Raw genomic sequence first — 144179 nt, 5'->3', positions numbered from 1 at the left:
GTCAAAGGTGAGTCGTTGTAACTTTTTGAGTCCTCTACGTCGGAAGTTGCAGCAAAACGCAGCCTGAGACAACAAAGAAACAGACATATAGTTACTTGCATTTTCTGCTTTTAAAAAATAAATACATTCTGATGTAATCTGCACGGAAGACCCCATTTAGACAATGGAAGAAAGATGTAAAGAATGGTTATCAACTTTTTCTTTGCTGTATCGTATATTAATCCTCTAATTTCCTCGTACTTCTTTTAACACTGTCTTCCAATGAGGCATAAATTTTACTTTTAACTTTGAAAAGCGTTGATCGTACGAACACGTTTAGTATGAAGAGTATCGTACTTAATAATGCTTTGATCAAACACCAACCTGTGTCAACAACTTTGAAGTTTAGAAGAAGAACGTATATCAAACTATTCCTTAGAAATGTGCCAACATTTTATTATATCCGTATGTGTCTTTAATATTGGCCTTTTCAAGGCAGACCATTTTTATCTCATCGAGTGCGGGAGGTCATGGGTTCGATCCCAAGTCGGGTCCAAACAAATACTTTAAAATTTTTATTACCGCTGATCCGCCTACTGGTTCGCGACATTTAGGAGAAGGAGCAAATACTGGTCGGCTCGGATTCCGAATAAAATGTCCATTTCTAGATCCTTGTGGCAACCCTTTAAACATTGATTCACAATAACGGGAATGAGAACATACTTCAACACACTTTTTTCTATTATATAGTTAAAAAATAAAGCTGTGTTTTGTATACTGTTTGTATTTTGTATTTTGGTCTTTGTCTTCTTTTTTTATCATGGCGTTGTCAGTCTATTTTCGACTTATGAGTTCGAATGTCCCTTTGGTAACTTTCGCCTCTCTTTTTTTAAATAACTTTACTAAAGATTAAGAGATGAGGGGGAGACAAACAAATTATTTTTAGCAAGAGAAGGTTATTGGGTAGGCAATCGAAAGCCTTGGACAAATCTATTAATATTGCCACTACATATTTAATATGTTGATATAAAGCCTTTTTTCCAGTCTTCTACTATTTTTTATAAAGGTGATTGTCATATGTATCATTTTCGAAACACTGACAGAAAAGTGTGAAAAATGTGACCCTTTATTAGTCGAGAATGGCTTGAATGTTAACCAAAAATTCTTGCTGTTAAGTCCTCCTACACATCTTTCCAGGAAATATTTTCTGATTGATTTCTTTTTTTTCATAACCAAATTTCATTGTTTTCAATAAGATTCGCTTTATTCAATTATTTTTACAATTTGATATTTATTATACGCCATCCTTTTTATATATATATTTTCCTACATATATTTCCTATATTTTTGTCGGTTACGTTATAGTTATTGACCAAGCAAGTCGGTATATGTCATTTAATCTGCACGGCTCGGGTAACCCTACTTGACCCGAACGACGTAGGAGTAACAATCCAGTGGTTCATTGTCGTTTGTTGCTGTCTGTCATGTTTTTTTTTTGTTTATTGATTTATCATAAATCAGACCGTTGTTTTTCTTGTTTGCATTGTTTTACATTGTGCCATGTCTCTTATAGCTTGTTATTCGGTATGGGATTTGATCATTGTTGAAGGGCGTGCAGTGAACTATAGTTGATTCCATCAACGTCATTTGGTCCCTGGTGGATAGTTTTCTCATTAGCAATCATACCAGATGTCCTCATTTTTTAATTTAATTTAACGCTGAACGTTATAAAGTCACCCATCATCATTTTCCTCACGTGTCTATTATTGGTATCAATATACAGAAAATAAAAGTATTTAAAAACCATGTTTTTAGCACATTTATAAATATGCCTTTATTATCTGTCAAGTATCTATTGAAATAAAGAAATACATGTTTTATACAGTGACACTTTTACACCATGCAAACTACAAATGCAATAAGAGCAAGTATGGTGAACACATCTTTTTTTATACAAAAATATCTGCTTATTGTTTAGATGTCAACCATGGATTCTGTTAACTGCCAAATATAACTTTGGATATCATTATCTAGATGTGGGGAATGCGAGTTAATGCAACAGCAACCCGACGATTAAAAATAACCAAAAGACATCTAGAGGGCAACATATGGACCTGTTTGTTTACTCTTATTTTTGCCCAGCAACAAAACAATAAAATGAGAACAACAGATATGCAAAATCACATAGTATAATTAATGGCAATGAAACATTACATGTAAAGCTGTAATGGATAAAAAAATATTGATTCCATAAATAATTAAAATCAACCTCAAAATTATATAAATTCACACCTTTGAACATAAACTGCAAATGCTGATCCAGAAGGCAAAGCGGCAGGATCCCCTCTTTTATGGCTCTTTTGTTGAGTACTGCGCTCTTTTTTATGTAAATGTTTCTGTTGGCTCTCCTATCCTACCACCCTTAAAAGTCTACCGTGGTTTTTTTTTTAAATACCAATTCGATTTCAAAGTGTGACCGAAATCACTTAAAATATTATTTAGTACTAAGTTATTTTTAGTTGCTCATGTACTTAACTTTGGAGATTTCTTATATTATAATATACAATGTAATTAAATTTATGTTGAATTATTGGTAACACTTGCAAAATTTTGATTCCAGATTTTCTCTTGCAGATGCTTATTGTTCTTACTTTAGAGTCATTAATTTTTCGAGAATCCCCTGTCGACTGAAGTTAGCCTAAGTTGAGAACATAAAACTTATTATAACATTAACGTTACCAATTTTACTGTATATATATAACTTACGTTTGTACCTCTCAGAATCGAATAGCACATGTATGGCGATTTGGAAAAATAAATTAAATTAACAGGACAGTTGTGATAAGAGCAGGTGATTGTTTGGCCCCCTTATTCTCCGAAAATAAATAATTTTGCTGATTTCATTGATATATGAGCAAGTAATTATATAGTCCTGACACATTAGCGCAAAACGATTGCTTGTGATGTCATAAAGTTGACAAAATCGACAATGTTGATATAAGGTAGCCACTTTAAACATAGTTTTTGGACAAAATAGATAAGGATTAGATATTTTTTTACACATTAACACCTTTATTAAATACCTCTTTTAGCAAAATATCTTTTTGGATAAAGCCTTTACTCCTTTCTTAATATTAATGACAATTCTCAAAACTGTGACGCCACTTTGGCAGTTTTGTAATTTTGAGCTAATTGTAAGAAGTTTGAAGCCCTAATGCAAATATGTAAGACAACATTCAAAATATAAATACTGATGTCTCACGGAGTAATTCTGTCTTATGAACATCTGAATGATGTTATATATGATAGATTTATAATACTTTTTTTGATTTTTGAATCCAAGGCTTTATCATATATACCTTCTCCAAAGCGCATTTCCTTAAAAAAAAATATCATAGTCTAAAGTCCGGGAATGAGACCACTCGACCATGACTGCTAACATAACCGTGTTAAGAAAAGTTATACTTTTACTGCGCTTTTATTGGCATTTCGTGTCAATTTAAATAAGATCAAATACTGTATCGGTTAAAAAAAGAGACGAAAGATACCAAAGGGACAATCAAAATTTGTTAGTTAAAGAGACATCGACAAAAAAAAAAAACGACGAAAAGACCAACAAAATTTACAAAAAAAAACATTGCAAAGCAATTAAACTAAATATAAAATCCAAATGCAGGATTGACATCAAAACATCATAATTCATAAAATATGTAAAATAGAATATGTATGCAACAAACACAATGTGTCAATATGTTCAGTATATTTCTTCTACTTCTACTTTGTAGTGACCGCCTTCAACACGTTGAAGTTTATGTCACTTGTACTACACTACAATTACCACGCCCATAGACAACATATTCTCATAAAAAGGTCTAGTATATTTCATTTTGGCTAATAAAAACCAAACTACAATATAAAATTTGATGCCCACATGACAGTGTCATGTGCTGAATACTCTTGCCAAGTTTAAGTTAAAAATGTGTGCATATATGAATACTAAAATATTCCTAAAGAACACAAAACATATGATAAAATAATCATAAACTTGTCAATACACATACACAAGAAAATTCTAGTACATTTCATTTAGGCTAATAAAAACCAACAAATTACAATATCAAAATATCAAATTGGATACCCACATGACATTGTCATGTGCTTAATACTCTTGACAAGTTTGAGTATACATGAATACTGCAATATACTTAAACAAAACAAAACATATGATAAAAGTAATCATTAACTTGGCAATACATTAACTCAATCAATTAACATTGTTCATTTATATACAGTATATATATTATGGCTGGTTTTTTTTTACTTTAATGTTGTCGTTCTTTGTGTTAATTATTTCATTTTACACACATTCTCTGTGAACTGTTGGAAATGGACCTTTCGAAAACCAAACTTGGGATAATAATCACAATTTAACCATATGAAATAAAGTAGTACTATTAATCGTATCGCAATACCAAAATAAAATATTATTGCATGTTAAATATTCTAAAAAAGAAAAAGAAAAAAAAAGAGAAAACGGATAAAATTCTCAACGCTGTTCACACATAAACACATGATATATTGCATGATATATCGGAAAAATTGTCTCACTTTTCGGATTTTTCTTATCAAATTCATCCAGAAACATTCAATCAAATTTAAAGAGAATCCTACAAAAATAGAGGAGGTAGTGTGGCGATAAAACATAGTATTGGTTGACTTTGAAAGCCTTTTCCGCTCAAAATAGTGCCCATTTCAAATGTTTCTGAGTGTCTAACTCATCTATGGTTATGATGATTGGAAACCTTCATCCAGATTTGAAGAGGATGCGACAAAAAATGAAGGTGCTATCAAGGCGACATCAACGTAGTGACGGACGACCGGGTCAAAACCATTTTACCTCAGCAAATACAGTACGTTACTATGGGGTGTTGCTGTTTTACAATAAAGTCTAAAATGACAGCTACTGTCGTGACCCTATTTTTTTTACCACTAAAAGTGACACAAAATACATATTTTATTTCCTGTGATTAAAATAATATGTATGGGGTAAGCAACAATCTAATACTTATATTCCGGCGTAAGATTCGATCTCCCGTTTATTCAACATGTATCTCAACATGTATCGTTCTATCTGAACATACACTTATGTTGCCTATCGTCACCGCGTTGGTAAGATATCGAAAAAAATACATATTCTTATATACACCCATTAACTAAAGCATAATTAATTCTTCTGTTTTAAAATAATATTTTTGTTTTTATTATAGCCAATAATTGCGTTTTCTTGGTAATATAACAGAGTCTCTAGTAATAGTATATATCTAGCAGCTTTGACCGTATATACATGTACCCTACAATAGTAACAATAATAAAAAATATTAAACTACAATATTAAACTTTCTTTAATTTTCATATGCCTAAATATAGATGTGAACCGTATTAATTCCCACACATTCAAGAATAAAAAAATAAAATTGAAATTCTTTTTAGATACTTCTATTGATTTATGTTCCAAATTTAAAACGGTGTTCTAGTCAATTCAGAAACGATAATCAACTTGCGATTAAAGGCGCTTGTTGATTTTCCTTTCTATATCCACTACTTCATATAAATTCTCTGCATTTGTTGTCTTGTTTTTTCTTTTCATTAATATTGTTGTTATCTTGTTTTACAATTTCTTTTTTTACTAATAAGCTACAGCTTTTAAAACAATAAGAAAATAAAAATATCATCATAAAACGTTGAATATTGATGTTATAAGACCATCATAATTACTATATACAAACAAACAAAAATAAAATGTAATATATTCAATTTGAATGCTCATAGTTATTTTCTATGCTTCTTTTTCCATTCAATATACATATCCACTTCTGCATCCATACATTTTTGGTTTGCTAACTCATATGGACACCCTGTCTTCCTCTGGTGGAAGTATATGATTGCCTCCTTATGTAAAACAAAGGTCACATAGTGGTCAGCAAAACTGAAAGTGAAATAACAAGAATTTAAACTTTAGGATGTAATGGTTATACATTGTAATTCCTATCTTTTTGTTTGTAAAGTCAGTTTAAGACATTGACGTTTTTAAACATTTTTGCAAATGTGAAAAAAAACTATAACCTTCTGCGACGTCCCATTTATAAATAATAACAGAAAACAGCATTTGTATTGCAAAACTTAACATACTTTACTTAGCAGACTGGATATATATATATATATACCATGCCGTCAGTATATCCGCCCATCTAAGGCTGCATTCGCGGCGCTTTGTCCAACGTTTTCGTATATATATACCCTGTGGTTGTTTAATTGTTCCTTTCCATAAAAATTGTACTATTTTGATGAAAAATAATGACCAAAAATTGGCCAAATTATTTCATACAAGAAATAGAGTGATTTCAAATGGCTTCAAATGGAACTATGTGCCACCAATGCGAATGTTGCTGTATTAGCTCCCACATTAACCCATCAGAATTAAAAATTGCCTCTGATGGTTATGTGTTTTATGTCATAATAACTAACAGAGGAAAACTTATTCACAAAGCATCCGTAAAGTTACCGCACCCGTAAACGTTGCGGAATGGTTGCGGAATTGAAAATTTTGTATTCACAAAAGCTGCGGAAATTTCGCATCCGTAAACGTTGCGGAATATGTCCGGTAATACCTGAGAATATTTACGGGACGTCATGACTATCCGTAAACGTTGCGGAATCGGGCACTTTTGTAAATTTTAAATTATTTTTACGAAAATATTTGTTTCGGGATAAAAAAATAACTGCAGTTTATAAGTTTTAACAAGTTTTACTTTTACTCCAGTCTATTTCTTTACAACCATTGTTATGAAAGCGGGTGCTTTGTGAGATACTTTAAAATATAAAAATAAGAAGATGTGGTATGATTGCCAATAAAACAACTCTCCACAAGAGACCAAATGACACAGAAATTAACAACTATAGGTCAACGTACAGCCTTCAACAATGAGCAAAGCACATACCGCATAGTCAGCTATAAAAGGCCCCGAAATGACAAATGTAAAACTATCCAAAGAGAAAACTATCGGCCTGATTTATGTACAAAATAATGAACGAAAAACAAATATGATATACAGCAACAAACGGCAACTACAGGCTCCTGACTTGGGACAGGCACATATAGAATGCGGCGGGGTTAAACATGTTAGCGGGCGCCCAACCCTCCCCCTAACCTTGGACAGTGGAGTAACAGTACAACATATGAACAAACTATAAACATCAGTTGAAAAGGGCTTAACTCATCAAAAAGATACAAAGCAAAAACAAGTAACAAAAAAAAAACAGAGTGGATGTGGCAGGGTACTTATACATCCCCACAACAAAAAGACACTAAGTACAGATCTGAGAGTACTCTCAGATACTGAAAGCTAGTTCAAAGCCAATAACAACTAATAAAATAATATAAAAAAAATCATGCATCTAAGACTAAAATATCAACCAGTACACATCCAACGTCCAATGGATTTAGTATAAAGACATCATAAACAGTCAGAGAAAAATATGACCTTGTGCAATGCCAAGATACAGGTATCGACAGATTGTAGTGCCATGAATATGCATATGTATATAAAGATAATATTTAGTTCGATTTTAATTAACTGATAACAAAATCAATATTAATACCAATAAAAACAATATTCAAAGATCTAATTACAGTGTTGAATTGGTAACCTTTTAGAATAAGTTTATTTAAAGGATCGATAAGTTTGCCCGGATCATTTCTAAATTTTCCTGGCTTGGTAAACAATATCGTCGTAAAAATTAGGATGTGCTATCCCGTTTGAAATAAGTTTTCTACAGGTACAACCAAACTTCAAAACCACAACTTTATATCTATGGAAGAATTTAGTAAAGGTTTTAAGTAATTTGTGGTAACGAAATTCCCTGACTTAATAATTTACCAGTAATACATAGATTACGTTTATTGAAATCCAAAACATCACAACAGAAACGGGCATAGCGAACGAGTTGTGATATATAAACACCGTAAGATGGTGCCAAAGGAACATCACAGTCTAAAAAAGGAAAATTTATAATAGGGAACAAAAATCGTCCCTTTTGTCGTAAATTTTTGTGTAGAATTTCCCGTGTGAAACTGAACTATCTCAATCTAGGAAAGAACAGTTATTACCATTTATATTTGATTTATTTAGAGTAAATTTCGGCAGTGTATTTTGAAAGTTCTTGCTTATTAAACGAAAAAATATCATCAAGATAACGGTAAGTGTTGTTGAATTTATCAATTAAATGCAATTTAGACGTTTCTTTTTTGAGTTTGGTCATAAACTGTGATTCATAGCGGTACAAGAACAAGTCTGCTATTAAAGGGGTGCAATTGGTGCCTATAGGAATACCTACAACCTGTCAATAAACTTTATTGCCGAAACATACATAAATATTATCAAGGAGAAAATTAACAGCTTCAATCATCTCATCACACCTAAAGTAAGTAAATCTAGCATATTCACCTTTCTCATTAGAGAAGAAGGCATTAAATGAGTTGCAGCAAATATATTTGCATTCAGATTTACCAAACGACCAGTTACTTAAATAGGAAAACTTTTGTTTGATAAGATTGTGTTGAAGTGTAGTGTAAAGAGTTGAAAAGTCAAAACTGTCAACAGAATCAAAAGGACCACCAAAAGCACGTAATTTATCTAAAACACCCATAGAATTTTTTACGCTCCAAAAATAGTTAATTCCACTATTTTCATATATTTTATTGCAAAAGTTAATGATAAGTTCTTTGATAGTAGTTAAGGAACTAGTTTAAAGCACTGAAAGATTAGTTGTACAACACTTACTAGAGGCCGAGATGAAACGATATTTTACTGGGTTTTTTTGTGTGTGTAGTTTAAGTAACCATATTAGGGACCTTCAAATGTTCAGAAGAGGCCTTAAGCTGTGATTTGGTTATGATATGTTTGTTTACTATATGATTTAATGTAGAGCGCATGGACTTAAATGTAGAAGAATTTAAAATCTCATTCTTAAGAACATCCGTGTAGTATTAACGGCATACTACTACCACATTGTTGGCTGCTTTGTCGGCCGGTACGAACAAAAACCGCTTTGAAAGTGCTTGAAGTTTGTTTCTTATTCTAGAAATAGGCGTATCATGTACTCTTTTTATTTATTTCTGAATTATTTTCAAAATATAATATTCGAATATCCACAACATTCATGCATTTATTTAAATAAGAATCAAGAGATTTTTTATCAGGTTTTTTTCGTTTACACCAACTTTTACAATACGACGAAAGAGCCTCTATTCTGGCATGACGACACTGTTTCCAATCAATTTTAGATGGAGGACGATATTTTGGTCCCCTTTTCAAAAAGTTTTTAACCTCTCGGTCTTGAACGATATTGAGGTTCCCCGTAATAACATGACCATAGGGATCACATCTAAAATTCGACGATTCACAGTCTAAAGTTAGAGGAGTATTATTTTCTTTATTGACGTCTGATGTTACTGACTAAAAAGTCCGTACTACTGAAGCCCATTTAGGACCTCACAAATATATAATTTGATTTCGATATCACGAATTAAAATCGTTATCATGAATTGTAGAATTCGATATCACAGATTAATTCGTAATCACGAATTTATGGAATTGGATATAACAGTTTTTGTAATTCGTAATAACGGATTAAATTCGTTATCACAATATTTTGTAATTTGTTATTACTATTTTAATCCGTAATCATGAATTACAAAAATTGTGATAACGAACTTAATTTCGGAAATTCGTGATTTCGAATTCAAATATATAATTTGGGAGATCTTGAATGGGCTTCCATAAAAAAGTTAAATAGAATTATCATTTACTAAACGCTTGATGGTTGTTTAAGCGATAGTATTCAGCAAACAACTTTATTTACGAATACATTTTGAACCCGCTTTTTTACGTTCCTGGACAATCATTTTGCCGGTCTTAATAAAAAAAAACTATCATTATTCTATGATATAGAGCCTACAGAAATCAACAATTTTTTTTTCAAATCAAATGTTGCTTTTATATCAATTTTTTAAAGAAAGACAAACTATATTTTTCACTTCCCTTCTGAAACAAATGATGATTTTCTCCAGAAATTTAGTTGCAGGAACACTATATATATGAGAACGCTTAATCTGTGGCTGTAAATTATCTCTCTAAATGTAAACATTTTAAAGATAAGTCTCTTTTGAAATATTCTCTCACTTCTATGCGTTCTATCAGGGGATATTCTTCGTAGTGTGTTGTTTTATAAATAGCGCATAGCTGAGAGGGTGATAGAGCAGATTGTCACCCCGAGAAAAGATTGTAAACCGAATTATTACAAAAACAACAAAAGTGAAGCAAGATGTTTTTCTAGTTAAAAGTCTATGAAAAAGGTCTGAGAACGAAACGTAGAACTTGAACATTGTCTTGAACATCTTCTTAAACTAACCATGTTCTTAAACTATTGATGTAAATTCATTGTCATTTAAATTATAATGTTTTGCTTTATATCAAGGCAACACAAGTTAACTATAATAACTAGACAAAGTGATGCCCCCGCACTCCAATCTGAAGTAACTGTATTATAACAAAGTCAATGTAGGACTTTCTTTGAGATATTCTTGTGCCTGGGAGACACAAATGATGCCCCCGCAGATGCAAAATGTTTTTTTAAAATACACAAAGTTGAGCATGGGAGCACATAGGTCTATGGTTCGCTGTAGGAGGAATTATCCGAAAACCCTATGCACCTCTTATGCAAAAAAAAAATGACAATGTTAAATTATCTCCCAAAAGAGTAAATATTTATAAAAATTAAAACCCTGACTACATGCACACCTTCAATATAAGTACAAACAGCCAGCAAAGTGAAAACCTCCTATATAGCATTCAAACTGTAGGAGGAGTTATCTGGAATAGCTATGCACCTCTTATGCAAGTATAAACTCTAAAAATGACAAATTTCAACTATCTCCCAAAAGAGCAAATATCAATAAAAATCAAAACCCTGACCACATGCACACCTTCAATATATGTACAAACAGCCAGCAAAATGAAAACTTCCTAGTATTCAAATTGTATGAGGAGTTTTTTTGGAATAGCTATATACCCATAATGGGGCGGACGGACGGACAGAAGGACGGAAGGACAGACGGAAGGACGGACGGACGGACAGGGGTAAAACAATTTGCCCCGAACTTTCAGTTGAGGGGGCATAAAAAGATGACAGACTCTGTACGGTGAAAAATGGAATACAAAACATTACACAAAAGCTACGGGAATTTCATATAAAACCGGGTGTGAACTCAGTTGTTCCTGTAAATTAAGCAATCATCGGATTTCATGTGATCCATTTCCTCAGTATACCCATCCCCCCTCCTCCCCCTCCCCCCCCTAGGCGTTGGTTCTAGATTTACATGTTTGGTTCTGGATTGACAAGGTGTTGGTTCTGGATTTACAAGTTTGGTTCTGAATTAACACGTTATATTTATACCATATACAGACTTGGTTCTGGATTGACAAGGTGTTGGTTCTGGATTTACATGTTTGGTTCTGAATTAACACGTTATATTTATACCATATACAGACTTGGTTCTGGATTGACAAGGTGTTGGTTCTGGATTTACATGTTTGGTTCTGGATTACTTGTTTGGTTCTGGATTGAAACGTTATATATATATATACCATATACAGACTTGGTTCTGGATTGACAAGGTGTTGGTTCTGGATTTACATGTTTGGTTTTGGATTGACAAGGTGTTGGTTATGGATTTACATGTTTGGTTCTGGATTGACAAGGTGTTGGTTCTGGATTTACATGTTTGGTTCTGGATTGACACGTTATATATATACCATATACAGACTTGGTCCTGGATTGACAAGGTTTGGTTCTAGATTTACATGTTTGGTTCTGGATTGACAAGGTGTTGGTTCTGGATTTACATGTTTGGTTCTGGATTGACACGTTATATTTATACCATATACAGACTTGGTCCTGGATTGACAAGGTGTTGGTTCTAGATTTACATGTTTGGTTCTGGATTGACAAGGTGTTGGTTCTGGATTTACATGTTTGGTTCTGAATTAACACGTTATATTTATACCATATACAGACTTGGATCTGGATTGACACGTTATATATATGCCATATACAGACTTGGTTCTGGATTGACACGTTATATATATACCATATACAGACTTGGTTCTGGATTGACACGTTATATATATACCATAAAGAGACTTGGTTCTGGATTGACTAGGCGTTGGTTCTGGATTTACATGTTTGGTTCTGAAATTAACACGTTATATATATACCATATACAGACTCGGTTCTGGATTGACAAGGTGTTGGTTCTAGATTTACATGTTTGGTTCTGAATTAACACGTTAAATATATACCATATACAGACTTGGTTCTGGATTGACAAGGTGTTGGTTCTGGATTTACATGTTTGGTTCTGGATTGACAAGGTGTTGGTTCTGGATTTGCATGTTTGGTTCTGGATTGACACGTTATATATATACCATATACAGACTTGGTCCTGGATTGACAAGGTGTTGGTTCTAGATTTACATGTTTGGTTCTGGATTGACAAGGTGTTGCTTCTGCATTTACATGTTTGGTTCTGAATTGACACGTTATATTTATACAATATACAGACTTGGTTTTGGATTGACAAGGTGTTGGTTCTGGATTTACATGTTTGGTTCTGCATTGACAAGGTGTTGGTTCTGGATTTACATGTTTGGTTCTGGATTGAAACGTTATATATATACCATATACAGACTTGGTCCTGGATTGACAAGGTGTTGGTTATAGATTTACATGTTTGGTTCTGGATTGACAAGGTGTTGGTTCTGGATTTACATGTTTGGTTCTGAATTAACACGTTATATTTATACCATATACAGACTTGGTTCTGGATTGACACGTTATATATATACCATATACAGACTTGGTTCTGGATTGACAAGGCGTTGGTTCTAGATTTACTTGTTTTGTTCTGGATTTACATGTTTGGTTCTGGATTAACACGTTATATATATATACCATATACAGACTTGGTTCTGGATTGACAAGGTGTTGGTTCTAGATTTACATGTTTGGTTCTGGATTGACAAGGTGTTGGTTCTGGATTTACATGTTTGGTTCTGGACTGACAAGGTGTTGGTTCTGGATTTACATGTTTGGTTCTGGATTGACACGTTATATATATACCATATACAGACTTGGTCTTGGATTGACAAGGTTTGGTTCTAGATTTACATGTTTGGTTCTGGGTTGACAAGGTGTTGGTTCTGGATTTACATGTTTGGTTCAGAATTAACACGTTATATATATACCATATACAGACTTGGTTCTGGATTTACATGTTTGGTTCAGAATTGACACGTTATATATATACCATATACAGACTTGGTTCTGGATTGACACGTTATATATATACCATAAAGAGACTTGGTTCTGGATTGACTAGGCGTTGGTTCTGGATTTACATGTTTGGTTCTGAAATTAACACGTTATATATATACCATATACAGACTCGGTTCTGGATTGACAAGGTGTTGGTTCTAGATTTACATGTTTGGTTCTGAATTAACACGTTAAATATATACCATATACAGACTTGGTTCTGGATTGACAAGGTGTTGGTTCTGGATTTACATGTTTGGTTCTGGATTGACAAGGTGTTGGTTCTGGATTTGCATGTTTGGTTCTGGATTGACACGTTATATATATACCATATACAGACTTGGTCCTGGATTGACAAGGTGTTGGTTCTAGATTTACATGTTTGGTTCTGGATTGACAAGGTGTTGCTTCTGCATTTACATGTTTGGTTCTGAATTGACACGTTATATTTATACAATATACAGACTTGGTTTTGGATTGACAAGGTGTTGGTTCTGGATTTACATGTTTGGTTCTGCATTGACAAGGTGTTGGTTCTGGATTTACATGTTTGGTTCTGGATTGAAACGTTATATATATACCATATACAGACTTGGTCCTGGATTGACAAGGTGTTGGTTATAGATTTACATGTTTGGTTCTGGATTGACAAGGTGTTGGTTCTGGATTTACATGTTTGGTTCTGAATTAACACGTTATATTTATACCATATACAGACTTGGTTCTGGATTGACACGTTATATATATACCATATACAGACTTGGTTCTGGATTGACAAGGCGTTGGTTCTAGATTTACTTGTTTTGTTCTGGATTTACATGTTTGGTTCTGGATTAACACGTTATATATATATACCATATACAGACTTGGTTCTGGATTGACAAGGTGTTGGTTCTAGATTTACATGTTTGGTTCTGGATTGACAAGGTGTTGGTTCTGGATTTACATGTTTGGTTCTGGACTGACAAGGTGTTGGTTCTGGATTTACATGTTTGGTTCTGGATTGACACGTTATATATATACCATATACAGACTTGGTCTTGGATTGACAAGGTTTGGTTCTAGATTTACATGTTTGGTTCTGGGTTGACAAGGTGTTGGTTCTGGATTTACATGTTTGGTTCAGAATTAACACGTTATATATATACCATATACAGACTTGGTTCTGGATTTACATGTTTGGTTCAGAATTGACACGTTATATTTATACCATATACAGACTTGGCTCTGGATTTACATGTTTGGTTCTGGATTGACAAGGTGTTGGTTCTGGATTTGCATGTTTGGTTCTGGATTGACACGCTATATATATACCATATACAGACTTGGTCCTGGATTGACAAGGTGTTGGTTCTAGATTTACATGATTGGTTCTGGATTGACAAGGTGTTGCTTCTGCATTTACATGTTTGGTTCTGAATTGACACGTTATATTTATACCATATACAGACTTGGTTCTGGATTGACAAGGTGTTGGTTCTGGATTTACATGTTTGGTTCTGGATTGACAAGGTGTTGGTTCTGGATTTACAAGTTTGGTTCTGAATTAACACGTTATATTTATACCATATACAGACTTGGTTCTGGATTGACAAGGTGTTGGTTCTGGATTTACATGTTTGGTTCTGAAATAACACGTTATATTTATACCATATACAGACTTGGTTCTGGATTGACAAGGTGTTGGTTCTGGATTTACATGTTTGGTTCTGGATTACTTGTTTGGTTCTGGATTGAAACGTTATATATATATACCATATACAGACTTGGTTCTGGATTGACAAGGTGTTGGTTCTGGATTTACATGTTTGGTTTTGGATTGACAAGGTGTTGGTTATGGATTTACATGTTTGGTTCTGGATTGACAAGGTGTTGGTTCTGGATTTACATGTTTGGTTCTGGATTGACACGTTATATATATACCATATACAGACTTGGTCCTGGATTGACAAGGTTTGGTTCTAGATTTACATGTTTGGTTCTGGATTGACAAGGTGTTGGTTCTGGATTTACATGTTTGGTTCAGAATTGACACGTTATATTTATACCATATACAGACTTGGTTCTGGATTGACAATGTGTTGGTTCTGGATTTACATGTTTGGTTCTGGATTGACAAGGTGTTGGTTCTGGATTTGCATGTTTGGTTCTGGATTGACACGTTATATATATACCATATACAGACTTGGTCCTGGATTGACAAGGTGTTGGTTCTAGATTTACATGTTTGGTTCTGGATTGACAAGGTGTTGCTTCTGCATTTACATGTTTGGTTCTGAATTGACACGTTATATTTATACAATATACAGACTTGGTTTTGGATTGACAAGGTGTTGGTTCTGGATTTACATGTTTGGTTCTGGATTGACACGTTATATATATACCATATACAGACTTGGTCTTGGATTGACAAGGTTTGGTTCTAGATTTACATGTTTGGTTCTGGGTTGACAAGGTGTTGGTTCTGGATTTACATGTTTGGTTCAGAATTAACACGTTATATATATACCATATACAGACTTGGTTCTGGATTTACATGTTTGGTTCAGAATTGACACGTTATATTTATACCATATACAGACTTGGCTCTGGATTTACATGTTTGGTTCTGGATTGACAAGGTGTTGGTTCTGGATTTGCATGTTTGGTTCTGGATTGACACGCTATATATATACCATATACAGACTTGGTCCTGGATTGACAAGGTGTTGGTTCTAGATTTACATGATTGGTTCTGGATTGACAAGGTGTTGCTTCTGCATTTACATGTTTGGTTCTGAATTGACACGTTATATTTATACCATATACAGACTTGGTTCTGGATTGACAAGGTGTTGGTTCTGGATTTACATGTTTGGTTCTGGATTGACAAGGTGTTGGTTCTGGATTTACAAGTTTGGTTCTGAATTAACACGTTATATTTATACCATATACAGACTTGGTTCTGGATTGACAAGGTGTTGGTTCTGGATTTACATGTTTGGTTCTGAAATAACACGTTATATTTATACCATATACAGACTTGGTTCTGGATTGACAAGGTGTTGGTTCTGGATTTACATGTTTGGTTCTGGATTACTTGTTTGGTTCTGGATTGAAACGTTATATATATATACCATATACAGACTTGGTTCTGGATTGACAAGGTGTTGGTTCTGGATTTACATGTTTGGTTTTGGATTGACAAGGTGTTGGTTATGGATTTACATGTTTGGTTCTGGATTGACAAGGTGTTGGTTCTGGATTTACATGTTTGGTTCTGGATTGACACGTTATATATATACCATATACAGACTTGGTCCTGGATTGACAAGGTTTGGTTCTAGATTTACATGTTTGGTTCTGGATTGACAAGGTGTTGGTTCTGGATTTACATGTTTGGTTCAGAATTGACACGTTATATTTATACCATATACAGACTTGGTTCTGGATTGACAATGTGTTGGTTCTGGATTTACATGTTTGGTTCTGGATTGACAAGGTGTTGGTTCTGGATTTGCATGTTTGGTTCTGGATTGACACGTTATATATATACCATATACAGACTTGGTCCTGGATTGACAAGGTGTTGGTTCTAGATTTACATGTTTGGTTCTGGATTGACAAGGTGTTGCTTCTGCATTTACATGTTTGGTTCTGAATTGACACGTTATATTTATACAATATACAGACTTGGTTTTGGATTGACAAGGTGTTGGTTCTGGATTTACATGTTTGGTTCTGCATTGACAAGGTGTTGGTTCTGGATTTACATGTTTGGTTCTGGATTGAAACGTTATATATATACCATATACAGACTTGGTCCTGGATTGACAAGGTGTTGGTTATAGATTTACATGTTTGGTTCTGGATTGACAAAGTGTTGGTTCTGGGTTTACATGTTTGGTTCTGAATTAACACGTTATATTTATACCATATACAGACTTGGTTCTGGATTGACACGTTATATATATACCATATACAGACTTGGTTCTGGATTAACACGTTATATATATACCATATACAGACTTGGTTCTGGATTGACACGTTATATCTACCATAAAGAGACTTGGTTCTGGATTGACTAGGCGTTGGTTCTGGATTTACATGTTTGGTTCTGAAATTAACACGTTATATATATACCATATACAGACTCGGTTCTGGATTGACAAGGTGTTGGTTCTAGATTTACATGTTTGGTTCTGAATTAACACGTTAAATATATACCATATACAGACTTGGTTCTGGATTGACAAGGTGTTGGTTCTGGATTTACATGTTTGGTTCTGGATTGACAAGGTGTTGGTTCTGGATTTGCATGTTTGGTTCTGGATTGACACGTTATATATATACCATATACAAACTTGGTCCTGGATTGACAAGGTGTTGGTTCTAGATTTACATGTTTGGTTCTGGATTGACAAGGTGTTGCTTCTGCATTTACATGTTTGGTTCTGAATTGACACGTTATATTTATACAATATACAGACTTGGTTTTGGATTGACAAGGTGTTGGTTCTGGATTTACATGTTTGGTTCTGCATTGACAAGGTGTTGGTTCTGGATTTACATGTTTGGTTCTGGATTGAAACGTTATATATATACCATATACAGACTTGGTCCTGGATTGACAAGGTGTTGGTTATAGATTTACATGTTTGGTTCTGGATTGACAAGGTGTTGGTTCTGGATTTACATGTTTGGTTCTGAATTAACACGTTATATTTATACCATATACAGACTTGGTTCTGGATTGACACGTTATATATATACCATATACAGACTTGGTTCTGGATTGACAAGGCGTTGGTTCTAGATTTACTTGTTTTGTACTGGATTTACATGTTTGGTTCTGGATTAACACGTTATATATATATACCATATACAGACTTGGTTCTGGATTGACAAGGTGTTGGTTCTAGATTTACATGTTTGGTTCTGGATTGACAAGGTGTTGGTTCTGGATTTACATGTTTGGTTCTGGACTGACAAGGTGTTGGTTCTGGATTTACATGTTTGGTTCTGGATTGACACGTTATATATATACCATATACAGACTTGGTTCTTGATTGACACGTTATATATATACCATATACAGACTTGGTCTTGGATTGACAAGGTTTGGTTCTAGATTTACATGTTTGGTTCTGGGTTGACAAGGTGTTGGTTCTGGATTTACATGTTTGGTTCAGAATTAACACGTTATATATATACCATATACAGACTTGGTTCTGGATTTACATGTTTGGTTCAGAATTGACACGTTATATATATACCATATACAGACTTGGTCCTGGATTGACAAGGTGTTGGTTCTAGATTTACATGTTTGGTTCTGGATTGACAAGGTGTTGCTTCTGCATTTACATGTTTGGTTCTGAATTGACACGTTATATTTATACAATATACAGACTTGGTTTTGGATTGACAAGGTGTTGGTTCTGGATTTACATGTTTGGTTCTGCATTGACAAGGTGTTGGTTCTGGATTTACATGTTTGGTTCTGGATTGAAACGTTATATATATACCATATACAGACTTGGTCCTGGATTGACAAGGTGTTGGTTATAGATTTACATGTTTGGTTCTGGATTGACAAAGTGTTGGTTCTGGGTTTACATGTTTGGTTCTGAATTAACACGTTATATTTATACCATATACAGACTTGGTTCTGGATTGACACGTTATATATATACCATATACAGACTTGGTTCTGGATTAACACGTTATATATATACCATATACAGACTTGGTTCTGGATTGACACGTTATATCTACCATAAAGAGACTTGGTTCTGGATTGACTAGGCGTTGGTTCTGGATTTACATGTTTGGTTCTGAAATTAACACGTTATATATATACCATATACAGACTCGGTTCTGGATTGACAAGGTGTTGGTTCTAGATTTACATGTTTGGTTCTGAATTAACACGTTAAATATATACCATATACAGACTTGGTTCTGGATTGACAAGGTGTTGGTTCTGGATTTACATGTTTGGTTCTGGATTGACAAGGTGTTGGTTCTGGATTTGCATGTTTGGTTCTGGATTGACACGTTATATATATACCATATACAAACTTGGTCCTGGATTGACAAGGTGTTGGTTCTAGATTTACATGTTTGGTTCTGGATTGACAAGGTGTTGCTTCTGCATTTACATGTTTGGTTCTGAATTGACACGTTATATTTATACAATATACAGACTTGGTTTTGGATTGACAAGGTGTTGGTTCTGGATTTACATGTTTGGTTCTGCATTGACAAGGTGTTGGTTCTGGATTTACATGTTTGGTTCTGGATTGAAACGTTATATATATACCATATACAGACTTGGTCCTGGATTGACAAGGTGTTGGTTATAGATTTACATGTTTGGTTCTGGATTGACAAGGTGTTGGTTCTGGATTTACATGTTTGGTTCTGAATTAACACGTTATATTTATACCATATACAGACTTGGTTCTGGATTGACACGTTATATATATACCATATACAGACTTGGTTCTGGATTGACAAGGCGTTGGTTCTAGATTTACTTGTTTTGTACTGGATTTACATGTTTGGTTCTGGATTAACACGTTATATATATATACCATATACAGACTTGGTTCTGGATTGACAAGGTGTTGGTTCTAGATTTACATGTTTGGTTCTGGATTGACAAGGTGTTGGTTCTGGATTTACATGTTTGGTTCTGGACTGACAAGGTGTTGGTTCTGGATTTACATGTTTGGTTCTGGATTGACACGTTATATATATACCATATACAGACTTGGTTCTTGATTGACACGTTATATATATACCATATACAGACTTGGTCTTGGATTGACAAGGTTTGGTTCTAGATTTACATGTTTGGTTCTGGGTTGACAAGGTGTTGGTTCTGGATTTACATGTTTGGTTCAGAATTAACACGTTATATATATACCATATACAGACTTGGTTCTGGATTTACATGTTTGGTTCAGAATTGACACGTTATATATATACCATATACAGACTTGGTCCTGGATTGACAAGGTGTTGGTTCTAGATTTACATGTTTGGTTCTGGATTGACAAGGTGTTGCTTCTGCATTTACATGTTTGGTTCTGAATTGACACGTTATATTTATACAATATACAGACTTGGTTTTGGATTGACAAGGTGTTGGTTCTGGATTTACATGTTTGGTTCTGCATTGACAAGGTGTTGGTTCTGGATTTACATGTTTGGTTCTGGATTGAAACGTTATATATATACCATATACAGACTTGGTCCTGGATTGACAAGGTGTTGGTTATAGATTTACATGTTTGGTTCTGGATTGACAAAGTGTTGGTTCTGGGTTTACATGTTTGGTTCTGAATTAACACGTTATATTTATACCATATACAGACTTGGTTCTGGATTGACACGTTATATATATACCATATACAGACTTGGTTCTGGATTAACACGTTATATATATACCATATACAGACTTGGTTCTGGATTGACACGTTATATCTACCATAAAGAGACTTGGTTCTGGATTGACTAGGCGTTGGTTCTGGATTTACATGTTTGGTTCTGAAATTAACACGTTATATATATACCATATACAGACTCGGTTCTGGATTGACAAGGTGTTGGTTCTAGATTTACATGTTTGGTTCTGAATTAACACGTTAAATATATACCATATACAGACTTGGTTCTGGATTGACAAGGTGTTGGTTCTGGATTTACATGTTTGGTTCTGGATTGACAAGGTGTTGGTTCTGGATTTGCATGTTTGGTTCTGGATTGACACGTTATATATATACCATATACAAACTTGGTCCTGGATTGACAAGGTGTTGGTTCTAGATTTACATGTTTGGTTCTGGATTGACAAGGTGTTGCTTCTGCATTTACATGTTTGGTTCTGAATTGACACGTTATATTTATACAATATACAGACTTGGTTTTGGATTGACAAGGTGTTGGTTCTGGATTTACATGTTTGGTTCTGCATTGACAAGGTGTTGGTTCTGGATTTACATGTTTGGTTCTGGATTGAAACGTTATATATATACCATATACAGACTTGGTCCTGGATTGACAAGGTGTTGGTTATAGATTTACATGTTTGGTTCTGGATTGACAAGGTGTTGGTTCTGGATTTACATGTTTGGTTCTGAATTAACACGTTATATTTATACCATATACAGACTTGGTTCTGGATTGACACGTTATATATATACCATATACAGACTTGGTTCTGGATTGACAAGGCGTTGGTTCTAGATTTACTTGTTTTGTACTGGATTTACATGTTTGGTTCTGGATTAACACGTTATATATATATACCATATACAGACTTGGTTCTGGATTGACAAGGTGTTGGTTCTAGATTTACATGTTTGGTTCTGGATTGACAAGGTGTTGGTTCTGGATTTACATGTTTGGTTCTGGACTGACAAGGTGTTGGTTCTGGATTTACATGTTTGGTTCTGGATTGACACGTTATATATATACCATATACAGACTTGGTTCTTGATTGACACGTTATATATATACCATATACAGACTTGGTCTTGGATTGACAAGGTTTGGTTCTAGATTTACATGTTTGGTTCTGGGTTGACAAGGTGTTGGTTCTGGATTTACATGTTTGGTTCAGAATTAACACGTTATATATATACCATATACAGACTTGGTTCTGGATTTACATGTTTGGTTCAGAATTGACACGTTATATTTATACCATATACAGACTTGGCTCTGGATTTACATGTTTGGTTCTGGATTGACAAGGTGTTGGTTCTGGATTTGCATGTTTGGTTCTGGATTGACACGCTATATATATACCATATACAGACTTGGTCCTGGATTGACAAGGTGTTGGTTCTAGATTTACATGATTGGTTCTGGATTGACAAGGTGTTGCTTCTGCATTTACATGTTTGGTTCTGAATTGACACGTTATATTTATACCATATACAGACTTGGTTCTGGATTGACAAGGTGTTGGTTCTGGATTTACATGTTTGGTTCTGGATTGACAAGGTGTTGGTTCTGGATTTACAAGTTTGGTTCTGAATTAACACGTTATATTTATACCATATACAGACTTGGTTCTGGATTGACAAGGTGTTGGTTCTGGATTTACATGTTTGGTTCTGAAATAACACGTTATATTTATACCATATACAGACTTGGTTCTGGATTGACAAGGTGTTGGTTCTGGATTTACATGTTTGGTTCTGGATTACTTGTTTGGTTCTGGATTGAAACGTTATATATATATACCATATACAGACTTGGTTCTGGATTTGCATGTTTGGTTCTGGATTGACACGCTATATATATACCATATACAGACTTGGTCCTGGATTGACAAGGTGTTGGTTCTAGATTTACATGATTGGTTCTGGATTGACAAGGTGTTGCTTCTGCATTTACATGTTTGGTTCTGAATTGACACGTTATATTTATACCATATACAGACTTGGTTCTGGATTGACAAGGTGTTGGTTCTGGATTTACATGTTTGGTTCTGGATTGACAAGGTGTTGGTTCTGGATTTACAAGTTTGGTTCTGAATTAACACGTTATATTTATACCATATACAGACTTGGTTCTGGATTGACAAGGTGTTGGTTCTGGATTTACATGTTTGGTTCTGAAATAACACGTTATATTTATACCATATACAGACTTGGTTCTGGATTGACAAGGTGTTGGTTCTGGATTTACATGTTTGGTTCTGGATTACTTGTTTGGTTCTGGATTGAAACGTTATATATATATACCATATACAGACTTGGTTCTGGATTGACAAGGTGTTGGTTCTGGATTTACATGTTTGGTTTTGGATTGACAAGGTGTTGGTTATGGATTTACATGTTTGGTTCTGGATTGACAAGGTGTTGGTTCTGGATTTACATGTTTGGTTCTGGATTGACACGTTATATATATACCATATACAGACTTGGTCCTGGATTGACAAGGTTTGGTTCTAGATTTACATGTTTGGTTCTGGATTGACAAGGTGTTGGTTCTGGATTTACATGTTTGGTTCAGAATTGACACGTTATATTTATACCATATACAGACTTGGTTCTGGATTGACAATGTGTTGGTTCTGGATTTACATGTTTGGTTCTGGATTGACAAGGTGTTGGTTCTGGATTTGCATGTTTGGTTCTGGATTGACACGTTATATATATACCATATACAGACTTGGTCCTGGATTGACAAGGTGTTGGTTCTAGATTTACATGTTTGGTTCTGGATTGACAAGGTGTTGCTTCTGCATTTACATGTTTGGTTCTGAATTGACACGTTATATTTATACAATATACAGACTTGGTTTTGGATTGACAAGGTGTTGGTTCTGGATTTACATGTTTGGTTCTGCATTGACAAGGTGTTGGTTCTGGATTTACATGTTTGGTTCTGGATTGAAACGTTATATATATACCATATACAGACTTGGTCCTGGATTGACAAGGTGTTGGTTATAGATTTACATGTTTGGTTCTGGATTGACAAAGTGTTGGTTCTGGATTTACATGTTTGGTTCTGAATTAACACGTTATATTTATACCATATACAGACTTGGTTCTGGATTGACACGTTATATATATACCATATACAGACTAGGTTCTGGATTAACAGGTTATATATATACCATATACAGACTTGGTTCTGGATTGACACGTTATATCTACCATAAAGAGACTTGGTTCTGGATTGACTAGGCGTTGGTTCTGGATTTACATGTTTGGTTCTGAAATTAACACGTTATATATATACCATATACAGACTTGGTTCTGGATTGACAAGGTGTTGGTTCTAGATTTTAATGTTTGGTTCTGAAATAACACGTTAAATATATACCATATACAGACTTGGTTCTGGATTGACACGTTATATTTATATCATATACAGACTTGGTTCTGGATTGACAAGGTGTTGGTTCTGAAATTAACACGTTATATATATATACCATATACAGACTCGGTTCTGGATTGACAAGGTGTTGGTTCTAGATTTACATGTTTGGTTCTGAATTAACACGTTAAATATATACCATATACAGACTTGGTTCTGGATTGACAAGGTGTTGGTTCTGGATTTACATGTTTGGTTCTGGATTGACAAGGTGTTGGTTCTGGATTGACACGTTATATATATACCATATACAGACTTGGTCCTGGATTGACAAGGCGTTGGTTCTGGATTTACATGTTTGGTTCTGAATTAACACGTTATATATATACCATATACAGACTTGGTTCTAGATTTACATGTTTGGTTCTGGACTAACACATAATATTTATACCATGTACAGACTTGGTTCCGGATTGACAAGGCGTTGATTCTAGATTTACTTGTTTGGTTCTGAATTTACATGTTTGGTTCTGAATTAACACGTTATATTTATACCATATACAGACTTGGTTCTGGATTGACAAGGCGTTGGTTCTGGATTTACATGTTTGGTTCTGGATTGACACGTTATATTTATACCATATACAGACTTGGTTTTGAATTGACAAGGTGTTGGTTCTAGATTTACATGTTTGGTTCTGGATTGACACGTTATATATATATACCATATACAGACTTGGTTCTGGATCGACAAGGTGTTGGTTCTAGATTTACATGTTTGGTTCTGGATTGACACGTTATATATATATACCATATACAGACTTGGTTCTGGATTGACAAGGTGTTGGTTCTGGATTTACATGTTTGGTTCTGGATTAACACGTTATATTTATACCATATACAGACTTGGTTCTGGATTGACAAGGTGTTGGTTCTAGATTTACATGTTTGGTTCTGGATTGACACGTTATATTTATATCATATACAGACTTGGTTCTGGATTGACAAGGTGTTGGTTCTGGATTGACACGTTATATATATATACCATATACAGACTTGGTTCTGGATTGACAAGGTGTTGGTTCTGGATTGACACGTTATATATATACCATATACAGACTTGGTTCTAGATTGACAAGGTGTTGGTTCTGGATTTACATGTTTGGTTCTGGATTAACACGTTATATATATATACCATATACAGACTTGGTTCTGGATTGACAAGGTGTTGGTTCTAGATTTACATGTTTGGTTCTGGATTAACAAGTTATATTTATACCATGTACAGACTTGATTCTGGATTGACAAGGCGTTGGTTCTAAATTTACTTGTTTGGTTCTGGATTTATATGTTTGGTTCTGAATTAACACGTTGTATTTATACCATATACAGACTTGGTTCTGGATTTATATGTTTGGTTCTGAATTAACACGTTGTATTTATATCATATACAGACTTGGTTCTAGATTGACAAGGTGTTGGTTCTAGATTTACATGTTTGGTTCTGGACTTACACATAATATTCATACCATGTACAGACTTGATTCTGGATTGACAAGGCGTTGGTTCTAAATTTACTTGTTTGGTTCTGGATTTATATGTTTGGTTCTGAATTAACACGTTGTATTTATACCATATACAGACTTGGTTCTGGATTTATATGTTTGGTTCTGAATTAACACGTTGTATTTATATCATATACAGACTTGGTTCTAGATTGACAAGGTGTTGGTTCTAGATTCACATGTTTGGTTCTGGATTTTAAAGTTTTTGTATAGCATATACAGACTTGGTTCAGGATTGACAAGGTGTTGGTTCTAGATTTACATGTTTGGTTCTGGATGCTTACGTTATATCTATACCATAAACAGATTAAATCATTTGGTTCTGAATTAACATGGTGTTGTTTCTAGTTTTACATGTTTGGTTCTGGATTGACACGTTATATTTATACCATATACAGACTTGGTTCTGGATTGACAAGGTGTTGGTTCTGGATTTACATGTTTGGTTCTGGATTGACACGTTATATATATATACCATATACAGACTTGGTTCTGGATTAACACGTTATATATATTCCATATACAGACTTGGTTCATATATACACCTTATATATATATATATATATATATATATATATATATAGACATAGGTGTATCGTTGTTCAGTCTTTTTCGAAGGGAAGGAAGATTTTGAAAAATCAGAGGGGAAATATACAGTGTAAGTATAACAATAAATTACAGAGATTTACGTTACAATAACATGAGGGTCTGGATGGGGTATTCATAGAGAAATATGGCAAAAACATATAACACGTATAATGAATAGAGAAAAATGAGCAGAAAATATAAAGAATAGAGAATAACTGGAAAATAAAAGAATTGTGTAATACTTTACTGATTAGAGAAATGAACGATGTACAGAATAAAGAAATTCTCCAATTATAGAAAATTTTAATTGTAAAATTATTTAAGCGTTATTTTTACAGATAAAGAAAAATGCCCTAAAAATTTAAAGAAGACAGAAATTAAGGATCCCCCATCCATACCCTCTTACATGGCTTCATCCTTATTTTACTTAAGGGGACGGGCATTTGATATTCTGGGTTTTTGTGGATTGGCTATTTATTTACATCTGTTCATGGCTACGCATGCATATTTTTTTAGCGGATTTCCTCCCCCCACCCCTCCCCCGAAAATCAAATAGTCGTCCACTAAACAGAACGAAGTAAAAAATCGCTTTCGTTTTGACGCTTTAATAATGTAGACATATAGTAGATAATCATATTAATTTTTTTTGTCATTTAAAGATTTTTAATCATTTACATGCCTACATAAATAAACTACGTCAAATTAATCTTTCTCTTTAAATTCCAACCTCTGTTTTACTCATAAATAGTTTCTGGTCATTGAACTTAAGTTATTTCAATCAAAGTAATTTTCACGGGGGAGAAAATGCTTGTGTAATAGTAATCGTATTTTAATATTTTAGAAATACTCATAAATGTAGTAATTATAGACATTGTGTCATGATCGTTCTGTCTGATATCTTTGAAAACACATATTACATTCTAATATTGAATAAGACTAATTTAATATGTATAAAACTGGGACTAATAGATAAATGTATCAATTAGTCCCAGATATAAAATAAATACACATTTTTTTTTACTTTACTGGTACAGTGAAGCGTTCATCAACCCAATACCTAAGCTTTCAATAAATTTCTTTTTTTTGGTACAATTGTATCTTCAAAATTAAGGGCAACAAGCGTTTGTAAATAATTACGATAGAACTGGAACCAAATATTCATGAGGGTCTGGATAGGGGTTCCTTTATATCTTTATTCTTTAATTTTTTAGATCATTTTTCTATATTTATTATTTATTGTGCATGCCCATTATTCTTTATTCTTTATAATTGTTCACCATACTCTTCTCTATTTTTTATTATCATTTTTGCCAATTTTTCTCTATTCTTTATTTATTCTGCACCTTTTTTTTTACCATTATTCTCTTTTCTGTAAACCCCATCCAGACTCTCATTCATCAGTGCCAAACAGAACATAAATTTATGGGTCTTTAACAGAGAAAGATATTTTAATGTTGCCATTTAATTCATGCATTTTTTTATTATCAGTTCAGCAGTTTAATGATGTCCATTGATAATTGTGTAGAAAGTGTGTTTATTCAGCTACTTAATTTGATAATAAATCCTGTATCGTGACAGTTCACATCATCTTTTGGGTAGATATATATGTCTATTAGTAGGCTCCATAACGCATGTGTAACATATGGTTCTATTTTCACTTCCGGCTCTTAATTGACATAGGTTCTGTTTTCACACACGCTGATGGGTACTGTTGGTCTTATGTGGAACTCTTATATTACGTTATGTTGTTTTATTATTACTTGATGATATGTTGTCTTTACATAATGATGTTTTGATATAACTCAATATGGCATAGTCATTACTTAATGCAGAGACATATAATACAATGTTATTGTATTATATGTATCTGCTTAATGATATTTCGATATTTCACGATATGGTTTCGTATTGACTTGATATATCCTCGTGTATTGTATTTTCGACCTACTAACATATTTCTCCGAATTTCCCTTTTATATGTTTGAACAAAGACATGCCTAATATTTTGAGAGTCACTAGTATACTTGTGCATAAAATAATTGTATCTGAAATATATTCGATCTTAAATTATTTTTTTATTTGAGTTCATTAGATCGATGGCACATTTGTTGACAAAAACTAGCGTCTTGTGTTTTCGACCTATCTAAGAAACTGGTCCAAAGTCGGAAATGACATGTCGTATAAATCCGGAATTGGTTAAAATTTGATGCCAATGTCTATATCAAATTATTTAAATTGCTAGGAGGCGATCAAACTTATGACTTAATGAATTAAATGGTTACATATACAACTTTAAGATAAAAAATATTATTTTGATATCTTTATTTGACTAGTTGTACACATTTCACATGAGGCACTTTGGAAGCAAGTTTGATCTTGTATACAGTAATTTTTTTGTTCAATACTTTAGTGAAGGCATTGTGGAGTGAGTATTGTCTGTAATTTCCACTGACAGACTGTTGTTTCTGTAAATTAAAATTAATCGATATTTTATTTTTTTAGTAAAAAGCTGTAAGGATCATGCAGATTTCCGTATTAAAAATAACTTTAAGTATTACAACTAACCACCTGACAGTCATATGACTTAATGACCTGGATGTAAACTTCACGTGCAAAAAGTCCCCCTGCCATATTTTTAGAATATTTGTTTATTTTTTATAGATTCTTTTTGAAGGTAAAAATAGTATTAGTAAAAGGGTACAAAAATGTGATATCAAATAATAAAACGTAAATACTTAATTACATTAACTTTACTTGGAACATCTTAACCACCACGTGGTATTATTTGATATTGTTACTAATTATAGCAGCCGAATATGACGTCACACGGACATGCGCAGCATACGGGAAGTGAATGTAGAATTAGGTCGAAAACGTAAGACGGTCGAAAACACAATACGAGACGATAGTTTTATCATTACTTGATATGGTTTTGTCATTAATCAATAAAAAAAACAAAAAATAATTTCACTAACAGCCCCTTTCTCTGGCTGTATTTTGTAGTTATTTGTATCATACTTTTCTTTGCTGGAGCTACTTGACACCATTTTGATGTCGAGTTAACTCGGGTAGGTTCAAAAGGTCAAACTCGGGGGTTCGATTGTCAGTCGAGTAAACTCGACAGACTCTAGATCTACTTACCCCAGTTGGACGAATCGAAGTAGGCCCAGTTGAAAACGAAAGTAAGGATTTTATCCTGTCATATTATTAAACCTAGTGAAGTAAAGTACAAGTGAGTTGTTTACAAGAGTGAAAATCGTACACGCGAGACTTCAAAATTTACAAGAGAGACAGCGACACCTACAGAATACAGAATACAGAATGAGTTCCGATGATATAAAAATGATCTTGAGAAAATTTTACATCGCATTACGAACGAATGTCACTCCTTGTGCAGTCATACCAGTAATTGATGGCCTCACAGTGTTTGATAGGCAACAAATACAAGCAACAGCAAAGATGGATGGTGATATGCTTGGGAACGACAAACTGATAGACACGCTTGGACGTCGAACGACAAGAACATTTTTGTCATTTGTGACAGTTTTACAAGAGTATAATCATGATTTAGCATTTGAAATTATTCAATACACTCGAAATTATTTCCCACATATACATACTAGCATTCAGAATTTTCAACAACATCATAATCAAATACCTTCAGCAACAGTTAGGCCTTCAGTTGCTTCAAGCTCAGATGCACAGAATTATCCACTTGAGAGACACAGTATTCACGAAAGAACAACAATTAATCAGCGTTCTGATGTAGGCTCACAGGTAGTTTATATTTGTTGTTGGAGGTTCAAAATCAGAACAAAACTTGAATGGACTGTTTCTATGATATAAAGGCCTGGGACTTGTTGAAATATATCAATATTAATCAGGATTATTTTTTATTCTACTCTCAATTTAGGATTATGTTTATTCTACTCACAATTTAGGATTATTTTTATTATACTCACAATTTCTAAAACCCAAACTCTCCTTTACTAGATTAGTCAAGAAAGAGGGGGATCTAAGATATTTAACTAGCATGCTGTTACTTATTCTTAATTTGTCATTGATTTGATAACATTTTTATCTATATGATCAAAATTCAATAAAAGATACTTTTCAAGTTCTTACATGTACTTGACTTTAATTTTTTTTTGTAAGTTCTTAACTTATTTTCATAAATTGAATTTTCATTTAATATAATATTAAAAAAAGGCAACTTTTTCAAAATATAATGTAATTTTCAGTTAGCTTTTTTTTTAAGCAGAAAGGAAAACTTAAAAAAAAAAAGATCTTTGAATTTCACAAACATGAGAAAATTTCTATTTGGACAGTAATATTTAAATATTTGAAGCAAACCTTTCACATAATTGCTGGTTAACTTCATAAACATTATATAATAAAGACTCCTTTGAGTTTAAAATAAAGTATGACAAATGCAAAGGTTCTACATGTACATTTAACTTTAATAGATTATTAGAGAATACATTGACCATGGCCTTCAATGGCTTAAGGCTTATCTTACAAAATTGGAAAATATTTAGTTACACTCCCAAAGTGAACACCAACAAAAATTGAAAAGAAAACGTCAATAAAGTTATATTGTCTCCATGCTGTATCAATCTATGCTTATCATACACATTCATTTTAAAGCAATAGCAACTACAAACTAAATATACAGTAGTAATGTTTAAAAAGTTCATACTTGATACTATTTTTCTACAGCAGGCCTTTATCATAAGAGAAGAATCAACAGACACATACACCAGAGCTGCCTTTAATGTTCAGCCTTTTCAAAGAACTTCTGAAGTCAGACAAGTAACATTTTATGAAGGTTGGTATTGTATTACATACATTTCATTATTTTTAACCACTTCTGTTAAGAATTACATACTATCTAATAATAATACCTAAGGAACCAATTTGCCGGATATTCAGGAAAACTGTAGGCTCAAACTTAAAAAGACAGTTTAGATTGTGTAGGTTTATTTAGAAATGCATTTTGTATACACTTTTAAAAAATTAAATTCTTCCAACCATATAAAATATGAGAATTTGATGTAACAAATATTCATCCTATTACTAGGTACTTAAGTGCAAAGATATAACCATTTGTGTTGTGTAATATGTAAATTTTCAACCACCCTGACCCTTTCATATTGATATGATTAATAATTACTGGTCATGCTAGTACTGATAATTAACAAATAAGACTTTGCTCAACAAAATGCAAATGCAATTAGATTGTTTCCCTTTGCACAGTCAGAATTTGTAAAAAATATTATTATAAATTCCTCTTTCTTTCAAACCAAGGATTATATAGTAAGACTCGCTATTCAAATCCTTGTTTCAACCACAGAACTATCTTTTAATTCCAGCGGGATATAGCAAGATGAAAATGGAACATGTCCCCACATTGTACGCTAGCTTATATTTGGGGTTTTCTTCTGTGTTCCCACAGAGTTAAGCTTGGGTCGTCTTTGAATGTACCAAAGAGACCGGTTCCTAACTGGTCCCAGTTCAGAGCTCAGGTGTACTCTTTGAATTTTAATAAGATACAAATGTAAACCAAAGAGTTCTTGGGGGGAATATTTGCTACATATCGGGGCTCATTTTCCATACGATCTCTCTATTTAGCAATTAACGTAGAGGATTGTAGCTTTCATTGCCTACCAGTGAAGCACAGACTTACCAAAAATAATGGTTCAGCGGTTTGTACGTTCATCTTGCCTTATCTTGTCTGCACAAAAAATTCATACTGTGGCCATATCATTCCAAATTCTTCGTTTATTATATTTATCCTTGAAAAAACAAAAAGAGCTGAATTTATACATTTTACACAAACTATTATTTTCTGAGAAAGGGGTTGTTCGCACATGAGACATATATTAAACAAAAGCAAGAAATTGGTTGATCGCACATGAGACACATATATATTAAACGAAAGCAAGAAATTGGTTGATCGCACATAAGACATATATATATTAAATGAAAGCAGTTTTGTATAGTTGATTAAATGCCCATTATGTATAGAGTTTAGTTGCTTAATACTTTACCCATATATACATGTAAGTAAAAAAAAATTTTATATAATTTTACCAAACTTTCACTAATCCTATTTGAATTTTGAATCTACGAAAATGGAAAAAACTTTATCCGCCCAAAACTAAGAAAAATTACGGTTGATATTGGCAGATTGTTCCTATTGATTTTATGTTTGTTTAAGCTGATTTCTAAATGGTGGCTCAATTTGCACAAACTATTTTGCATTTTGTCTAAATCTATCTATGAAAGCCTACCCAAAAGTTTTTTTACTGAAAAGTTTTAAACAACATCAGAAGTAAAAAGTTGGCCACTATATTCTATTTTATTTAAACAATTGAGTAATTTTCAACAATTACAAAGTCTACACAGTTTTGTTTCTTTCCTGCTGTGATGATGTAAACTATTTGGATAAAGCTTTATATTTCAGAAGGCAGAAGACTTGGAAGCTTCATACCTTGCACTCAGATACCTTACGTTCTGAAGTTTCAGGCTGTCCTTGACCTCATTTTAATGGTTCAGCGACTGTTTGAAAAAAATGTTTAGTTTTTTGTCATGTGGAATACTCCCTTATTATGAGTAATAGGATAATTATATTTGGTATATGGAATCCTTGAAAGTTGTTACTGTACATGTCCGTCAGACAGGGTTCACATTTACCCACCACATTTGCATTTAAGAGCTTATAGTTCTCAGAAATTTTAATCTTGAGTTTGTTCTCTTGCCAGCAATTAATTAAACACAGCATAGCGATAAAAATGCACAAAATTACTACTGCATATTGCTGTTCAAATTGGAATTGTTACAAATTTTAAGTAGAGACTGAGACGAAAAAAACAAATTTTATTTTTGAATTTTATAGACACATTGTTGGAAGATGTTCCAAATGTGGTATTCTTGAAATGGGCTGCAGAGCTTAATAAAGAAGACAACTGGAAAAAATTGGCAGATGTTATATCACTGAGCAGGAAAGCAGTAAGAGAACTCAGTAGGTTGATAAAATAGTATATGGTTCAAAGAATAGAATGATTGTTCTACTTCAATTTAAAAAACAAATATAGATCATATACTCTAGATCTTGAATGGAATTGTTTAAGTGGTGCAGTTTAGTCAAAGTTATTGTATTTAAGGGGCTTCTGAATTTTTCAGGACCTCCAAAATTTGAATTCAGGATATCAATGAGGACATCCTGAAATATGTCGGGACATCCATAATTCTATTCCAAAATATCCTGAAATATTTCAGGACCTCAACAATTTGTTTTCAGGATATCCTGAAGTAACCAGGCCAAGCTTTATCCTTAGTACATCAAGTTTTAAATTGTATAGCATATGAACATGAAGCAAAATACATGAACCAATAATTGTGAAAAATTAATAGTTGCGTTTTTCTGAAGGAATGTAATAATTTGAAAAAAAAATATTGCTCCAAAGTTGAATATAGATCAACAATCCCACCACACACACCAATAAAATGCAATTCTAGTACCGGCACTAGAATGTCTTTTTTGCCTGTCCTTTATCAAAATGACTTTTGTAAATAAACAGGAGATGTATGTTTTAGCCTGCTTAGATACTTTTCCCTTAGTTAGGATCAATTTGTAGTACAATGAATTAATTTGTAAATATCTAGTATAATGGGCTTGCAAATGCTTCTGCACATTAAAATAGGTTTAATAGAGTTAAAGTGTGGCCATTGATAGCTATAAAATCAAGTTCCAATCAGCAATACAGGCTCTATAGAGCCTTTTTTTAACTGTTGTAGGAAACAAGAGCAATCCTGGAGAAGAAATTCTTGATATTTTGTGCAATAAAGAAGAGGTGACTGTAAGAGGGTTGATACATTTACTAGAGAGTGCTGAACTTACTGAATCTGCAGATATTGTCAAAGAAAGCTTAGGTATTTTTTGCTTTATTGAAACTGCCTGAAAGAGGTACATGAAATAAAAATAATCCTTTGCCACATTAAAAGACCCTTACATCTTTGACGGGTTTATACTCAGCAATCCAACTTTTGTTCAATATTCTTTCTTTAGGGTTCTAATGACTTTAGACGAGCATTTGAAAAGGAGAAAATTAAAACTTCAATTTCTTTCATCAAAGGGCTACAATTTAGACAAAAATTTAAAATATGATTCTTTTTATTTCAAGCATTAATTAAAGCTGGATTCTGAAATAGTATTTCGTTATAAGCAGTCAGTTTGGCCAAATTCTCTCGAAATAAGCTCAAAAACATCACTGATGTAATATTGACTAGTTAGACAATAATTTAACATCATTGAATCTCTATACATGTGACCTTCAATTTAACCTCTTCACTAGAGATGGGTTACGCATGTACTAGGCGTTTTCAGCTATTAAGGGCATACAATACAGTAGAGATCCCTCGTTGATTTTTTCTTGAAATTTTGATAGGTCAATTTCAATGTGTACTTTTGAGATATGCAAAGACAAATATGACTTACTTTTTCGAGATATTTTGGTTCGTAATTTGCATATTTGAAGGAAAAACCCTGAAATTTCATAATTAAGGACTTTTACGGAAAGTAGCAATACTGTTGAACAAACAGTCATATTTTAACCGGGTTTTTTGTAAAATGCTCCCATGGTCAATGGCATTAACCTGCTGTAACAAATTTGAGGTTAAACTCAATGATTATATCCTGAATTTATATTACTGTAAGCGAAATAAAAAAGCTGACAATATTTTTGCGTCTAAAACGAAGTGTAGAAAAAATCTAACGTTGATTTTTTCCTAAAATTTTGGCGGAGCGTTCTTGAAACAGTAATTGATTGAATGCAAAAGAAAAAAATAGGGGTCCATGTGCTTGTGTTTGCCAATATGGCGCTAGATTCCTTTGAAATAAGTTTTAATCACAACAACATCGTGCAATCATATCCATCGTACACAACTACGCTGTCAAGTTCTGTGGTATAGCCAAGGGTTTTTTCCCCCAAAGCAACGATATTAATCATCAAAATTTATAAAGCTGGTAACCATGGTAACTCGTAAAATAGCATAAAATATTTGCCAAAACCTTTATGAAATGTTGAGAAACTTGGACAGAAACTTATTCATAATCCAAAAAATAGCATCTTTAAAAGTAATCTAGAAAATTACTTAGAGAAGTGTACTGAAACAAAAAAGATAAATCTGATATAAGAAATAATTTTAATCTCTGTCCGACATTAGTCCTGAATTGTTTCATGTAGACAACACAGCTTAAGCATAGTTATTCAAAAGGCCATGCCCAACATGACAAAATGTGAACAAAATATAAAGCAAGTGGGATAATATAAAAATAAGGACATTTGATATGATTGCCAATGAGACAACTGTCCACCATAGTTCAAATAACGAAGATAAAAGCATCAAAATGTCCCCATACAGCCTTCAACAATGAAAAACCCACACCGTATAGTCAGCTATAAGAGGCCCCAACATGAAAAAAGTGAAACATTTCAAACGAGAAAACTAACAGCCCAATTTAAACCTTTTTTACGTTTCCTGTATGTTTCAGTGCACTTCTTTGTCCGTTGAATCTATCAAACAAGGGGTTTATCATCTCAGTTCAAAGTCCTTTTCTTTTACATTCAAACTTTAGTTGCAAAGAGAGACAAAGATATAAATCAACTGAAATGTTCCTCGTTGAAAAATTGGTGTAGTGAACATTAATTTAGTTACGTGGATTGAGAATAAACAGAATATCTGTGGACACTTGATTTCGTGGTTCTAACAAATTCTGCATGCATAGCAGCCTAAAGTAAAATATAAGTCTGTTGAGATCATGAATTTATGGTTTCCTTTTCATATATACCAATCAACAAAATTGATAACCCATTGATAATTTTGAATTCCTAGCCTTCGATTAATTTGAAGTCATGCTACATTGTACAGAATGGTCAAAATAAAAGATATGCATGTCATTAACCATACATATGATTATTTCGTTGACAAATTTTCCATAAAAAAATCAGAATATGAGAGCATGGGTATTAAATTTGTGTCTATAGGCATTATATGTACGCACAACCATACCCACATTAACTCGGGTTAGCTTAGAAACTGCTCTAAACATGCATGTTGAAACTTTGAATATTTAGAACTTTTTCGTGCAAATTCATGTCATAATTAACTCATTAATAAGTCCATTAGGTTGTAGTATAACATTTCATAGGAAGTGAAGCAGCCGGTATTAGAGCATGAAAATGCATGATTTCTATATCAATATATAAGTTACATAAGCTTTTCTTCAGGGTAATGTACTTCATTACGATACACATCATTATTTACTTACTTTTCTGTATTATACCTCCACTAACTCCACTCTAGGAGTGGATCAATATTACAACCACCTTGTTTGTCCGTCCGTCCGGTCTTCAAATATTTTTGTTACTTTTCTCAGAAACTACCATACAGAATGACTTAATATTGGGTATATTGGGTCAGCAGCTTGGTATCAATGAGTTTTAACGTGTGAACACTTTTCTGATCTGTAAGATACCTAATTCCCGTTAAAGACACTTCGATTTTTTTTCTCTCAATATGTACAAGAGGGGATATGCCTAGCACGTGAACGGGTGCATTCTTGATTTTTATCTATCATACATGGTTTTTTATAACTGTGTCTTTTTATCTGACAATTCTTCTTCATACACATATACATTCCACTGTCACCGTGTTAGATTTAAAAAAAAAGCTGTTTAACTCAGAAACTTTTCAATAGTCAGGAACAGTATTAGGCGTTGTCTATATCTATTATGTTATTTTGTTATTTTCTGGATAGTCTCTTTTAAATATCCGTACAATGACAATTCTACATACGATTTAGATTTTGCCAAATGAAATAGATACTACATATTGATAAAGGCAGTACGTTGATATCTAAATTACTTTTTTGGTTTTTTGTGTAGTTGGGTTTCCATGTAATTGACATATTATTATCTACATATCTTTTTATTCATTTCCTATATGAAATAAAAAAAAAATCATGCTATGGTGTCGGCGTTTTCCGAAGACACATTTGGTTTCTGGACAATAACTTTAGTTTAGTGAATGGATCTCAATGAATTTTACCAATGGACGGACAAACAGTATTGTGCAATAGCAAGAAATCTTCAATTGCACAGTATTGCGCAATAGCAAGAAATCTCCAATTGCACAGTATTGCACAAAAACAAGAAATCTTCAATTGCACAGTATTGAGCAAAAGCATAGTATTGCACAACAACAAAGTATTGCGCAATAGCAAGAAATCTTCAATTGCACTGTAATTGGCAATAGCAAGAAATCTTCAATTGCACAGTATTGCGCAATTGCAAGAAATCTTCAATTGCAGAGTATTGCACAATAGCAAGAAATCTTCAATTGCACAGTATTGCGCAATTGCAAGAAATCTTCAATTGCAGAGTATTGCACAATAGCAAGAAATCTTCAATTGCACAGTATTTCGCAATAGCAAGAAATCTTCAATAACACAGTATTGCGCAATAGTAAGAAATCTTCAATTGCACAGTAATGCGCAATAGCACAGTATTGCACAATAGCACAGTATTGAGCAATAGCACAGTATTGTGCAATAGCGAGAAATCTTCAATTGCACTATATTGGGCAATAGCAAAAAATCTTCAATTGCACAGTATTGCGCTATAGCAAGAAAATTCAATTGCACAGTATTGCACAATAGCAAGAAATCTTCAATTGCACTGTAATTGGCAATAGCAAGAAATCTTCAATTGCACAGTATTGCGCAATTGCAAGAAATCTTCAATTGCACAGTATTGCACAATAGCAAGAAATCTTCAATTGCACAGTATTGCGCAATTGCAAGAAATCTTCAATTGCAGAGTATTGCACAATAGCAAGAAATCTTCAATTGCACAGTATTGAGCAATAGCAAGAAATCTTCAATAACACAGTATTGCGCAATAGTAAGAAATCTTCAATTGCACAGTAATGCGCAATAGCACAGTATTGCACAATAGCACAGTATTGAGCAATAGCACAGTATTGTGCAATAGCAAGAAATCTTCAATTGCACTGTATTGGGCAATAGCAAGAAATCTTCAATTGCACAGTATTGCGCTATAGCAAGAAAATTCAATTGCACAGTATTGCACAATAGCAAGAAATCTTCAATTGCACAGTATTGCGCAATAGCAAGAAATCTTCAATTACACAGTAATGCGCAATAGCACAGTATTGCACAATAGCACAGTATTGAGCAATAGCACAGTATTGTGCAATAGCAAGAAATCTTCAATTGCACTGTATTGGGAAAAAGCAAGAAATCTTCAATTGCACAGTATTGCGCTATAGCAAAAAAAATCAATTGCACAGTATTGCACAATAGCATAGTATTGCACAATATCATAGTATTGCGCAACAACAAAGTATTGCACAATAGCACAGTATTGCACAATAACAATAAATCTTCAATTGCACAGTATTGTGCAATAGCACAGTATTGCGCAATAGCAAGAAATCTTCAATAGCACAGTATTGTTCAATACCACAGTATTGGACAATAGCAAGAAATCTTCAATTGGCCAGTATTGCGCAATAGCAAGAAATCTTCAATTGCACAGTATTGCCCAATAGCAAGACATCTTAAATTGCACAGTATTGCACAATAGCAAGAAATCTTCAATTACACAGTATTGGCAATAGTAAGAAATCTTCAATTGCACAGTAATGCGCAATAGCACAGTTTTGCACAATAGCACAGTATTGAGCAATTGCACAGTATTGCGCAATAGCAAGAAATCTTCAATTGCACAGTATTGCGCAATAGCAAGAAATCTTCAATTGCACAGTATTGAGCAATATCATAGTATTGCGCAACAACAAAGTATTGCACAATAGCACAGTATTGCTCAATAGCAAGAAATCTTCAATTGCACAGTATTGCGTAATAGCACAGTATTGTTCAATACCACAGTATTGGACAATAGCAAGAAATCTTCAATTGCACAGTATTGCGCAATAGCAAGAAATCTCCAATTGCACAGTATTGCACAATAGCAAGAAATCTTCAATTGCACAGTATTGAGCAATAGCATAGTATAGCGCGACAACAAAGTATTGCGCAATAGCAAGAAATCTTCAATTGCACAGTATTGCGCAATAGCACAGTATTGCACAATAGCACAGTATTGCACAATAGCACAGTATTGAGCAATAGCACAGTATTGTGCAATAGCAAGAAATCTTCAATTGCACTGTATTGGGAAAAAGCAAGAAATCTTCAATTGCACAGTATTGCACTATAGCAAAAAAATTCAATTGCACAGTATTGCACAATAGCATAGTATTGCACAATATCATAGTATTGCGCAACAACAAAGTATTGCACAATAGCACAGTATTGCACAATAACAATAAATCTTCAATTGCACAGTATTGTGCAATAGCACAGTATTGCGCAATAGCAAGAAATCTTCAATAGCACAGTATTGTTCAATACCACAGTATTGGACAATAGCAAGAAATCTTCAATTGGCCAGTATTGCGTAATAGCAAGAAATCTTCAATTGCACAGTATTGCCCAATAGCAAGACATCTTAAATTGCACAGTATTGCACAATAGCAAGAAATCTTCAATTACACAGTATTGGCAATAGTAAGAAATCTCCAATTGCACAGTATTGCACAATAGCAAGAAATCTTCAATTGCACAGTATTGAGCAATAGCATAGTATAGCGCGACAACAAAGTATTGCGCAATAGCAAGAAATCTTCAATTGCACAGTATTGCGCAATAGCACAGTATTGCACAATAGCACAGTATTGCACAATAGCACAGTATTGAGCAATAGCACAGTATTGTGCAATAGCAAGAAATCTTCAATTGCACTGTATTGGGAAAAAGCAAGAAATCTTCAATTGCACAGTATTGCACTATAGCAAAAAAATTCAATTGCACAGTATTGCACAATAGCATAGTATTGCACAATATCATAGTATTGCGCAACAACAAAGTATTGCACAATAGCACAGTATTGCACAATAACAATAAATCTTCAATTGCACAGTATTGTGCAATAGCACAGTATTGCGCAATAGCAAGAAATCTTCAATAGCACAGTATTGTTCAATACCACAGTATTGGACAATAGCAAGAAATCTTCAATTGGCCAGTATTGCGCAATAGCAAGAAATCTTCAATTGCACAGTATTGCCCAATAGCAAGACATCTTAAATTGCACAGTATTGCACAATAGCAAGAAATCTTCAATTACACAGTATTGGCAATAGTAAGAAATCTTCAATTGCACAGTAATGCGCAATAGCACAGTTTTGCACAATAGCACAGTATTGAGCAATTGCACAGTATTGCGCAATAGCAAGAAATCTTCAATTGCACAGTATTGCGCAATAGCAAGAAATCTTCAATTGCACAGTATTGAGCAATATCATAGTATTGCGCAACAACAAAGTATTGCACAATAGCACAGTATTGCTCAATAGCAAGAAATCTTCAATTGCACAGTATTGCGTAATAGCACAGTATTGTTCAATACCACAGTATTAGACAATAGCAAGAAATCTTCAATTGCACAGTATTGCGCAATAGCAAGAAATCTCCAATTGCACAGTATTGCACAATAGCAAGAAATCTTCAATTGCACAGTATTGAGCAATAGCATAGTATAGCGCGACAACAAAGTATTGCGCAATAGCAAGAAATCTTCAATTGCACAGTATTGCGCAATAGCACAGTATTGCACAATAGCACAGTATTGCACAATAGCACAGTATTGAGCAATAGCACAGTATTGTGCAATAGCAAGAAATCTTCAATTGCACTGTATTGGGAAAAAGCAAGAAATCTTCAATTGCACAGTATTGCACTATAGCAAAAAAATTCAATTGCACAGTATTGCACAATAGCATAGTATTGCACAATATCATAGTATTGCGCAACAACAAAGTATTGCACAATAGCACAGTATTGCACAATAACAATAAATCTTCAATTGCACAGTATTGTGCAATAGCACAGTATTGCGCAATAGCAAGAAATCTTCAATAGCACAGTATTGTTCAATACCACAGTATTGGACAATAGCAAGAAATAATTGGCCAGTATTGCGCAATAGCAAGAAATCTTCAATTGCACAGTATTGCCCAATAGCAAGACATCTTAAATTGCACAGTATTGCACAATAGCAAGAAATCTTCAATTACACAGTATTGGCAATAGTAAGAAATCTTCAATTGCACAGTAATGCGCAATAGCACAGTATTGCACAATAGCACAGTATTGAGCAATTGCACAGTATTGGGCAATAGCAAGAAATCTTCAATTGCACAGTATTGCCCAATAGCAAGAAATCTTCAATTGCACAGTATTGCGCAATAGCAAGAAATCTTCAATTGCACAGTATTGAGCAATAGCATAGTATTGCGCAACAACAAAGTATTGCACAATAGCACAGTATTGCGCAATAGCAAGAAATCTTCAATTGCACAGTATTGCGTAATAGCACAGTATTGTTCAATACCACAGTATTGGACAATAGCAAGAAATCTTCAATTGCACAGTATTGCGCAATAGCAAGAAATCTCCAATTGCACAGTATTGCACAATAGCAAGAAATCTTCAATTGCACAGTATTGAGCAATAGCATAGTATAGCGCGACAACAAAGTATTGCGCAATAGCAAGAAATCTTCAATTGCACAGTATTGCGCAATAGCACAGTATTGCGCAATAACAAGAAATCTTCAATTGCACAGTATTGCTCAATAGCAAGAAATCTTCAATTATACAGTATTGCGCAATAGCAAGAAATCTTCAATTGGCCGGTATTGCGCAACAACACAGTCAGTATTGCACAATAGCAAGAAATCTTAAATTGAAAATAAATTCAAATCTTTTAATAAATTTCACTGGGATTAATTTAAAGTCTTTAATTTTGGGGGGTTCTAACCTTATATTACTTTTTTGGATATTGGGCCCCATTTTTAAATTGGTCTACATTGAGGTCGAAAGGGTCCAAAATTAAACTTTTTTTGATTTTTTGATTTTATATTTTGGGCCCTGTTTTCAAATTAGTCCATATTAAGGTTTGAAGGGTCTAAAATTAAACTTTGTTTGATTTCAACTAAAATTAAATTTTTGGTGTTTTTTTATATGCTGAATCTAACCATGTTGTTAGATTTTGGATATCAGACCATTCTAGGTAAATTAAATTTCCCATTTCAAATTTTTAAGATCTCTGACCACATTCATTTTGTGTCAGAAACCTATATTATGTCAAAAATTTGATCACAATCCAAATTCAGACAGTATCAAGCTTGAATATTGTGTCCAAACTTGCCCCAACTGTTCAGGGTTAGACCTCTGCAATCGTATCTTGCTGTGCTCAGCGAATCATTTTATTTTGCATTTCAAGATAATACTGTTGACTTCATTATTAATGAATAAATATAACAAAATAGTTCACGTGATATTGTCGCTTTTCCTAGTAGGTACTTTATTTTTAAATTCGCGCAACTGGATTTATGACGTCAGTGTATTTTCCACCAATGTGACTACATCTAAATCATAGTTGCGAAATGTGAACGTTCTTATGAGAAACATCACAAAATTACAATGTTCTTATTAACAACATTGCGAAAACAACACGAAACATTTTGAAAACGTTATTATCTGCCCCTGCTACTGTACTGAATGCCCTTACAAGGAAAAGAATGTCAACATTGAAAATGAAACAAGGGTGAACCATTTGGTTGACTGATTCAGTCCACAAAAAAAACTTTCTTATACTGTGAGGTAAGAACGATGATTGACATATTTTTTTAACCTCTAATATGAAATCAAGCAAACCTAGAAAAATCTAATTGTACGTGCTTGCTTGGTATTTACATTTACCGGTATGTTTATATCAGGTTATATGACCATTGACAGTTTTCGGAGGTCATCTCAATGGTTAATTAGATAGCATATAGGCTAAATTACACACGAGAACTGATACATATTATGGAGTCAATGCATTGTTAATTGTTTATTTTAGACATTTTGTAATTTGGATATACATTTTAGTATGCTATAGATCAAATATGAAAATTTTAGTCAAATTGGTGAACATGAATTTGACAGCTAATGCCCCTTTAAATGAACATACACACACACAATTACTTGCAGTATTCTAATACAAACTGATAATCATCCTGGGCACAAAAAATTTTGATCATGTTTTGCTACATTCATTCTGTCTCCTAAAGTGGTTCCTTAATTATTGTGATCCAAATAGGAATTACATCTACAGGTATGCCCTTGACCTATTTTGTTTGAGTATTTTGATAATTATGCCCCCGCTGTAGCAGTGGGGGCATTAAGTTTTACCCTTGTACGTACGTCCCAAAATATGTTTCCATTCTCTAACTTTAGTTTGCCTCAACCAAATGTTATGAAACTTATACACAATGCTTATTACCACAAAACAAAGATCAAGTTTGAATTTTGGTGGCGTCACATTTACCGTTCTAGAGTTATGCCCCTTTACAATGGAAAAATTGCTGAATTTTTCGTTTCCGTTCTCTAATTTTAGTTTGCCTCAACCAAATGTTATGAAACTTATACACATTGCTTATTACCACAAAACACAGATCAAGTTTGAATTTTGGTGGCTTCACTTTAATTGTTCTAGAGTTATGCTCCTTTAGAAATGGAAAAATTGCAAAATTTTTATTTTCTTCTAAATATCAAGTAATTTTTAAAATTGGAGTTATCTTCCTTTGTCCATGATTATAGTTGAATCAACTACAATCAATGCTTTATACAATGCAATGTTTCATTTTGACTTCCACTGATAAAACACAGATCAAGTTGGATTTGGGTAGTGTCAATTTAACCATTATTGAGTTATGCCCCTTTATAAATCAAAAGATTGCAGAATTTTTAGTTTCCATTCTGTAACTTAAGTTTGCCCCAACCAAACATTATGAAACCTATACACAATATTCATTACCTCAAAACTAAGATCAAGTACAAATTTTTTGTTTCAGTTTTCTAAATTTAGTTTGCCTCAATCAAACGTTATAAAACTTATACACAACCGTTCTAGAGTTATGCGTGTTTACAAATAGAAAAATTGCTGAATTTTTAGTTTCTGTTCTCCACTTAAGTTAGCCTCAACCAAATGTTATGAGACTTACACACAATGCTTATTACCACAAAACTCAGATCAAATTCAAATTTGGGTAGCGTCACTTTTACCGTTCTTCAGTTATGTCCCTTTATAACTATATGATATGCAAGTGGGGGCATCATCTGTGTCCACATGTGGACACTATCCACATTTATTTTCTTTTTCATTCAGGAGTGTTCAGGAGTGCATAGAAATGTCTTTTTTTCCTGCATTGCAAGAGGCAAGACAGGTAACTGGGAAACTCCGTCCATTTATTCCCAACACATAGAGGGTGCCATGTTTGTGTCATTTGTAACTCCCGCAGTTTTCTTTCAACATAATTCTAACTTTGTACACTGATTACATTCAGATTGAAGATGTGCACTTTTTATTTTTGACAGATTTTATTGATTTTTCTCAGGTTCTTCATTTGTGGAACATAGTCAGTTTTGACATACTATAGAAGGTACCTAGTATGTGTCATGTGTAATTCCAAAAGTTTTCCTTCAACATTATTCCAAATTTATCACTTATCTCTACCAGAATGACCCTACCGGTAATTTAGGCAGACTTTATCTATTTTGTTTCTCATGTTTCCAATATGTGGAACTTAGTTGTTTGTTCTGTCTGAAATGCATAAGTGGTACACTAACCTTTTGTGTTATCTTTAACTCTAACAGTTGTCCTTCTTCATTATCAAACTTTGCACAGTAATTGAACACAGATCAGAGATGTGGATATCCTATTTTTCACATATCTGAATTAATTTTTCTCATTTTTTTCACATGTTGACTTCAGTAAGTTTTGTCATTGAACTCTATAGTTTGCACTCAGATTGAAGATATTCAATTTTTATTGTGGACAGATTTAAATTTCTTAGGTGTGTAGAACTTTGCTATTTTTGCTATTATCTCGTCTGTAATAAGAGTCACAGAATGCAATGAATACAGATGATATTAGTGCAGAGGCAGGCAGTGTAAACTTTTTGTATAAAGTTTTACATTTCAGAAGGTAGAAGAACTTGGTGCTTGATGCCTTGTATAAAAATGCCTTATGTTCTGAAGTTTCTGTCTTGCATTGTCCTTGACCTCATTTTCATGTTTAAGAAACTACTTAAAATAACAGAATAGGTTTTTTTGCCACATGAATTTACACATATTAAGAGCATTAGGATAATTATATTTGGTATATTGAATCCTTGCAAGGTCTTCATGTCCCTTAGACAGGGTAGACCGGACCTTGATTTAATTTTATTGATCAGTGATCAAGGTTAAATTTTTGTGGTCACATCCTCATCTGAGATACTTTAAGCAATAGGTCAATTATATTTGGTGTAAAGGATGATTGTAAGGTGTAATGTCCATCTGGGAGGGTTCCTCTGACCATGACCTCATTTTCATTGTTTATTGCAAAGTTTTAGCAATAGGTCAACTATATTAGGTCTATGGGATGATTGTATTGTTACAAATTTACAGTTTATGAATATTATAATATTTCTTCAGTTATGTATTTTCCTATTTCTCTCGGAATTTACCCATTTGATCTTCTTATCGTTGAAAACGGCATCGAAATTCATTAACTTTACCCGTAGTTGCTATAAGATGCTTTACCTGTACAGTTGTTGTTAGGTGCTCTCTTCGAGGTCGGCATTCTTAGTATATTCTTAGTATAAATAGTGGGTAGCTTCTCAGTAATTTGGTCATTTGTACCAAAGACATTGAACGAAGCAGATCAGAAAGGTTGGAAAGGAAATAGTTTGAAGCAAGCAGCAGGATTAGTTAAAAAGTGAAGTGTTAGAAGCCTGCTGACAGGATATAGATAGGCTGAGACTGTTGGTTCGGTACAACTTGTCCAAACACGGCTGGTGCTAAGGTTTTGCATTTCATATCTCTCACTATTGCAGTGAGTGTTTGCTGATAAACCATGCCTTAGTGCTAGCCTGTTGTTCAGACAGTTATAGACATATTTTTTTAATAAGGTTTCATACGAAAGTTTACATACCGGTAGTTCAAATTTGTTTCATATATTTGGTTTTAACAAGTATCAGACTGAAAGGGTTTTAAACAGTTTTAACTTAACAGGTTCGGGTAAGGTTGTTAGGTGTTGAAATTCATTTTATGTAGTATTTGTTTTATATTTGGTAGTATAGGGTAAACTGCTTGACTTTAGAATTTTTGCATTGCTCTTCAAATCCCAGGAAACTGGTATGAACCCGAGGATAAAAATATTAAAACGCCCCCGCCCGGTTACACGTTACAGTATGATGTACCTGTCCATTTAGCAGGGTTCAAACTAAGCAAAATGTCAACTATATTTGGTGTGTAAATGATTGTATGGAGTACATGTCTGTCTGGCATAGTCCAAACTTTAAGCAATTGGTCGTTTATATTTGGTGTATTGATTGATTGTATGGTGTACATGTCTGTCTGGCAGGGTTCATTCTTGAAGCAGTATGTCAACTATATGTTGTGTATGGAATGATAGCATGGTGTACATATCCGTCTGGCATGATTCATCTGACATTGACCTTATTTTCATGTTCATTGGTAATATTAAGTTTATGTAATACTTATATTAAAACATTTATCTAAAAGACTTTCAACATAAATTTAATCATGATCAGTAAAGCCAGTTAACTAAGTCTGGGTCACCAACTTCCATGTTTCTGTCGTGGAAGACTCATAATTTTTTTATGTGATTAAATTGATTTCTCAGATACTGTTTAGTAAAAGGTCAGTTATGGTCAAAAGAATGATTTGAAGGTGTACATATGACAGGGTTCTCCTGACATTGACAATCATTTTTATGGATGGTTGATAATGGTATATGTTTATGATACCTGTAGTGAAACCTCAGTCTCAGAGACTTTTAACATAAAAATGTCATAATAAGTAAAGCAGGCTGAACATTTCAGTATGTACCCTTGTTTTTACTTTTTTTTTAGGTGTATATAATGAGCGTCCAAATCAAACATCAATTGAGACACAGACCAGTAACCCTGACAGTTCGAATTCAGATTCAGCAAGAGAGCAGTCATTTCCCAGGTAAGGTGACGACATCTATCTTTAGAAGATTTTTACATATCCATGCCTAACGTTAATATATCTCTGCAAATGATGAAGTTGCTAAATATTTTTTTGGGGTGGGGGAAATGTTATAGGAATCACTTTTTGTCTGTTCGTTGGTCTTCCCATGTGTGCCTTATAATCTGAACTCCCCTAAACAACTAGACAGATTTTGATGAAACTTTACACAGTTGCAGAATACTATCTGATGATGTGCATAAAGGAATATATTCCTGTTCAAACATGCAAGAGGGGAGATACCTCATTAAGGTAATATGTGATAATAGTATCTCATAGCACAACTTCTAAACAGTTAGATTTCTTTTATTGAAACTTTACACAGTTATTGATAACTACCTGTATGTGCATGAAGGAATATTATCCTTTTTGTACATATTAAAGGGGAGATGATAGAATTTATTTACCTCAATATTGTTATATGTGGTTATAGTCTCTCAAAGGCACAATTTCTCCTAAACAACTAAACAGATATTGATAAAACTTCACACAGTAGTAGAACTCTACCTGAGGATTTGCATAAAGTTAAAGTATCCCTGTCCTACATGTTAAAAGGGACAGCTTGTTTTTGCTACCTTTTTTATTTTTTTAAATTTTACAGACTTAATCATGTTAACTATACAAATAGTATTGTGGGGCAAGGGTTGCTCATTGTGAGTTCATTCACAAATACTTTACTTGGTATTTTTTATTTCTAGTAGTTCAAAACCTAGGACAGTAGTGTAACAGCACAACATGAGAACAAACTATAAAAAAATGTATCTTCCAGCATCCCATTGGTATGAGTAGTAAATAAGTCATGAATCTGACAAAAACAATGTTGTCTCATTTGGAACCAATTTTTGGGGGTGTTAAACTAATGGGGTGTGTGGTTCTTTTAAAGTGGATGTTCACTTTTGAGGTATAGGAATGTTTTGGATGCCTAAATTTACAGAAGGTATTTCTAGCTAACTATGTCAGATGTCTTTATTAAAATGATAAAGAATGATTAAAGAACAAAATTGTTTGTTTGTTTGTAAAAAGGGTGTGGGTTTAACTAATTTATTATGAATATGTGCAATTGGTGGGACCATTAAAAGAAAGATAAACTGCAGGTAATAGAAAACTTATTCAACATTTATTTTCAGAACACAACAAACAGATAAGAATCCACAAGAAATGCCTACAGGTTATAAGCACAAGCAGCTGAATATAGATTCAAGTGACAGCTCTATTAACAGCCAATTGAACAATGAAGAAGTAGATGAAAGCTCCCCAAGAGGAGCAGAGGGAGGAAATAAAACAATGATTAATAATTTAAACCGATCTGAATATAAATTTAGTATGGTTAAAGAAGTCCATATTCATTTGAGTGGTGATTCTAAAAATGACGAAAGTGTGAAGGATCCAGATGAAAAAAAAACATCAGTATCTGCGAACAATGTACCTTCTAATGATGACACACCACTTTCACAAGGACACAATATACAGGCACATTCAAAGAGTACAGATCAGAATATCAGTTTAAGGAATACAGGAATAGTAGAAGACCATCATGAAAACCCAACCGATAAATTTTTCAGGCCTAATTCTACAGGGCATTTTGTTGTTGAAGAAGATCAACAGTCATCTCTGGACCGTCTTTTGATTTCTGGTGGGCATGTACTGGGTCAACCTACATCAGATGTGGGAGAAAATGTTGAGAAAAATTGTGAACAAGAATATGAGGCATTAAATGTTGATTTTTTAAATCAACCAAATCTAGATAGTTATCGAAATATCAGGACTAGTATTCCATCGGAGCAATTAAACCAAAATTTAGATCAGCAGGTCAGATCATCTGAACATGAAAATGGTTTATTGTTTGGACAAGAAAGGATACAGCATCCTGAATTTAGCTCAACACAAGATAACAATTTTGAAAAAAATTTAGAACAAGAATATGAAGCTTTAAATAGAGACATTGGTAATCAATAAATGCTTAAAAATTAGAAAGATGCACAGTATTCTTATATTGTGTTTTTTTAAAAAACTTTATAGCATTTTCTTGTGTCCATATAAATATAATAATGCTTAAATGACACTAATTGTATATCATATAATGGAATTCAAAGTTTTGTTAATTATTCAAATGTTTTTATGACAAAAGCTTCTAAAATGTGACCAAAAGAAGGATATCATTTTATACCAGACGGCCAGGTGAGCTATTGCCACACTAGGTGTCCATCCTCGTTGTCTGGCATTGTCCTTTGTCCTCATAGTAAACTTTTTATATGACCGCAAAAAAATTTTGCGGTCGTATATTGGTATGACGTTGGCGTCGTCGTCCGAATATATTGAAACACTTTTTGATAGGTGGTGCAACATTTTGTCGCTCCTGTTACCATGTTCAAAAGAAATTTCGGGTCATTTTGAAAAGGTTTCGACAAAATTTTTAGCTTGTTTTTCATAGCCAATAATATGGTTTTCAAGAGTAAACACTTCTATGTATTTTCATTCTGTTAAATGATATATTAGTCAATTTTCCATATTGTACTGAAAAATGCCTCTAAAAATTGGTTTTCAAGGGTTAAAAAAATAACCACCAGTAATGCAAGTCTAAGATAGCAATTCATAATGTTCAGCATTTTTTCTTTTTCTAATTAACCCAATATCAAGTGTAATTCCCTCGCATGTTGGTTTACTTTTATCTTTATTTTATTGGTAACAGGAACGTACGTTAATGATATATCACCATATTAAGTTCAATACTGTTACCCTTTTTGTCTATCCTGTTACCGATAGCAGTATTGCATCTGGAAATGCTAAATGGCGAAGATTAACACTTTATAACGTTTAGATGAGTTCAAACAACGAAACAATTCATTATGTGTTCAACTATATGTAATTATAACTTTTTAAAGACATTTCTGTCAAATATTGTCTATCCTGTTACTATAACCATAGTAACAGGATAGACAAATTTCTTCATTTATGAATGCTGTTGTGAAATAACAACTTCCTTTGAAGAAGTGAAAATACCGAATTTTAATGTGACTAAATACCAAAGCTGTTAACCAAATTGCCAGGCGATTTAATTATTTTCATACCTAAGGCACCGATCATTTATCTTCTGTGTGCGTGTTGACTGGAGGTGGATGGTAAAATTAAATAGGATTTTCAGGAAAAATAAAATTGTTAAAATGACCTGACCGTTTAGGTAATGCAATGGTGACCTGAGGTAACCTGACCATGCACAGTAATAGAGTTGTGACAGTAGCGGATCCAGAACTTTTTATAAAGGGGATAAGGGGGGCTACTGACTGCCTTAATAGGCCCACTACAGTCATGCTTTAGTGATTCCCGATATAAGCAACCACAATTTTCCAACGAAAGGGGGTGGCGGTGGTGGGGGGAGGGTCTGAATCGACCAATGGGTGACCTGAGGTAACCTGACCATGCACAGTAATACAATGCTGACCTGGGATAACCTGAAAATATTTGTGTTTTGTAATGCTGGCCTAGGGTATTATGACTGTACAGTAATACAGTGGTGTCCTGAGGTAACCTTACCATATACAGTAATACAATCGTGACCTGAGGTAACCTGAAATATTTGTTTTATAAAGCTGTTTTTTTTTTTGTTCTAAAAGGTGACCTTTGAATAAACTGACCATGTACTGTAATTGCAAATGAGGCCTGTGGTAACCCGAATAGCAATGATATAGTAAAGCTGACCTAAGGAACCTGGTCTAGTTTTGCATTGCAAAAGTAAAATGGGGTAACATGATCAAATATTGTATTACAGATACTATGTTTATTTTTCGTAAAAGTGACATTAGGTAACCTGACCATGCAAATGTATGTTTTTGCAGTGTTGACCTCAGGTAATCTTAATATACAAGTGTATTGTAAATGTGACTTCGGGTTACATGGCTATGTACAGTATTGCAATGGTGACCTGAGGTAACCTGATCATTTACAGTATTGCAATGGTGACCTGATGTTACCTGACCATGTAAAGTATTGCAATGGTGATCTGAGATAACCTGACCATGTACAGCAAATAGAGGTGACCTGAGGTAACCTGAAAATATTTCTGTTTTGTAAAGCTGACCTGGGGTCACATAACCACGTACAGTATTGTAGTGGTGACCTGAGGTAACCTGACTATGTACAGTAATACAGAGATGATCTGGGGTAACCTGGAAATATTTCTGTTTTGTAAAGCTGACCTAGATTAACATATGACCATGTAGAGTATTGTAGCAGTGACCTGAGATAACCTGACCATGTACAGTAAACAGTGGTGACCTGAGTTAACCTGAAAATATTAGTGTTTTGTAAAGCTGGCCTGGGTTAACATAACCATGCACAGTAATACAGAGGTGACCTGAGGTAATCTGACCATGTTCAGTTCTACAGAGGTGACCTTGGGTAACCTGAAAGTTTGTGATTTGTAATTCGACCGAGGGAACTAATTGTGCCTCCTTCTTGCCTACGGGTTCCTATATTCTTATGAGGCTGACTTCATACAGGAACCTCTTAGGAAGAAAGAAAATAAGTTAGCAATATCCTATGACTTTACTTTCCGCTATATAGATGATGGTCTCTCACTAAATAATTCAAAATTTGGTGACTATGTTGAATGCATCTATCCCACCGAACTAGAGATAAAGGATACAACAGATACAGTTAAGTCTGCCTCATATCTTGACTTGCATCTAGAAATTGACAATTAGGGTCGGTTGAAAACAAAACTTCACGACAAAAGAGATGATTTCAACTTACCCAATTGTGAACTTTCCATTTGTATGTAGCAACATTCCCAATTAATACGATATTCTCGGGCTTGTATTTCTTATCACGATTTCCTGGATAGAGGGTTGATGCTCACAAGGAACCTATTAAACCAAGAGTTCCAAATGGTGAAATTGAAATCATCCCTTCGTAAACTTTACGGACGCCATCATGAGTTGGTTGAATGTTATGGAATATCCGTTTCACAAATGATATTGGATATATAAAAAAGAAGATTATGGTATGATTGCCAATGAGACAACTCTCCACAAGAGACCAAATGACACAGAAATTAACAACTATAGGTCACCGTACGGCCTTCAACAATGAACAAAGCCCATACCGCATAGTCAGCTATAAAAGGCCCGAAATGACAAATGTAAAACAATTCAAACGAGAAAACTAACGGCCTAATTTATGTACAAAAAATGAACGAAAAAAAACAAATATGTAACACATTAACAAACGACAACCACTGAATTACAGGCTCCTGACTTGGGGCAGGCACATACATACATAATGTGGCGGGGTTAAAAATGTTAGCGGGATCCAAACCCTCCCTCTAACCTGGGACAGTGGTGAAACAGTACAACATTAGAACAAACTATAAAAATCAGTTGAAAAAGGCTTAACTCATCAGATGGATATAAATAGAAATACATCACAGAGTGGACGTGGGTACTTGTATATCCCAACAACAAAAAGACGCTTAGTACAGAACTGAGAGTACTCGCAGTTACTGATAGCTAGTTCAAAGCCACTAACAACTAATAAAAAAAATCATGCATCTTAGACTAAATTATCAATCAGTTCACATCCTACATCCAATGGATTTAGTGTAAAGACGTCATAAACAGTCAGAGAAAAACATGACCTTGTGCAATGCCAAGATACAGGTATCGACAGATAGTAGATCCATGAATGTGTATATCACTACAAACCAGTAAAAGTCTGAAATGGCCTATATCTGTACTCGACTGTACTGATTTTTACTCGACCAGTCTGAATTGGTCTGAATTTTACTCGACATTACTCGACCCCAGTCTTAACCATACTCGACTGTACTGATTTGTACTTGACCCTTATCTTTGCCATTGAAAATAGTCTGAACTATTACTCGACCAGTCTGAAACAGTCTTAACCCATTCTCGACCTGTACTCGACCTGTTTTTTCAGTCTAAACCATACTCGACCAAAGGTCTGAACAATACTCGACCAGTCTGAACCATACTGGACCAAATAACCTCTAGTGTTTCTAAATTTAAACTGTTAAAATAAATTTCTTTTTAACTGACATGACAACAGCCACAATAAAATAAAGATATGTTATAAAAACAGATTTTTACATTCTTACATGATTCTCAGATTTATCGAATAAAGATAGTTAAATCAAATTATCTTATATAATAATTTAATTATATCAATTTTAAAGTTTTAGAGTTTTGTTAAAAAAAAAAATTCTTTTACCTAAAAACCACACCTATATTGAGGGTAATTAAACCTTATTAAGGTGCTTCTTGTTTGGCATGTGATTTTTTTTTTTTAAATTAATTTTCCTAAATTCCTAAATAAAAACTACATAGGTTTCATGGTTACATACAAAAAATGTACAATATAATTATCTTTTAATGAGGTAACAACAGCCAACAAAATCACTGAAATTGTTTAACCTTATTTTAGAAATATATCTATTATTATAATTTGGGATATATTATATACAATATATATCAAAAAGGGATAAAAATTAAAGAAATTAATAAAATTGTTCTTCTGATTAGTGGTGAAGTATAAAGTAATACCTCCTGCTTGGGGCAAACTCATGAAAAAGATCACACCTGGTCAGAGAGTATTAATTTCTAAATAACACTCATTCAAAATTGCAACATCCTGTGAAACTTAAATCGCAAGGCCTTTTGAATTCACTAGATAAGTAATACACGAGTTTAAGAAAAATGGGGCTTTCATTTTACCTGTAAAACACACATGTACTGAGGTAATTAAACCTTATTAAAGTGCTTCTTGTATGCCATGTCTTTAATTTTGACAAAAATTATTTATATTTAATTGAAATAAATTTTTACTGTAACTTTGGAACACATTTCCTTTTTTAAAAGTTTATCACAGGATTACTATGGAAGTTCTATTATCATGATTATATTAAATTATTGGTTTAACAAAACAAAGGTGTAATTTTTAAAATTTATTAAGTTGCTTTATATGCTATTCTATATATATTTTAATAAAAAAAATGTTCACTGCATTATTAACTAAACTCAACTGACACCATAAATCTATACGAGGCTTAAGTTAATGGTGAAAATTGTCCAGTAACCATAAAATATATCTGAAACATTCAAAAAATTTTGAATAACATTGCATGAAAATATTAGTCACAATTCAGTTTGAGATTATTTGATCAGCTTGTTTTATTTTTATTTTAAAGGTGATATATATGTATGTATATAAGTGTTGATAATAAGGTGATGAAGTTATATTATGTTTATTGTGAAATTTTGGTTTCAATGCTATATTGAATACATTTTTAATTTCAAATTGTTGTTCAAATTTCTAGCCAGGGGAAATAGCTGTTTATAAAAACAGTTCCTAAATTGATGAAATACAATAGATATATACAAAAAATAGTCTAGGTTGGTTAAGACTTGGTCAAGTATGGTTCAGACTAGGTCGAGTATGGTTCAGACTAGGTCGAGTATGGTTCAGACTAGGTCGAGCATGGTTCAGACTAGGTCGAGCATGGTTCAGACGCGTATAAAATGGTTAAGTACTGGTCGAGTACAAGTTCAGACGGTTAAGTATGGTTCAGACTACAGTCGAGTATTATCAAGTAAATTTCAGACCAATTCAGACTGGTCGAGTAAAAATCAGTACAGTCGAGTACAGATATAGGCCATTTCAGACTTTTACTGGTTTGTAGTGTATGTATATAACAATAATATTTAGTTTGCTTTTAATTTACTGATAACACAATCAATATTAATACCAATAAAAAAAATATTCAATGATCTAATTACAGTGTGGAATTGGTAACCTTTTAGAATAAGTTTATTTAAAGGATCGATAAGCTTACCAGGATCGTTTCTAAATTTCCGGGCACGGTAAACACCATTTCCGTAAAAATGAGGATGTGCTATCCCGTTTTGAATAAGTTTTCTACAGGTACAACTAAACTTCAAAACCAAATCTCTATATCTATGGGAGAATTTAGTAAAGGTTTTAAGTAATTTGTGGTAACGAAATCCCTGGCTCAATAATTTAACAGTAATACATAGATTACGTTCGTTAAAATGTAAAACGTCACAACAGACACGGGCATAGCGAACGAGTTGTGAAATATAAACACCGTAAGATGGTGCCAAAGGAACATCACCATCCAAAAAGGGAAAATTGACAATAGGGAACGAAAAATCGTCCCTTTTGTCGTAAATTTTAGTGTGGAGTTTCCCGTGTAAAACCGAAGTATCTAAATCTAGGAAAGGACAGTTATAACCGTATAAATTTGATTTATTTAAAGTAAGTTCCTTTGGGTAAATTTCGGCAGTATATTTAGAAAATTCTTGATTATTTAACGAAAAAATATCATCAAGATAACGGTAAGTGTTGATGAATTTATCAATTAAATGCAATTTAAACGGGTCTTTACTTAGTAATAACTACAATCTGTCGATAAACTTTGTTGCAGAAACGTACATAAATATTATCAAGGAGAAAATTAACAGCTTCAATCATCTCATCACACCTCCAGAAAATATATCTAGCATATTAACCTTACTCATTAGAGAAGAAGGCTTTAAATAAATTGCAGCAAATATATTTGCATTCAGATTTACCAAACGACCATTGAATTAAATAGGAAAACTTTTGTTTGATAAGATTGTGTGGAAATGTAGTGTTAATAGTAGAAAAGTCAAAACTGTCAACAGAATCAAAAGGACCATCAAAAGCACGTAATTTATCTAAAACATCAAAGAATTTTTTACACTCCAAAAATAGTTAAATCCACTATTTTCATATGTTTTATTACAATAGTTTATGATAGGCTCTTTGGTAGAAGTTAAAGAACTTGTTAAAAGCACTGAAAGATTAGTTGTAGAACACTTACTAGAGGCCGAGATGAAACGATATTTTACTGCTTTTTTGTGTAGTTTAGGTAACCAATACATAGTAGGGACCTTCAAATGTTCAGAAGAAGCCTTAAGCTGTGATGGGGTAATGATATGTTTGTTTACTATATGACTCTCTGTGGAGCGCACGGACTTGAATGTAGATGAATTTAAAATTTCCTTCTTGTCCGTGTAGTATTTACGGCATACCACCACCACATTGTTGGCTGCTTTGTCGGCCGGTAGAAACACAAACCGCTTTGAAAGTTTTTGAAGTTCATTTCTTATTCTGGAAATAGGCGTATTATTGTGTATTAATGTTCATTAATTAAAGTTTATGTAAGTGTTTATTTCCTTGCAGCTGCCATTTGTTACTTTATCTCTTAATCTTGACTTATTTATTGATGTCTGCAAATTGTTTAACGCAGTGTTTTGATAGTCTACTTTATCTGATAAATCAGGCGTGTCAACCTTGAGGTCACTCCTCCCCAACATCGTCTATAGTGATCAGAAAGTTTGTTTTAAGTAGCAGTTGAAATTTTGTAAAGGAAATAGATAGACATGTTTATTTTTGTAACAATTTTATTCTGTATTTATTGACCCGCCATCCACCCCTAACACCTCCGAGATTGTGGTTTGTGCTTTGGCAACATGTTATGAGGGCAATGTAATAATGGATGTTACCCCTTCTTTACTTGATACATAATTATTACCTGAATTCTCAGGCAGCCCTGAATAAAACGGTTAACTAGGCAGCCCTCTCGTCGGGTGAACGAATCATTTGTTTGTCCATTTGACAGTTCTTTTTGATACATGTTTTAGTGTGCAAATGTTTTTTTCACTCGAGGTTATCCGTCTCAGGTTGCAAAGTGAGCCCATACCCTCTAAGCATGGGATTGGCCAGCGCTCAACATGCAGGTATATAATTTTAGAGTAGGTATTAAATATACTTGAGTTACCTATGTTTGACATGGGATGGGCCAGCGCTCAACATGTCACGCGTAGAGAGGTATAATATTTCGAAGTACACGTGTTCTTCGAATTATGCTTCGAGCTCTTGTCAATACTCTCTATTAAAGGCTATTAAGTTCACATTGTTTGAGGTTTCATTTAATACTCTACGAGTTATGTTTCTGTTAGATGTATACTCAAGCTGCTCATTACTTTCTCCTTATGGTCTAAGTTATTTGAAGTCACAGTAATACATCTACACTCTATCGTCTATTGCAGTTGCAGCGATAGATGCTCGAATAATGTGAATTTAAGTTCTTTATTGAGATATGTATTTTATTTATTTTTTAAATACATATCAATCAAAAGCATGTTGCTCGTAACGACAATTTTTATAATTTTTATATTTGTATTTTATTTAGGTGACCTGTGGTAACCTGGCCACTTTCACTCATACAGAGGTTACCTGGAGTAATCTGAAAATATCTATGTTTTGTAAAACTGACCTGGGGTAACATGATTATGTACAGTAATACAGAGGTGACCTGAGGTAACCTGACCATGTTCAGTATATATGTTGGGTATAAAATTATGCTGTAATAAACTTATTTCTTCATTCTAAATGTAGGACTTCATAGACGTTGTATTGTTTATGTAATGTATTTGTTAAGGTGACTTGAGTTAATTTGAGTTAAATGGGTTATATATTTGTTGGGATATTTTTTTTGTGACTTCAGGTACCCCTGTAATGAAAGAATAATAGATACAATGCTAGGGTATATAATTATACTGTAATAAACTAATTTCTTCATTTTAAATGTAGGACTTCATAGACGTTGAATTATTTATGAAATGTATTTGTTAAGGTGACCTGAGTTAACTTGAGTTAAATAGGTTATATTTGTTGGGTTTCCTTGGGTGACCTCAGGTACCCCTGTAATGAAAGAATAATAGATAAAATGCTAGGATATATAATTATGCTGTAATAAACTAATTTGTTCATTTTAAATGTAGGACTTCATGGACGTTGTATTGTTTATGTTATGTATTTGTTAAGGTGACCTGAGTTTAGTTGAGATGAATTTGTTGTACTTTGTGTGATTTTTGGGTGACCTCAGGTAACCCCTATAATTAAAGAATAGTACATACTATGCTATGGTATATTATTATGCTGCAATAAACTAATTTCTTCATTCTAAATGTAGGATTTCATGGACATGATGGACATTGCATAGTTTATGTCATATATTTGTTAAGGTGACCTGAGTAAACTTGAGTTAAATGGGTTATATTTGTTTTTTTTGTTTTTTTGGGGTGACCTCAGGTACCCCTGTAATGAAAGAATAATAGATACAATGCTAGGATATATAATTATGCTGTAATAAACTAATTTGTTCATTTTAAATGTAGGACTTCATGGACGTTGTATTGTTTATGTTATGTATTTGTTAAGGTGAACTGAGTTTAGTTATGATGAATTTGTTGCATTTTTTTTTTGGTGTTTTTTTGGGTGACCTCAGGTACCCCTGTAATGAAAGAATAATAGATACAATGCTAGGGTATATAATTATGCTGTAATAAAATAATGTCTTTATTCTAGATGTAGGTCTTCATGGACATGATGGACATTGCAAAGTTTATTTCATATATTTGTTAAGGTGACCTGCGTTAACTTGAGTTAAATGGGTTATATTTGTTTTGTTTTTTTTTTTGGGGGGGGGGATGACCTAAGGTACTCCTGTAATGAAAGAATAATAGATACAATGCTAAGGTATACAATTATGCTGTAATTAACTTATTTCTTTATTCTAAATGTAGGACTTCATGGACGTTGTATTGTTTATGTTATGTATTTGTTAAGGTGAACTGAGTTTATTTGACATGAATTGGTTGTATTTTGTGTGTTTTTGGGTGACCTCAGGTAACCCCTGTAATTAAAGAATGGTGACCTGAGATGACTTGAGTTAAATGGGTTATATTTGTTGGGGTTTTTTTGGGGGGTAGGGGGTGACCTCATGTAACCCCTGTAATGAATAAAAGATACAATGCTAGGGGTATATAATTATGCTGTTATAAACTAATTTCTTCATTCTGAATGTATCAATTATTATTTAATTACAGGGGTACCTTAGGTCACCGAAAAAAATCTAACAAATATAATCATTAACTCAAGTTAACTCAGGTCACCTTAACAAGTACATTTACATAAACAATACAACGTCCATGAAGTCCTACATTTAAATGAAAAAAATAGTTTATTACAGCATAGTTATATACCATAGCATAGTATCTACTAGTCTTTCATTACAGGGGTACCTGAGGTCACGCAAAAAACAAAACCCCGACAAATATAACCCATTTAACTCAAGTTAACTCAGGTCACCTTAACAAATACATGACATAAACAATACAACGTCCATGAAGTCCTACATTTAAAATGAAGAAATTCGTTTATTACAGCATAGTTATATACCCTAGCATTGTATTTAGGATTATTCCATTACAGGGGTACCTGAGGTCACGCAAAAAACAAAAACCCGACAAATATAACCCAATTAACTCAGGTTAATTCAGGTCACCTTAACAAATAAATGACATAAACAATGCAATGTCCATGACGTCCTACATTTAGAATAAAGAAATTAGTTTATTACAGCATAATTATATATCCTGGCATTGTATCTACTATTCTTTCATTACTGAAATACCTGAGGTCACCCCAAAAAAAAAACCAAAATATAACCCATTTAACTAAAGTTAACTCAGGTCACCTTAACAAATAAATTACATAAACAATACAATGCCATAAGGTCCTACATTTAGAATGAACATATTAGTTTATTACAGCATAATTATATACCCTAGCATTTTATCTACTATTCTTTCATTACAAGAGTACCTGGGGTCACCCGGAAAAACTTACAAATATAACCGATTTAACTCAAGTTAACTCAGGTCACCTTAACAAATACATGACATAAACAATAAAACGTCCATTAAGTCCTACATTTAAAATAAAGAAATTAGTTTATTACAGCATAATTATGTACCCTAGCATTGTATCTACTATTCTTTCATTACACGGGTACCTGAGGTCACCCGAAAAAACTAACAAATATAAGCCATTTAACTCAAGTAAACTAAGGTCACCTTGACACATACATGACATAAAGTATGCAATGTCTATCATGTTCACGAATTCCTACATTTAGATTGAAGATGAAGAAATTAGTTTATTACAGCATAATTATATACCTTAGCATTGTATATTTTATTCTTTCATTACAGGGTAACCTGAGGTCACCCCAAAAAAAACAACAAATATAACCCATTTAACTCAAGTTAACTCAGTTCACATTAACAAATACATGACATAAACTATGCAATGTCCATCATGTTCATGAAGTCCTACATTTAAAATGAAGATATTAGTTTATTAATTACAGCATAATTATATACCCTAGCATAGTATCTACAATTCTTTCATTACAGGGGTACCTGAGGTCACCCCCCAAAAAAACAACAACAAATATAACCCATTTAACTCAAGTTAACTCAGGTCACCTTAACAAATACATGACATAAACTATGCAATATCCATAATGATCACGAATTCCTACATTTAGATTGAAGAAATTAGTTTATTACAGCATCATTATATACCTTAGGATTTTATCTTCTATTCTTTCATTACAGGGGTTCTTGAGGTTACCCCAAAAAACCCAACAAATATAACGCATATGGCGCGGAATCAGGGTCATAAATATCGATTTTAGTACATCCTAAAATGATTTTAGTACATCCTAAAATGATTTTAGTACATCCTAAAATGATTTTAGTATATCCTAAAATGATTTTAGAATATCCTAAAATGATTATAGTATATACTAAATTACATTTTAGCATACCCTTAATTGATTTTAGCATATACTTAAATGATTTTAGTATATACTAAAATCATTTTTGGGTATCCTAAAGTCAATTCAGTATATACTAAAATGATTTTAGTATATACTAAAATCATTTTAGGATACCCTAAAATCAATTTAGCATATACTGAAATATTCAGCTTATACAGAAATATTGGCGCGGAATCAAGGTCATAAATATTGATTTTAGTATATACTAAAATGATTTTAGTGTATCCTATATCCAATTAAGGGTCTTCAGCTTAGCCAATGAGAGTTGTCGTTACATGAATGAAAATGCTGACAACATTCAGTGCGGCACTTATTATTAAAATAATTTTAAAAATGTATGTTCGCGAACTTTATATCTTTTTGTTTATTTTATGCTGTTTTTAAAGTAACTAACTATTATACGTTAATGTTTCCTTTTAAAAGAAGCAAAACAAAAATATATTGTTTATTGTCAATGTTGGTTGAATGTCTTTTTTTTTTGGTAGATTCTAAATTTGAGTGTAAACAGGTTATTTCTTTTTTTTTTTATCATTGTGATTCAATTTTTTTTAAAACGGTAATGGTTTGGTTTTTTTGCTACGTGATCTGTCACTTTGATAAAATTACGACGTCGCATTAACTTTCATTTAGATTTAGATGTACAAAGGTACATTGCCGGCTCATCTGCATGTTCGACGAAATAATTGTCCATTAGATTGACAAACATTCTGTCCGCAGTGAAAGAGGGTCTTCAGAAATACTGTGAAACTGTTTACTCGCGTAGTGGTATTAACCATATGAGAATTCTAAAAAAACTCTAAAGAACTTCTGGATAATTTTAAATTTCGATCTTTTTCTGCCGAAATAATTTCTATCAAAACTTTTGATTTTCAACCCTGTATACCACCATTCCCCATGTCAAATTGAAAAATCGTCTAAAAAAAAATAATCCACAATGCTTTTCAACATAAAAATGGTAGCATGCGCTATAAATTTATTACTTTGGGATACCATACGGCATATTTTGTTAATAGTGAACAAAAAAGTGAAACATGCTTTTATATAGATTAGACCGCTGGTTTTCCCGTTTGAATGGTTTTACACTAGTAATTTTTGGGGCCCTTTATAGCTTGTTGTTCGGTGTGAGCCAAGGCTCCGTGTTGAAGGCCGTACCTTGACCTATAATGGTTTACTTTTATAAACTGTTACTTGGATGGAGAGTTGTCTCAGTGGCACTCATACCACATCTTCCTATATCTATACACAGAGGAACAAGTGATCAGTATGCTGGATTTTCTTATTGACAACATATTTGTTGAATTTGATGGTAGAATTTTTCAACAAATTGTCGGCATTCCTATCGGAACGAACTGTGTGCATCTCCTAGCCGACCTCCTCTTATTTTCATATGAGTTGAAGTTCCTTCAGACACTTGTCAAAAACAAGAAGATCAAAGAAGCCAGATCATTTAATTTCACCTTCAGATATATTGATGATGTTCTTTCCATTAACTATCCAAACTTTTCTGATTGGGTTCCATTAATATATCCCCCAGAACTAGAAATTAAAGAAACAACAGACACGGCTTCCTTTCAGTGCCAACTTTCTTTGGATTTGACCAGACCAGGGTTCGAACCCACGACCTCCTGCACTCGACGCGAGATCACTACCACGAGGCCAAATATGCGTTTTTCTTTGTTTTGTGTCAACTTGCTGGTAGATTTTGATTGTCTCCGAGATGAAAACAAACACAAAAAATACTACTTTTGTGTCATTGTGATTTTTTACGGACGCCTTCAAACAAATTATCAATATGTAAGTCATGTTCTTGACCTAATATTTTCAAGATTTTATGATTTATCAAGTCTAAATGAAGATGTCGTTGGTAGATGGTTGAAAATTTTCTCTTTTAAAACATTCATTTGTTGCATCAAAAAAATATTTTTTCTTAAAAAAATTAAAATCGATAGACTTTATTGAGTTCTTAAATAATCTCAGTCACCAAACATGCAGCTTTACCATTGACGAAATCAAAAGCTTTAAAACTAATATGAAAAGATTTTTTCTAGATATATGTCACACTGAACTGGTAAAATATTCAGGGGTTAAACTAAGAACTTAAATCACATTTTAGAGGAGCTTAACAAAGCACAGAATTTCATCGCACAATAAATGAGCCATAAATGTATCAGGATATTCACCTTATTGATTGAACTTAATTGTTGTAACTCTAGAGGTGTGGATGATGATGTTCCTAATATCGTAACTACAATCCAGCCCCCTTTTTCCGAATGTGACCTACCAAATTAGACTTATTATCGGGTTGTAACTAACATGAGCAACACGACGGGTGCCACATGTGGAGCAGGATCTGCTTACCCTTCCGGAGCACCTGAGATCCTCTGCCTCATTTTTAGACTTATACCTCGAATTTGACATAAGCGGTCATCTCAGTACCAGAATCTATGACAAACGAGATGATTTTAATTGTAAAATTATCAATTTTCTCCACCTTAGTAGCAATATACCAACTTCACCTGCATATGGGATATACATTTCCCGAACTCATTCGGTATTCAAGAGCTTGCACCTGCTACTCAGACTTTGTAAAACGTCACCAGTGTCTGAGCAGAAAGTTGATGAACCAAGGGTATGTCAAAGAACGTCTCGTCCTTTTTCTAAAAAAAAATCATCGGAAGATACCAAGACCTTGTTGATAAATATTCAGTATCAACTTCACAAATAATACACGATGGTCTTGAAGTATAGATTCTGGTACTGAATTTATTTATCATCTTAATAACGTGTTATAGTATTCTTTTATTTGTCTTTGTAAATTATTACTTTTACTGTTTAGTATATTTTTGGTTATATCCATTTAACGTGGCTCGGTACTTATACATCCCGTCATTGTGTTATTGTGCTATGGTAAATTTTTGTATTTTTGTCTATCGTTTTTACTAATGTGCTTTGTCTATATAGATATAAGAAGATGTGGATGAGTGCCAATGAAACAACTCTCCATCCAAGTCAAAATTTATAAAAGTAAACCATTATAGGTCACAGTACGGTCTTCAACACGGAGCCTTGGCTCACGCCGAACAGTAAGCTATAAAGGCTTTTTGTTTTTCTTTGTTGATATATTTGTTTGTTTTCATAGTGATTAAGATTATAACACAATGTTGACTGCTGTACCCCTATTTTTGACATTTTTACCTATTATGTCTGTTTGTTTTGTTCAAACATCGTTGTCAATATAATGGAATTTTATGCGACTGTCATACAAGTGAGAGGTTTAGCTAGCTATAAAACCAGGTTCAACCCACCATTTTCTACATAAGAAAATGCCTGTATCAAGTAAGGAATATGACAGTTGTTTTCCATTCGTTTGATGTGTTTGAGCTTTTGATTTTGCCATTTGATTAGGGACTTTCCGTTTTGAATTTCCTCGGAGTTCGGTATTTTTGTTATTTTACTTTTTAGAACGAAAATAATCGTGTATTCATATTGATTCATACTGATTAATTCGTCGATTTTTCCCCCCTTACTATGACGATATGATACATTAAGTATTAAAACAGTTTATATAGAGAAGATTATATGTCAATATAAGTATATAATTAAATGCATATGTTTTTGTTTTTTTTTAAATACCACACCCGTACCAACACGAGACACCTGCTCGGGGGATTAAGTTGGTTGAGGGTTGATTCGGGGCAAGACATCGAAAAAGCAATATCATATACACTTTATAGTTATCTACAACAGACGGACGTTCTTCCTGTTAAGGCCAGTGTGATAAAACGCGTGAAAACCATGTCAGATATAGATATCATCACGGATGCTGGATACAGAACCATGATTTAATTCTTGATTATATTACCCATATATTTCAAGTGACTACTTAATCTCAGAAGTCCATTACTTCAGTTAGTACATAATAATTATCATTACTAACATTCAACCAAATGAGCCTCTAGTAAGAACAGTTACATTTATGAGTTTTATCGATTTTCATATCTCGTTAATACATATGCGTAACGATAATAGTTAAAAATCATAAGTTAATTTTTGCATGGCATGACATCCAATTTCCTTCAAAGTTTAGTTAATCGCTTTTCTTGTTGAAGTATTCATTGATATCTTATTAGCTGTGAATAATAAGAAATGTAAGGAATAAGTCAATAAAGCAGTAACCAACGACATAAAGTTTTTAAAAAACAAACACTTAGTGAACAACAAATAGTCATTACTAATAGAAAGTTGTGTCTATACAACGTATAAATCGTCCCAAGTCTATAGAAAAGAGACGGAAGATCAAAAGTGAGCATTCAAAACTCATAAGTATAAGATAAACACTATGCTAAAAATTCCAGTTAAGGCAAATGTCTTTCCAAAAGTTATTAAATTTTGTAGAAATCTTTTGAAAACCCTCAGGGGTCATCTGCTCCAAATTTGTTGTGCTAGTCTTTTAGCAGTGTTTTCCACGGGAATATATTTAAGGGGTTTAAAAGTCATCTTCAATGAAAAACAAAAAAGACTCTTTATCTGGCATTTTAACTCCCTCTTTTATACAACCCTATCATAACTTTTCGTTTAACCTTATCTGGTTACCCTAACCACAGAAAACTAAAGAAACTATTGTGAATTTGTTATATATAGTAAACAGGTGAGTCTGCCAGAACTGTCAATGACTGAGTTAGAATATGTAGATCAAGTGATTTTATAACAGTGCAATAGATAAAATATATAAAACAGAACAAATTCAAATCGAAACGAACTAATTGAATATTGTTTTTATTGATTATAACATTGTATTTTTTTTTAAATAAATCAAAACATAACTACGTCTATATTGATATACAATTATGGAAACGCATGGTTCTACATCCCGTCGGTACAATGTACTTACATTTTGGCATTGCACAGGGCATGCATTTCTCAGACTGGTTAAGACTTTTTACACTAAATCAGATGGATGTTCACCGATTGATATTTTCGTCTGAGAGAACATGATTTATTTATTTTCATTTGCTTTGAGATAGCTTTCCGTAACTGAGTATACTTTAGATCAGATTGTTGTGTCTTTTGTTTTTTTAGTTGTGTTCTGTTCAAAAGTTAGACAAGTCGTTGGTTACTGTCATTCATATTTTATTTTTCGTCTATTGTATTGTCATAAATCATGTCATTTGTTTTCTCGTTTTAATTGGTTCACATTTGTCATAGCAGGGCCTTTTATAGCTGACTACACGGTATGATTTTGCTCGTTGTTGAAGGTCGTAGGGTGACATAAAATTGATTACATCTTAGAGAATTCCTGTTACCTAATTAATATACTAATAACCTATTTATTGTCGCGAAGGATTTATTGTCGTGACTTTTGCGAATAGAACGATATCACGAATATCAACTGTAGCAATTTGTTCAAACTTCTTTTATCTTATCTTACTCCATGAAAGTTTGAAATTCGCGAAATTAATCGCAGGGAAATTTATAAGGAAGGGTTTAACGCGAAAAAAAGTTTCGCAAAGTTGATTTAAAGTATTGTGCTATCATTGTACATGTATCAAATAGGCAGTTAAACAATAATGTCCAGTGGAGTATTTGTGTGTCTTTATATGCAAGTGCAATGATCTGATTTCTTTTTCTTTTTACAATCTTTTCAAAGACGATATTTTTAAAATTACATATCTTAATACTATCTTGGCCAATGAAGATTTTTTGACCTTCACGGTGTTAATTATTTGCGTTGGTATCAATTAAAAAACTTCCTACAGTATACCAGAAATGTGAAGGACCTTATGTGATTTGGTAGAGATGTAATATGGTTCGCAATTCCGAAATCCATAATAACTTTGTTGATAACAGCAATGGATAATGTCTTTAAAAAACAGTCAAATCTCTATCAGTAAAAAAAGTCGCTGTAGGTTTGAACAAAATAGAGAACGTTACAAAATACCACAGCGTTCGAAATCCAAATTAAATTTCCTTTAATACGTTTATAATAAAACGAAAGGAAGTATAAACATAAAAAGATGTGGTATGTTTGCCAATGAGACAACTATCCACCAGAGGCCAAAGGACGTAGAAGTAAGCAACAATAGGTCACCGAACGGCCTTCAACAACGAGCAAAACCCATACCGAAGCTCCGAAAAGACAAATGTGAAACAATTGAAATGAGAAAACTAACGGCATGATTTATGTACAAAGCACTAAACGAAAAGCAAATATGATACAACAACAAACGACAACCACTGAAATACAGGATTCCTGACACATACAGAATGTGGAAGGGTTAAGCATGTTAGCGGGCACCCAACACTCCCCAAACCTTGGACAATGGTACAACAGCAAAACACTACAACACAATTAATGAGAAACAAATATGACCAACAGCGTTATGTTTGGTCAAAACTTCAGTATATGTAATTTATGGTGTTATCCCTACAATAGTTTCTTCATCCTTTTCTACAGGCAAAAACATCTGCAAGGCATTTCATATTCATACCACAATACATCAGTTACTGTGTTGCAACCATTGACAAAGCCGGTGAGAAAATTAATAAACTCAACTACTAGATTTTGTCGTTTGATAGCTGTCTTATTGACGTATAACACACATCTTCTACAGTTTTAGTTCCGTTTGATGTACTTTTAAATCGGTAAATGCCCAGAGGAAGATTAACCGAAAATAGATGTACATAAATTTATTGTGCAAAGTAAACAAAACAAAAAACGTTTAACTTTTCAATCTTTAACTTCCCCCTCCCCCATATTGTTCATCTTTATTCATTCTAAAGACATGTCCCATCTAAACGAAGTCTGATTGATTTCCAACTTACTAGTAAATTTCTTTTCTATTTTGGGACATACTTGAATATAAAGCTCATTATGTTAGATCCCAAAATAGTCACTTAAAAGGAATTAATATTTAGAAAGTCGTAATAAATTCCATTGAGAATAAAACTAATCCAAATCAGGTTTCAGCTATTTGGATATTTAGAAAAAAATACAATTTTGTTTTATCTTGTTTGACTTTGAAACACTGATTTAAGATTTAAATTGTACACATAATATCATAAAGTGTTCTAAAGAATTAGAAGCACTATCTATTTCATAATTTGAAAGGACAAAGTGTATACAAAGATGTTAATTGATCAACTATGCCAGATCAGTGGCGGATTCAAAAGGGGACGAGGAACTTCCAGGCGTACACCTCCCTTTGATTTGAAAATATATAATGTTTAATCCTAAAATCGTCATACTTTTTTATGGAATTAAACCCATATGCCTTTGAAAATCCTGGATCCGTCCCTTAAGATATTAGAGTACATCTGAACTGTGAAGTGTATCTGAGGTAGTTAATCATGCAAACCTTAGCTGTGCATTATCCAGATTATAGCTAAGTAATAACAAAAAGATTTTGTCTATGTCATGTGTTTAATATGAAAAAGAAGATTTTGGTATGATGACTTATTAGATAACTTACCACCAGAGATCAAAGGACATTGATATTAATAACTATGGTTTTTTGCCCATCAAAATCCAAATAATATTTTAGCTTTCTAAAACAATCAATGAATTTAGGTTTTATATATCTAGAGGATGCCAGACCTTAAATCTACCAGGTAAGTATGTGCTCAGAGTATAATATTTAGTTTTTGGTGGGGTTCGTGTTGCTCAGTCTTTAGTTTTCTATGTTGTGTTTTGTGTACTATTATTTGTCTGTTTGTCTTTTTCTTTTTTAGTCATGGCGTTGTCAGTTTATTTTCGACTTATGAGTTTGAATGTCCCTTTGGTATCTTTCGCCCCTCTTTTATAAGAGCCGTCTTCTAATATTTTATTTTTTAAATTATTTGTTCTTTTCAAACAAATTTAAAGTTTTTTCACGTGTATCATCTTTACAACATTTGACTATTTTGCACAGCCTCTTTCTTGAGAAAAATGCTCCATAACCAATATCTTTCATGATGATATAAACAATGTTGAGGCAATGTAAAACAAAATGTATAGTTTTAATTATGACTCTTTTGATTGTAAAGTTGAGTGAATTGTAAATGTATTTCTCGCTCGCAGCTAGTCTTAACAGAAAATAGAAAATTTAACAGAGCAATTTAAGGATTGTTAATGTTAATATCCATATAACTTATTGTTTTGTGTCGTAAAGTGCAATCGTAATTGTATTCCAAAATGTGTTAATATATTAAATTAAAGAACAAATAAACTGAAGGTCGCCAATGCAAAAATATTGATAAATCATGGATTTGATATCAACTCGATAAGTTGTTACGGAGAATCTTTACTTACTACATTGTGTCGAACATCATCTTGCGAAAATGAAGGAAACCTGTGTTTTGCGCGTTTTTTGTTGAATGAAGGAGCGTGTGTTCTTTATAAAGACAAATTTGGAAGAACTGCATTATATTATGTTGAACGAAATGGATTACAGAAGATAGCAAAAGAAATAAAGCATGCTTTACAAAGCAGTGGTATAATAAACAATAGCACACTTAATATTGGAACAAAGGAGCGTCCGTTTTCCACAAAGATTGATTCGAAAGAACTGTCTTAAATTAAGATGTACAAAAAAAAAAAAAACACTTGGATTAGAAACCAGTGATGTTGAACATAAATGTACTTAATGGTTGCACAATGTAGTAAAAATAATAATAACATATTAAAATTCAAAACTTTAGATGTCTTCTTACAACAATAAGGTAAATTTGAAATGTAAGCTACGGACTTCAATTTATCTCAAATGTTTTGCCTCTGACCAAACTTTTTCAAAAGGCATCACTCATAGCAATGATAGTTTTTGTAATATAAAAATAAAGATATGTGGTGTGATTGCCAATGAGACAACTATCCACGTGTAAGCATGCTCTAGTATAACAATAAACAACAATCAGAAGCTAACCTTTTAAGTATCTTTAGATTAAATAGCTCCTTTTTTTGCTACGTATTTATACATCCCTGGCTTTCAAATATTTAGATTTTCGCCTATCAAATATATCAGTAAATTAGCAGTAGTCAATTCTAGTCGTTTTTTGTAGCTGTATTTGAATCCATGCTTCTATGAGATGCTTTTATTTTGACCAACAAGGCTATTTTTAAAGAAGGCTGTTAAATCTAGTAGTTGAGTTTATTCATTTTCTCACCGGCTTTGTCAATGGTTGCAACACAGTAACTGATGTATTGTGGTATGAATATGAAATGCCTTGCAGATGTTTTTGCCTGTAGAAAAGGACGAAGAAACTATTGTAGGGATAGCACATAAATTACATATACTGAAGTTTTGACCAAACATAACGCTGTTGGTCATATTTGTTTCTCATTAATTGTGTTGTAGTGTTTTGCTGTTGTACCATTGTCCAAGGTTTGGGGAGTGTTGGGTGCCCGCTAACATGCTTAACCCTTCCACATTCTGTATGTGTCAGGAATCCTGTATTTCAGTGGTTGTCGTTTGTTGTTGTATATCATATTTGCTTTCGTTTAGTGCTTTGTACATAAATCATGCCGTTAGTTTTCTCATTTCAATTGTTTCACATTTGTCTTTTCGGAGCTTCGGTATGGGTTTTGCTCATTGTTGAAGGCCGTTCGGTGACCTATTGTTGCTTACTTCTACGTCCTTTGGCCTCTGGTGGATAGTTGTCTCATTGGCAAACATACCACATCTTTTTATGTTTATACTTCCTTTCGTTTTATTATAAACGTATTAAAGGAAATTTAATTTGGATTTCGAACGCTGTGGTATTTTGTAACGTTCTCTATTTTGTTCAAACCTACAGCGACTTTTTTTACTGATAGAGATTTGACTGTTTTTTAAAGACATTATCCATTGCTGTTATCAACAAAGTTAATATGGATTTCGGAATTGCGAACCATATTACATCTCTACCAAATCACATAAGGTCCTTCACATTTCTGGTATACTGTAGGAAGTTTTTTAATTGATACCAACGCAAATAATTAACACCGTGAAGGTCAAAAAATCTTCATTGGCCAAGATAGTATTAAGATATGTAATTTTAAAAATATCGTCTTTGAAAAGATTGTAAAAAGAAAAAGAAATCAGATCATTGCACTTGCATATAAAGACACACAAATACTCCACTGGACATTATTGTTTAACTGCCTATTTGATACATGTACAATGATAGCACAATACTTTAAATCAACTTTGCGAAACTTTTTTTCGCGTTAAACCCTTCCTTATAAATTTCCCTGCGATTAATTTCGCGAATTTCAAACTTTCATGGAGTAAGATAAGATAAAAGAAGTTTGAACAAATTGCTACAGTTGATATTCGTGATATCGTTCTATTCGCAAAAGTCACGACAATAAATCCTTCGCGACAATAAGTAGGTTATTAGTATATTAATTAGGTAACAGGAATTCTCTAAGATGTAATCAATTTTATGTCACCCTACGACCTTCAACAACGAGCAAAATCATACCGTGTAGTCAGCTATAAAAGGCCCTGCTATGACAAATGTGAACCAATTAAAACAAGAAAACAAATGACATGATTTATGACAATACAATAGACGAAAAATAAAATATGAATGACAGTAACCAACGACTTGTCTAACTTTTGAACAGAACACAACTAAAAAGACAAAAGACACAACAATCTGATCTAAAGTATACTCAGTTACGGAAAGCTATCTCAAAGCAAATGAAAATAAATAAATCATGTTCTCTCAGACGAAAATATCAATCGGTGAACATCCATCTGATTTAGTGTAAAAAGTCTTAACCAGTCTGAGAAATGCATGCCCTGTGCAATGCCAAAATGTAAGTACATTGTACCGACGGGATGTAGAACCATGCGTTTCCATAATTGTATATCAATATAGACGTAGTTATGTTTTGATTTATTTAAAAAAAAATACAATGTTATAATCAATAAAAACAATATTCAATTAGTTCGTTTCGATTTGAATTTGTTCTGTTTTATATATTTTATCTATTGCACTGTTATAAAATCACTTGATCTACATATTCTAACTCAGTCATTGACAGTTCTGGCAGACTCACCTGTTGACTATATATAACAAATTCACAATAGTTTCTTTAGTTTTCTGTGGTAAGGGTAACCAGATAAGGTTAAACGAAAAGTTATGATAGGGTTGTATAAAAGAGGGAGTTAAAATGCCAGATAAAGAGTCTTTTTTGTTTTTCATTGAAGATGACTTTTAAACCCCTTAAATATATTCCCGTGGAAAACACTGCTAAAAGACTAGCACAACAAATTTGGAGCAGATGACCCCTGAGGGTTTTCAAAAGATTTCTACAAAATTTAATAACTTTTGGAAAGACATTTGCCTTAACTGGAATTTTTAGCATAGTGTTTATCTTATACTTATGAGTTTTGAATGCTCACTTTTGATCTTCCGTCTCTTTTCTATATACTTGGGACGATTTATACGTTGTATAGACACAACTTTCTATTAGTAATGACTATTTGTTGTTCACTAAGTGTTTGTTTTTTAAAAACTTTATGTCGTTGGTTACTGCTTTATTGACTTATTCCTTACATTTCTTATTATTCACAGCTAATAAGATATCAATGAATACTTCAACAAGAAAAGCGATTAACTAAACTTTGAAGGAAATTGGATGTCATGCCATGCAAAAATTAACTTATGATTTTTAACTATTATCGTTACGCATATGTATTAACGAGATATGAAAATCGATAAAACTCATAAATGTAACTGTTCTTACTAGAGGCTCATTTGGTTGAATGTTAGTAATGATAATTATTATGTACTAACTGAAGTAATGGACTTCTGAGATTAAGTAGTCACTTGAAATATATGGGTAATATAATCAAGAATTAAATCATGGTTCTGTATCCAGCATCCGTGATGATATCTATATCTGACATGGTTTTCACGCGTTTTATCACACTGGCCTTAACAGGAAGAACGTCCGTCTGTTGTAGATAACTATAAAGTGTATATGATATTGCTTTTTCGATGTCTTGCCCCGAATCAACCCTCAACCAACTTAATCCCCCGAGCAGGTGTCTCGTGTTGGTACGGGTGTGGTATTTAAAAAAAAAGCCATATCATATGCATTTAATTATATACTTATATTGACATATAATCTTCTCTATATAAACTGTTTTAATACTTAATGTATCATATCGTCATAGTAAGGGGGAAAAAATCGACGAATTAATCAGTATGAATCAATATGAATACACGATTATTTTCGTTCTAAAAAGTAAAATAACAAAAATACCGAACTCCGAGGAAATTCAAAACGGAAAGTCCCTAATCAAATGGCAAAATCAAAAGCTCAAACACATCAAACGAATGGAAAACAACTGTCATATTCCTTACTTGGTACAGGCATTTTCTTATGTAGAAAATGGTGGGTTGAACCTGGTTTTATAGCTAGCTAAACCTCTCACTTGTATGACAGTCGCATAAAATTCCATTATATTGACAACGATGTTTGAACAAAACAAACAGACATAATAGGTAAAAATGTCAAAAATAGGGGTACAGCAGTCAACATTGTGTTATAATCTTAATCACTATGAAAACAAACAAATATATCAACAAAGAAAAACAAAAAGCCTTTATAGCTTACTGTTCGGCGTGAGCCAAGGCTCCGTGTTGAAGACCGTACTGTGACCTATAATGGTTTACTTTTATAAATTTTGACTTGGATGGAGAGTTGTTTCATTGGCACTCATCCACATCTTCTTATATCTATATAGACAAAGCACATTAGTAAAAACGATAGACAAAAATACAAAAATTTACCATAGCACAATAACACAATGACGGGATGTATAAGTACCGAGCCACGTTAAATGGATATAACCAAAAATATACTAAACAGTAAAAGTAATAATTTACAAAGACAAATAAAAGAATACTATAACACGTTATTAAGATGATAAATAAATTCAGTACCAGAATCTATACTTCAAGACCATCGTGTATTATTTGTGAAGTTGATACTGAATATTTATCAACAAGGTCTTGGTATCTTCCGATGATTTTTTTTAGAAAAAGGACGAGACGTTCTTTGACATACCCTTGGTTCATCAACTTTCTGCTCAGACACTGGTGACGTTTTACAAAGTCTGAGTAGCAGGTGCAAGCTCTTGAATACCGAATGAGTTCGGGAAATGTATATCCCATATGCAGGTGAAGTTGGTATATTGCTACTAAGGTGGGGAAAATTGATAATTTTACAATTAAAATCATCTCGTTTGTCATAGATTCTGGTACTGAGATGACCGCTTATGTCAAATTCGAGGTATAAGTCTAAATATGAGGCAGAGGATCTCAGGTGCTCCGCAATGGTAAGCAGATCCTGCTCCACATGTGACACCCGTCGTGTTGCTCATGTTAGTTACAACCCGATAATAAGTCTAATTTGGTAGGTCACATTCGGAAAAAGGGGGCTGGATTGTAGTTACGATATTAGGAACATCATCATCCACACCTCTAGAGTTACAACAATTAAGTTCAATCAATAAGGAGAATATCCTGATTCATTTATGGCTCATTTCTTGTGCGATGAAATTCTGTGCTTTGTTAAGCTCCTCTAAAATGTGATTTAAGTTCTTAGTTTAACCCCTGAATATTTTACCAGTTCAGTGTGACATATATCTAGAAAAAATCTTTTCATATTAGTTTTAAAGCTTTTGATTTCGTCAATGGTAAAGCTGCATGTTTGGTGACTGAGATTATTTAAGAACTCAATAAAGTCTACCAATTTTAATTTTTTTAAGAAAAAATATTTTTTGATGCAACAAATGAATGTTTTAAAAGAGAAAATTTTCAACCATCTACCAACGACATCTTCATTTAGACTTGATAAATCATAAAATCTTGAAAATATTAGGTCAAGAACATGACTTACATATTGATAATTTGTTTGAAGGCGTCCGTAAAAAATCACAATGACACAAAAGTAGTATTTTTTGTGTTTGTTTTCATCTCGGAGACAATCAAAATCTACCAGCAAGTTGACACAAAACAAAGAAAAACGCATATTTGGCCTCGTGGTAGTGATCTCGCGTCGAGTGCAGGAGGTCGTGGGTTCGAACCCTGGTCTGGTCAAATCCAAAGAAAGTTGGCATTGAAAGGAAGCCGTGTCTGTTGTTTCTTTAATTTCTAGTTCTGGGGGATATATTAATGGAACCCAATCAGAAAAGTTTGGATAGTTAATGGAAAGAACATCATCAATATATATGAAGGTGAAATTAAATGATCTGGCTTCTTTGATCTTCTTGTTTTTGACAAGTGTCTGAAGGAACTCCAACTCATATGAAAATAAGAGGAGGTCGGCTAGGAGATGCACACAGTTCGTTCCGATAGGAATGCCGACAATTTGTTGAAAAAGTCTACCATCAAATTCAACAAATATGTTGTCAATAAGAAAATCCAGCATACTGATCACTTGTTCCTCTGTGTATAGATATAGGAAGATGTGGTATGAGTGCCACTGAGACAACTCTCCATCCAAGTAACAGTTTATAAAAGTAAACCATTATAGGTCAAGGTACGGCCTTCAACACGGAGCCTTGGCTCACACCGAACAACAAGCTATAAAGGGCCCCAAAAATTACTAGTGTAAAACCATTCAAACGGGAAAACCAGCGGTCTAATCTATATAAAAGCATGTTTTACTTTTTTGTTCACTATTAACAAAATATGCCGTATGGTATCCCAAAGTAATAAATTTATAGCGCATGCTACCATTTTTATGTTGAAAAGCATTGTGGATTATTTTTTTTAGACGATTTTTCAATTTGACATGGGGAATGGTGGTATACAGGGCTGAAAATCAAAAGTTTTGATAGAACTTATTTCAGAAAAAGATCGAAATTTAAAATTATCCAGAAGTTCCTTAGAGTTTTTTAGAATTCACATATGGTTAATACCACTACGCGAGTAAACAGTTTCACAGTATTTCTGAAGACCCTCTTTCACTGCGGACAGAATTTTTGTCAATCTAATGGACAATTATTTCGTCGAACATGCAGATGAGCCGGCAATGTACCTTTGTACATCTAAATCTAAATGAAAGTTAATGCGACGTCGTAATTTTATCAAAGAGACAGATCACGTACAGCAAAAAAAACCAAACCATTACCGTTTTAAAAAAAATTGAATCACAATAAAAAAAAAAGAAATAACCTGTTTACACTCAAATTTAGAATCTACCAAAAAAAAAGACATTCAATCAACATTGACAATAAACAATATATTTTTGTTTTGCTTCTTTTAAAAGGAAACGTTAACGTATATAATAGTTAGTTACTTTTAAAACAGCATAAAATAAACAAAAAGATATAAAGTTCGCGAACATACATTTTTACAATTATTTTAATTATAAGTGCCGCACTGAATGTTGTCAGCATTTTCATTCATGTAACGACAACTCTCATTGGCTAAGCTGAAGACCCTTAATTGGATATAGGATACACTAAAATCATTTTAGTATATACTAAAATCAATATTTATGACCTTGATTCCGCGCCAATATTTCTGTATAAGCTGAATATTTCAGTATATGCTAAATTGATTTTAGGGTATCCTAAAATGATTTTAGTATATACTAAAATCATTTTAGTATATACTGAATTGACTTTAGGATACCCAAAAATGATTTTAGTATATACTAAAATCATTTAAGTATATGCTAAAATCAATTAAGGGTATGCTAAAATGTAATTTAGTATATACTATAATCATTTTAGGATATTCTAAAATCATTTTAGGATATACTAAAATCGATATTTATGACCCTGATTCCGCGCCATAAACGCATTTCACTCAAGTTAACTCAGGTCACCTTAACAAATAAATGACATAAACTATGCAATATCCATGACGTCCTACATTTAAAATGAAGAAATTAGTTTATTTAATGAATGGCTATTATTTATTTTGAATTTATTGAACCATAAAATTAATTTTTGACTCTTCACATTGAATAAAGCGGATTATGTAAAATGTGAAGAGTCAAAAATTAATTTTATTGTTCAATAAATTCAAAATAAATTATTGTCATTCATTATAAATAAATTTCTATCAAAAATAAGGCCCAAAGAGCTTTTTATATTATTTTTATTAACAATAACAACGTACACACATGTTGGCGTATGAATACACAACGTCAGAGTGGGCGTGTCGCCATAAAAATTGACAACATTGAAAATAAAGGTAATATTTTTAACAAATCAGAAGACAGTAAATACACCAAATTTATTTATTACAGCATAATTATATACCCTAGCATAGTATCTACTATTCTTTAATAACAGGGGTTACCTGAGGTCACCCCAAAAAAAAAAACAACAAATAAAACCCATTTAACTCAAGTTAACTCGATCAGGTCACCTTAACAAATACATGACATAAACTATGCAATGTCCATCATGTTCACGAATTCCTACATTTTGATTGAAGAAATTAGTTTATTTCAGCATAATTATATACCTTAGGATTGTATCTTTTATTTTTCCAAGGATCTCATGCGTACTGTCACAGTGTAAATAGAAAGTAGAATAATGTATTTCTAGTTAATTCTATTTTTAGATCATATTATTACTACGCATATGGGGCACTATTTGCAAGATACCTGAGGTCCTACATCAGCGGACCTTTTATCCACCTGCCCGTCATACATCAGCTAGGGTAGCGGAATCTGCCGAGTTCAGTGGTCAGTGGAGTTTCTATTTATGATCTTCAGAACTGATAATGTTTGTACGACATAGGCCTAATATGTCATTTATTAACAATTATTCTACAGATGTAAATATCAACAAGTTTAAAAGCGAAAGTTGAAGTTGCAGACATGGCGGAATTGCAACCAATACTTAATAAATACATTCCGGACCTTCGAGGAAATATAAGGGTAGATGACATTCTGTATCTAGTGAATTTCCCGTCTTCGGGGACAGAAGAAATAACTCGCTATCTAGAGTCAGACAACAAAGATGACATTGCTAGATTTATAGAAGTAATTGGGAGAATCGATGATAATAACAATAACTTGCATTTTTCCGTAAGCTTTTTGAAATGTTTACAAAATTCGAAAGCTTCAGGTATACATATAACTGCAGAGCAAATGATATCTGAAGCCGAAAAAGTTTTTCCTAAAATCAGAGAACATTTTCTACCACCATCATTGACGAAATCGGGAACAAAACAATCTGAAACTTCATGCAATTATCTTCGAGATGACATTGCAAACGTTAGACCGTCAACTTCAACCCCGCGAAGTTCTACACAAGCGGATATTGGGATTACATCTTCACATGGTGAATTGGTACGTATTTTAATGAATCAACGGAACAAATGCACAATTGTGTCACAATTTTAATATTTTTGATGTTTGTGTTGTTCAAAATGTGAGTTTTTCTCCACGTGTCTAAATGTAAAAAGAATTATGAATGAATGTCCAAAATTGTTATATATAATAGTATGTTACCGACATTGTTGAAATCATTGTGCACTTAAAAATAAACATTGGTTTTTGTTGTGTTAAAAATAAACTCTAGCTATTTCAGTATTTTGGATTTTTATTTTCTAAAAAAAGGATAATATACCGTAAAGAGTTAATGTACGCATGATTATTTTATTTAATCATAATAATAATGATTTATTTTTCTTTTTTAAAAATTGCCTTTGTTACATTTTTACGTTTTTTGTGGACATTGCATGCGATTTTCTGTAAATTTTACTTCTTCACTGGAAACTTCATATGTGACCGTTTTGTGTATCTTAAAGTGTATTTAGCTATGTTGATGGACGTGCATAATGACAATGATGAAAATATGAATTGTTTAGTCTCTAAGAAACCCTATAAGAAATTTCCGTCGCTTTTGTTTTTGCCTAATGGCTGCATCTTGGATATTCACCAAAGAGTCTCCCCCCCCCTTTTGAATTGCAGTATTTGTTTATGAGTCAGTATGATCTTTTATGTAAATCCAATTTGACTATCATGTAAACAACTATGTTCCTCCTGAAGAAATCTGTCAGGTCGATAACTTAAAATTCTGTGAAAAATGTTTTCGATATACATATAGGCTCTGGTCAACGTTTGTTTCAATGATGTGGGTGTTGGTCATCATGTGTTGTTTGAGATATATTTGTTCGTACTTTATTTAGAATATTCTTAAGAATTTGGAAGTGTACATGAACAAACTCATTATAACAGTTACCTTGGACTCCAATTGTTCTAGTCGTGACTAAAAATGAAACGTCAAGAATAGGCGAAGGATACCAAAGGGACATTCAAACTCATAAGTAAAAAATAAACGGACAACGCCATGGCTAAAAAATAAAAAGATAAACAGACAAACAACAGTACACAAAACACAACATAGAAAACCAAAAACTGAGTAACACGAATCCCACCAAAAGCTTGGGAGGGTTTCAGGTGCTCCGGAAGTGTAAGCAGATCCTACTCCACAGTTGTAACCCATCGTGTTCCTCATGTCAGTACAAACCCAGTGATAAATCTAATTCGGTAGGTCACATTCGGGGAAAAGGGGACGGGATCGTAGTTACGACAAATGGAACATATCCGTTGTTATCTGTGAAATTGATATTCCATAACAGTCAACCGACTCGTGATGGCGTCCGTAAAATTTACGAAATGACGATTTCAAATTCACCACTTGGAACTCTTGTTTTAATAGCTTCCTTGTGAGCAGCAACCCTCTATCAAGGAAATCATGATAGGAAATACAAGCCCTGGAATATCGTATCAACTTGGAGATGTATCTCCGTATGCAGGTGCTGCTTGAATGTTGCAACATAGAAATGGAAAGTTCACAATTGGGAATCTGAAATCATCTCTTTTGTCGTAAAGTTCTGTTTCCAACCGACCATCATTGTCAATTTCTAGATGTAAATATAAAAATAAGAAGAAGTGGTATGATTGCTAATGAGACAACCCTCCATAAGTAAGTCAAGATATGAGGAAGTCTTTACTGTATCTGTTGTATCCTTTATCTCAAGTTCGATGGGATAGATGCGTTCAACATATTCACCAAATTTTTAAATATTTAGTGAGAGAACATCATCTATATAGCGGAAAGTGAAGTTAAAGGATACTGCTAACTTCTTTTCTTTCTTCCTAAGAAGTTCCTGTATGAAGTCGGCCTCATATGAATAAAGGAACAAGTCTGCAAGAAGCGGGGCACAATTGGTTCCCATGGGAAGGCCGATTGTTTGTTGAAAAACACGTCCTCCAAAACTCAAAAAATATGTTGTCAATCAAGAAATTAAGTACGTATCTTGATAATGTCAGTTTTATAGAATTTTTTACAAAGTATGATTTATTCCTCCACAAGACAAGAAACTTATATCTTTGTAGGCCATTCTTTTTTATGAAACAAAGCAGGACAAACTCTTTCAATTTGTCTTTTAGTTTGGAATGGGGAATACTTGTGTAAAGTGTAGAAAAGTTAAGTATCCACATCTGATTCACGCCACCTCTAAATTAGGTAGTTTCACAATAACTTTGAAGCCCGCTGATAAAATTGATGTTAATAATTTAGAAAGAGGTTTCGTAGAGCACTTAGAAGACCCAGCAATATAACGTTGTTTGTCAGGACACTTATGTAGTTTAGGTATCCAATACAGTGAAGGACGATCCAGTGCTTCGTCTTTGATTGAAATTCCAAAGGAACATAGAACAGACTTATGAGTATCCAGGATTTCCTCCTTAGTAAGTGTCGTGGGGGTATATGTTGAGTTCCCAAGTGAATGTTAATACCTCATTCATTAATCAAGCAGTTAATGTAATGTGATTTACACACAAACACGATGTTGTTTGGGGCTTCTCCTGCGGGGACAACAACATATTTGTCATGAAGGTAGATTTAAAATATTAAAGATTTATGTGACATACGTATTCATAGACCAATTCAGTTTTTATGCCCCCGTCGTAGCTGAGGCGGCATTAAGTTTTACCCTTGTCCGTCCGTACGAACGTACGTCCGTCCGTACGTCCGAAAGTTGGTTTCCGTTCTCTAACTTTAGTTTTCCTCAACCAAATGTTATGAAACTTATACACAATGCTTATTACCACAAAACACAGACCAAGTTTGAATTTTGGTGGCGTCACTTAAACTGTTGTAGAGTTAATTTCCTTTACAAATGGAAAAATTGCTGAATTTTTTGTTTCCGTTCTCTAACTTTAGTTTGCCTCAACCAAATGTTATGAAACTTATACACAATGCTTATTACCACAAAATACAGATCAAGTTTGATTTTTGGTGGTGTCACTTTTACTGTTCTAGAGTTATGCCCCTTTACAAATGGAAAAATTGCTGAACTTTTCGTTTCCGTTCTCTTACTTTAGTTTGCCTCAACCAAATGTTATGAAACTTATACACAATGCTTATTACTACAACATACAGACCAAGTTTGAATTTTGGTGGTGTCACTTTAACCGTTCTACAGTTATGCCCCTTTACAAAAGGAAAAATTGCTGAATTTTTCGTTTCCGTTCTCTAACTTAAGTTTGCCTCAACCAAATGTTATGAAACTTATACACAATGCTTATTACCACAAAATACAGATCAAGTTTGATTTTTGGTGGTGTCACTTTTACTGTTCTAGAGTTATGCCCCTTTACAAAAGGAAAAATTGCTGAATTTTTCGTTTCCGTTCTCTAACTTAAGTTTGCCTCAACCAAATGTTATGAAACTTATACACAATGCTTATTACCACAAAATACAGATCAAGTTTGATTTTTGGTGGTGTCACTTTTACTGTTCTAGAGTTATGCCCCTTTACAAATGAAAAAATTGCTGAACTTTTTGTTTCCGTTCTCTAACTTTAGTTTGCCTCAACCAAATGTTATGAAACTTATACACAATGCTTATTACCACAAAGTACAGACCAAGTTTGAATTTTGGTGGTGTCACTTTAACCGTTCTAGAGTTATGCCTCTTTACAAAAGGAAAAATTGCTGAATTTCTGTTTCCGTTCTCTAACTTAAGTTTGCCTCAATCAAATGTTATGAAACTTAATACACAATGCTTATTACCACAAAATACAGATCAATTTTGATTTTTGGTGGTGTCACTTTTATTGTTCTAGAGTTATGCCCCTTTACAAAATGAAAAATTGCTGAATTTTTCGTTTCCGTTCTCAAACTTAAGTTTGCCTCAACCAAATGTTATGAAACTTTTACACAATACTTATTACTACAAAACTCAGATCAATAACAAATTTGGGTAGTGTCACTTTTACCGTTCTTCAGTTATGTCCCTTTATAACTTTATATGATATGCAAGCGGGGGCATCATCTGTGTCCCATGGACACATTCCCCATTTATTTTAATTCTGATTTGTATCAATGACCTCACAGCCTTGATCAATTTGGAAAGAGTATCTACGGCTTCTTTCTCGCGTTTACTCTATTGCCTGTCATGATCCTCGACTGAATCCATCAGTATTTTGAAGTTGTGTTTTCAATTAATGGATTTTGGCTCACGATATGTCGGGCCTTTGGATAACACATTTCGCAGAGAAGTGCTATTGACAATGTTTAGGTCACTAGTAATAACGTGGTTAGCCGGATTATATACGAATGGGGAACTAGCACAGGTGCAATCAGGAGGTTTAGACTTGAAGTCGTGAATATTGAGATCCTGCAACACATATTTGTAATTGAATATTTTAGTTGCAATTGGTTTGGTATATGTATTAGAAATGATAGATACAGACTGATTTTTGAAATAGGGAGGTATTTTCGATTGAACTGATTTATGATAAAGGATATTGCCCAAGTTGATGGCATCGAGACCTTTGTTGGCGAAGGAAAGTTTTATAAAGAATCTTTTATCCTTATGTGCAGTTTCTTGTTCTTTGTTCCATTGAAATATTGTATTTATCCGTAAATAGTTTTTTAGCACGTAGGTTTGAATTTACCGCGCTTTCTCTCGTGCATTTTGCAAACCCCACTTTTTCAAGCCTCGTTTGAGTGGACCATGCATTCAAACAGTACATTGCTCATGGCTGCACGCTAAAAAAATTTGATAGCATTTAGTAGCATTACTAAGAGTGTTATGTTTGCGTGATAATTGCTGCTATTTTAGCCATATTATAGACTTTTGTTACACATATATATTACTAGCATTTGAACTTTTTTGTTACATGTACTTGCTTGTTATATGATGGGGATATTTATGTTATTGGGGGGTTTATTTGCTTGGGGTACCAAGCTCAAATAAATATTGCCATACGTAGTTTTGTTTACTATACCAAGTAAGGTAAAAAGGCGTTTTTTTCTTAAAGTGTAACTCTTTATTTTTCAGAACTTCTATTACAACAGAGTTAGCACTGCTATTTCTACTCTTCCATGTTTTAGGCTTACCATACCATCGAATATTGAAGTCAGATTCCTTCCCTAAATTTTCATAAAAATAAGTGTATATCCAGGGTTTAATTCGAACTGGGGTTGTGTAAAATGTAAACATTCTTGCATGTTCTTCGTATAAATTTGAGTCAATTTCTTCAAATAGATATAAGAAGATGTGGTATGAGTGCCAATGAGACAACTCTCCATCCAAGTCACAATTTGTAAAAGTAAACCATTATAGGTCAAAGTACGGCCTTCAACACGGAGCCTTGGCTCACACCGAACAGAAAGCTATAAAGGGCCCTAAAAATTACTAGTGTAAAACCATTCAAACAGGAAAACCAACGGTCTAATCTATATTTAAAACGAGAAACGAGAAACACTTATGAACCACATCAACAAACGACAACCACTGAGCATCAGGTTCCTGACTTAGGACATGTGCAAACAAAGGCAGCGGGTTTAAACGTTTTAATAGGCGCCAACCTTCACCCTACCTGAAACATTAGTGTAACATCACAAAATGATAGAAAGACACACTATAAAATATCAATTGAAATGGGTTAATTCAAAATAAGCCGAGTTTTGCCTTACCTGACCTCTTGGTTTGCTTTGTAAGAAGAGATGAGAGAGGATAATCATTGAAAACTTTGTCAATTGATCGGTCAATTTTCAATTTGCCAAAATCAATGTTAGTAGTAACTCGAATAATTCTGCACCCTCGATAGGCTATATAGGCTCTAGTTTATATACAAAAAAGTGACTGTTTGAAACTTGAGATTTGCATGAATGTAATACATACTATGACAGTTTTTGTTCGAAATATAGTTTTATCTAAACAAAAGAAGTTATTAAGTCTGTATCCATTGGTCTGTATTCATCAATTTTTCTGTTAGACAAAGGGCCAATTTGGTATAATTTGAGGACAGAACAAGTGGTGATATATATATTTTTTCTTTTTTCTATGTTTTCATGTATTTCAGCGATGATTCTTTTGTACTGGATTTTATACTGAATAAAATCAGTTAGTTAGTTAGTTAAGTTTCATGTTGGTGTTGACAGTTTTCTCTTTTGATTAGATAGCTACAACATCTAGACTATGAACAATTTATACCAGACTTACAGAACGAGTCAACTATTAGGTTTGTTTATTTTTTGTTTCAACAGAATTGCGCTTTTTATCTTGATTAATTAATTTATTTTTATGATATAAATTTATTAAGGATGTTTTGTAGAAAATTCTAACGACCATAAATGGACAGCCTCGCAGTCAAAACAGCAGACACTCTGTAACTCAAAATGAAATTGGCCTTTTTTGTGCTGGTACGTGAGTAATTTAGCGTTAATAAAGTAAACATTGAGTCCATACAACGGGTGTATGACATTTGCGCCGATTTTATAATCAATCTTTCATTTGCGCCGAATTGGTTGTTACATTTGCGCCGATTCAATAATATCAAGTTCCATTTTTCTCCTTTTTATACGACCGCAAAAATTGAAAATTTTTTGGTCGTATATTGGTATGACGTTGGCGTCGTCGTCGTCGTCGTCGTCGTCGTTGTCGTCGTCGTCGTCGTCGTCGTCGTCGTCCGGCGTCGTCCGGCGTCGTCCGAAGACACATTGGTTTTCGCACTCTAACTTTAGTTTAAGTGAATGGATCTCCATGAAATTTTACCATAAGGTTCAATACCACGAAAGGAAGGTGGGGATTGATTTTGGGGGTTATGGTACCAACAGTTAAGGAATTAGGGGCCAAAAAGGGGCCAAATATAAGCATTTTTGTAACTTCCAGACAATAACTTGTGTGTAAGTGTATGGATCTCTCTGACATTGTACCACAAGGTTCCATATCACAAAGGGAAGGCTGTAATTGATTTTGGGGGTAATTGCCTCAAAATTTTAGGAATTAGGGGCCAAAAAAGGGGCAAAAAACAAGCATTTTTCTAGTTTCATGACAATAACTTGTGTGTAAGTGTTTGGATATTTCTGAAATTGTACTACAAGGTTCCATATCACAAAGGGAAAGCTGGAATTGAGTTTGGGGGTAATTGTCCGAAACGTTTAGGAATTGGGGGCCAAAAAGGGGCCAAAAATAAGCATTTTTCTAGTTTCCAGACAATAACTTGTGTTCAAGTGTATGGATCTCTCTGAAATTGTACTGCAAGGTACCATACCACAAAGGGAAGGCTGGGATTGAGTTTGGGGGTGATGAATCATAAGGGGGTTCAAAAAATTTGGGGGGGGGATTTTTTTTTTTCTTTTTTTTTCTTTTTTTCCTTTTCTTTTTCTTTTAAAATTTTCCATTTTAAGTTGGTTATTTCTGATTAATATTTAAAAGCAAATAATAATGATATGGTAGGAGATACACACCAAACAGGATGTGTAAATTATTATATAATAAGTATTGTGCAATAGCAAGAAATTTTCAATTGCACAGTATTGCACAATTGCAAGAAATCTTCAATTGCACAGTATTGCGCAATAGCAAGAAATCTTCAATTGCACAGTATTGCGCAATAGCAAGAAATATCCAATAGCACAATATTGCGCAATAGCAAGAAATTGTCAATTGTACAGTATTGCACAATAGCAAGAAATATTCAATTGCACAGTATTGTGCAAAAGAAGATACTTCGTATAAATTGCTTATTTCTTGATCAATTTCAATGGGGTTTTATTCTTGAATTCTTGGGGTTCTTTAATATGCTGAATCTAACCGTGTATTAAGTTTTTGGATTTTGGGCCCCGTTTTTAAATTGGTCCACATTGAGGTCCAAAGGGTCCAAAATTAAACTTTGTTTGATTTCATCAAAAATTGAATTATTGGGGTTCTTTGATATGCCGAATCTAACCGTGTATTTAGATTCTTAATTTTTGGTTCCGTTTTCAAATTGGTCTACATTAAGGTCAAAAGGGTCCAAAATTAAACTTAGTTTGATTTTAACAAAAATTGAATTTTTAGGGTACTTTGATATGCTGAATCTAAACATGTATTTAGATTTTTAATTATGGGCCCAGTTTTGAAGTTGGTCCAAATCGGGGTCCAAAATTAAACTTTGTTTGATTTCAACAAAAATTGAATATATGGGGTTCTTTGATATGCTAAATCTAACCATGTATTTAGATTTTTGATTTTTGGGCCCCGTTATCAACTTTGTCCACATTGAGGTCAAAAGGGTCCAAAATTAAACTTTGTTTGATTTCATCAAAAATTGAATTCTTGGGGTTCTTTGATATGCTGAATCTAACCATGTATTTAGATTTTTTATTTGTGGACCCGCTATCAAATTGGTTCATATTGAGGTCAAAAGGGTCCAAAATTAAACTTTGTTTGATTTCATCAAAAATTGAATTATTGGGGTTCTTTGATATGCCAAATCTAACCGTGTATTTAGATTTTTAATTTTGGGTCCCGTTTTTTAAATTGGTGTACATTAAGGTCCAAAGGGTCCAAAATTAAACTTAGTTTGATTTTAACAAAAATTGAATTTTTGGGTTCTTTGATATGCTGAATCTAAACATGTGTTTAGATTTTTGATTATGGGACCAGTTTTCAAGTTGGTCCAAGTTGGGGTCCAAAATTAAACTTTGTTTGATTTCAACAAAAATTGAATATATGGGGTTCTTTGATATGCTGAATCTAAACATGTATTTAGATTTTAGATTTTTGGCCCAGTTTTCAAGTTGGTCCAAATTGGGGTCCAAAATTAAACTTTGTTTGATTTCAACAAAATTTGAATATATGGGGTTCTTTGATATGCTGAATCTTACCATGTATTTAGATTTTTTATTTTGTGGGCCTGCTATCAAATTGGTTCATATTGAGGTCAAAAGGGTCCAAAATTAAACTTTGTTTGATTTCATCAAAAATTGAATTATTGGGGTTCTTTGATATGCCAAATCTAACCGTGTTTTTAGATTTTTAATTTTGGGTCCCGTTTTTTAAATTGGTCTACATTAAGGTCCAAAGGGTCCAAAATTAAACTTAGTTTGATTTTAACAAAAATTGAATTCTTGGGGTACTTTGATATGCTGAATCTAAACATGTGTTTAGATTTTTGATTGTGGGACCAGTTTTCAAGTTTGTCCAAGTTGGTGTCCAAAATTAAACTTTGTTTGATTTCAACAAAAATTGAATATATGGGGTTCTTTAAATTTGATATGCTGAATCTAACCATGTATTTTGATTTTGGACATTGGACCATAATAGGTAAATTAAAAAAATTGAAGTTCTTAGACCACATTCTTTCTGTGTCAGAAACCTATGCTGTGTCAAATATTTAATCACAATCCAAATTCAGAGCTGTATCAAGCTTGAATGTTGTGTCCATACTTGCCCCAACTGTTCAGGGTTCGACCTCTGCGGTCGTATCAAGCTGCGCCCAGCGAAGCATTTTATTGCATTTTAGTGCTGTGCTTTTTTCATGGCGTAAAGAGATTCTATTGTCCTTTGATATTTTAAAAGCTGTAAATAGATTTTTATATCATTTGATATTTTATTGCTATACTCAGTTATTTTAGTGGAGTAAACAGAGTGTTTTTAACCTTAAAATTGACTTGTTTTGCTCGAAAACCTACTTCCACCTCCCCATTATGGGCAGGGGGCAACAGTTATATGCATGTTTTAATTGATAATTCATAACATATGTATAACTGGCTAGCGGAAGAGGTTTATAATGATAAATAAATATAGTTTTCACCTGTAATTTACCTGTAAAACAATGGGCTCAAATGAAAGAAATAATCGGCGCAAGTGAAGAAAAAATCGGCGCAAATGCAAAACGCCGCATACAACAAGTTGCATAAAGTCAATAATTCTTGGAGAAAATACTTTACATTTTTTTTTTGTTCAAATCAATATCATAACATTACAAATGTAAAAACACTATAGCATGGCAACTCTCCCTACTTCATCTGATATGTCGTTTACACTTATTGAAACAACCATAAACAATAACTGTTTGGTTCGAGTTTAAAACTGTGATATTTTGCTTGAAATGTAATGAATAATAATAAGAAATCATAGTGTAATAACAATATTCTTTTTTGGAATAGTCAAAACTATCAGAAAAACTCAAAACTAGTTTTAAAATTCGAGTACGTTCATATCTTCAACCTTATATATATATAAATAAGAAGATGCGGTATGATTTCCAATAAGACAACATTCAACAAGAGACAAAATGACACAGAAATTTACAACTACAGGTCACCGTACGGCCTTCAACAATGAGTAAAACGCATACCGCATAGTAAAAGGCCCCGAAATGACAAATGTAAAACGATTTATGTACAAAATAATGAACGAAAAACAAATATGATATACAGCAACAAACGACAACCACTGAATTACAGGCTCCTGACTTGGGACAGGCACATACAGAATGACTACCATTGAAAATAATCGTAGACCACGTTTCAACGAGACTGAACAGAAAGTTTCTTTACCGAACGCCACACAGTTCTTACATTGTATTAGCTCCTTTAAAAACACTATAATTAAAACACTATAATTAACTACGTTGTTTTTTATGGAAAGATTGTCTTTGTTGATCGTTATGATTTCTTAACTCTGTAAATTACTCTACAGCAATCTCATCTAATAGACAATTGTTTATTTAATAAAATGGTTTTAAAAACATAAATGTGACTTTATCAGTTTAGTCATTACACAGTTCTTTTTAGTATTAAATCTTACATGAATAAACTTATTGAACTTAAAAGAAATTATTATAGAGAATATTTTTGTTTGATAATATTTATGTTCATTTTTTGAGCCAGCCAATATGGTTCTGTGTTTTCACTCCGGTTTAAACGGGACAGAATTTTGAATCAAAATCACATACTTAAACCATAGAAGATATGTAAATGAATATAAGTCTTGAAGAAGGTGTAAATAACCATTTTAATCATCTTCCGCCAACTTTTCACATGTAGCTTACCCTCAGATGAAAAAAAAGTATCAATTATTTATTTTGGTTTGTTTTTCGAATACTAATAGCAATATGTCAGCTATATTTGGGGTATGAAATAGTTGTAAGGTGTTCATGTCTGTCTGATCTTGACCTCATTTTCATGGTTCATTGGTCAATGAATCATGATTGTATTTTTGTCTGTTTTTCAATTACCATAATCAACTGGTCAACGATATTTGGTGTATGTAATAATTGTAAGGTGTACAATGTCTTTCTGACAGGATTTATCTGACCTTGACCTTGTGGTCATGGATCTTTAAAAATGTTATGTTTATGTGATACTTGTAGTGAAACCTTTATCTTTAAGACTTTCAACATAAAATCAATGGTCAGTAAAGCAGGCGAGACATTTCCGCGTGTGCACTTGTAACTGTTTACAGTTTATACCTATCTATTAAAGTTCTCGCAAAATTATAGAAATATGTAAAAGATCGACATTGAAGGGCAATAAATCCTGACAAGGAGTCTGACAATTTTGGCATGTTGACTTAGTTGCAGATATTTTTTGCTTTTTAAAGTTTTTCTCTATCCACTTTAGTTTTCGACAAAAATACGAAAACGTTCGTAAAAATCATTACTTCACAAAGGGGAAATAATTACTATTAGAAGTCGATGACAATTTCTGCAATATTGGCTTATTTGTAGATCTTCTTGAATGTGGAACATTTTTGCTATTCATTGTTCCTCTCTATTATAGTTTCTGCAAAATACTCAAAAATGGGTAAAATCATTTTGAAAGCGTAATAACTTCACTAAAGGGTCAATTAACGATTTCATTATGTTGACTTATTTGTAGATCTTTTTTCCCAAACCTATTTTTCTATATATTTTTGCTCTCCATATATCATAGTTTCTGATAAAACATCATAACATGGGTAAAATGGTTATTTAGGGGCAATAACTCCTATAAGGAGTCGGTTGGTAATTTCGGCCATGTTGAGTTCTAATTGTGTCAATATCTTTTCTTATTACAATTTCTCTCTATGATATATTATGCTTTTTGTAAAAAATCGTAAAATAAGTAAAACATCTTTCAGGGACAATAACTTATATAAGGGGTCATTTGACGAATTTGGCCGTCTGACGTTTTTGAAGATCATATTTTTGCTGAACATTTTTGCTATTTACAGTTTCTCTTTATCTATTTTGGTTTCTGCAAAGATGGGTAAACATATCTTTTAAGGTTAATAACTCCTATCAGGGTCCAATTGATTTCGACATTGTTTGACATATTTGTTGATCTTATTTTGCTGGACATTTGTGGTTTAATATTTTCACTATATCTATTATAGTTTCTGCAAAAAACGCAAAAACTGCGTATAAACACGTCTTTCAAAGGCAATACCTCTTGTTTGGAGTCAAAACTTTTTGGCGATTTTTCATCCATATTCACTCATTTTTATGCCCCCGCCGTAGCGGAGGGGGCATTAAGTTTTACCCTTGTCCGTCCGTTCGTACGTCCGTACGTCCCAAAGTTAGTTTCCGTTCGCTAACTTTAGTTTGCCTCAACCAAATGTTATGAAACTTATACACAATGCTTATTACCACACAACAACACAGATCAAGTTTGAATTTTGGTGGTGTCACTTTAACCGTTCTAGAGTTATGCCCCTTTACAAATGGAAAAATTGCTGAATTTTTCGTTTCCGTTCACTAACTTAAGTTTGCCTCAACCAAATGTTATGAAACTTATTCACAATACTTATTACTACAAAACTCAGATTAATAACAAATTTGGGTAGCGTCACTTTTACCGTTCTTCAGTTATGTCCCTTAATAACTTTATATGATATGCAAGCGGGGGCATCATCTGTGTCCCATGGACACATTCCCCATTTTTTAAATCCTATATCAATAAAGATTCTCTCTATTAACTATAGTTTCCGCAATGAATGTTGAAAGTGTTACAGTTCATATAAAGGTCAAACCACAAATAAATATGTTAGATCTATATCGATTTAATTTGTATAATTCATTTCTTGATGACTTAATTAATCTAACTGAAAAAATAGAGGCTCTATAGGGCCTGTTTCGCTCGCCATGTCTATGTGCTTCTTCAACAATGGACAAAAACACCAAAAAATGATTAAAGGGGCATTAGCTGTCAAATTCATGTTCATCGATTTGACTCAAATTCTCATATTTGATTAATAACATACTAAAACGTATATCCAAATTACAAAAAGTCTATAATATACAAGTAACAATAAAATTGAGAATGGAAATGGGGAATGTATACATGGACTTGATCATATGTATCAACATTTCATGTGTATTTTTGTCTAGACGTCATCTAATTAACCATCGAGATGACCTCCGAAGACTGCCGACGGTCATATAACCCGATATAAACATAAATATAAATTCAAACAGATAGTGACCACGTGCAATTGGATTTTTCTTAGTCTGTTTGATTTCATATTGTAGGTTAAAAGTATGTTTATTATCGTTTTTACCTGTATAAGAATATTTTTTGTGTGGATCGAATCAGTCAACCAAATGGTTCATCCTTGTTTCACTTTCAATGTTGACATTCATTTCCTTTTAATAGCTGAATGCATGCGTAACCCATGTCCAGCTAAGGGGTTAAATTGAAGGTCACATGAATACGGATTCAATGAGGTCGAATTATTCACTTGCAAGTGAATAAGTCATCAGCGATGTTTCTTAGCTTATTTTGACAAAATTGAACCAAATTGGCTGCTAAAAGCGAATTATTATTTCACTATTTCACTTTCATTAATGGTTGAACCAAAACAAATATAATAAAACTTAAAAACGGAGTGGACTGACGATTTGGGCAATTTGACTTATTTGTAGATCTTGTCTTGCGGATCATTATTGCCACTTTGAGTTTCTATCTACCTATTTTAAATGTTTTCAAGATATTAGGCAAAAACGCAAATAATTGGTAAAATCGTCATTAAAGGGCAATAACTTCAAAAAGGAGTCGAATGACTATTTCGATCATTAGACTTATTTGTAGATCATCATCTTGTCTTGCTGATATTTTTTGCTATTCTAAAAAGTGTATCTATCTTTTATGGTTTTCAAGATAAAAGGCAAAACACAAAAAAATTGGAAAAAAATCGTCTTTAAGGGCAATAACTCCAATATGGAGTCAACTGACGATTTTAGTCATGCTGACTTATTTTCAGAACTGGTCTTGTTGGTCCTTTTTGCTACTTAAAATTTCTTCCTATCTATTATTGTCTTCAAGATAACAGGCAAAAATTAAAAAAAATGATAACATTTATCATTTAAGGGCAATAACTCCTAAGAAAAGTCGTCTGACAGTTTTTATGCAAATCTCAATATTTTGAACATTTCTGCTCCTTGTCAGATTTTATCTATTCATAGTGGTTTTCAAGATAATAGACAACGCTTGCATTTTACCCCTTTGTTACATTTCTGGCCATGTTGGATGGCGGGCGGGATCATCGGACATTTTTTTTTAAACTAGATACCCCAATGATGATTGTGACCAATTTGATTTAATTCGGTCTAGTAGTAGTAGTTTCAGAGAAGATTTCTGTAAAAATAAAGGGACGGTGACGATGACAACGACTACGACGGACGAAAGACATCAAGTGACGAGAAAAGCTTACTTGGAATTGGATTTCAACAAATTCATATAATCGTTTGTTTCCATACTTTGGCGACTTTAACATACGTGCATTATCCGTAAAATGCAATGGACATACTTCAGCACGGTTTTGAAAGGGCATACGATACAGTTACAGTGGAGGTAATGACGTCGATAACGTAAAATGTTATTTTTCGCGACGTCAAACTGTGACATATCGAGAAAAGATGCATTTTTCGACTGATTTAACTTGAAAACGAGTTCATGGACACCTCTTTTTATACAAATTTATTTGCGTTCGTATTATGTTATGGTGTTGTCTGCGTCTGCGTCTGAAGACATTTTGGTTCGCAGACAATAACCTGAGTATAAGTTCATGGATCTCTATGAAATTTTAGCACAAGGTTCAATACCACTAAAGGATGGTTGGAACTGGGGGCTATTGTCCTCGCGGTTTTGTAATTAGGGGCCAAAAAAGGTCAGTTTTACTGGCTCATGGAAAATAAATTGAATAAAAGAGATATTTCTCTGGTCAAAATTTTAGCACAAGGTTCCACACCACAATAGGAAGGTTGAGATAAATTTTGGAGGTTATTGTCATAGCTGTTTCGGAATTAAGGGCCAATAAAGTGCTTAACAAAAACAATGTTTTGTCAGGTTCACAGACAATAACTTGAGTATAAGTGTATGGATCTCTATTAAATTTTAGCACAAGGTTCCATACCACAATAGGAAGTTTCGGACTTATTTTGGGGGTAGCTGTTTAGTGATTAGGGGCCAAAAAGGGGCCAAAACAAGCATGTTTTATGTTTCAGGACAATAATTGGTGTATTAGGGTATAGGTTTCTATGAAATTTTACCACAAGGTTCCATACTTCAAAAGGAAAGTTTTGATTGATTTTTGGAGGGTCATGGCCCATATCGTTTAATAATCAGGGGTCGGAAAGGGGCCGAAAACAACTATTTTTCTGGTTTGCAGGCAATAACTTGAGTATAAGTGTATGGATCTCTATTCAATTTTAGCACAAGGTTCCATACCATAATAGGAAGGTTGGGGTTATTATAGTAGCTGTTTAGGAATAAGGGACCAAAAAGGGCCTAACAAAAACAATTATTTGTCTGGTTCACAGACAATAGCTTGAATATAACTGTATAGGTCTCTATTAAATTTAAGCACACGATTCCATACCACAATAGGAAGGTTGGGATTTATGTTGGGCGTTATTGTTGTAGCTGTTAAGTACTAGTAATTAAGGGCCAAAGAGGGGTCAAAAACAAGCATTTTTCATGTTGCAGGACACTAATTTGTGTATTAGAGTATGGATATTTATGAAATTTTACTTCAATGTTCCATACTTCGAAGGGAAAGTTGGGATTGATTTTTGAGGTCATAGTCCAAACCGTTTAATAATAAGGGGCTGAAAAGGGGCCAAAAAACTAGGATTTTCTGATTTCTGGACAATAACTTGAGAATAAGTCTATTTATTGCTATTTAATTGTGCCACAAGCTGTTATACCATAAAATAAAGTTTGGGATTGATTTAGGGGTTATGACCCTATTGGTTTAGTTAAAAGGGGCCAAAACCAATACTTTGTATAAATTGCTTATTTCTTTAGCAATTTCAATGGGGTTTAGTTCAAAAGTCTTGAATTCTTGGGAGTCTTTAATATGCTGAATCTAATTGGTATTAAGAATTTGGATTTTAGGGTCTGTTTTTGAAATGATCTATATTAAGGTCCAAAGGGTCCAAAATCAAAGTTTGTTTGAATTCTTTAAAAATTAAATTATTGGTGTTCCTTGATATGCTGAATCTAATTGTGAATTTATACTTTTGTACGACCGCAAAAATTAAATTTTTTTTTGTCGTATATTGGTATGACGTTGGCGTCGTCGTCGTCGTCGTCGTCGTTGTCGTCTTCGTCGTCGTCCGGCGTCGTCGTCGTCGTCGTCGTTGTCGTCGTCGTCCGGCGTCGTCGTCGTCGTCCGAAGACATATTGGTTTTCGCACTCTAACTATAGTTTCAGTGAATGGATCTCCATGAAAATTTTACCATAAGGTTCAATACCGCAAAAGGATGGTTGGGATTGATTTTGGGGGTTATGGTACCAACAGTTAAGGAATTAGGGGCAAAAAAGGGGCAAAAAAAAAAGGCATTTTTGTAACTTCCAGACATAACTTGTGTGTTAGTGTATGGATCTCTCTAACATTGTACCACAAGGTTCCATATCACAAAGGGAATGCTGGGATTGATTTTGGGGGTAATTGCCTCAAAATTTTAGGAATTAGGGGCCAAAAAAGGGGCAAAAAACAAGCATTTTTCTAGTTTCATGGTAATAACTTGTGTTTAAGTGTATGGATCTTTCTGAAATTCAAGTACAAGGTTCCATATCACAAAGGGAAAGCTGGAATTGAGTTTGGGGGTAATTGCCCAAAACGTTTAGGAATTAGGGGCCAAAAAAGGGCCAAAAATAGCATTTTTCTAGTTTCCAGACAATAACTTGTGTTCAAGTGTATGGATCTCTCTGAAATTGTACTGCAAGGTACCATACCACAAAGGGAAGGCTGGGATTGATTTTGGGGGTAATTGCCTCAAAATTTTAGGAATTGGGGCCAAAAAGGGGCAAAAAACAAGCATTTTTCTAGTTTCAGGACAATAACTTGTGTGTAAGTGTATGGATCTTTATGAAATTGTACTACAAGGTTCCATATCACAAAAGGAAAGCTGGGTTTGAGTTTGGGGGTAATTGCCCTAAACGTTTAGGAATTTGAGGCCAAAAAGGGGCCTAAAAACAAGCATTTTTCTAGTTTCCAGACAATAACTTGTGTTCAAGTGTATGGATCTCTTTGAAATTGTACTGCAAGGTACCATACCACAAAGGGAAGGCTGGGATTGAGTTTGTGGGTGATGAATCATAAGGGGTTCAAAAAATTTAGGGGAGGTATTTTTTTTTTCTTTAAAATTTTCCATTTTAAATTGGTTATTTCTGATTTATATATAAAAGCAAATAACAATGATATGGTTTGAATAGGTAAATTAAAAATTTTCAACTTCTTAGACCACATTCATTCTGTGTCAGAAACCTATGCTGTGTCAAATATTAAATCACAATCCAAATTCAGTGCTGTATCAAGCTTGAATGTAGTGTCCATACTTGCCCCAACTGTTCAGGGTTCGCCGTCTGCGGTCGTATCAAGCTGCGCCCAGCGGAGCATTTTATTTTGATTTTGAGGCCGGTCTTCAAACTGGTCTACATTAAGGTCCAAAGGGTCCAAAATACAACTTTTTTATCTAAAAAAAAAATTCTTTGTGTTCTTTGATAAGCTGAATTTAAGCGTGTAATTAGATTTTTGATTTTGGGCATGGTCGGTCCACATTAATGTCCAAAGGGTCCAAAATTAAACTTTGTTTGATTTAAAAAAAAAATTGGTTATGGTTCTTTGATATGCTGAATCTAAGCGTGTATTTAGATTTTTGATTTTTGGCACAGTATTCAAGATGGTCCAAACTGGGGTCCAAAATTGAACATTGTTTGATTTCATCAAAATTTAAATTGTTTGTGTTATTTGATATGGTCAATCCAACAGTGTTTTAGTTTTTTTTATTTTGTGCTTGGTTTTCAAATTTGGCCCAAATTTGGGTCCAAAATTAAACATTGTTTGATTTCTTAAAAAAATAAATCATTGGTGTTCTTTAATGTGTGCAATCTAACAATGTTTAAAATTTTTGATTGTGGGCCCGTTTTTCAAACTGGACCCCATAAAGGTCCAAAGTATCCAAAATAAAACTTAGTTTGATTTTAACAAAAAAAAAACAATGTGGTTTTTTCATATGCGAAATCCAACCATGTATTTAGAATTTGAATATTGGACTATAATTGGTAAATGTCCAATTTTAAAATTATTTAAGGACTTATACCACATTCATTCTGTGTCAGAAACTATGCTAGTATTACATATTTGCTCAGAATCTAAATTCAGAAATGTTATTGCACAATTAACAGAAGTTTTAAGTTGGATCATAGTTGAAAAAAGATATAACATCATATCTAATTTTAGAGAACTATTTTTGTGGTTTACATCACTGGTTCATGGAAAATAAATTGGTTCACAGACAATAACTTTAGTATAAGTGTATGGATGTGTAAGAAATATTAGCACAAGGTTCCATACCACAATAGGAGGGTTGGGATATTAAATAGTTAATCAAGCTCTACATGTATAGATTTATTGCACAACCAATAGAAATTTTAAATTGAGTCATAGTTTAAAATAGATTTGCTGATTCAGATATATTAATTGTGGTGATAATTATGTATGCATTGTTTTCTATTTAAAGATAGTTAACATGTTTGAATATTTTCTTATGGTTGAAAATTCCCTTGGAAATTAAAATAGACTTTTGTCCATCTGTTGAAGTGGAAGTGAAGGTAAGTGAAGTTTTTATACGACCGCAAAAAAATGTTGTGGTCTTATATTGGTATCACGTCGTCGTCGTCGTCGTCGTCCGAAGACACTTGGTTTCCAGACAATAACTTTAGTATTAGTAAATAGAAATCTATGAAATTTAAACACAAGTTTTATAACCACAAAAGGAAGGTTGGGATTGATTTTGGGGGTTACTGTCCTATCAGTTTAGGAATTAGGGGCCAAAAAGGGGCCCAAATAAGCATTTTTCTAGTTTTCAAACAATAACTTGTGGAACGGTGTATGGATCTCTCTGAAATTGTACAAGAAGTTTCCATACCACAAAGGGATGGTTAGGATTGGCTTTAGGGGGTAATGGCTCAAACCGTTTAGGAATTTGGGGCAAAAAAGGGGGAAAACAAGGGTTTCCTTGTTAATGGACAATCACTTTCAAGTACAATGTTAAATTTGGATTACCTCCCTTACACTGCTTTAAAATTATGTATAAAGAAATTTTGTATTGTCTTGAGGTGATTAGCTGTCAATTTATTTTTAGAAGTTACTTATAAAAATGCTGATTAAAGATATATTATTTTTAGACATGATTATGTATGTCATTTTCTATTTTAAGACTTTTATGATGTATTTAAATGGGTAAATATGGTTGCAAACTCCATTGGAAATTTGAATTGAGATAATGACCATATCTTCAGGGAAAATTTTTTTTTTGGAAAAAGGGGAGGGGGAGGGGAAGTGAAAAAAATGTGGGGGGGGGGGGTAAAGAAAGAAATTGTGGGGGGGGGGGACAATTTTTTTTTCTCATTACAGATTTCAGAAATTAAAAAGAAAATTTCTTCAAATATTTTTTTTTTGCCAAAAAAAGGAGGTGAAATTTTTTTTTTGAGAAGGGGGGGGGGGGGTCAATTTGCAACAGCATAGTGAATTGCACAAAAGCAAAAAATTAAATATAAATTCAAATCATATAACCAATTCTAAGTTCTTTGACTACAGTTATTCTGTGTCAGAAACCTATTTATTATGTGTCAAACATATAATTTCAATCCAAATTCAGACCTGTATCAAGCACGAATATTGTGTCCATTTTTGCCCCAACTGTTCGGGGTTGGACCTCTGCGGTCGTATCCAGCTGCGCTCGGCGAAGCAGTTTATCAAATACAATTGTGCCATACATTATGTTGAATTGATCCATATTAAGATTCAAAGGAAACTAAATTAAACTTTGTTTGATTTCTTAAAAAAATGAATTATTGATGTTCTTTGATATGCTGAATGTAATCATGTGTTTAGATTTTTAATTTTGGGGTCTGTCTTCAAATAAATTGGTCCACATTGAGGTCCAAAGGGTCCAAAATTGAATTAATTTTAGAAAAGAAATAATGTATTGATATAGTTTGAAATTTACTGTTCATTATTAGATATTTTGAAAAATAATTAAGGTAAGTGTTATAGATTTTTTAAAGACTTTGTATTAATGAGGAATGATATTTTGGAATTGCTTTTTCTTTATTTTTTTACAATACTTTTCTTATTACTTTGTATAAATGAATAAATTGCTTATTTCTTTACTAACTTCAATGCGGTTTAATTCAAAGTCTTGAATTCATGTGGTTCTTTGATATGCTGCATCTTACACCGTGTATTTAGATTTAAGATTTTTGGCTCTGTATTTGAATTGGTACAAGGGTCCAAAATTGAACTTTGTTTGATTTTATCAAGAATTTAATTGTTGGTGTTATTTGATATGGTCAATCCAACAGTGTTTAAGATTTTTGTGCTTGGTTTTCAAATTGGTCCAAATTGGGGTCCAACATTAAACTTTGTTTGATTTCTTCACAAATTAAATTATTGGTGTTCTTTAATGTGTGCAATCTAACAGAGTGTTTTAAATTTTGATTTTGAGCCCGTTTTTCAAACTGAAGGGTCACAAGTATCCAAAATAAAACTTAGTTTGATTTTAACAAAAATTGAATTCTTGTGGTTATTTGATATGCTGAATCTAAGCATATACCGGGTAATTAGATTTTTGTTTTTAGACACAGTTTCAAGTGGTTGAAATTGGGGCCCAAAATTAAACTTTGTTTGATTTTAACAAAAAAAATATATGGAGTTCTTTGATATGCTGAATTTAAGTGTGTATTCAGGTTTTAGATTTTGGGTCCTGTCATCAAATTGGTTCACATTGAGGTCCAAAAGGTCCAAAATAAAACTTTGTTGGATTTCTTCAAATATTAAATTCTTGGGGTTCTTTGATATGCTGATTCCAACCATGTATTTAGAATTTGGATATTGGACCATAATTGGTAAATGTCCAATTTTAGATTATTTAAGAACTTATACTTCATTCAAACTGTGTCAGAAATTATGCTATTATTAAACATTTAATCAGAATCTACATTCAGAGATGTATTGCGCAATCAACAGAAATTTTAAGTTGAGTCATAGTTGAAAATAGATATAGCATCATATCTAATTTTAGAAAAGAAATAATGTATTGATATAGTTTGAAATTTACTGTTCATTATTAGATATTTTGAAAAATAATTAAGGTAAGTGTTATAGATTTTTTAAAGACTTTGTATTAATGAGGAATAATATTTTGGAATTGCTTTTTCTTTATTTTTTTACAATACTTTTCTAATTACTTTGTATAAATGAATAAATTGCTTATTTCTTTACTAACTTCAATGCGGTTTAATTCAAAGTCTTGAATTCATGTGGTTCTTTGATATGCTGCATCTTACACCGTGTATTTAGATTTAAGATTTTTGGCTCTGTATTTGAATTGGTACAAGGGTCCAAAATTAAACTTTGTTTGATTTTATCAAATATTGAACTATTGGTGTTCTTTGATATGCCGAATCTAAGCATGTATTTAGATTTTAATTTTGGGACCTTCTTTCAAATTGGTCTACATAAAGGCTCAAAGGATCCAAAATTATACTTTGTTTGATTTTAAAAAAATTGAATTACTTGGGTTCTTTGATATGCTAAATCTAACTGTGTATTTTAAATTTTTGATTTGGTACCGGTTTTCAAATTGGTCCACATAGTCCAAAATTAAATTTATTTAGATTTTATAAAAAAAATAATTCAAAGGGTTCTTTGCTAGACTGAATCTAAGCATGTATTTAGATTTTTGATTTCGGGCCAAGTTTTCAGTTGGTCTTATAATTTGATTTCAACAAAAATTGAATATATGTGGTTCTTTGATATGCTGAATCTAACATTGTATTTAGATTTTGGATTTTTGGCCCCTTTATCAAATTGGTCCACATTGATGTCAAAAGGGTCAAAAATTAAACTTTGTTTGAATTTAAAAAAAAAATTGATATGCTGAATCTAACCGTGTATTTAGATTTTGGAAATTGGGCCATGATAGGTAAAGAGTCCAATTTCAAATTTTTCAGTTTGTCGACAACATTCATTCTGAGTCAGAAACCTATTATGTCAAATATTTAATCACAATCCAAATCCAGAGCTGTAACAGGCTTGAATGTAGTGTCCATACTTGCCCCAACTCTTCAGGGTTCGACCTTTGCGGTCGCATCAAGCTGCGCCCAACGGAGCATTTTATTAGACATGCCATTAGGCTTGATTATGTAAGAAGATTATATGCGCCAATTTTATGAACAAATCACCGATGATTTTTTTTTTAAATTAGATAAATATACAGCCATAAATGCCGTATTTTGACTAAAATCATGAAATATAATAAAAATGAATTATTTTCGAGGAATTGTTACACAAACTCAAAACAACTAGTGTCAAGCTATCCAGCAATTCTCATCCTGCAATTCTCTTTATAAAAAGCTATCCTGCAATTCGTCATCCTGCAATTGCGTTTGGAAAACTACTTGAGTGACAATTTTATTTTTCTTTAAAATCATAGTTTTTGACTTTTTTGTTCGAAAACAAGATTTATATAGAAAATCAAAGATTTTTATATCCCATTAACAAAATTCTAACTTTAGTTTGCAGATTTCTAACTCATATTTACGGTTTTGTAATTAGCATTTACAATAATAACAAAGGATACAAATGGGGCTGTAATCTCAGAGTCATACACTATCTATGAAAATAATGAGAAACTTTTCGTACTGAATTTTTACAATTCAACATCAAAAGTCCTATTGAATGGCAAGCAAGAACATGTACTATCATTCACAAACTCTTATTTGATGAACATCCTAGAATTACTAGATAGAAATGTAAATTTTACATCAATTAACTCCATGATACGACATAGCTGTAAACAATACCTCGACATGGAAAATGTGAAAGCTCATAAGACGGTATCTAAAAACAAAACAACCATAGCTAGTTCTTCAATACAAACAAAAGAAAGCCAACTTACTCCGCAACAGAAAGAAATAGGCAACAAGGGACAGATATCTTCCTACATGGCAAACAACCCATATAGTATAAACTCCACTCTGCCAACTTGCCCAAATATGCAATAAAAGATGTACTAACAATTGTAAAGCTGTGGGATGTGACACTTGCGATCAATGGTTCCATTACCAATGTGAGAATTTAAGTACCGAAGAAATTAAGATCATAGAAGAAAATGGCGATGACAATTATATCTGTAAGACCTGTAAGATTCAGATAAATGCCTTAAATGACAAATCAGACAATGAGTCTCAAAACCATCTCGATTCACCAACCAATATGAGGGCATCAAATTATTCCATGCCAAGCCCACAAAACACACCGTTGCAAATTATATCAGCACCATCAACAGACAATTGTAAAATGAACAACAACAATGGCAGCTCTGCTATGCAGCATCCTAGAATCATGGTGCCCGGCATGAGTAAAACCCCAACAATTCATAACTTTGGAAATCACGCAAATTACGCCAAACCTAAAAGATTACAACTACAGGCATCCAAAAAACATGGTGCAAATTCAACAAATATAGACAACGCAGACACATCTAATGGGCAACACATAGGGAATGATAGTATCAGTCATCAAAACAATTCTAGTAGTCCGTCAACTATAACCAATGCTCTGTACCAAACCGAAATTAATCAACTGAAAAGTGAATTGGAGGCAAAAGACAAAATTATTAAGTCTAAAGAAAACAAAATCTGCAAACTGGACTCTGAAATCACAACGCTCAAAAAGCAAATAGCCACAAACAGGTCATTTACCATCAATTTAGAACAAGAAAAAAAGGATTTAGAACACTCTTTGGTAATATCAAGAAAGAGAATTGAACAACTCGAAGGTATCAACGGAAAATCCCAGGAATCAAGTCACACAAATCCAACAAACATTACATCTGACTCAAACTCCACTATGAATGAAATGAAAATATGGTTTCTGGAACAAAACGTTCGTCAGATAGAGCTTGACATGCATAAACATGACACGAAAATTACGTTCATGAATGAAAAACTTTACAACCCAAATAACATCAGAGAGGAAGAAAAACATCACGCTCCAAAGGAAGCCAGAAAACGTCCTTTTCAAACAAACAGCGGCCAAAACTACACTTACAATTTCCCAGATGAGCAACAGATCTATGTACCAGGCTGGACGACCTGATAGTGAACATGAGGGGAGACGAGGCTGACTTTCAGCAGGATGATAGGGCCAATAGCTCTACTGAAAATGAAAAAAAAATCCAACCGCAAGGCAGAAAATTCAAAAACAGACACATACGATCACAGACTTGGAAGAGATCAAACACACAGAGATATCAGAACAACAGAAAACCGACAGAGGAAACAACATCATTCAACAAACAAACATACAGCCAGCAACCAAGCAGATATCATCAGATAATACCGCAGCATCAGATCCAACCCCACCCACATGCCAAACCAATACCACAACAACACTGGATGCATCATCCAACAGCAATCCAGTCACATCCGCAAATGACAATTCCACACCACCAGATGCAACATCAATTCCAAACGCAACATCAGTATGTCAATCCAACAAATGCACCCTATCACTTCTAACTTTTAACATAGAAGGCTATAGATCCAATAAACTGTATCTTGAAAAAATAAGCAATAGGGCAGATATAATCTTTGTACAAGAAGTGGGTCTCATTGGGGTCTAAGCGTGACGCGGGATTGCCGATTTTTTGTAAGCGTGACACGTGAAAGTCAAATTATTGTGCCGTGAAAACGGGAAATGAAGTCTAACGGGACACGGGAAATTACAAAAAAATGAGATTTGCTTACGTACATAGTGTAAGCGGGATACGGGAATCTGAAAAAACAGTAAGCGGGATCCGGGATCAGAACCCCCCAATTAGACCCCCCAAGAACATTAATTGGCTTTATAAGCATGAAAAACATATAATTGGCACAGAATTTTCGGACTTTCAATGTCATGCAAAGTCTTTTGACGAGGATAAAATGATTGAACTAATTGAACGAACAAGAGGGCATTGGGGGGGGGGGGGGGGGGGGGGGGGGGGGGGGTGTGGCTATATGCGTGCGCAAGAAATTTGATCAATACACTGAATTACTCCCAGATGGTGGAAACAGGATTATCGCTATAAAATTAAAGTACGAAAAGCCATTAATACTTATCTGCGCTTACATGCCAACAAGAGGTAGCAATACGCAGGATGATTATCAGGCCGTCTTGGATGAAATAGCAGAAATTATGGGAAAATATGGTGCTACTGCTGACATTATTTTGGGTGGAGATATGAATGCGTCACTACACAGAAAGGATGGGATATCCAGAGATAAAACATTCAAAAATTTTCTAGAGGAGCAGAAACTATTTATTCCAAATCAATGTCGTAGGCAAAATACATTTTATCATTATAATGGGAGGGATGAATCTCAAATAGATTATGTCATACAGAGTGAAAAAATTATTTCCATGTACACACGATCTGTGCGAGAACCAGAAAACACCTCAACTCATGACCCAGTACTGGTGCTACTCAATACCAATAGAGGATACACATAATTTAAGAAAGCAAACTAAACGAATCATCTGGAAAAAAATAGATAAACAAAAAAATGCAAAGGACGTAGAAGACGACTTAAAATCATTAAGTTCAGATATCACCTGTGAAAATGCAGCAGAGAAAATACAACAACTTTGTACCATACTAAGTAAAAATGCAGAAAAACAATGTAAACAACCCACCAAAAAACGTAAAAAGAGAAAAATAGGTTGGAGTCCGGACATAGCTGCAGCAGCAAAAACAAGCAAAGAATGTTATGGTAAACGGAAAACATTAGGAAAGCAAAAAGATCCCACTCAGAGCGCATATATCGAACTAAGAAATAGTAAGAAAGCACTCAGAAGTACACAGCGAAAATCAGCAGAACAAAAGCGAAATGAAAAATATCAACGAATTATGGAATTGAAATAAAATGATAAAGAAGGTTTTTACCAGCTTATCCGTAAACAAAGAGACCCTGGGAATAATTGTGCATCAGCATTTATGTTTAGGGAAGAAATAATTAACACAGACCCTGAAATAAGAGAAGCCTTGGCTGACTACTTTTACGATCTAGCCACACCATCTGAAAATCCTAACTTTGACCCAATTTTTAAAGACCATGTAGAAAAAGATGTACAAAACTTACATAAGTACTTTTTAGAAGAAAATCAATAAAATATAGAACATGTATCAACCGACATGGTGGAAAAACAATTTTATCTTTTTAAAATGGGAAGTCACCAGATGAACTAAATATATCTGCTGAACATCTTAAATATGGTGGATCATTATTAATATCTGTTTTAGCTTTTATTATAAACTTCTTGGTTAAACATATACATATACCAGCACTATCAAAAGTGGAATAGTATGTCCAGTATTTAAGAATGGGGGAAAACCGAAGGATGACCCAAACTCGTATAGAAAAATAACAATTACACGCTCAGTGGGCAAAGTTGTGGAGAAGATACACTTATCTAGAAATGAAGAAAAAATCTTAGTAAGGCAAAGTAATCTCCAAAAAGGATTCACAAAGGGCGAAAGTCCATGTATTGCGGCACTGATCATTACGGAATTAATTATTGAGGCAAAGAAAAGGAAATCTAGCCGATATATTGCTCTGATGGATGCGAGAAAAGCCTTTGATATACTATGGCATCTAGGCCTCCTAAGAGAAATGCACAAAACAGGACTTGAGGGAAACAACTGGTTATTTTTTGAAAATTGGTACACAGAGTTGACTTCAAAAGTAAAATGGAAAGGAGAACTCTCACACCAAATCATAGAACAACAAGGAGTACGCCAAGGAGGCATATAGTCCCCGTCAGCATATAAACTATTCGTCAACTCGCTATTAACAACATTTGAAGAAAATCAAATTGGAGCCACCATTGGTTCAATATACTGTGGTATACCAACTGTAGCTGATGATTTTACACTAATTACAACTGACCCATATGAACTTCAAACCATGTTGGATATACAATCGAGATTTGCAAATAACAACCGATATGAAATCAGTGAACAAAAGTCTATGGTGCTTACTTTTAACGATTCTTCAGAATGTAACTGGCATTTAAATTAAATGGCAAACTTATGGCTACCCCAGCGTCCTCAACACATCTAGGAATTGAGAGGGATAATACTTCAAATACAGGCACAAAACTAGTCGTAAAAAAACGGATCATTACAGCAAGAAGAACAGTATATGCGTTGATGGGTGCTGGTCTTCATGGACTAAACGGAGTAAACCCAAAAGCTGCAATTCATCTAATTCAAACATACGTTCTACCTCGATTATTATATGGTCTGGATGTCATCACACTTACTACTGAAGACATAAAAAAACCTCTCCACTTATTTCCGGAAACTCTTGCGACAAATTCAACATTTGCCAGACAGAACTGCAAATGTAGCTTCACATCTTTTACTTGGACGGATTACTATAGAATCAGAAATACGTAAACGAATTCTCAAAACTTTTGGAAATAACATAAGAAATGAAAACTCAATTGAAAGAAAATTAGCCATCAGACAGCTGGCAACAAAATCTCTTCAATCTGGTAGCTGGTTTACAAAAACTGTTGAAATTGCCAATATATAAGATCTACCATCGCCATATGATACTATAGATAACCCACCCGGGAAACAACTTTGGAAAAATCTGGTAAATAAAACAGTCGGTGATCACTGTATAAAACAAATGATAAATGAAGCTCAATCAAAATCTACTCTGGCTCGCCTTAATTACGAAAATGTCAAAGAAGGGCAAATACACAATATCTGGAAAAGCTGTGGCACAAATCCATATGTCATTACGTCTGCCTCCTTAAAGGCAAAGTTAGCAACAGGAACAATATACCTGCAATATCACCGAGCTAAATTTAGCAATGGAAACGTGTCGCCTACTTGCCAGCTATGTGCAGAGGAAAATGAAGATATACTTCACTTCATAGTAAAATGCTGTAAGCTACAGTATATAAGAAATAACTTTCTACATCTGATAACCGAGGTATTGACAGAAAATCTAGGGGATCAGGATCTTATTCAGGAATTAATGACCAGTGACGAACATTTGTGTCAGTTGGTTATCGACTGCTCAAAGTTTAGATTTTAAATTGAAAACGCACAGGAGAGAATAGAAACATTATCGAGAGGTCTGTGTCATAAACTATTCCAGCAACGGGCAATACTAATTGAACAGTAATCCAAAAGTGTAAAATACCGAGTTGAAAAGAAAGGACATAACGTTTTGATATGAAAGAAGTAACTTTTATATGTGAATCATGGACGATTTTAAGTCTGTACCAGAATAGTGTAAATAATGGTGATAGGGTCACATCCCCCAGAGGAGATAATTAATATCTCTTTTATAGTTTTAAAAGTTTTATCTTTTAAACATAATTCAGAGAATTCTTACCGTGTGAGTGATTTTACACCGATTCTAGGATTGGTTGTTCTCCTGACATAGGAGGGAGTTGCAGTACAGGTAAACAGGTAAACAGGTAAACAGGTATCACCAGATTGTAAAACTGGGAATGTACATATGTGTGATACAATAAAATTTAGTTTAAATTGGGTAAATTTCGGCAGTATATTAATAGAAAATTATTGATTTTTTAACGAAAAAATATCATCAAGATAACGGTAAGAATTTATAAGTTAAATGCAATTTAGACGGGTCTTTACTGAGTTTGGCCATAAACTGTAATTCATAACAGTACAATAAAAAGTCTGCTATTAAAGGGCTCAATTGGTGCCCATATCAATACCTATAACCTGTCGATAAATGTTTTGCCGAAACGTACATAAATGTTGTCAAAGGAGAAAATTTACAGCTTCAATCATCTCATCACACACTTTGTGTGAAAGTGTAGTGTAAAGAGTTGAAAAGTCTAAACTGTCAACCAAATCAAAGGGACCACCAAAAGCACGTAATTTATCTAAAACATCCAAGAAAGATCTTTTTACACTCCGGAAAAAGTAAATTCCACTATTTTCATATGTTTTATTACAGAAGTTACTGATGAGTTCTTTGATAGTAGTTAAAGAACTAGTTAAAAGCACCCAAACATAAGTTGTAGAACAATTATTGATTGATTTTGGGGGTTATGACTCAAACCGTTTAGGATTTCAGGGCTAAAAAGGGGGAAAAACTAGGATGTTCATGTTTCAGGACAATAACTTGAGTATAAGTCTATAGATCTCTATGAAATTGTACCAAACGGTTCCATACCATAAAAGGAAGGTTGCGATTGATTTTGGGGATTGTGGCCTTAACCGTTTAGGAAAAGGGGCCAAAAACAATACTTTTCTTATACTTGGTATAAATTGCTTATTTCTTGACCGATTTCAATTCTTGGGGTTCTTTAATATGCTGAATCTAACCATGTATTTATATTTTGGATTTCGGGCCCCGTTTTTAAATTGGTCCCCATTGAAGTCCAAAGGGTCAAAAATTAAACTTTGTTTGATTTCAACAAAAATTTAATTCTTGGTGTTATTTGATATTTGCCGAATCTAACAGTGTAACTTGATTTTTTTATTTTGGGCCCAGTTTTCAAGTTGGTCCAAATTGGGGTCCAAAGTGTCCAAAATTGAAATTGTTTGTTTTCAACAAAAAATGAATTCTTGGAGTTCTTTGATAAGCTGAATCTAACGGTGTAATTTAGATTACCGTTTAGGAAAAGGGGCCAAAAACAATATTTTTCTTATACTTGGTATAAATTGCTTATTTCTTGACCGATTTCAATTCTTAGGGTTCTTCAATATGCTGAATCTAACCATGTATTTATGTTTTGGATTTCGGGCCCCGGTTTTCAAATTGGTCTACATTAAGGTCCAATGGGTCCAAAATAAAAGGTAGTTTGATTTAAACAAAAAATGAATTCAAAGGTTTTTTATATGCTGAATCTAAACATGTATTTAGATTTTGGATTTTGGGCCCAGTTTTCAAGTTGGTCCAAATTGGGGTCCAAAGTGTCAAAAATTGAAATTGTTTGATTTCAACAAAGAATGAATTCTTTGAGTTCTTTGATATGCTGAATCTAACGGTGTAATTTAGATTTTTGATTTCGGGCCCAGTTTTCAAATTTGTCCACATAAGTCGAAAATTAAACTTTGTTTGATTTCATCAAAAATAAAACCGATGGGGATTTTGATATGCTAAATCTAACTGTGTTTTTAACCGGATTTTCGAAGGAAAAATCGGTTATTGATTTGGGATGTATGTAGGGCGGGCGGGTGTGCGGGCGGCTGCCAAATAGTGTCCGTCCGTTTCAAATTTTGATATGTTGTTTCTTGTGACTAAATGAAGGTCAAGTTCAATTTTCACGATTTTGGCTTCTCTCGTTTTTGAGTTTTCGACTCTTTAGGTGTAATACCACCAAATCATAGTACGTCACATCCGGTTGCATACGAAAATAGGTCGAAAAAAAATATTCCCTTGAATTTGACAGTTGTAGGTAATTGATCCTACATTTCATTGCAGTAAAACATTTCTGGGTCATAAACATATATCTTGGGTATTTCAAAGCACCATTATTTTTTTATTTGGGGTTTCTATAGAATATTTTGGAAACTTGAGGTTACATGGTTACTAAAGCTTGTATACAGGTTAAAAAAGGGGGAAAATTTGATTGGTTAACTTCCAGTGATGGTTATTTTCTTATATGCAATGAAATGTTATGTGAAATTTTTTCTATAGTACTGGACAGGATCAAACTTTACTCATGCCAAGTATTTCTTTATTTGAAACAAAGATAAATTCTGCACAATTTTTTGAAAAGTGCAAATTTAACAAAGACTAATAGGGGAAAATCAATGGTGGTATTACACCTAATATAGGAAGCTGTACATGCACCTTTGACCTTGTGAGTACTCTCATGTGTTAAAATTTCTTGCTATTTAAGTGAAATATTACTAATAATGAAATATTCTGAGTGGATTGAGTCTCCAAAACACATTTTATGAGAAAATTTCCTTGAAATAGGACTTTACCATGAATATTAGTTGACAGAATAAGCCATACTTAGAGTTTTGGGGAGCTTTTTCTCCTTTTTTCTTATATTCTGCTATACTAGAAATTTTTTCCTAAGAAATACTTTAATAAATATATAGTTTTAAGTAAATGAAATTATTTTTAAAGCAGTAACAACAAATTATTCACCAAAAGAGAAGCTTTTTATGTCCCTCTCTGGAACGCGGCGTAAATTTAAGTTTTACGTAAGGACTTATTGAAACCTCCTTGGAGACAGTAAACTTTTATACGGATAGTTCATTCAGCTTGAATACTTCAATTAATCATTTATTATAACATTTCTATCATAAATGAGTGAAAGTTACCCCAAAATTTTTATTTATTGGCCTATAAAGTAGAAATTTTGAGGAAATGAGAGGTATAAATGGACCAAAAGAGACCTTATAAGGAAGACAAAGAGGTCCATTGGTAGTATTTATCATCCTAAAGTCATCTTTTGTATCATATTCAACTGTTTGTAGGCAGATGAGATAAATATTTGATCATTTATTGGTCCACACTATATTCTATCATGATGCGGCTTGGTTTGGATTTTTCGAAGAAATTTTGCTCGAATCGCTGCAGATGTCGTCTTACATTATACTAGATTTTTCTCAAACTAATGAACTGATTATGACAAAACTTGACAGGAATGCTTGAAATAACCAGTATAACAAAGGAAAAAAGTCACATTCAGTTTATTTAACAAAAAAGTCTTCTTTAGGTGTAATACCACCAAATCATAGTACGTCACATCCGGTTGCATACGAAAATAGGTCGAAAAAAAATATTCCCTTGAATTTGACAGTTGTAGGTAATTGATCCTACATTTCATTGCAGTAAAACATTTCTGGGTCATAAACATATATCTTGGGTATTTCAAAGCACCATTATTTTTTTATTTGGGGTTTCTATAGAATATTTTGGAAACTTGAGGTTACATGGTTACTAAAGCTTGTATACAGGTTAAAAAAGGGGGAAAATTTGATTGGTTAACTTCCAGTGATGGTTATTTTCTTATATGCAATGAAATGTTATGTGAAATTTTTTCTATAGTACTGGACAGGATCAAACTTTACTCATGCCAAGTATTTCTTTATTTGAAACAAAGATAAATTCTGCACAATTTTTTGAAAAGTGCAAATTTAACAAAGACTAATAGGGGAAAATCAATGGTGGTATTACACCTTTAGAAGTCCAAATATATACTTATTATATGATCGATTTATTTCCCTTTGAACAGAAATTGTGATTTGCAAATATCATTTCCATTAGATAATAATCTATTTGTATTAAAGGATATATTTCATTACATTACATTGTGTAGATAAAATTGTTGACATTGATAGATAAGTTGCAGATCTATATTAGTTTGTGACAAATGAAAGAAAAAATATTGGGAACTATTAATTATATATATAAAGTTTGATTACACTTAGTGTTTTTAAATAATTTTCACCTGTTATTGTTAATAGATAACAAAACATCTGGTAAATATCTTATCACACAATTATAATTGGAGTGACAGATTTATTTGAAAATTTTCTGTTTCCTAAGTGTTGATGATAAGATCTGTAGGACAGTATAAATAAAGTTTGAAATTTACTGTTCATCATTAGACATTTTGAAGATAATTACAGATAAGTTTTATAGATTTTTAGTCCCCTACCGACGAAGTCGAAGGGGACTTTAGGTTTGCACTCCGTCCGTCTGTCTGTCTGTCTGTCCTTCTGTCAGTCCGGCAAATCAGCTTTCCACACTTTTTTTCTTCGTTCTTTAAGATATTGATTTGATATTTGGTATATAGTTTTATCATGACAAGTTATAGATCAAGTTCAAATTTTGTCCCGGTCTGATGATTTAATCCAGAGTTATGGACCATAACTCTGGACCATATCTAATGTTAGAGTACTATGTTAAACCATATTTCTGTACAAAGGGAGATAACTAATTTCTAAAAGACATTCTTTGTTCAATTATTTGAAGAATTGTTTTGCAGGTTTGTTAGTTATTTAGTATAAACTAATTTTCTGAATGCTATATATATAAAAAAAAAATATGAAGAGAAATCCTTTAATTAGATAATAATCTATTTTTATTATGTATATATTTCAATACATTACATTGTGTAGATAAAAGTTGTTGACATTTTATAGATAAGCTACAAATCTATAATAGTTTGTGACAAATGAAAGAAAAATATTTGGAACTATTAATTATATTTGATTATAATTTGAAAATAGATATACACTGTATTACATCATATCTAATTTTAGAGAACTATTAATCATATCTAATGTTTTTTTCATCATGCTTATACGATATTGATTGATAATTAGTATATAGTTTTATCATGACAAGTTACAGATCAAGTTCAAATTTTTGTTTCGGTCTAATAATTTTGTGCAGAGTTATGGTCCTTGGACTTGAAAAATTCACTCATATAATCAGTTTTCCACACTGTTTTAAGTCATGCTTGTTAAGTTCAACATGCCCAAAATGGCCAAGTGAGCTTTTCTCATCACTTGGCGTCCGTTGTCCGTCGTCGTCGTCCGTTAACTTTTACAAAAATCTTCTCCTCTGAAACTACTTGGCCAAATAAAACCATACTTGGCCTAAATCATCCTTAGGGTATCTAGTTTAAAAAATTTATCCGACAACCCCGCCCATCAACCAAGATGGCTGCCATGGCTAAAAATAAAATATGGGGGTAAAATGCAGTTTTTGGCTTATATCTCTAAAACTAAAGCATTTAGAGCAAATCTGAAGGGGTAAACATGTTCATCAGGTCAAGATCTATCTGCCCTGAAATTTTCAGACACATCAGACAACCAGATGTTGGGTTGCTGCCCCTGAATTGGTAATTTTAAGAAAATTTTGCAGTTTTTGGTTATTAGTCCCCTACCGACGAAGTCGAAGGGGACTTTAGGTTTGCACTCCGTCCGTCTGTCTGTCTGTCTGTCTGTCCATCCGTCAGTCCGGCAGATCAGTTTTCCACACTTTTTTTCTTTGTGCTTGAAAATATTGATTTGATATTTAGTGTATTGTTTAATCATGACTAGTTACAGGTCAAGTTCGAATTTTTTTCAAGTCTGACGAATTTGTGCAGAGTTATGGTCCTTGAACTTAGAAAATTCACTCAAATAATCAGTTTTCCGCACTTGTTTTTGTCATGCTTGAAGATATTGATTTCATGATTGGTATATAGTTTTAGCATGACAAGTTACAGATCAAGTTTGAATTTTGTTCCGGTCAAATGATTTTGTGCAGAGTTATGGTCCTTGGACTTTGAAAATTCACTCAAATAATCAGTTTTCCTCTCTTTTTTTCGTCATGCTTGAAGATATTGATTTGATAATTGGTATATAGTTTTATTATGACAAGTTACAGATCAAGTTAGAATTTTGTTCCGGTCTGATGATTTTGTGCAGAGTTATGGTCCTTGGACTTAGAAAATTCACTCAATAATCAATTTTCCACATTTTTTCGTCACGCTTGAAGATATTGACTTGATATTTGGTATAAAGTTTACACCATGACAAGTTATAGATCAAGTTAACATTTTGTTCCAGTACAATGAATTTTTAACGGGTAGGGGACTATGTATTGTCAGGCAATACTCTCAGAATGCTTGTTAATAGATATTATATTAATGATAAATGACATTTTGGATTTTTTTTCATCTTTTCTTTTGTAAATTGTTTGAAGAATTTTGTGGTTGGTTTGTTTGTTATTCTGTATAAACTTATTTTCTGAATGCTATATATATATATATATTTTGATGAAGCAAACTCCTTTAAAAACTAAGCTTAGTTTGTCTATTAATAAACATATATTTAGATTTCTGATTTTGGGCCCAGTTTTCAAGTTGGTCCAAGTCGTGTTCCAAAATTATACTGTGTTTGATTTCAACATAAATTAAATATATATAGGGTTCTTTGAAAAGCTGAATCTAAACCTGTATTTATTTTCATTATTAATTAGATAATATCCCATTGAGGTCCAAAGGGTCCAAAATTAAACTTTTGTTTGATTTCATTTACAATTCAAAAATTTAATTCTTGGGGTTCTTTGATATGTTAATGATAACAATGCTATTAGATTTTGGATATTGGACCATAATAGGTAAATTTCCGATTTCAAATCTTTCAGTTCTTTGACTACATTCATTTTGTGTCACAAACCTATACTGTACGTGTCAAATATTCAATCATAATCCAAATTCAGAGCTGCTTTAAGCTTAAATTTTGTGTCCATACTTGCTCAACTGTTCAGGGTTCGACCTCTGCAGGAAAATCCGGTTTGCTGTCACTCTGACAGCCTCTTGTTGGATTTTGGATCACGTTATCAAATTGGTGTCCATTGAGGTCCAAAGGGTCCAGAATTAAACTTGTTTGATTTCATCAAAAATTGAATTCTTGGGGTTCTTTGATATTCTGAATCTAACCATATATTTAGATTTTGGATATTTGACCATAATAGGTAAATGTCCAATTTCAAATTTTTAAGTTCTTAGACAACATTCAATTTGTGTGTAAAACATATGCTATGTCAAATATTTAATCACAATCCAAATTCAGAGCTGTACTGCACAATTAATAGAAGTTATTAGTAGATTCATTGCTAAGAATAGATATAGTATCAAATTCTAATTTTAGAAATTATGTTTAGAAATAGTTTGAAATTTACTAAATGAACCATTAAACAAGAGGTCAGCTGGTTTACGCACAGGCACTAGGGGCATTGAACCTTTCCTTTCATTATTTGGATTTAAGTTTGTTTTTTAATAAATAAATTTTTTTTTAATTTTTTTAAATTATTTATAGCTGTTTAATATAAAAAAAAAATTGTACAATCAATACGATTATTATTCTAATGAACCTTTATTGTCTTATTAGTTCATTGTTTAGTTTGTTCATTATGTTACATGTAAGAATAATTACATTGTTATGTCATACGAATAAGAACAAGAACACATTAATTAGGTGAAAATAAGTAGAACTTAGAAGAACAGTCTTAAATAAAACTGATCTAAACACCGGACGGAGATCATGCCATAAACGCCTGTGCTTTCAATTACGGACGAAAATGTCGACAGCATAATATGACGCTTTAAATTGACGGACTCCTGCGAAGACAAGATACATACGAATATTCAGACAAACTGTCAGAGATAAAGATTTTCAGTTGGTAATTTGTGATGATTTCTGTTCAGAGAACGAGCTGTGAGTTCATGCGAAGGAACGGCTAGAATTTATTCAAAAATATACCTGTATGGTCTAATTACTCATATGATCCGGCTCATTACATGTAATAGCCAAAAGAGTATATATACTCATATGGTCTGATCATACACGTATGGTCGGACCATATCATTATATGCGTATGGTCCAAATACTCATATGGTCCGGAACAGATATATATATTGGATTCAATTAAAAATAGCAGATTTCTTTCATTTATTTTTTTTCTTGTTTTATTTCATTACAGGAAAGGAAATAGAAGACATCCCAAATGAGCTCTTCCTGCAGTTAGTCATGGAACTAAACAAAGACAAACAGTGGGAAAAATTTGGGAACAAAATGGGTTTGAAAAGAAAAGAAATGAAAGAATTCGGTATGGAATGTAGTTATTTGGAAGCATTAGTTTTATTTAGTGTCAGATAGAATACATTGATGCATCTTTGATAATCTGTCCGCATATTTTTGCAAAGTGTGTCCAATAAGTGATAAAAGTATTATAACTTGACTTAATGCACTCAGCATTATGACAGGAAGTAGGCTGTAGAGTATTTGAAGGCGTTATTTATGATGGTATCAAATATGGGCAATGTTAAAATAAGGGATTGAGGTTTAATCTTCAATCAGACAATTCTATCTTTAAAAAAACAACAGGATGAAGATGTAATTAATCACAAGTCACCGTACGGGCGGCAACAATTAGCAAAAGACAACAAAACACGACAACCATTGGATTATCAGTTCCTGGCTTCGGATAGACACATTACGGCGGGATTGATTAATAACATGTTTGTCATTTTCCATATTGTGATATCATTTCCAACTTATTGTATTCTATTATGATGCTAACTAGGGCATTTCAAATACATTTCAAATGCTCAGCATGTCATTTTCGACAAAAAAAAATATTTCATTTGTGCCATTATTCATACAAGTAAACACATGTGAAACATAAATGTCATACAACTTACTGATATTTTTTAGAAGTTAATACCACTTCATTCTGTCATCTGCTTACCGTGGGGAGATTGAAGTGGGTTTTCGAGCAGGATGTGTTTATTTTATAACGTTCTAAAACAATTTAGTTCAACACATAAAATATCAGTAAAACGGTTTTAGTGTGAAGATGTCTTGAACAATCTGAAAAAAGCAAGCACAATATAAGTCAGATGCGGATCCAGGATTTTGAAAAAAGGGGCCCGCGGCCCTCCAAACTAGACAAAGTTTGGAGAGGAACAGGTAAAAAATCTGGAATAACCATAAATGTAGCTCCATAAAGGAGGGCGGGATCTTCGCCCACCCCTAAATCCGCCTCTGTAAGTCCATTGTATCGATGATTTTTTTTTTACTCCAAACTCTTTTTTCCTTAAATTTTACACCAAGAATCAACTTTGATTCCATAGTATAATTATGCCCCCGCTGTAACGGAGAGGGCATTTAGTTTTACCCTTGTCCGTCCCAAAGTTGGTTTCCGTTCTCTAACTTTAGTTTGACTCAACCAAATGTCATGAAACTTAAACACAATGCTTATTACCACAAAACACAGATCAAGTTTGAATTTTGCTGGCATCACTTAAACCGTTCTAAAGTTATGCTCTTTACAAATGGAAAAATTGCTGAATTTTTCGTTTCCATTCTCTAACTTTAGTTTGCCTCATCCAAATGTTGTTAAACTTATACACAATGCTTATTACCACAAAATACAGATGAAGTTGGAATTTTGGTGTTGTCACTTTAACCGTTCTAGAGTCATGCCTATTTACAAGTGGAAAAAATGCTGATTTTTTTCGTTTCCGTTCTCTAACTTAAGTTAGCCTCAACCAAATGTTATGAAACTTATACACAATGCTTATTACCACAAAATACAGATCTAGTTCGAATTTTGGTGGTGTCACTTTTACTGTTCTGGAGTTATGCCCTTTACAAATGGAAAAAGTGCTGATATTTTCGTATCCGTTCTCTAACTTAAGTTTGCCTCAACCAAAAATGTTATGAAACTTATACACAATAGTTATTACCACAAAACTCAGATCGAGTACAAATTTGGCTAGCGTCACTTTTACCGTTCTTCAGTTATGTCCCTTTATATAGATATAAGAAGATGTGGTATCAGTGCCAATGAGACAACTCTCCATCCAAGTCTATAACTTTATATGATATGCAAGCGGGGGCATCATCTGTGTCCCATGGACACATTCCCCATTTATTTTTTTATGAAACCCTAGCAAATAAAGATGTTTCTTATAATATGTAATTCTATAAAGACAAGTTAGCTATAATCCAAATTTTCCCAAATTTTCTCATGCCGCAAATTTGACACCCTTGAATCATTTTAGCCTGAATAACATATTATACCCAATTATAATTTTTCATCAAAACAAACGAAAATTTATTTTTCAACTAAAAAAATAGTTTTATTCTATTCCAATTTAAAAAAAAAACACGAAGTTTCCTTTTATAAATATAAACACTGCATGCAATGAAGAAAAAATATATTGGGAAGTTTGATATAACAACCATGATGCAATTGAATGTTTCAGTTATTCGAAAGATGAATATAATTTGTTTATAATTTATTAATCAAAACAAAATCATGTATGGTCAGTTTTCCGAAATAACAAATGTATTCTCCATAGTTGAATTTAAGATATAAACACTGTGCATTTAAATGACCGAAATAAGATTAGGCAATCTTAACTTATTATACGTTATAAAAATGTTGATCTACGGACAGACAGACAGTGATTGATATATGGCACCAATGACTAATCGGCGTTAAAGAATAAGAGCCAATGGCATTGAACCGTCGTAGTCCTATTCCGTAACAAAAGTAGAGTGGAATAAGTCATTTATGTCCACTTTTTTTGCTTTACCAATTGCAATAATAATTTATCAATTAATTACAGAATGACTTGAATGCTTCCAAGGATTTCAGCAATCTTCTCTCAATTATAAAATGGTTAAGTAAAGCTGTAAATCTGTCACCTGATGCTGATAAAGGGTCAGATAATAATACTTAACAAACAGATGTTTAAAACAAAAAACTGAGTTTGTAATAACAGTAGAGATGATAATACAGAAAATGTCCAGTTTCTGATATTACCATTCCAGAACAGGAACAATGAAATTAATTGAAATTTTGATTATTTTAACATTTTATAATAACTACTCATGGAAATTAAATATTAAAAAAGGATGAAGGAAAGTTTGTGATGTTATATTTCCCTACACATTAAAAAAAAATTGAAATTTTTATTTGTCTACCTATAAGTTTTAATTTGTATTACATGACTGTTTACATTTGTAATTAACTAAATATTCTCATTTGTATTTACTATTAATTCATTCATGCAACAACTACCACAAATTATCAAGAAAACAAAACATGTGGTATTCATCAACTAACAAACTTATAATTGGAGTGACAAATTTATTTGAAAATTTTGTGTTTTTTAAGTGGTGTTGGTGATAAGCTGATTTTCCATCCAACATCATTTTGATGCAAATTTTTGGACATAGTTGTAGGACTGCCACAAGGTTCCATATCACAAAGGAAATGCTAGGATTGATTTTGGGGGTAATTGCCTCAAAATTTTAGGAATTAGGGGCCAAAAAAGGGGCAAAAAACAAGCATTTTTCTAGTTTCATGACAATAACTTGTGTGTAAGTGTATGGATCTTTTTGAAATTGTACTACATGGTTCCATATCACAAAGGGAAAGCTGGGTTTGAGTTTGGGGGTAATTGCCCTAAACGTTTAGGAATTTGGGGCCAAAAAGGGGCAAAAAAACAAGCATTTTTACAGTTTCCAGACGATAACTTGTGTTCAAGTGTATGGATCTCTCTGAAATTGTACTGCAAGGTTCCATACCACAAAGGGAAGGCTGGGATTGAGTTTGGGGGTGATGAATCATAAGGGGGTTGAAAAAATTGGGGGGGGGGATTTTTGTTTCCTTTTTTTTTTCTTTAAAATATTCCTTTTTAAAGATGGTTATTTTTTATTTATATATAAAAGCAAAAAATAATGATATGGTTTGATTTCATCAAAAAATGAAATATTGGGGTTCTTTGATATGCCGAATTTAATCGTGTATTTAGATTCTTTTTTTTTTTGGTCCCGCTTTCAAATTGGTCTACATTAAGGTCCAAAGAGTTCAAAATTACACTTAGTTTGATTTTAACAAAAATTGAATTCTTGGGGTTCTTTGATATGCTGAATCTAACCGTGTATGTATTTAGATTTTGGATATTGGACCATAATAGGTATATTAAAAATGTTTAAGTTCTTAGACCACATTCATTCTGTGTCAGAAACCTATGCTGTGTCAAATATTTAATCACAATCCAAATTCAGAGCTGTATCAAGCTTGAATGTTGTGTCCATACTTGCCCCAACTGTTCAGGGTTCGACCTCTTCGGTCGTATCTAGCTGCGCCCAGCGGAGAATTTTATTTAACCTATGGTACATCGACATTCAACATAACATTTCAACAATACGGCAAGGCAGGTGTGCACTTTATTGAAATAACGAGTTACTTACCTGTGTCAATTGTCCTCTCGTCCTCTCCAATGAACACCAGTGTTATCTTTGCTTTATTTTTCAGAAAAGTCGGAAGACCCAGCTAAAATGCTTTTAGACTACGTTGGTGATAGAACACTTGGAGAACTTGTTTATACCTTTCAGGCCGCAGGGATCCCCGAAATACCACAGAAGCTAAACATTTCTTTGAAGGAAGAGCCGACTGGTAAGTACTTTGTTTCCTCAAAAAGTTATACAGTATACCAACTTTGATTAACAACTGCTTGCAGAAAATGGGTTTGGAGCATGTAATTCAGTGGTTGTCGTTTGTTGTTGTATATCATATTTGTATTTCGTTCATTATTTTTACATAAATGAGGCTGTTAGTTTTCTCGTTTGAATTGTTTTACATTTGTCATTTCGGGGCCTTTTGTAGCTGACTATGCGGTATTAGTTTTGCTTATTGTTGAAGGCCGTACGGTGATCTATAGTTGTTAAATTCTATGTCTTTTGGTCTCTGGTGGAGAGTTGTCTCATTGGCAATTATACCACATCTTCTTATTTTTATATTAAAAAGAGCAAGAGATAGTATTTGAACTACAGCCAATAAAATTTGTATTGAAACAGTTAGATATATTTAGAATTCAATATTTGAAAAACATTTATTGGTGATAGAACACTGCAAATGGAAGCTATACGTTTAATGTTTGTTTTAACTTCTACGTCAGTTGGTCTCTGATGGAGATTTGTGTCATTGGCAATCATACTACATCTTCTTATTTTATGTTTGATGCTTTGTTTGATGGATGCTGACTGCATTGTATTTGGGTGTAATGCAGTATAAATTAGTCAAGATTAACATAACCAGAGATTTATACCATAAAAATAGGAGAAATGCATATTGTTTATAAAAATAATGGTCTATTTAGAAGATAATTTTACTTTACTACAAATTACATCAATATGTGCATGAAAATGGAATAAAAAAGAAACAATTCATAAACGAAAACAGATTATCCAACTGAGGATTCGGACAGTAGCGTCTGTGTCATATGTCTTAGGCAACCTTGATTTGTGTAATGAAGAAGTTGGGTTTGTACCGTTTAACTCTGAGATATCGAAAAAATATATAATAACATATTTTTGATTATGTAGAACACAATAAACATTATATGAATGAAATAGGGTGATTATTTGGGACTCATGATGACAAACGGAAAAAATCGTTATGAAAATAATGCTATGATACACGCCACCCACTGTGCCTGAAATACGTCTATAAAATTGTACATTCTAATGCAATTAGTTTAGAACGATAATTTGCATTGGACGTTGACAAATAATTTGAAGGGTTATATTCCACGTTCTACCAGTCCTAAGGTAAGCCACCATTTTGAATTCCGATTTTTATACGGCCGCAAAAAAATTTGCGGTCATATATTGGTATCACGTCGTCGTCGTCAGCGTCAGCATCAGCGTCAGCGTCGACCGAAGACATTTGGTTTCCTGACAATAACTTTAGTATAAGTGAATAGAAATGTTTGAAATTTAAGCACAAGGTTTAAAACCACAAATGGAAAGTTGGGATTGATTTTTTGGGGTTATGGTCCCAACATTTTAGGAATTAGGGGCCAAAAAAGGGCCCAAATAAGCATTTTTCTAGTTTCCAAACAATAACTTGTGGAACAGTGTATGGATCTCTCTGAAATTATACCACAAGTTTCCATACCACAAAGGGATGGTTAGGATTGGCTTTGGGGGGTTATGGCTCAAACCGTTTAGGAATTAGGGGCAAAAAAGGGGGGAAAACAAGGGTTTCCTGGTTAATGGACAATAACTTAAGTATTGGTCTTTGGATCTCTATGAAATAGATATTGGACCATTAAGAATTATATAAGGGATAGCATTCGATTGATTCATGATATTTTACAGTATATAGAAGAGAACAATATTTTGGGATTTTGATTTTGAGAAAGCTTTGATTCTTTATGTTGGGACTTTTTGCTATAAGTATTACAATTTTTCATGCTATTAGTATTACAATTTTTTTCATATGCTGAATCTAACTGTGTATTTGGTTGTTGGGCCCATTTTCTAATTGGTCCAAATTTTGGTCCTAAGGCTATAAAATTTGTTTTGTTTGATTTAATAAACATTAAATAAAATTTAAAAGATAATAATTACAATGTTATATTTGAATTACCTCCCTTACATTGCTTTTAAATTATGTAAAGTTGTCAGCTAGTTCTAGTATGAATTATTTTTTAGCTGTTTCTAGAAACATCAAATATTGTGATGGAAGATATAATATGATAATAGTGTATATCAAAGGGTTCAGTGGTAATAAATTTTCATATTCAGAATTGTTTATTTGTGATCAATATCATTTGTTATCCGGTTTTTTTAGCATTAAGAGTTACCTCCTTTACAATGATTTTGTTATAAAGAAATGTTGTATTGTCTTGAGGTGATTAGCTGTCAATTTATTTTTAGAAGTTACTATTAAATGCTGATGAAGGTATATTAATTTTAGCCATGTTTATGTATGTCATTTTCTATTTCAATACTTTTATGATTATTTAAATGGGTTTTTATGGTTGCAAACTCCATTGGAAATTTGAATTGAGATTATGACCATATCTTGAGGGAAAGATTTTTTTTTTCTTTGGAAAAAGGGGGGGGGGGGGGGAGGGGAGGTTATAAAAATTAAAATTTGGGGGGGAGGGTAAAAAAAAATTAGAGGGGGATGGGGACAATTTTTCTTCAAGATTTAAAAAATTGTCAATTTTCCAAAGAAAAATTGTGTGTCACAATTGCTAATTCTTTGTATATCGTCTGAAAACAGACTTACAAAGTATTGCGCAACAGCGCAGTGTATTGCACAAAAGCAAGATATTGAATATAAATTCAAATCATATAACCAATTCTAAGTTCTTTGACTACAGTTGCAAATGTATTCTGTGTCAGAAACCTATTATGTGTCAAATATTTAATTACAATCCAAATTCAGACCTGTCTCAAGCGCGAAATGTTCAGGGTTGGACCTCTGCGGTCGTATCCAGCTGCGCTTGGCGAAGCAATTTTTTTTTTGGTATGTAATTTCTCAAAAAAATAAACAAAAAAGTCACATTTTGTGCCTCAAAATCTTCTTTTTATCGATATCTAAACCATTCAGAAGCGTACGAAAAGTATAATTACCCCTAGTGTTTATGTTTAACATCGGGATTATACCTATTGTTTAGAAACCAAAGACGATGTAACAGTTTTGATGTCTTTTTCATTTATGGCATTTTAAGCCAAAATATTTACTAAATGTAATTTATTCTAATATGTGGCATTAGAATGGAGATAACTGTATTGTATTTTAAACTTGGCATTTGTAAAACTTGATTTTACTGTTGCAAATATTCGTTTACCTAGCGCCGCCAAGCTTAAGGGCATACGATACTGTTTTGATCCCACGGTAATTTGTTTACGAAAATTTGCATACAAGCTATTTTTCACCTAGTCTATTTAAATATGTAATAAAAAAAATACCTTCATGTGCTACTTTAAAGAGATAAATGGGGTCGAAATTTCAGACATTTACTAAAAATTTCGGTTTGTTGGACATTTCTATCCTTTAGATAGACATACCTAACTTTTTTGTTTCAAAAGATAAACACAAGCAGATTTTTGTAAAAACATTTGGAAAATCTTCTTTACATAAGTATGCTCTAAATTGGTATAACAATTCTTTCGAAATAATTAATTTTTATCAAAGTTTCATGATTTTAGGAAAAAAACGGATTTTTTTTGCTGTATATTTATATAATATCGGTGACCTTTTTCATAAAAATTGGTTCAAATAATCTTCATACATAATCAAACCTAATGTAATTTAAAAAAGAGGGGTCCATGAACTCGTTTTCAAGTTAAATCAGTCTGAATGATAAAAATCAGTCGAAAATGCATCTTTTCCCGATATGTCACAGTATGACGTCGCAAAAATAACATTTTACGGTAAGCCCCGGTCACACCTTACCGGATAGTGCGAACGGACGCCGAACGGATAACTTTTTTTCAATCCGTTCATGTCTGTTAGACGTCCGTTCTTATCCGTTAGACGTCCGTCCATATCCGTTTCATGTCCGTGTTATCCGTCGACGTCCGTTCAGTCCGGTGGAAAATTTTGAGCATGTTCAAAACTTTGAACGGACGTCCAACGGATGGAGTGTCCGTTAAACGTCCGGTAGCTGTCTGTTTTTTACGGTACTCGTCCGTTCCGTTTCCTTTTTGTATCCGTTACTTGTCCGTTATACATCCGTTGGAGGTCCGGTAGACCAATTCACCAACGGACTTCTACCAGACGTATAACGGATAAAACGGATGATGAACGGGTGTGAAACGGAAATGAATGGAAGGATAACGGATAAAACGGATACGTACCGAATGTAAAACGTATAAATGCCAATGGAAATAACGCGTCAGAAATGCCAATTATTGGTATGTCAGATTTCTTGAGTGTCATGAATGTTTATTATTCATGATGGATCTTGGAGTAAGAGCACGTCTTCACTATCAAGCAGCTCTTATTCAGGCCAGACTGAACTTAAATGTTGCAAATATAAACCTACTAGCTGTCGAAAGGAGAAGAAGGAGAAGACAAAGGAGATGGTGGACAAGAGCATGGCTTAGTCCTGAAAGACAACGCAGTTTTGACCAACTCATGATCGAACTTAGACGGGAGGATCGGCAGTCCTTTGTACACTTTCTTCGAATGCCCCCAGAGATGTTTGACGAGATATTGCAGCGGGTCGGCCCTCGTATGGCAAAGCAGAACACATTTTACAGAAATCCACTAGAACCAGGACTCAAGTTAGCAATTACACTTAGACACCTTGCTTCTGGAGCAAAATTTCGTAGCATGCAGTACGGATGGAGAGTTCCGCATAACACCATATCCGTTTTCATACCAGAGGTATATAATATTAACAAATTTAAAATATCAACTTCAACTTTAAAAGGACGAATTACTACATTGCTTCAAAATTTTTCGAATCAGAGTAGCGGTATATGTGCACACATATCATGCAAAACAAAACGTAATACAAAAATAAAATCAACTAAACAAGTGCACTAAGGTGTCCCTCGCCTTTAAAAAAAATCGGATAAATTGTTCTATTTGCTTGGTACGTGTGACCTTGAACTTTGTCCTACTGACCCCACTTTCACAAAAGCAAATATTATAAAAAACGGATGATTCATACTAGTATACCATGTCCATCTGACACGCTCCCGTCATCGCTAGGGACAACAGTGCGCAAAACGTTTTTAAAAAGTCGGGTTCTATCAGTTGTTTGCATGTATATTATTTAAAATACAATACAGTTATCTCATAAGTGTTCAATCATTTTAGATTTGATGTTTATATTTTTTATTTGTAGGTACAAAACTGCGTTCACTGGAAAACGAAGAACATGGGAAATTGGAAAAGTTCCTAAATGAAAATAAAAGATGGGAATTACTGGCCAATAAATTACAGTTAAAAAGAAGACAAGTAGCAAAATTAGGTAAAACTGTACAGAGGAATGGTCATTTAAAATTGTTTCTAACTGCTTCTTAAGATAAGGTGTTAAGTTTATGTGATTCAATAAGACACAACAAAACAACAGAATAAAACCCAGATAGGCTTTTTATACGACCGCAAATTTATTTGCGTTCGAATTATGTTATGGTATTGTCTACGTCTGCGTCTTGTGACATTTTGGTTCGCAAACAATAACTTGAGTATAAGTTCTCATGGATCTCTTTGAAATTTAAGCAGAAGGTTCCATACCAGTGAAGGATGGTTGAAATTGTTTTTGGGGGTTATTGTCTTAGCGGTTTTGTAATTAGGGGCCAATAAAGGTCAGTTTTACTGGTTCATGGAAAACACATTGGTTTGCAGACAATAACTTTAGTATAAATAAAATTGAGAATGGAAATGGGGAATGTGTCAAAGAGACAACAACCCGACCATAGAGCAGACAACAGCTGATGTGTATGGATGACAACAAGTGTATGGATGTGTAAGAAATTTTAGCACAAGGTTCCATACCACAATAGGAGGGTTGGGATTGATTTTGGGGGTTATTGGTCAGCTGTGTTGTAATAAGGGGCCAGGAAGGGGCCAAAAACAATTATTTGTCTGTTTTTATACGACCGCAAAAAATTTTTGCGGTCGTATATTGGTATGACGTCGTCGTCGTCGTCGTCGTTGTCTGGCGTCGTCCGGCGTCGTCCGAAGACACATTGGTTTTCGCACTCTAACTTAAGTTTAAGTGAATGGATCTCTATGAAATTTTACCATAAGGTTCAATACCACAAAAGGAAGGTTGGGATTGATTTTGGGGGTTATGGTACCAACAGTTAAGGAATTAGGGGCCAAAAATAAGCATTTTTGTAACTTCCAGACATAACTTGTGTGTTAGTGTATGGATCTCTCTGACATTGTACCACAAGGTTCCATATCACACAGGGAATGCTGGGATTGATTTTGGGGGGTAATTACCTCAAAATATTAGGAATTAGGGGCCAAAAAAGGGGCAAAAAACAAGCATTTTTCTAGTTTCATGACAATAACTTGTGTGTAAGTGTATGGATCTTTCTGAAATTGTACTACAAGGTTCCATATCACAAAGGGAAAGCTGGAATTGAGTTTGGGGGTAATTGCTCAAAACGTTTAGGAATAAGGGGCAAAAAGGGGCCAAAAATAAGCATTTTTCTAGTTTCCAGACAATAACTTGTGTTCAAGTGTGTGGATCTCTTTGAAATTGTACCACAAGTTTCCATATCACACAGGGAATGCTGGGATTGATTTTGGGGGTAATTGCCTCAAAATATTAGGAATTAGGGGCCAAAAAAGGGGCAAAAAACAAGCATTTTTCTAGTTTCATGATAATAACTTGTGTGTAAGTGTATGGATCTTTCTGAAATTGTACTACAAGGTTCCATATCACAAAGGGAAAGCTGGAATTGAGTTCGGGGGTAATTGTCCAAAATGTTTAGGAATAAGGGGCCAAAAAGGGGCCAAAAATAAGCATTTTTCTAGTTTCCAGACAATAACTTGTGTTCAAGTGTATGGATCTCTCTGAAATTGTACTGCAAGGTACCATACCACAAAGGGAAGGCTGGGATTGAGTTTGGGGGTGATGAATCATAAGGGGGTTGAAAAAATTTAGGGGGGGGGGGGGGTTTCTTTTAAAATTTTCCATTTTAAGTTGGTTATTTCTGTTTTATATTTAAAAGCAAATTGGAGATACACACCAAACAGGATGTGTAAATTATTATATAATAAGTATTGTGCAATAGCAAGAAATTTTCAATTGCACAGTATTGCACAATAGCAAGAAATCTTCAATTGCACAGTATTGCGCAATAGCAAGAAATCTTCAATTGCACAGTATTGTGCAATAGCAAGAAATATCCAATAGCACAATATTGCGCAATAGCAAGAAATTGTCAATTGTACAGTATTGCGCAATAGCAAGAAATATTCAATTGCACAGTATTGTGCAAAAGAAGATACTTCGTATAAATTGCTTATTTCTTGACCAATTTCAATGGGTTTTATTCTTGAATTCTTGGGGTTCTTTAATATTCTGAGTCTAACCGTGTATTAAGTTTTTGGATTTTGGGCCCCGTTTTTAAATTGGTCCACATTGAGGTCCAAAGGGTCCAAAATTAAACTTTGTTTGATTTCATCAAAAATTGAATTATTGGGGTTCTTTGATATGCCGAATCTAACCGTGTATTTAGATTCTTAATTTTTGGTTCCGTTTTCAAATTGGTCTACATTAAGGTCCAAAGGGTCCAAAATTAAACTTAGTTTGATTTTAACAAAAATTGAATTCTTAGGGTTCTTTAATATGCTGAATCTAAACATGTATTTAGATTTTTGATTATGGGCCCAGTTTTCAAGTTGGTCCAAATCGGGGTCCAAAATCAACCTTTGTTTGATTTCAACAAAAATTGAATATATGGGGTTCTTTGATATGCTGAATCTAACCATGTATTTAGATTTTTGATTTTTGGGCCCCATTATCAACTTTGTCCACATTGAGGTCAAAAGGGTCCAAAATTAAACTTTGTTTGATTTCATCAAAAATTGAATTCTTGAGGTTCTTTGATATGCTGAATCTAACCATGTATTTAGATTTTGGATATTGGACCATAATAGGTGAATGTCCAATTTAAAATTTTTAAGTTCTTAGACCACATTCATTCTGTGTCAGAAACCTATGCTGTGTCAAATATTTAATCACAATCCAAATTCAGAGCTGTATCAAGCTTGAATGTTGTGTCCATACTTGCCATACCACAATAGGAAGGTTGGGATTTATTTTGGGGATTATTGCTGTAGCTGTTTAGTAATTAAGGGCCAAAAAGGGGTCAAAAACAAGCATTTTTCATGTTTCAGGACACTAATTTGTGTATTAGGATACGGATTTCTATGAAATTTTAATACAAGGTTTGATAGTTCAAAAGGGAAGATTGAATTGATTTTAGGGGTCATGGTCCAAACCGTTTAATAATAAGGGGCTGAAAAGAGGCAAAAAAAATAGTATTTTCTGATTTCTGGACAATAACTTGAGTATAAGTCTATTAATTGCTATTTAATGCCACACGGTGTTATACCATAAAATAAAGTTTGGGATTGATTTTAGGGGTTATGACCTTATTGGTTTAGTTAAAAGGGGCCAAAACCAATACTTTGTATAAATTGCTTATTTCTTCAGCAATTTCAATGGGGTTTAATTCAAAAGTCTTGAATTCTTGGGAGTCTTTAATATGCTGAATCTAATTTGGTATTTAATATTTGGATTTTAGGGTCTGTTTTTGAAATGATCCATATTAAGGTCCAAAGGGTTCAAAATTAAATTTTGTTTGATTTATTCAAAAATTTAATTTTTGTTCTTCTTTGATATGCTGAATCTAAGCATGTATTTAGATTTTTGATTTTGGGCACAGTATTCAAGTTGTTCCAAATTGGGGTCCAAAATTGAACTTCGTTTGATTTCATCAAAAAATTGAATTATTGGTGTTATTTGATATGCCCAATCCAAAATGTTTTAGATTTTTGATTTTGGGCTTGGTTTTTAAAGTTGGTCCAAATTTGGGTCCAAAATTAAACTTTGTTTGATTTCATCAAAAATGAAATTATTGATGTACTTTAATGTGTGCAATCTAACAGTGTTTTAAATTTTTGATTTTGGCCTGTTTTTCAAACTGGTCCACATTAAGGTCCAAAGTATCCCAAAATAAACTTAGTTTGATTTTAAAAAAAATATTTTTTGGGATTCTGTGATATGCTGAGTCTATGCATATAATTAAATTTTTTTCACAGTTTTCAAGTTGGTTGAAATTGGGGTCCAAAATTAAAAAATTTTTTGAATTCAACAAAAATTGAATATATAGGGTTCTTTGATATGCTGAATTTAAGTGTGTATTTAGATTTTGATTTTTGGTCCAGTTATCAAATTGGTTCACATTGAATTCTAAAGGGTCCAAAATTAAACTTTGTTGGATTTCTTAAAAAAATTGAATTCTTGGGTTCTTTGATATGCTGATTCAAACTATATATTTAGAATTTGGATATGGGACTATACTTGGTCATGTTGGTAAATTATTTAAGTACTTAGACAACATTCATTCTTTGTCAGAAACTATGCTACATCAAATATTTAATCAGAATCTAAATTTAGAGATGTATTGCACAATTAATCGAAATTTTGAGTTTAGTCATAGTTAAAAATAGATATAGCATCATATCTAATTTTAGAGAAGAAATTATGTATAGAGATAAATTGAAATTTACTGTTCATTATTAGAATTTTTGAATAATATTTAACATCTTTATAACCTAATCATAGAAATTAAATATAAAAAAGAATGAAGGAAAGTTTATAATGAAATTCCCCTACACATAACAAAAAGAAATTGAAAATTAAATTATTCTTCCTATAAAACTACACACAATTTGTATAATAGATTTTTACAATTAACTAAATATACACATTTGCACATATAGATTAGTAAAATGTATTTACTATTAATTTATTCATGCAATAATTTTCACCTATTATCAAGAAAACAAAACATGTGGTAATTATCAATAACACAATTATAATTGGAGTGACAGATTTATTTGAACATTTTGTGTTTCCTAACTGTTGTTGATGATAAGCTCTGTAGGACAGTATAAATATAATTTGAAATTTACTGTTCATTATTAGATATTTTGAAGATAATTACAGATTTATAGATTTTTTAAGGACATTGTATTAATGATAAATGATATAAGTTGGTCCATTTCGAGGTCCAAAATTAAACTGTGTTTGATTTCAATATAAATTGAATATATATGGGTTTCTTTGAAATGCTGAATCTAAACCTGTATTTAAATTTTGGATTTTTGGGCCCAGTTTGGAAGTTGGTCCAAATCAGGGTCCAAAATTAAACTTTGTTTGATTTCAACAAAAAATGCATTGATTGGGTTCTTTGAAATGCTGAATATAACAATGTTTTTGAATTTTAAGCTTCGTTATCAAATTGGTCCACATTGAGGTCCAAAGGGAAAATTGCATCGTTAGCTCTCTCATGTGTACAATTCTTGCCAGAATTTTATGAAACTTATATCAAAGGTTTATATTAGCAATGTATTTGACCGTCCGTCCGTCCATTAATTTTATGGAAAATTGCATCGTTAGCTCTCTCATGTGTACAATTCTTGCCAGAATTTTATGAAACTTCTATCAAAGGTTTATTTTAGCAATGTATTTGACACTTTCGTAAATAAGTTCTGATCAAATATTTTAAACGAGTTATGCCCCTTGGAAAAATAAATTATATGGAGAATTGCATTGTTAGTGCTCTCATATGTACAATTCTTGCCAGAATTTTATGAAACTTAAATCAGGTTTATATAAGCAATGTCTTAGACGAATTTGAAAATCAGTGCCGATCAATAATTTTTAAAAGTGTTATGCCCCTTTGAAATACTAATTATATGGAAAATTGCCTTATGAGCCCTCTAATGTGTACAATTCTTGCCAGATTTTTATGAAATTTATATTATAGGTTTATATCATTAATGTACTTGAAGAGTTCAAAAATCAGTGCCGATCAATTATTTTTAAAAGATGTATGCCCCTTGAAAATATTGATTATATGGGAAATTGCAATGTTATCGCTCTCATGTTTTCAATTCTTGCTAGAATTTTATGAAACTTATATCATAGATTTATTTCAGCAATGTCTTTGACACTTTCGAAAATAAGTTCTGATCAAATATGTTTCACGAGTTATGCCCCTTGGAAATATAAATTATAATGGAAATCAGATTGCATTTGCTCTGAACCCATTCTTTCTCTTAAGATATTAATAAAAAGGTTTAAAGAACCAAAAAAAAAGTGTTTTTTTTTATTTATTGCCCTTGTACCTTGGATATATAAAATATGTGCAACGCGGGGAACATTGGAACTCTGTTCTTTTATTAAATATCAACAAGAAAAACAACACATGTAAATTTAGTGATTCAATATGCATGTATAAAAGATAACCCAAATTCATTGAAATCACTCGTAATATTTCCAACGATTCCAGATAACCTTCAGTATAGACCAATTGTAAGACAAACTATCCAATAATCATAATAAAAGTTAGATGCATATCATCAAAATCAACATGTTTGATTGCCTTGCCCCCAATTTTTTGTATGTAAGATCTAACCCACTATTCAAACGGGCTCTGGGTCGTTCTATTGCCTTTTTATTCAATGCATTCCTCCAAACTCGCCTTGGAAAAAATGTATGACCAAATAAATGTTGTATTTGGTAACGTTGATTTTAAATAATGTAAAGTGTCCTTTATATTATGTAACAGTTTGCCATTTTGTATGTTACACAAATCATTACCACCGCAATGAATAAGAATTATTGAAGGTTGTTCTCTCCATTTGAACACAAAGGATTGAAGGAAACATATGCCGAAACATTCCTGGCCTTGAGGTCATAATACTTTCGAGTACGATAATCGTACTCAGACTCAGAAATCAACCAATCAAAATACTGGATTTGCTGTTTCGAGCACAAAATTTGCACTCCGAGTACTGAGTAAGGTTTAATGGCTGAGTGCCCTGAATGGCCTATCAAAACAATAGCGTGTCCAAGTTTATCCAGACCCAGATCATTTTTATGTCCCCGCCGTAGCGGAGGGGGCATTTAGTTTTACCCTTATCCGTCTGTACGTCCATCCGTCCGTACGTCCCAAAGTTGGTTTCCGTTCTCTAACTTTAGTTTGCCTCAACTAAATGCTATGAAACTTATACACAATGCTTATTGCCACAAATTACAGATCAAGTTTGAATTTTGGTGGTGTCACTTTAACCGTTCTAGAGTTATGCACCTTTACAAAGGGGAAAATTGCCGATTTTTTCGTTTCCGTTCTCTAACATTAGTTTGCCTGAACCAAATGCTATGAAACTTATACACAATGCTTATTACCACAACATACGGATCAAGTTTGAATTATGGTGCTGTCACTCTAACCGTTCTAGAGTTATGCCTCTTTACAAATGGAAAAATTGCCGAATTTTTCGTTTCCGTTCTCTTACTTTAGTTTGCCTCAACAAATGTTATGAAAGTTATACACAATGCTTATTACCACAAAACACAGATCAAGTTACAATTTTGGTGGCGTCACTTTTACCATTCTAGAGTTATGCTCATTTACAAATAGAAAAATTGCTGAAATATTTGTTTCTGTTCTCTAACTTTAGTTTGCCTCAACCAAATGTTATGAAACTTATTCACAATGCTTATTACCACAAAACTCAGATCAAGTACAAATTTGGATAGCGTCACTTATACAGTTCTTGAGTTATATCCCTTTATAACGTTATATGCAAGCGGAGGCATCATCTGGGTCCCATGGACACATTCCCCATTTATTTTTTGTATGATCCCTAGCCACCCTCAAACGGAATAGTTGGTCATAAGTGTACCGTATCTCGACAGAATATTCAGCCGCTACACCCTTTATTATGGACATATATGAAAAAAAATCACTTGCCTTTCCAGGATACCTTTCAATAAGAACCTGGGCATAAGCAATAAAATAATCAGTCCAATCTTCAACAGAATTTATAGTATGAGTTTGTTTTAACTTGTTTTGTATAACCAACATATCGTTATTAATGCCAAAGGTGTTTCATTATTTGTTTGACTTGAAATTGTTACGGTGCATAAGTGACAAATCAATATACTCAAAATCTAAATTTTATCCTTTTTTTTAAACTTTTGACTTAGGAATTTATCAACCTCATTAAAACCAGGCAACATTAGTGGTTCATCAAAAATTTCATTAATCTCACTCAAAGCAGCTAATTGTGGCTCACTCACCTGAATGTAAACGTCAGGATGCAGGGCAGGATGGAGGGCAGCTAATTGTGGTTCATCCACATAATTGTTTGATTCAGGGCGCTGGAACTCATGGTCAACCCGTCGTCCCCTTTCTAAAGGTGCTTAACTACGTCAATAGGAGGAAGCCTTCTCAAATTTCTAACAACTGGTGATGGCTGTTGTGCTGCTTCCCAAAGAGTTCTCCTAACCCGTCGTGGCAATTGTTCAAGACCTCTAACCTAGTCCTGTCGGCGACGCCTACCTCTATCTCTTGGCATTGTTATAAACTATTATAATTATGAAAACAGATTAGATACATACATCAAGGTTGACAAGCCCGGTTCATATCTAAAAATGAATTAAACTTAAATTTAAGTAAATTGAAATACCAATATCTTTTACACACAATGTACTCTTAAATAAACGTAAATACATGTTAGTGCATTAAAACAATTGACGTTTAATATAAAAACATAACTAAAATCCGCTACAATGTATTATTGTATGCTTTTGATTCAAAGATAAACATCGTTTATTAACGGTTTACTTTCTTCTGTTACCCAACAAACTTATCCGCGAATTTTGTACCAAACATTAAAAAAGATATAACGTGTAATTAAATTAAATTATCCGCGCATTTAAACGACAAAAATTACCGGTTAAAAATGTATCACTCGCACACTAATTAAAAACAAACTAACATATCACCTGAAGTAAACCATTTAATTTGCTGCTAATCAATGATAAATATGTATGTGTACAATGTGACTTTACTATTGAATTAAAGTTTGTTCAAAACAATATGCTATTCAAGTAAGCAATAACGTTGTATTAAAGATTCGAACAATCTGCAAGAAATTAAACAGCTTTCAACTAAAATAAAACCTTTTTTCTTTTACAAATTACAGATATAAAATCGTCCGGAAAATACAACTACAATAATTATATTCAACTAACATAACGGGAAAGCCGCTTTTGAATTAAGCAAGTTAAAGTAAGACGCTCAAGTCATTAAAAATGATAGAAAAGTTAACTCTTGTTTCAGCAGACGATACTCTAAATTTATTAAATTGATTTAATGCTTAATGATTAAACCTTAATATATATTAACATATTATATAATCTATATATCATAAATATTATATAATCTATATATCATAAATATTATATAATATAATATATAATAATATAATCTCAACTTGTTCGATTCGCTCTTTTTTGTAACAACGTATTTGATTTTAACGAAAGGAATCTCTGTATTACTGAAAAATTACTACACCAGGGTTTTTGATATCAAAACTTGTCAAAACTTTTACAAAATTTTATCATCGATACAAGGACACCATTTGTAAATATAAATCAACACGCAGACATCTTATACGTTAAGGTATTTCACATCCAATCTTTTATCTTATCTACACAAAGCACAAACATGCCGACATTCACCTCAAAAGCTAACCAAACCTTTAACGGACTTATCAGAAAGGATATAGTTACGATACTGTTGACAAGTCATTAAAAATGGCATTTTGAGGAATAAATATTGATTCATTCATAGGGTTTTTGCATCGGAAATAAACACATTTATTCAAAAACCAGTTGTTGGCATGACAAGGGTGATGTTTCTTCTCGTATAATTTATGATGGCATGATACTAATCCCCTTCCGGGAGGGATTGTGCTTAGTTTTCATATGGTGAAGACATAATCTTTCGATCAGTTTAATTGAGGTCTGGAGCTGGCCTGTCAGTAATTGCTAGTAGTCCTTTGTTAATTTATATTGATCACGTCTCAGTCCTTACAGCTGAAAGGACGTGCTGGATCAGCTCCTGATTACCCGTTGGCTACAACATGTTACGCTGCCCAGATGGTTCAACGACAAACTAGCTTATGATGTTACCTTACAAGTAGACCCGCGTTAGCGACACTCTGAAACCCATTGTGGATGGGTGAGTGTCACATGCTGCCCAGACGTCCGAGGGCTATGTGTATTTAGCTTCGTGCAGGTTGCAGTCATCTACTACAGAGTCAATGATTCATCTACCAACAACCCATCGTCGTGGTTAGTGGGCTACCAAGCTGATCAACCTGGCCCTGAAAACAGCCGTTGTGGAGTTTCGACTGTAAAGAAACAACAATATAGTAAACAAACCAAAAACAACTCAGTACTGATAGATGGTCAGAAACTGTAGGCACAGAAAACGATCACCAATACAAAATGTACCAAACAGCAATGAAGCTGAATCCATCAATTGGCCCCTTATAGGAGTCATTGCCTTAAATGACGATTTCTGACTAATTTAAGTTTTTTGTCTTTTATCGAAAAAACTTAGATATATATCCGGAACTGAAATGTAACAGTAACAATGATCAGCAAGGCATGGTATACGAACAAATCACATGACTGAAAACTGTCAAATGTTAATTGGAGTTATTGAATCACAATATCTACCATTAAATCTTAGCCTTTCACTTCTGAAACAAATCAAGCAATTTAATTTAATTTAATTTAAGAATTATATTACGATATATCAACTATTAGGGCAGCCATTATTAATAATAGTTCATAGTGTAATAACGAAAATGTTTAATCTTGAAAAGTACTAGACATGAGAAATCTGAGAGGAGCATATTGCTTTTGAAGTCAAAATCTTAATTTCGTAAATCCAACAAAACATTGAAAACTGAAAACATAATGGAAAGAGAAAAACTGTAAAAATTTAACACAAAAAAAAAAAGAGAATTGTAATCTACAAATGTCATTTCGCTAATCATAAATATTTGTTGATGACTTGATGAGAGAGGGAACGGAGAGTCTTTTGTGAATGATTTTTTATTCTGATTTTATTGCTTAAATAATTATATGACATGTTTTGTCTGATGAATAAGATTCAGGTTACTAGGAACCTCTAGTTAAGTATATCATCTTCTTTTCAGAAAGAAAAGATAATCCAGCAAAATCTATTCTTGATGACCATCGGCATTTGACGACAGAACAGTTGTATATTAAAATGCAAGACGCAGGCCTACACTTTGATTCTGCTAATGAAAATCCAACAACAAATGTACATTGGTCAGGTAAATTGACTTTTGCAGCATTTTATGATTAAAATATTAACTGCTCTTACGCAAAGGTACAAAAAAGTTTTTTTGTCCGCCGCGTAACGCGTTGCGGGGGACATGGAAATACCGGGCGTCCGTCTGTCTGTCGGTCCGTCCGTGTGACCGTCCGTGTGTCCCTCCGTCAGTCCGTCCGTCCGTCCGGTCTTGTTAGCGCTCTCACAGGTACAATTCTTGCCAGATTTTTATAAAACTTATACTATAGATTAATATCAGCAATATCTAGGACAAGTTCTATAATGGTGGCCGATCGACTTTTTTTAAAAAGAGTTATGCCCCTTGGAAATATTAAATTTAAGGAAAATGGCCTCGTTAGCGCTCTCACAGGTACAATTATTGCCAGATTTTTATAAAACTTATACTATAGGTTAATATCAGCAATATCTCGGACAAGTTCTATAATGGTGGCCGATCGACTTTTTCTAAAAGAGTTATGCCCCTTGGAAATATTAAATTTATGGAAAATGGCCTCGTTAGCGCTACAAAAAAAGTGTTTAATTTAGTTATTGCTCTTGTACCTTGGTTAGATAAAATATGTGGGACATTGGAACTCTGTTCCCTTATTTTATTAAGTCCAGGAGATCAATCATTTTTTTCGTTTCCCTATTTTTTGGAGGCGGGCAAAGGCATGCTGTAACTTTCGGAGGCGTCACCGATATATATTAGTTTGTAATTAGGTCAGTTTAAAGGAAAGCGCTATTGGTAGGTCAATGATATTTGGTATGCATTTGTATTTCATTTGCAGATTTCATTTTCATAGAGATTATTGAGCCCCGCTCCCTCCGTCATGGTCAGTTGACTTTGTAACTTTTGTGTAGTTTAAGTGTTAATGTTTGTGAGTAGGTCAGTTTAAAGTGAATCACTAATGGTAAGTAAATGATATTTGATGTGCATTTATTAGCCCTACTCCCTCAGTCATGGTCTATTGGCTTCTTTTTTTAATAGTTAACACATTAGAGTTTGTAGTTAGTTAAGGCGACAGTAGGACAGTTTAAGATGAACCACTAGTATGTCAATGATATTTTGTCAAATGTCAAATATGCATGTCTCATTTTCATAGAGGTTATATGACACCGTCCCATCAGTCATGGTTCATTGACTTTAAACTTTTCCATAGGTTGCATGTTAAACCATACGAGCTTGTATAATTTCTCTTTTATCAGAGTGGCATTTCCGATGCATTAGTCGATATGTCAACTTTTAACTTGTGTTTTTTATGTTTAAATATTTTACAGATGGCTTACCCACACAAAGATTAAGATATATAAATAATTTAGATGAAGAAATTAAAACACAAGAAGAAGAACAGTTACCCCTAAATATAACAGAGAGTATAAGCGAAAGCATAACTGACAATACAAACAGTAATAAACTTTTTCCGTCTTTTGAATCATCAAGTGTCTTGTCTACAGGAAGATTTGAAGTAAGAGATGGTTCATTCGGAGAACATAGCATTACGTATCTTAAAAATGTTGCAAGTCAAGAACGGACAGAATTATTAGAACCGAATAGAGATGTGTTGCCTTTAATCGTTCTGTCTAATGTAGACTTAGATAACCGTGGAGGTGCTGATTCTCCAGAAAATACAGAAACCATTCCAGTAAGTGAGCATTTGGATAATGGACAACATATGTCACAAGTATCAGTTATTGTTTCTAGTGAGAAGCCTATTGTTACATGTCCAGAAGATGAAACGCAGTCTGAGAAGAACCCTGAAATGGCTACTACCACTTCGCTAAATGATGCCGATGCTCAATATCGTACAGACGAATTTCGAGATATACAAAACAGCGTTCCATATACATCAGAAAACCATTGTTCTAGGGTTGATAATCCGGTAAATGAAGCTAAAAATGACGAACATCCAGAAAAGGCAGCACAAATTCTGAGTTCTAGGAAAAAGGAGACAACACGTACTGCCATTACAGCCACAAACCTCAGCTCGCCTTCCGATACGAATGATTCTGAAGAGAAGAATCCGGAACAAGAATGTGCTGCGTTGATTAATGATGGCACTGCACAAATAGTGGGAACAGGTTACAGGGACTTACAGAACAGTTTACCAGACAGTTTATCGAGTGATGAGATGGAAGAAAATTAAAAGTTTCTTTTAAAAGTCTCATTTTGGAGTACTTTTAATGAAGATTGTGCATACATTTTGGTTAAAGATTCAGTATCTACTATTTCCACCAAACAACTTCGTATTTGCATGTGCTGACCTATGCTTTTCAAGACGATCTATGTCATTGCTCGTGGCGTCAGTATACATTCTTGTCTTATTAAGGAACTCTGGCCTAACAGAAGACAGTAGTAATATTTTTATTTGTCCTATAGATACGTTCCTATTAGAATCGAAAATGACATGAACCATTATTTTTATTCATATAGGTCTTACGGAAACTCATCATAGATACCAGGATTAACATTTTGCACGACAGACGCGCGTTTCCTCCACAAAAGGACGCTAGAATAAAAAAATGTAAAAAGGCGAAATAAATTAAGAATTTGAAGAGCATTGAGGACCCGAAATTTTGAAAGGTTTTGCCGAATACAGCTAAGGTAATCTATTTTTACCTCAAGAAATAATTTTCGTAATCAGGCTGTACCACCAGATTACATTTACGTAAATCTACTCCTTAGTAAACGTTCATGTCAATTTGTTCGCAGGTGCATACACAATATCACCATCACATTCCACCACGATATTTTTTTCTATTTCAAGCATTGTCACGGGATTTATTGCATATAATGGATTTGTAGGATGCACTTGAAGACTTGACCGCCATTAATGTTGTAGAAACGCAACTGAAAGCTTGGATATCTGCAAATTGCGACTCGAGAGTAATATAACAGAATACTCCACTTTATCAATAGACATTATGGATCTATACGTCGAAGATGTGAAGCTGTCGAGACGAGGTCTTACCAGATATCGGGTCCTCAAAATCTCATTGCTTATAGGAACTTTCATCTGAGTCTCTGGATTTTTGTACTCTTCAGATTTCCATATTTCAAAGTGTTTGCTCTATTGGATGTTAACTTTTTAGTCCCCTACCGACGAAGTCGAAGCGGACTTTAGGTTTGCACTCCGTCTGTCTGTCTGTCTATCTGTCTGTCCATCTGTCAGTCCGGCAAATCACTTTTCCAGACATTTTTTCTTCGTGCTTGAAGATATTGATTTGATATTTGGTTTATTGTTTTATCATGATAAGTTACAGGTCAAGTTTAATTTTCACGATTTTAGCTTTTCTCTTTGTTCAGTTAAAGCCCTTTCCCTAGAATTAAATTTTTGATGAAATACTTATTAATTAGTAGATTTCTGTTCAAAGGGAAATAACTCATTTAAAAAAAAAATTAAAAGACAAAATGACATTTTGGATGTTTTCCTTGTCTTTGGTAAATTGTTTAAAGAATTTAGTGGAAGTTTGTTTGTCATTCTTGAAGATATTGATTTGATAATTAGTATGTAGTTTTATCATGACAAGTTACAGATCAAGTTGGAATTTTGTTCCAGTCTGATGATTTTGTGCAGAGTTATGGTTTTTGGACATAGAAAATTCACTTAAATAATCAGTTTTCAACAGTTTTTTTTCGTCATGCTTGAAGATTTTGACTTGATATTTGTATGTAGTTTACACCATGACAAGTAATAGATCAAGCTAGAATTTCGTTCCATTACAATGAATTTTAACCGGTAGGGGACTATGTACTGCCATGCAATACTCACAAAATGCTTGTTTTTATAGTGATTTATTCAGTATGATTTATTTGTAGTGTTGAAAAAAAAATGTTGATTTGAAAAGTCATGTGTCCTTTCTTTTGTCCATTAGAATGTATTGACTGAGTGAAAGTCCTTAATTTATATATTACATATGTAAACAGTGTATTATGGAAATCGACTTCAATCTTCTTTTTGTGTATTTTACATTGTATTTTGCAATATTTTTTTCATATTGACCGTCAATATATGATATGAATAGAAAAATAGCGCATTTTACGTTGTATTTCGCAAGTTTTTTTTATATTTACTGTCATTATATATAAATAGAAACAGATCGTCCATATTTATATATATTATGACCGTCAATATATATATATATATATAAATAGAAACATAGCGTCCATATACTTAAATACCCTTTGAATCACGTGATCGTAATAACCATTGTCCAATGAAAAAAGGAGAAATCTACACCATTTGTAATATACGATGCCATATATCACGTATTGACTGAGTGAAAATCCTTATTTTATATATTACATATGTAAACAGTTCTTTTTGTGTGTTTTACATTGTATTTTGCAAGATTTTTAATATTGACTGTCAATATATATATAATTTAAAAAAAGAAGCATAGCGTCCATATAATTAAAAAAAAGATACAAGGCTTAAAGTACCTGGAATACCCTTTGAATCACGTGATCGTAATAACCAATGAATATATATATATATATATATATATGTATGTCTGCCTATGTGTAGTGACAACTGTAAATTATACCTTGTCCATCGGATTTCTTATGATTAAGAAATGCCAGGCTTTAGACAATATTTAGACATTCTGTACACTTAAAATACTTTGTGTATTGCGTCTAGATGTCCTTGTTTAAATTCCTACGAGAAGGTAACACCTCCCGAAACGAAAGCTGATTTTTATCAGCTATAGTTAGAGGAGGGGATAAGGCGTCTGCGCAATGCTAGGCGGTGTTGCCGTAGAAGTATGAAGTGAAAAGTACAGGTTCCAGCCCCGCTTGGGAAGGAAGTAAAGAATCAAATCTACTCTAACATTGTTAGGTTGATTTTCTAGGCACTATATATATATATATATATACATAAATGTGTGACTGGGCATATATTCAATACTGTGCATTGACTCCAGACAAAATGTTTTGGAAAGGGATATCAAAAAGGGTTTCACCGCATTTTTGGGGCATTAAAGACAATAGTGATGTCAATTACTTCACAGTTTGAAGGGAAATTGGCTAGCCTTTTTATGCATTATTCAAAACTTTTAGTTGTAAATGTCCTATTAGGTATATATACACAATGTTATTATTATTCCAGTGTCCCTTTCCCGGTCCGTTGAGTTAGGCAGGCTAGGGCAACTCCTGTTCATTTTTGTTAGCGGGTTTAAAATTGAGTTTGCTGTATTAAGGGTGAGCCTCACTTCTTGACCGGTCTATGGTTGCCCTGCCTTTACTTAGGTTTTCTGAGTATCCTGTCTCGCTGTCTGCTCTCTCATGAAGAGATGAAAACATCTGTGTTTAATTGTTGATTGCATGTACATGGTGAATGTCTTTAATGACTCAGTAATCTATCTACTATTGATAATACTATTTTCTGCTGTTAATCGCTACGGCTTTATGCTTATACATGATCAGTTTGTAAAAATTCATGTGATGATGATTTATAAGATATACAATTACCATGTGATATGTTATTGAAATGTAGAAAACTTTTGTCTGAAGTAACGTGGTGTGGTGCACCGGGTTTTGATCAGACAAAAGATAGCTGTTGATAAAATTTACCATGTATTTGTATTAAAGTACATGCATTTATATATATATGAGAATAATTTGATTATATATATATATATATACATACTGAATAAATCAATATTGCAAATTATTTCTGTACATTTATTTTCAAATGTATGATTTGTGTTAATGTTTATGTTTATGTTAATCATTCGATTTGATTTTAGTCAAAATGGCAAATATGAAACACTGCTAACATTAAATGTATGAATTCTAATTTGATCTATGTAAGCGAGAATAATGTTATTTTATGAGCATTTTGTTTTTGCCAAAACAATCATGCTCTTCATCATGAGACTTATATGCCCAGAAATTGCAATTCTGAGGATGTTCGATTTTCTTGTTTTTTTTAACAATATTTAATTAGGGCCCCATCTAGTGACGGGTCGCCCTATAGTGATCAGTCTGTCCGTCCGTCCGTCCGTAACAAATTGTGTCCGCTCTACAGAACCGTTATAATTTCATACTTTATACTTGACATGTATATTAACCAACAACAGAGGGTGTGTCATAATGTTGTGCAACTTCCTAGGTCAAAGTTCAAGGTCAAAACTTAATAAAGTGCTTCATATCAGCTTATCCATACAAATTTTTTACCACACGTTATTTACAGCGGTGCCCACAGAGATGGCTTCCATCTCAATGATGTCTAGTTAACACTCCCTGTATTCCTATTCCATTACCATGTCAACCCAATACCATATTCCAAATATAAATTTTCTCATGATGTAAAAATGGCTCCTTGTAGGAAATTTAGAGGATGTCTAAACGAGAATATACCTGTATTATGGAACGAATTCATGTCAAATTCAACTTCCCACAAAACGAGCCTGCTGATTAAATAAGGATGATTGTGGCTTTTCATTGTGTTTCTCTGTCAAAAACGAAGGGATTACTTGATCAGAATGGAATTTATTTAAAAGCAAACATGATCGTAGAAATGTAAATAGGACGCCTCACATAGATTAAATAATCAGTAGGTAAAACCTACTTGTATGAGTGTTGCCCTGCAAAATAAATGAGAATTTACATGTTCGATTAACTAATGTTTACACTCGACTGTGTATCAATATGAGAAGGCTTTGAATTTTGTTGCAACTGATTTTGAACAGAATTAAGGTCAACTGTCTCGTACTGCGCAACAGGCATATCATTCTGCATGTCTTTTGCACAGTGCTTACTTTCATTTCCCCCTCCTCCATTATGTCGTCACCAAATGGACTAAAACCACTAATCCATAGCCCCTTCGCTTTCTATAATAAATTATGTAATTTCAAGCATACTGGCTATTAAGTCTTATGTTTGAATAAAGTAACAAACATTTCAAGTCAAAACAATACCATACCATTTTCTGGCTTGTGCTGAAAACTCAACATATCTTTAATTGCATACAAGAGCTCACTAGTTCCCGGAAGTTTGGTAGTAAAAAAGGACATTTCTGGTCTGAGCAACAGGCAAACTATGCCCTCATCTTTCAATTTCATGTATTTTGTTTTATCATTTAAAAGAAACTTTCAGCAATGGCTCTACATTGATCACATTCCTTGGGTTATTATTTGATACCATAAATGTCCAAATATTTCATTTATTTACAAAGTAAAAACTATGCGTAATGACTATTTTGTTAACAATATGTACTATTTTCGTGAATGATCTTTCTGACCAGGTCCAAATTCTATACACGACGGGTGCCACATGTGGAGCAGGATCTGCTTACCCTTCCGGAGCACCTGAGATCACCCCAAGTTTTTGGTGGGGTTCGTGTTGCTTAGTCTTTAGTTTTCTATGTTGTGTCATCTGTACTATTATTTGTCTGTTTGCCTTTTTATTTTTGGCCATGGCGTTGTCAGTTTGTTTTCGATCTGTGAGTTTGATTGTCCCTCTGGTATCTTTCGTCCCTTTTCTATACCTAATCAATGTCTGTCAGATGGAAAATCACTCGGCATTCTCACGGCATACCTACTACGCAGAAGGTTTTTCGGCTAAGGAATGTTTACTTCAAGCATTATCCAACATGATCTCAAATAACGAACGTCTTTCATCATCCTAATGCCGGCAAATGCCTGATGGAAATCCTTTGTGACAGATTCGATAACGAAAACACTCCTCGTGATTGTCAATCACATTTATACTGCAGTACATTTTCTACAACTCTTGAACTTCT

At 33.3% G+C, this 144179-nt stretch overlaps 2 protein-coding genes across 3 annotated transcripts; both read left to right on the top strand.

Moving 5' to 3' along the window:
* Window positions 1-29447: 29447 nt before the first annotated feature.
* On the top strand, window positions 29448-49740 carry LOC127730652 (uncharacterized). Of its 2 annotated transcripts, none has more exons than XM_052239152.1 (6): window positions 29448-30170; window positions 31116-31221; window positions 33292-33417; window positions 34194-34328; window positions 47510-47609; window positions 48776-49740. In XM_052239152.1, exons 1-6 carry the CDS (start codon window positions 29715-29717, stop codon window positions 49602-49604), a joined length of 1752 nt encoding a protein of 583 aa, XP_052095112.1. In that variant the 5' UTR covers window positions 29448-29714; the 3' UTR covers window positions 49605-49740. The 2 variants fall into 2 exon arrangements, with proteins under 2 accessions (XP_052095112.1, XP_052095111.1); XM_052239151.1 differs by having other exon boundaries at window positions 31113-31221.
* A 28280-nt stretch (window positions 49741-78020) lies between these two features.
* Window positions 78021-140279, top strand: LOC127730649 (uncharacterized). Its single transcript, XM_052239148.1, has 7 exons — window positions 78021-78688; window positions 84976-85063; window positions 115670-115795; window positions 120023-120163; window positions 125364-125489; window positions 136295-136435; window positions 137713-140279. The coding sequence occupies exons 1-7, from the start codon at window positions 78215-78217 to the stop codon at window positions 138576-138578; spliced, it is 1962 nt and encodes a 653-aa protein (XP_052095108.1). The 5' UTR covers window positions 78021-78214; the 3' UTR covers window positions 138579-140279.
* Window positions 140280-144179: the final 3900 nt, after the last annotated feature.

Source organism: Mytilus californianus, unplaced genomic scaffold (genome assembly GCF_021869535.1).
Source record: "Mytilus californianus isolate M0D057914Y unplaced genomic scaffold, xbMytCali1.0.p SCAF_2, whole genome shotgun sequence".
NCBI lineage: Eukaryota > Metazoa > Mollusca > Bivalvia > Mytilida > Mytilidae > Mytilus > Mytilus californianus.
The sequence above is the reverse complement of the archived record's forward strand: the minus strand, read 5'-3'. Positions and strand labels throughout refer to the sequence as shown.

Coding starts and splice junctions, on each gene's coding strand:
- LOC127730649 (XM_052239148.1), top strand. CDS start 78,215: ATGGCGGAATTGCAACCAATACTTAATAAATACATTCCGGACCTTCGA. Junction 78,689..84,975: donor CATCTTCACATGGTGAATTG/GTACGTATTTTA, acceptor GATGTTTTGTAG/AAAATTCTAACGACCATAAA. Junction 136,436..137,712: donor AACAAATGTACATTGGTCAG/GTAAATTGACTT, acceptor AATATTTTACAG/ATGGCTTACCCACACAAAGA.
- LOC127730652 (XM_052239151.1), top strand. CDS start 29,715: ATGAGTTCCGATGATATAAAAATGATCTTGAGAAAATTTTACATCGCA. Junction 30,171..31,112: donor GTTCTGATGTAGGCTCACAG/GTAGTTTATATT, acceptor ATTTTTCTACAG/CAGGCCTTTATCATAAGAGA. Junction 33,418..34,193: donor GAAAGCAGTAAGAGAACTCA/GTAGGTTGATAA, acceptor TAACTGTTGTAG/GAAACAAGAGCAATCCTGGA.